At 40.6% G+C, this 103,845-nt stretch overlaps 4 protein-coding genes across 9 annotated transcripts; 1 reads left to right on the top strand and 3 right to left on the bottom strand.

Annotated features, from left to right (window-relative positions):
- Positions 1-2,522: 2,522 nt before the first annotated feature.
- On the bottom strand, positions 2,523-44,586 carry bicd1a (bicaudal D homolog 1a). Of its 6 annotated transcripts, none has more exons than XM_034141174.1 (10): positions 44,238-44,586; positions 18,457-18,669; positions 14,280-14,432; positions 12,502-12,990; positions 9,868-10,257; positions 8,997-9,761; positions 8,478-8,629; positions 8,140-8,350; positions 6,278-6,363; positions 2,523-4,606 (listed from the first exon to the last, which is right to left on the bottom strand). In XM_034141174.1, the coding sequence occupies exons 1-10, from the start codon at positions 44,451-44,453 to the stop codon at positions 4,486-4,488; spliced, it is 2,796 nt and encodes a 931-aa protein (XP_033997065.1). In that variant the 5' UTR covers positions 44,454-44,586; the 3' UTR covers positions 2,523-4,485. The 6 variants fall into 6 exon arrangements, 5 of the variants coding, with proteins under 5 accessions (XP_033997065.1, XP_033997068.1, XP_033997066.1 ...); XM_034141177.1 differs by having other exon boundaries at positions 6,278-6,353; XM_034141175.1 differs by having other exon boundaries at positions 8,997-9,758.
- A 15,525-nt stretch (positions 44,587-60,111) lies between these two features.
- Positions 60,112-63,268, bottom strand: LOC117491879 (intestine-specific homeobox). Its single transcript, XM_034141991.1, has 5 exons — positions 62,958-63,268; positions 62,819-62,875; positions 62,584-62,732; positions 61,019-61,123; positions 60,112-60,495 (listed from the first exon to the last, which is right to left on the bottom strand). The coding sequence occupies exons 1-5, from the start codon at positions 63,190-63,192 to the stop codon at positions 60,325-60,327; spliced, it is 717 nt and encodes a 238-aa protein (XP_033997882.1). The 5' UTR covers positions 63,193-63,268; the 3' UTR covers positions 60,112-60,324.
- A 12,276-nt stretch (positions 63,269-75,544) lies between these two features.
- zgc:110789 (Xan_ur_permease domain-containing protein) lies at positions 75,545-84,547 on the top strand. Its single transcript, XM_034141835.1, has 12 exons — positions 75,545-75,622; positions 76,832-76,972; positions 77,832-77,989; positions 79,894-80,053; positions 81,619-81,800; positions 82,202-82,322; positions 82,410-82,566; positions 82,702-82,955; positions 83,258-83,422; positions 83,534-83,642; positions 83,735-83,830; positions 84,267-84,547. Exons 1-12 carry the CDS (start codon positions 75,575-75,577, stop codon positions 84,533-84,535), a joined length of 1,860 nt encoding a protein of 619 aa, XP_033997726.1. The 5' UTR covers positions 75,545-75,574; the 3' UTR covers positions 84,536-84,547.
- A 689-nt stretch (positions 84,548-85,236) lies between these two features.
- LOC117491745 (protein FAM180A-like) lies at positions 85,237-90,563 on the bottom strand. The gene is made up of 3 exons (XM_034141836.1): positions 90,485-90,563; positions 85,664-85,761; positions 85,237-85,574 (listed from the first exon to the last, which is right to left on the bottom strand). Exons 1-3 carry the CDS (start codon positions 90,561-90,563, stop codon positions 85,245-85,247), a joined length of 507 nt encoding a protein of 168 aa, XP_033997727.1. The 3' UTR covers positions 85,237-85,244.
- Between the last annotated feature and the right edge of the window lie 13,282 nt (positions 90,564-103,845).

The raw sequence follows: 103,845 nt of genomic DNA, 5'->3' as shown, positions 1-103,845 counted from the left end.
GTCAAAATATAATATTTGTAAATCTGACTCAGTGAGTCAGTGCCTCACCAGCCATGAACCTCACCGCACGTCACTGGGTTTAACTGGTTAACAATACTGGTAACAGTGGTGCAATAATGAGGGCATGTGACGATAATTACACAAACTTAGCCACAGTATTGCGAACAGACATTGATTTACTGACAGATAATATCTCTAGGTATTTTATTGTTTACCTCACTTCCAGACATACAACTCATTACGTGACTGCTGACAGACAATTGTTCCTTGTGAGATGAAGGCACGGTGCCGGATATTAACAGTGGCACTACCAACTACAGAGCAAAGTTCAAATCAAACTGCAAGTGCACTGAAGTGTCCTCAGATGCATGTTAGCATAAGTATACAGCAGAGTACAAGATAAGACTAGCCCCTCCTGCTTTAGTAGGTCATGCCCAGACAGCACAAAGTACTGACAGGTATTTGGATAAAAACTATTCTGAGAAATATGTACTGATAAATCATAATAAAGCATGGGCAAACTTTAAGGTAAAGCTACCAGACTGCAGCTCTGCATAGATACACCTGGAAGCCAGCATGGAGACCAATCCAAGGACTTTAGCATGCTTTAAAACTGATACACACCTGCTCAGAGATATATACATGTTCCTGAACGTTGCAACCATGAGTAGACAAACATCTAGGTCTTTCTACAGAGTGGTGTTCTCAGAATGAAGAAACGTGTGCCCTCCAGCATGTAGATGGATACACAACAGGCTGAGGCTTGCCCCTGATCCTTCATACCTGCTGAGCAGCCAGCAAGTCAGAGGTGGTGTGTAAACATGGGCTCTAATGTAGGTGTGTTACTGTGGGGCTATTCCATGCTTTCCCAACCAGACTGACAAAAACACATGATGTCTAATACAAGACCTGTCCTCACAGCCATAACACTGAGTCACCAGAATGCCAGTTAAATTACTTTACAGCCAGTAATAATCCTTCATGCTCTAACACTGAGCTGGACAGGAGAGTGCACAAGGAAGTTTTTAATTTTAAGTAGGCGAATTAAGAGCGGGTAAGACATAAAATGTGACATAAAGAGAACAAACAAAATCTGCATTTGAGGAATGATATATTATGTGTTTTACAATAAAAGACCATAACGCACGTTAGGATAACTTGGAAAGTTTTGGGAGAGCACAGTTGTGTTGTTGCATTGCTTAGAAACCTACCTGTTTCTAGTAGATCCTCAGAGTCCAGACTTAGTTGTTTCCTGCGAAAAGCGACCCTGTGAAATCTGTCCATTCTTCAATTAGATGTTCTCCGATCCACCATTGAATTAGTCAACTGAAACGCATTCAACGTGACCGGAAATAACTGTTAAAAGTTTAAGAAACGCGGTCCACCGCTTGCGGGAAAAACTCAGTGGCACGTCGTCCAGCTGCGCGACGGCAGCCCATCTGCGCCTGCGCGGGTCAATAAGTAACAACAAACAAACACCTGTACACATGTCATGTGGGCGTCAAATCCACATCTTCTACTATTGTCTGAGCAGTGTCACCTTGTTTGGGGTGTTTCCTTAGCCCCGCTCTTTCCCCCCCTCATTACATACTGGTGGTGCGGTGCTGACCTCCTTATAGTTACACACAGACACACACAATGTACTGTTGGAGAAACATACACAAACTATCTTTTTTATCATGTTGATAATCTTTTGTCACACTTGGATATAAAAAGTCAGAATTAAGTTATGTTTAAATGATTAGAATATATTTTACCAGACAGCTATCAAGATGTTGATTAAGTGAATGAAGTCCTTGTGATCTAAGTGGAACACTAAGTCATGTTTATAAGAAGATATCATTATTAAAACAAATCCTATTCTGTCAAATGATCATTCATTCATTAGATGTAATGATCCATTAGTATTTAAAATGATAATTAATTCATCTAAAAATGTTTTTAAATTATTTTGGCAGAAATTGTATCCCAAAAGACATATATTCAGCGTTTCACCCATACAATTGTATGTTGTTGGATATTCAGTCAAACAGACAAGCTCCTTTAAAAATATGCAACATCATCAAAGTTATCTGGCGAATAGTATATTTGTATTGTTTTTATGTTGAGTATTAGTTACGTCAAAAGCAGATCAAATATGCATTTTTTTACTTTCAGTTTTGTTGAAGGCTGTACGATCACTGATGGATGTGCTTCTTATGATCAGATAAGCCAGCAATCTGTGCTAATGTCTCCTGATACCTCATCCTCTGTCTGCCACAGATTGCTTTATTTCTCAGTATTGATTCAAATCACAGCCCTTTGTCCTTCAAAAGAACCAATCTCTTGATCTGTACTACTCTGCATAGTGTGGTGCAGAAAACAACACAAGGATTAATGTCTAATCTGTCCGGTGCTTTTTTAACCTTTTATGTGCTGTCTTTGTGAATGCATGACCACAGCAAGTTTGTGTAGGTCGGTATAATGCTGCGATTGAGAAACAGACACAAACACAAAGTCACATACAAATCCAATGACAGGTCTTTTATTTACTTGTGGAACCAATTAAACACATTATTTAAATGGAGGAGAAACTGTTAAACGCACTGTGGTACAGCTTTTGTTATTTTTTCTTTTTTCTTTCACTGGATTAGTCTCTCTCCATCCACTTCTATATTGTGCAAACAAACCAACAGAGTTAGGTCACCAATGAGCCTGTGTGGGTTCAGAAGCTACTTTTGAACCACAAATGTTTTCATCACTCTGTAGTTGCATAAATAACAATCTACATCGTTAACAAAGACAAATCGAAGAAATATACACACACCGAGAACAGAAAGAGTCCACTCATTCATCGCTGATGTAACAGAATTGCTTTTATCCGGCATTACAACACAATACTGGCTATGTAGTTACAGTTTATCCATTTCATATCCATCTGGCAAAAATATGTATTCACTGCAACAAGAACATTAGGACATTATGAGAGTATAAAGACAAAGAGATGGGACTTCAACTATGCAACAAACGTCACACATCAGATCCATTTCAGTCCGAATCGGCCCTTCTGTGATCAAAGCTGTTTTCCAAAAAGAAACAATGGGACAATTATTCTGTCTTGCCTTTCTTGTCTGCCTGCTAATTAGTTTATGGAGATGGGAATCGTTAAAAAATTGAATAAATCTTAATCAGATCAGTCCAAGACCGGCACTACTGTATTGCTATAATGCATAGAGCATAATTGTGCTTGAAGTACTGCATACCGTTTGAATGAGTAGTAAGGAAAGCTGGAAAGGGAGATGTTACAGTGACAGACACATCTAAATTCAGATATTGAAAATGTCATTTCTGTTACAGCTGGGACCAAAGGTCAGAGTTTCTGGGATTTTGGCCAATATAATTAAAGAGAGAAGACAGAGAATACTTTTTGATGAGAACAGGATGTTGATATGACAGTGACGGTAACTCCAGAAGAGGCACACCTTTGGGGACTCCTCAGCTCTTGACTAATATTTAAAAAAACAAGATCAGTTCACTGTGCAATTCAAATGGCAAAAACCCAGGCCAACAGCCGTAGTTTTCATCTCAACCACTCAGTCTCTCTTCTATCCCAGACCCTGAATAGATCTGAGCTGCATACCATTCACAACCATGTCACTAGAGTCTGCTGCAAAAATAAATACAAATAATAGGAGGTATAAAATATTCTTTATGCACATGATTTGCAAAAAAAGATCTTTGTATAAAAAAAACACAATCTTTCTAGACTAGTAATGTTGGAAAGGTAGCTGAAATCCACTCACCACAAGAAACTATTCTCTTGTATATTGTTTACCCTCCATTAGTCTGTCTGAATCTTCAAAACCAAATGTACTCTATATCCTATTTGGCATACATATGTTTTGATTATTATTATTCTGACAAAATCTAAAATGTAAACTGCTTTATCGTATGATTAGACAAGTTTTAATACTGTTTACGAGATCAAAAATTACTTTTGTTAGCTTTGACTTTGCTTTGTTAAGGAATATCGGCCATGTACAGAAGTAAATGTGCTAAACCGTCTTTGATTAATGCATTCTTCACAACAGCAGTGAAACACCTCTTGATTTTCATTTTGAGACTGACCAACAAATACAGAAAAAAACATTCCATAATAAATACCTCAGAATCTTGTCACAAATCAATATGTAAATAAATAATAAATAAAGTACATCAATTATAAATAACTAAGGAAAGATTTCAATGATTTTTCACTTGTTTTGCGCTTCAGTTCAGTCCTTTCCAGGACAGGATGAAAAGAGCATCCTTTTCTTCTGCGACCCAGGTAACCAGGAGGCCTGCAGAGGGCCGGACCATGTAGCGATTAGGTGGGGTCACGTTGGTCAGTAAGCACCAGATGGGACTGCTGGGGGGAGTTAAACTGAGGGAACCCCCATCCAGAGTGTCTTTGTCTCTGCATGACTCATACAAGACCGGGCCCTGGCCCTGGCCTGGAGCAGCGGATTAGGTGTCGGGGGGCAGGGGGTGCTGGGCCAGGCAGACATGAGGGTCGCAGAGGGAGAGAAGGCTACTTTTGCTGGACAGGACTGCGCGCTGTTCCTGGAGGTCTGCCAAATATTTAGGACTGTAGGAATGCAGAGAGAAGACGAGAGAATAAGTAAGATTAAGTGAAAATACTGGTAATTAGAGGGTTACAAAAGAAGGAAACAGTCGGAGGCAGAATCAATAAAACAAATATTCAACATGTGAAAAGGGTGCAAAAGACTAGCATGGTAATCAAAGGAAACGTTTTAAGGAAATTGCCTTTTTTGCCCAAGGTTGAAAGGAGAATATAGACACTCTGGTATGCTAAATATAAAGCTATTGCTAGGAGCCAATTAGCTTAGCATAGCTTAAAGATAAGAGAGTTGTGAAACAGCTAGCATGGCTCTATCAAAGGTAACTAAATCATCGTAGTTAACTTCCTGTGGTCTGTTGTCTTTGTGAAAGCAAAGATTCCAGGAAGTGAGTGCGCAGGGCCAAACCCACATAAAACTACAACACATAATTTTACATTATTTGTATGAAGACAAGTGACAAAATAGATAATACTTTTTGAAATGCTTGTCGTTGGATTTGTTACCTTTGGACAGAGCCAGGCCTAGCAATTTTAAGTCGGCAAAGTTAAGCTAACAAGCTACAAATAGCTGCTTTACGTTTAGCGTAAGCAGAGAGTAAAGCTTACCATTATTAGTTGGCAACAATTCAATAAACCTAATTTCCCAAAACCATTCCTTTAAAATCACTCAGAGACAAGGAAAGTGCTGTTCACATTATACGTCACGACAAAGTATAATGTGGGAACAACAACAAACGATTGGGGAGTGTTCGCTAACCAGCACGACAGTGAAACATGGCCTTAGATCTGTCAGCAGTTTTCTAGTTGCCGTGTATTACTTCCTTAGTCCATTGACAAATATTTGTTTAAAAAGATGGACATGCTGTCGTCCAGTCTGTTGGTAGCTCAAACACTACTGTCAACAGCTTTTGAGGCGGCTAAGGATGCTAATTAAAGCTACTGGTTAAGTGGTATGTCTATGTGAAAAGAGAGAAAACTATAGTGTACATTAAAGTTAACAATGAACTTTGTTACTCTATTTCTTCTTTTATATCATGTTTTCGAAGATTTTTTTTTTTACAAATGGGACAATTAGCGGTTAATATATTGACCATCAGGAAAGCATGTGAAGAAAACTGCCATGCAAAACTTAAACTTAAAATGTGAAAACTTAGAGCATGCAACAAAATGTATCTTCTACAGATACAGGTGTGCAACCAGAAAATATGTGCGTAGTAAATAGAATGTGAATGGCGTGTTCATTATGGCGTGTAATAGATAGATAGAGAGAGAGATAGATAGATAGATAGATAGATAGATAGATAGATAGATAGATAGATAGATAGATAGATAGATAGATAGATAGATAGATAGATAGATATAGAGATAGATAGATAGATATAGAGATAGATAGATAGATAGATAGATAGATAGATAGATAGATAGATAGATAGATAGATAGATAGATAGATAGATAGAGATAGATAGAGATAGATAGATAGATAGATAGATAGATAGATAGATAGATAGATAGATAGATAGATAGATAGATAGAGATAGATAGATAGATAGATAGATAGATAGATAGATAGATAGATAGATATAGAGATAGATAGATAGATAGATAGATAGATAGATAGATAGATAGATAGATAGATGCCAATGAGCTTACCACTAGCAGGTTCTACAGCGTGTTACCTGCGCGCTAGGGAGGCTCTCCCTCGCCTTAGTTGTGGGGAGAGTGACGGTACTGAGGCAGCAGGCTGCTGACAATCTACAAGAAACTGATAAATTAGATAAATATACAGAGTGGTAACACTCAGGGTTAGACATTAAGGACAGAGAAAACACGGAGGAAAGGAAAGGGGAAGACCTTGTCAGCAACAACGAGACTGCTACTGGTTTGCTACAATAACATCATTTAACCTACATAATGTAGAAAATGATCAACCGCATTTTGTTTTGGATAACACCATTTCTGCGGTGGAAATCGGTGTTTCAATATACAGAATCCTATGAGAAAGCAGAACAAGAGAAGAAATATCAGCAAACAGCAGAAGACGCAGAAAAATAAATACTTAAATCGTAACTCAACCAGTCTCATCTGATCACACTGACAGTCTCTGGCGAAACACAAAGAGACACAGACATGGATATATTTACAAATACACACACACAGACTTGAACATCCAATATTATATGGATTTGTCCAGCACAAAAAGAGATGGAAAGACACAGAGGGGATAATATTGAACAATCCAGCCACAATCAACTCCAGGTCACCTGCTGCTCATGGCTCAATTACTTAACTCTACACCAGTCATACTTGTCAGTTCTCCCTTAACATTTAAAAAATGGTTTGTTTACATTATGTTGTGTTATATTAAAATGTTATTTGCTATAAGATTTTAAAGGACAGGGAGAGATATCAAAAGGCATTTGACAGGAAAGAGAATGGAAAAGTTCTCAGACACTGCTATCTGGTGGAGAAAACAGGAAACACTGTGAGAGAGGATTATTTAGACATTGGCTGTCGGTGAAAGAAGTAGTAGAGTTAGTTTATCCTCTTGTTTTCTTATGGATGATACATGTGGGGTAAGGGGAAAGTGAAAAGGGGACAATCAAATAGAAGTTTGAGGCACAGAGAGGAGGTCTGACTGGTTTCCATACTACTCTTGACAACATATTCACCATGTCACTCCTGTCAAACGCTTTTTGACCGACAGGTGTGACAAAATAAGGCATGCATTAATTCAAAGAGGAAATATCATTCAACAACAAATACTTATTTTATGCAATGGTTTAGTAACTTACATTTGAAAAAAACAACAATTCATATTTTTAGAGTTTGCCACAAGGAGGCGCTGTGAGTCACTGTATGCTGAAGCAGAGGCTGCAGGCATTGTTTTGTTTGGTTTTTAGTTGGAAATACTTCCCAAAACTCTAGGAAATGTATCATAATGATAATCATAATGTGATCATCATTATGGGAGCAGCTATTCATATGCCTGATATGAATATGTGTGCTGTTGTTTATTAGAAAATGCTAAACAGTCCAATCTTCTCAATACAAAAAAGATGTTCAGTGGTGTTTTGTGGATGGAGTAAGCTGCCAGTGCTCCTTCTTCCTGAGTGTTCAAACGTTAGATATGTGAAACCAGTTTTTCCTCCTCTCTGTATCCCACCTTCTGGGAACTTTCTACAGACAGTATAGGATAATGGTGCTGGGTGATGAGTCATCGCCTTCGTCGGATGTGAGGAGATACTGGGGAAGGGCTACGGGTTCTGGGATATGGTGACAGACGACCTAAGTCTTGTCTTGAATAAAGGAGACGTCTGAACTCTAAGGTTAGCCGCTCAGGGTCTACCATGATGGGCGGGGTGCTCGGAGACAAATAAGAGTAACTGAGGTTCGGTTGAAGAGTTGTGTCTGAAGTCCACGCAGACATGGACGGATTAGTAAGGGTCAGGGAGTTGTTCAGGGTGTGGGTGGTGATCAAGGAGGGGCTTTGGACTCTCGTGGGACTGGAGGGTGCTGTGAAGGCGCCTCTGAGACTTACTTTGGGCGGGCTGCTTTTTATCCTGGGTACTTTAGCGCCGCGGCCACGGTAAGTCTGCTCGTGGTCGAACTCCAGATCCTCCAGCCGTTGGGTCAATGCCAGTTTCTGCTGGATGGCCATGCGCAGGAGGGAGTTCAGCGTCTTTTTCTCATCCTCTGCTGCCGCCAGCTGCCTCTGCATATCATCCAGCTGGGTAACATATTCATCACATCTACATGAAGAGAGAGGATGGAGATACAGAGGGGAAACAAAGATTCAGCAGGAGAGTTCAAATTCTTGATTTATATTTAAGGAATGATCAATTTCCCAGCTTAGTGGTCTCATATGTGTTTTCTTACCTTGTGGCAAACATTGCCCTAAGAGACGAGAAGGTGGCGGCGTCTTCTTTCAGGGCCTTCAGCTCGTTCCTGAGCTTCATCATGGTCTCTGTCACCATCGTCTTTTCGTTCTCGTACTTGCTCTTCAAATTAGCCAGTGCACCCTCTGCTGTCTGAAATGTGAATGATTTATTATTATATTTCAAAACTAGGCCTAATTTGATGCAACATTAAATGAGGTACCTATCCATGGTCAGCATTTATACAGTAGATGGCAATTAGGAGAAAAAGACAGGTGTACCAGCACGGTAGCTAATTAATGTGCTGCTTTGGATGGGAGCGAAGCACAACTTATTTTATCTAAAAGGAGAAAAGCATAGGTGTCCATCGCAGTGCATTGTTTAGATCCATACTCGTACTCCTGTGTGTTTCTCCAAAACTGGGGCATGTTGACCGCCATCTACAGTTGGTTATACTGAATATGTACATTATACAACCATCTCAACTAAGCTTTTGTATGACATACAATTCCTCTTTTACCTGTTTATTGGCCTTCAGCACCAGCCTGAGTGTGGCTATCTGCTCTCTCTTGGTACTGAGCAGCGACTTCAGTTTGAGTATCTCCTCCATGCACTGCTCCTTGTCCTTGTCAAGCATAGGCGCCAGCTCCCTGGCTGCAGCCCTCTGCCTGGACAGCTGCAGCGAGCGGTCCACAGCCCTCTGGAGGTGTTTGATCTGATCTCTGATGATGGGGTTCAGGTTGTAGATATTCATAGGCTCCTTCCGCAGGTCTCCACCTGCTTCAGAGGGCACTGGAGATGGGCAGGGAGAGATGCTGATGGATGGAGATCCCATGGGGTTGCGAGTGGGGCTGCTGTGACAGGATGTAGACTCCCCTTGGTTGGTTGTTTTCTCATTGTGATGGGCATCTTTGGATGGGGAGTCCATGGGGCTGCGTGGAGGCTCAGAGGAAGAGCAGGCTGCGGATGCTGCAGCGAGGCGTCGAGCCAGGCGAGGAGAGAGCAAAGCCCGGTGGTCGTCAGAGCCTTTGAGGCTGCCGCTGCGTGTGATGCGGCTCTGGCGGTAGTAGTCCAGCATCACGCGGTTGGGCGTCTCGTTGTTGCACAGACAGACGTGGTGGTAGAGCTGCGCCAGTTCCTCACTGAAGGTAACCAGCTCATCCTGCGCTGTGTTCAGCATGCTCTGGCTCTCGGAGGCTGTGCTCGTGGCTGTTCGTAGCTCTGTCTCCAGGCTCGAAACCCTCTCACGGCTTTCCCGATAACTACGCTCCAAATGGGTTATCTCCTTGGAAGAAATCAGTTGGACATTTGAAACATCACAGGGTGCAAACAAGAACTGATTGAAGTTTATATCCTCCCATATGCAGCAATAAAAACATAAATCCACGTACCTGTTCACTCAGTGCCTGGGCCCTGTCGTCACTGTGGCCCTCTCCCTGCCCCTCCACAGCCTGGTTGTACTTCTCCTTCAGGGCCTTGAGCTCCGCTTTTAGGTCGATCACCTCCGTCACCGCCACCTTGTACTTACACTCCAGGATCTCAAAGCCGTGGATATCGGGGTCGCGGTGGCCATTAGCTGGTGGTGAGGAGCCACCATCAGGCTTCTCACTCTCCTGAGTGTCATCGAGCTCTTTTTCTCCGTTCAGACATTTCATGCCGCTGACGTGTTCCATGAGGCGGTGGACGCGCTCGTTCTGCTCGCTCAGCGCGCCCTGTGTGTGCTGCAGCTGGGTCTGGGACTCCTGCAGGTTCATGAGCAGCGCCGACTTCTCACGCTCCACCTGAAGGACAGGGGATGATCCAGACAATGAGGGTACATGTTTGCAAATATTTTATATTCATGTTCATGCGATACAAGTAAAAGGCTTTACGATACAATGAAATAGGGTTCAAATGTATTGTCATATCAAGTCTGAAATGTGTCTTGCATCACACAGTAGCTCCATTTGCTTTCTTTACTTTGTTGATTTATGTATTCTTATTTAATACTTTTAAAGTTCAGACAAACCAACTACAACCAATCACAATTTAACCTAAACTCCAGTTTTTAATGTTGTCAGCCTTATAAATGGCTGTTATCAGTTCTCATCACTACCATTATAATGCTCCAGGCTGACATTATGGGTAACCCGCACATTGTGCAGAGAATGTTATTCAAGTGTTCATACTGAGAAGGACAAACATGGATAAAAAAAAAGAATTGATTAGTGAGTAATTGTGTTTAGAGAGAAAGGCACACTAAAGCCACTAAACTAATTTTATATTTCGCTGAGGAGCTCAGCTAGGGAAAAAATGAACAGTAATGACTAAACTAGATTTCAGCATGAATCTAATCTGCCTTTGATGTCTATGTCGGGGGGGAGGGTGTGTTGCACACAGGTGACTCAGTGCATAAGTGACTGTCAGAGGAAGATACTGTATCTCCTACTCTATATTATATAAGCCCCATATTTATACTCTGTTTATTTGGATGTATCCTATCACAATGCATAGTAACAGTGTGACACATTTAGAAATGTACAGTGCCAGTGGACAAAAAACTTCTCTGACCTTTTCCCTTCCTCGTTTGGACGTCATTTCCCACTTGGGACTATTTCTGTCCCGTTATCTCTAAAGTAAAGTCAGTTTCTGACTCTGCATCTTCTCCCTCTGCCTGTAGGATGGTAATCACCCTGACAGGACTCCCTACAGCACAAGCGAATGTTCTTCCACTTCTGCTGGAATCTGTTTGCTTTGCTATGATTAGATTCATCACTCCCACTAGTGACATTAGCAGAGCACTCATCATAAAAAAACACATGATATATACAGTAATGGACATTGGCATGGACATTGGCCCAAATGCATGTGCAAAAAAACTCTGATATCTCTAGTGTGAGTGGTCTGCAAAAACAATTTCAATATTATGTTTCAATATCTAGTCTAGTCTAGTTCAACAATGTCCATGTTACATTCATGTATGGTATTTCATTTCTTATAATTGTATGTGCCATGTATCTACTATCTACAGTATAGGACTATTTATATATATATATATAAGTGCGGCAGTGGTTCAGTCTGTAGGGGATTGGACTTTGGACCGAAGGGTCGCCGGTTCACGTCCTGATCGGACCAAAAATACGGAGTGTGGACTGGTACTGGAGAGGAGCCATTTCACCTCCTGGGCCACTGCCGAAGTGCCCTTGAGCAAGGCACCTAACCCCCAACTGGCGCCGGCTAGACTGGCTGCCTCCGCTCTGACCTCTCAACTGCATGTGCATGTGTGCATATAACTGAGTGTGTATTTGTATATGTATGTGCATGATTTAAAAAGTGTGCACTGTATGTACCTGTATAAAAACGCATGTGTGTACGACAGAGTGGAAACTGAATATCCCACTCGGGGATTTTTCCATCTTCTTCTTCTTCTTCTTCTTCTTCTATATGTGGTATATGTTTACCCTTTTTCAAACATATATCCTGCTAACAGAGTACCTTGCTGCCAAACCAAATTATGTTGTGTTTAACATACAATGATAAGCATCTTGTCTTTATCATCACTTGTGGTTTTAAAGCCGTTCCATTAACATTTTTTGAATTCATTATTGAAAGACAAACAATCAGTAAATGCTGTAGTATTTTGTGTTGTTTTCCATGCTTTTCTTCTCATTCCCAAACTGTCAGCACTTTGCCCTTTCCTCGCTATTATCATGGGCAAACAGTGACTAGGGCTCCTTTCATCAGTGAAGCAATAAAGACTGAACAATGAACACAAAACAAACAGACACACCCACAGAGAAGGAGGCAGGACACTACTTCAAACTGAAATGCAATATATTTGCATATATGAGCTTGAGTGCCACAGTAAATTGTCTTGGGGTTAATGTTGGTAACAGCTATAAAGCAGATACATTTTTCCAGACAGTAACTGGACACATAACCAATGTGATCAAGTGGTGTCAGTACTGACCTTGAAAATAACATTCAATATTACAAAATGGCTAGCAGCTAGCATAAAAAGCCTGCTATATTTCCTTATGACCCACCTGTAGTAGCTGCTGTTTGAGCTTCTGTATCTCGGACAGGTTGAGTTCACTGAATAGGTCCGGCACCGGGTGCAGGCCTTCTCCTTTCCAGCCCGGTCTGTACTCCCCGTTCATTTTAGCCAATCCGGTGCCTGCGTGAACATGACCGTTGCGACGATTGCTGTCCTCGTTGTTGCCGTTAGCAGCAGGCATGGCGCTGCCGTTGGTGATGTTGGTCTCCTCAGAGAACTTGAGACCCTCAACGCCAGTGACGGTGAGGGCCAGGTGGGCCCCTGCTCCGTATACACTGTCACTCAGGCTGAGGTGGTGGGCCAGCTCCTTCCTCAGATTGTTCTTCTGCTCACGCTCACTCTTTAGGGCATCTAAGGCCTCCTCCAACTGACCCTGAGAAATGTCTTTCAGACGTAGTGCGTCTTCCAGCTGACTGTTGAGGAGGACAGTCTCCTCCTCGAGGACTTTGATCCCATGTTTCAGTCCTTCATACTCCACCTGAGGAGCAGCGGAGAGGACGGACAGGAACAGGAAAAGAAAGAGTATAGAAAACATGTCATTTAATTAGTTAATTATGCTTTAAAACACAAGTATACTCTTTGTTAAGGATTGGATGGCCCTGTCCTAGGTCACTCTAGAGGAGACAATAGGTGTGAGTAAAACAAAAAAAGGTTAACATTAAGCACACTTTTGACACTATTCTTAACATATAAAACAGTTTTTACACGATGTGATTTTGACAAAACACTTCTGCAAGTTGTTATAAATGCAGATTTTGTGCAATAAGTATAGTCTAAAAACATGCTACGGTAATGTGGTCAATTATAGATGATAAAGTCATTTGGATTTGATAATAAAGTAGGAAAATACTTTCATTTCAGTTAAAAAGTGACGTAACCTTTACAGTTAGTTCAGCAAAATCTAAGTATAACATAATTTGAGAGATATAAAGTTGATATATGATCTCAATCTAGCTCAGCACAGGTATATAATATTGTCTAAAGGCAATACAGACACTATAGAACACTTTAGAGAATACTGCAGCTCCTTAAAGTGGACCTATCATGCTATATTTGAATAATATATTGTAGGGCCATACCTATATAAAACATGTCTGTGAAGTTTTATTTTCAAAATACCAAACAGATCATGCATTTTAGCCATGCCTCATTTCGCTCTATTTGCTCTTTTTTAGCCCTGTTTTTGCAAGGGCTGATTCTGTGAGAAGTCTTCTTTGCTGCTTTTGTGGCAGAATACAGCGACACCTACAGGCCTGGCATATGTACTACAGCGTCTCCAGCGCTTTCGAGCTGCAATGGCCATGGCTGTCTCCTCCTGATAGGTGGAGAGTTGCCCATATAGGCGGAGCTCCCGGTTTCTGACGTCAGGACAGTGTTCAAATCTGGATCAGTTTTTATCAGATCCGTTGCAACCCCGTTTTTAGAGATTTGGGTATGGAGGAAAATAGAGAGGGTTGTGTTTTCTGACAATTGGTGAGTTCCCTGGAACACCGGGGACACATATTCATGTATAAAAGACGTACAAAAGTGCATTTTGCATGATAGGTCCCCTTTTAGGGAAATAAAGGATGATGAGCAATCAGATGAGAGCACTTTATGATCCACTGCATCCTGATATTGATACTGAAATCATAACGGGGTTCCTGATATTTGGAAATGAAGTGTGAGTCATGCATTTCAACTAATATGGGTCTTGGTGTCTCAGCATGTCTTTAATAGAGAATTCAGTTAAAAGAGTGAATGTGTAGTGAAAGCCTTAACACCGACCTGGCTCTGCTTGAGCGTAGATACCAGTTTCTGCAGCGTGATGTTCTCCTCCTCCAGCTCGGTGTAGTCCTGAAGCAGCCTGGTCTCTCTGAACTTGTACTCCTTCACCTCCTCCTTCATCCGGCTCCTCTGTAGCTCCAGCATCTCGTTACTCTGGAGCCGAGGAAACGGGAGGAAAAAGATGAATAGAGAAGATTAATACAATGAGGAGAGAAAGAGAAGAAAGAAAATAATTGAATAACCTAAATTCATGGCAGACAACATTCAAAACTCTTCCATCATTTGAGGATGCACAGTGTAATAATGCTGATACATGTAACTATCACGACTTTGCGCACAGGAGGTAACATCACTCATATCTACGCTATACAGGATTCAACCCCCTGACAGAAGAGAGAGGATGAAAAAGTTGATCAAACTATTTTATTATCTTAAATTCGATGAGTCAGCACCCTCAGACTCCTGAGAAGTTAATCATTTCAGGTCGCCTGCTGTGCACAGATTTAAAAAAATGTAGCATATGCTGGACCAGATACAGATGAGAGAAATGCACCAGCCTGAAAAGTCATAAATCTTAGTATAGAAGGCGGCAGCACTGGGACTATAGTGCGACCTCAGCAAAATCCTCCATCACACACAACTACTATTGGTACATTTTATTCCAAATTAGGGAGATGGATGAACTGACTGAATTTAAAGCAATGCCCATGTTACTTTAAGTGACTTGTTGACAGTTTTGTAGGAGAGGGTTCATAATCTCCAGGCAAAAGTCTGGGGGCGATCAAGTGTTGGTAGTATAAGTGTGCATGCATGTGTCTGTGCATGTCTGTATCTGTCCGTTGGTCTATCCACAGCTAATGTTGCTTATCTTGACTCAAAAAGGTTGGTAAGTAAAGGCTAAATTCCCAAGTTCCCTCCAGAGGGAGTTTCTCTCCCACACACTCCCCCCCTTGGACACCTGTTAACTTCCGTGACATAGTGACATCTCTATATAACATCTGTGCTTCTATTGGCTAGCGCTCCACACATTATACATGACAGGGGGAGGTTGACCAATCACAACAGAGCCGGCCAGACAGAGGGTGAAAATAGGTGCTGCAGCACAGGCAGTATGAGAACAATTAAGATCTTTTTGAACATTAAAGCATGGAGACATGTCACAGTAAAAGCGGAGAAATACAAAAATGGTCCTGAAAATGAGCATAATTGGGTCCCTTTTAAAGTCACTTGTTGACAGTGTTGCTATTAGAGGGTTCATTATCTCCAGGCAAAAGTCTGCAGGGATGAAGTGTCAGGAGTGTGTGTGTGCATGCCTGTTTCTGTCTGTTTGTCTAACCACAACTCATTTGCATCTTTTGTCTTGCTCAAAAAATCCATATTAAAGTTTGGTCTCAATATGTACAGGAGGACCTGCAGATACATTCCATAAGCTATATATTACAATTAAGTTAAATAGGTACAATTTTAATATTGTTATCTACGTTGCCAACTTCAATGTATTAAGGAAGCCTGGAGGGACAATTGAGTGACATTCAGCTCTTCTTTTCTTGTGGTTGTGATCTGCACTGTCTGTGAACTTTTCAGTTTTGCATTGCTATTGCTCAACCACCTAATGACAAGCAGAATAGGAATGGGGTTACTATTTTTCATCTTAGAAGTGACTAAATGTGTTCAGTACAATGCAAGTACTTCTAAACTGGAGCATCAAATTAAGCGTAGTTTACAGTATATGTGCGCATGTGTTCGGCCCTCTCACTGCAGAGCGGCCTGCAGCTCCCCTGCAGCTCTCTGTGCATATGGCAGAAGTGCTGACCCAGAGGCAGTTTCAGTGGGTGGGTGGGTGGATGCACTCACAGGGGCTGACAGCAGCTCCTATATTTTTAAATCTAGTGGAGGCTCAACTGCAAAGCACATAGAAGTACAGTAAGACTGCATTGAGAATATTTTTATACTAATCAAGGAAACACTAACCAAATGTAAATAACACACCTTAATATCATAGACAGATAACACAGTATATTTTTGGATGCTATGTTATTGATAAAACACAAGCTTCCCTTGCTGCGTCTTACATATTCATGACATTGCTGCGAATTACACTAGGCTAGGTATAAAGTAACAGGATTAAAGGCCAATTATCAGTCAGTGAGGCCTTATAAGAGCGGAGCTGATGGGGGGTGGGCTACAGCGGCCGGGGTCAGGGACAGTGTGGCACACAACAGAGCTTCAACTCATCCCTCATCTAGAGTTTACACACTGTGACTGGGACAGATTCTTTGGATTCGACACAATGGCAAACATGGCAGAGGTCCAGCCATGTGGTTTTCATTCATCATTACAACCACTGTTGTTTTGGTAGGAATACGTGTAGAATGTTACCACAGGATGGAATACATTTAAGATAATTTTTTTGTAGAGTTACATTGACAAAAGTCAAGATAAACTGCAGGTGTTTTGTGTTCTGTATGCCATCATTTGGGGTGCCGTATATACAGTACATGATAACATACAATTTGTATAATATTATTTGTTTTAAAACAGTTTTGCCCATTTCTAATTCCTAATGTTCAGATTTTTGACCAAAAAAAGGCAAAAGCAATCTTTTTTCTGGCAGAGATACACTTTTCCCATGTATTATTTCTTGATGAATCTGTATATGTTAATAATATTTGTGAGAGATCACTTGATGGAAGCTTTTGATTTAACACGGCTTGTGACAAATGAAGCCCCCAGTGCGGCTGCAACACATGGTTCCCACGATAAAAAAGACCACTCCCCCTCATTAATGGGAATCCCAAATGCAAATGAGGATTCTCAAAGAGAGCTGGAAACTGTTTGATGAACACATCATCAAAGAGCCATGAGCGTGATGCAACCAGGTGACAGATGTGTGTGTGGAATAACAACTCCTCAAGAATATGGTGACTATGCTCATAGTCAGATTCCCAAATGGAAATATTATGCTAAACAATGTGGAATATCTTGACTAGTAAGATCTTGTGTGTGGCATTACTCTGCTAACTTTCACACATGTTCGAGAAAGACACGTCCAGTGTGCAACAAGTGACCCTCACAACACTCCCTGATGTTTTTAGTGAATGAGTGTGTGTACTGTGTGTGTAGTTCTGGTTGGGTGGGTACAGCAGCCTGGCTCTATCTGTCCCTACACATGTGCCGAGCTCAGGGCATTTCACTTATTCCCCAGCTTAGCACCGGATTTGCCCCCCACAATGGGGTCGTGGCCACAGCGTCTGACCCCCGCTCGAACTCCTGTGCCGCCCGACACAGTGGCTGCAGACATTTATGAAAGCATAAACGCTCTGCACGTACGCACATGCATGTTGACCCTCCTTCTGCAACTGTGACCCTTTGGCTTTTGTCAAACACACAGATATAATGTCAGTTGGTGTACAGTAAATATAATAAACATTTGGAAAAATAAATCCAATACTGACAATTTATTATTACTTCTTGGAGATCTTTAACTTAAACTCAACACATCTTAAAGTTGCAACAAAAAAACTAAACTTTTAGCAATGGTTATTACAAGTTTACTGTACTACTATCTAAACAAAAAACATCAAGGAATACATACAAGGAAAAAAGATAAATGTGTGAGAAAACGAAGCTAATTAAATGAGCAAATGCATGAGCCCTACGGTCAGCTAATATAAAGCTGTTTTCCAGAGGTGGGAAGTAACTAGGCACATTTACTCAAGTACTGTACTTAAGTACAATTTGAGACACTTTGTATTTCCATTTGATGCTACTTTGTACTTCTACTCCACTACAATTCAGAGGTAAATTGTGTACTTTTGCTCCAATACATTTATTAAATACCTTTAGTTACTTTGCAGATTTGGATAATAATGTGAAATATAATCAACACTTAAATAATACTTTAGTTTAACCTGGAGTAAATTCACTAATTACACTGCAGTATACAAAGTCTTTGATAACACTTTAATGCATCAATAATTATAATCAAAACATATCATAACATTTTGCATGCAGGACTTTTACTTGTAACACAAGTCTGGTACTTCGACTTTTACTCAAGCACAAGATCTGAGTACTTCTCCGACCTCTGCTGTTCTCACATATACTACATATTACTGTTGTCCTTGTCTGGCATTCTCTGAAAAACCATCTGTACAGTAGAATGCGCCATGCTCACCTCCCGTAGTTCCTGCACGAGTGCGTTGAGCCTCTCGTTCTCGGCCTGGGCGTTGGACGCCACAGAGCGGCTGAGCGTCACGTTGGTCTGCAGCACCAGGAGACGGCCCATGTAGTAGGCCTCCTTCGAAGCTGACTCCTGCAGCAACGTCTCCTCATTGGTCTCCCCATCCTCTGCCACCTTACGCTGGTTGGTGTAAGCCTGGCCGAACGCCTGGGGAAGAAGAAACAGAGGGATTGTCAGAGGAAGAGGGCAGCAATGCAATGCAATAATATATTATATTTAAAAAAAAGAAGAATAAATAAACCAACAAGCATCTTTGTAAAGTCAAAATTGACACTGATCTAAATCCTGTTATATTAGATCAACATATTAATCCATATGAGGGATTTGCACCCACTGCTCGCACATCTTTCAGTTATGGCCACTAGGCGTACTCCTGCTGCAATTTTGACCATGAACAGCACTGACAGCATACTTGCAGGGTCTGTCCCTCAAGGATACCTGCCTTATATCTATGTCAGATGATGTTTCACTGTGATCAATAGACACACTGTTCCCATTTTCCTGACACAGGTTTTAACGGCACCAATAGCTGACTTGTCATGATCGAGGAGCCAAGGCTTGATTGAGGAAATCAAAGCACGCATCAACAGCAAAACAGGCCAGCCGCACTGTAACAAACGAGTGCTGGAACTAATGCGCAAAAGCTTGGTAGACTGCATGGAGTGTTGAGGAGTAACTAGTTACACATGTCCCACAGAATTAATGGTTAAAATAATGAAATTGTAAAAGGTTACAGTTACAGTTACTATTCAAAATGTTGTCTTACAAAGGTTAAATCCAACTGTTCTTCAGTAATATCTATTCAGTAAATAGCTTATATGTAGGAAATATGATTAATTATGTTGATTTGTTCCAATGTCTAATGTAAGACGTTACATTACTTTGATGAAGTGATTTAAGGTAAATTACTTATTACATATACATACAATTAAAACAGGGTAACTACTGTAACCTGCAATACTGTAACCTGCAAACGTATACAAAGTTAACCTTCTCAAAAATGACTGCACCAACAACAGAAGATGAACAGTTTAATTGAATAACATATCAATTGTATCCTGACAGGGTGTCTCGAATGTAGACAGAACAACATGACTTGTAACGGCCCCCCCATCGACACACATGCAGCAGCTGCCCCTGTGGTTCGATAAATACTATGAGGCATCCTTTAGTTTCTCGGCAGATCAGCAGGAAGATATGGATATGTGGCCTGCAGTGGCCCCTCAGAGAGACAAAGGATCAATACCCCTGTCTCTGAACATATTTTATGGTTAACTATCGCCACGTGAAACTGAAAACAATGCAGCATGTATAGCTATTAGGATGCACTTCCTGGACAAAGCCCAAGTCAACAATGCGTACTTAATCACAAGGGAGCCATATATTTTGGACTAAAGTACTAATAATTTACAAAGTCTTTCCAATCCTACCTTGACATACTTACAACATAATTCTCTCTTTCTCTTTGTGATGAATCATTTATAAGGTACAAGCATTTATATTTCAGAGAATGCTTTGAGCTCCAGTGTGTAGCTGTCTTTTCTTTCCAAAGCACTACTAATTTTTCATTTTTATTTTCACTCTTCTATACTAAGCTAACAGGCGAAGTAAACAGCATGGAGTATGCTAAGGTCTCATTGTTATACAGATAATTTCTTATAGCTAGAAATCGACAGGAAGTAGAGCACTGGCACAAAGAGGAGAATGATGTTGAGCTTATATGGTGATAAGCTGTGAGTTCACACCTCTGTGTTGCTGCTAAATAAATTGGTGTGAAGATCCGTGTGAATGAATGCGATGAATCCATCTATCAAGAAATGGATTAATGAACTTTATTGACCACCTGCCTCTGTCACATCTGACCTGTTGTTTGCTGCCAACAGTTAATTCGGGAAAAATGTATCCCGTCGTAGGCAAACAGCTCAAATAAACAAAACGGATAAACCCTTTTTTCTGATAATCTAACTCAGTGAATTGACATACTGTAAATCAGGTAAATTAAGCCCTACTCATTCAAAAAGGCACCGATTACCTCAGGACACTTAATTATTCTAATTCAATAGACCCTTTTGTTTGCCATGTGAATAACAAATGTAACAGTTAGCATATGAATAGGCAGCGGTAATAATCAGGGCCGTAAAACAGCTGTTAATACACAGAACATTAAGCCACTCAACGACCAAAACTGTCCTCAAGGACGTCCTTTAAACGACAAGGAAACACTGGAAAAATACTGTATTTTAATCATCTCTCATCATCCCTCTTTCACTGCACCTCTTTTGTCTCACTCTCTTTCATACTCTCTTGTTTCCTCGCCCTCGTGCCCTCTCTTTTGCTCTCCTGGGGACCACAGTGTGATGTGGTGAGCGATTAAGAGGGTGGGCCTCATGAACAAAAAAGCTGATCAATTCCAAGCAGTTTGACTGAATGAGATTTAATTCTGGTGTCAGATGGGAGGCAGTCAGTGTCCGAGCAGGCCTCATAGTAACAGCTGGGCCCTGCAGGGGGGCCAACAAATAATCTGGACCCAAAGGGTTCCAGTATCATGAAGTCAAGAGGCGCTTTCACACCAAGTACTTTCCCAGGAATAGTTCCCGGAACTTAATTCCCCGGAACTCTTTAATTCCTGAACTATCTAGTAAATCGCGTTCACACCGGAATAAGTCCCTGAGGGAGGATTACGCAAATGAAGCCGCTGACGTCACTTCTTCTTCTTCTGCTTTGGGTTTACTGGCAGGCCGCAAACAACTTCACGGTGTATACTGCCACCCAAAGTCCAGGGTAAATCGCCAGAAGCGCAGACACCTCCTCATCACTCCACCGCTCCCACATTTTATTTTGTGTTGCCATAAGTTAGTCTCTCTCCATTGGTGCGCTGGGCTAATGCTAATAATGCTAATACGAGCAAATAAAATGGCGGCTTCACAAAAACTTTCCGGAGTTTTACAGGGCGTGGTTTGCAATTCCCCCAGCCAATCAGAAATTTGAACCTTTTTCTCCCCAGGAAAGTACCACCTCTCTAGCAGGGACTGAAAAGGGGTGAAAAGGTTCCTGAAAAAAAGTTCTAGTTCCAGATCTTTTTGGTGTGAACGCAAAATCCCAGGAACTATCGGAACTATTCCTGGGAAAAGTACTCCGGTGTGAAAGCGCCTAATGAGAGAGAAAATATTAACTCTCTTGACTGGTGGGCAATTCAAAAGACAACGGACTGGGTGTTTGAATGGTGTAAGCAAAATATAAAAACTTCTCAGTGCACAGGAAATATTTTATTGTTGCTTTATCTTATTGTAAATAATTAGATGGGAGGATTGATATCACTCTCTTGTTTGTAGGCTAAATATATTGGATCAGCGGTTAGCTTAGCTTAGCAAAAAACTGGAAGCAAGGAGAAACAATTGGCCATATTTCCAAAGGGAACAAAATCCACCTAACGGCACGCCTCTCACTAATACATTTGTTTGATTACAAAAACAATAAAGGAATGTGTGGAATTACATAATATTGAAGTCTTTCTGAAGTGAGCTTGACGGGCAACTTGCAGACACTTCAGGAAGTTACTGCTCCTGGTCAAGCAATAGTATGAAACATAGCTACCTGTAAAACCAGTCCGCAAGTTGTTGTTTTAAATGTAATTTTTACTATTAAGTTACAAAGTCTCTATTAGTGAGGCATTATGTAATGCCTTTGGACAGAGCCAGGCTAGGTTCCTGTTTATGCTAAGCTAAGCTAACTGACTGCTGCTGCTGTGAATTTCCAAAATGTACTACTACTGTACAATAGTTTTACCATGATCAGCTGTACAAAAGTCTATTTTGTCTATGCATTTACAAACATTTGGACTACCTATGTTGCAAATGTATTATCTTTTCAATTTACACACGGCATCTATTGCACTTCTGTCCATCCTGGGAGAGGGATCCCTCCTCTGATGCTCTCCCTGAGGTTTCTCCCATTTTCCCCTTTAAACTGTGGGTTTTCTCCGGAAGTTTTTCCTTGTACGATGTGAGGGTTTAAGGACAGAGGGTGTCGTATTGTCATACTGATATTCTGTACAAACTGTGAAGTCCACTGAGACAAATGTAACATTTGTGATATTGGCTATATAAATAAACATTGATTGATTGATTGATTGATTGAAAAGGTTTGTTTCAATAACAAATTACATAAAGGGGGGCCCAGGTGTATGGAGGCTGAGTTCTTACTGCACCAGCATGGCCTTTGAATCTGGCCGCGGTCCATCTGTTTCCATTGTCCTGACTCTCTTTGGCTATCATTTAAAGGTAAAAATATAAAACACCTTATTGAATGACCAAGTTCTGAAAATGTTTGTAAAAAGTAAAGAATAATCCGGCTAATCACTTCCAACTTTCAGCACTCTTTACTCAGTTATTTCATTCAGTATTTATGTCTGAACTACAGACCAAAACCACAAAGTAACAGACCGTCTACAGAAGATCTGTCCCATTTGCAGGCAGTGATTCAGCAGCACTCATCCACAGAGAAGCAGTGGGTCTTGGATGTGTAATGAGAGGCAGATGGTTTCATCACAACCCTCCTTCACGGGCTGAGGCCCCAGCTCCACGGGAACCCATACGGCAAAACGCATCGGAGTAACGCAAACGCAACCGCAAAAAACCTTCCGCCCACACGCAATATACACCGGATTGTGTCAAGCTCCACGAGACGGCTCCGTTTACATCCAACCGCTGGAAAAGCTGCAGTACATATGCCGAACCTGTACGTGGCGCTGTAACTTCCTCCACAAAAGCAGCAACTTCCTCCACAAAAGCAGCGAAGAAGAATGGTTGTCATGGCTGCACTTCTGTTTATTCTCCGCGGTGGGGGCACATCCATGGGTGGGGGCCGAGGGAACAGCGCAGAGTTTTTCGCCGGTCAATGTGTGTTAAAGTTTAAATCTTCATGCTTCCTCATGCAGCAGCTGATCCAGTAAGTAAACCCGACAGTAAAAATAAACATATTTATAACTAGTTTAGGTAGTTTGAGAGGTAATTAAAATAGCTAAGGGTGGTGATCTGACTTGAAGTGTGTGTTTTGCTCTCGCTGCTTCACAGCCGGAGGAGCTGCGTGTCTCCGTCCTGTCAGATTAGACTTCACTCGCGTTTATGTCCATATCGAGATAAAGATAAATAATCTGAATTCAGTGTGCAGTGTACTTTTGCGGGGGTGAGCAGCAGAGGTGGGGAGAGGCGGGGAGAGGCGGGGCTATGAAACGCATGACCGTATAGGCGACCCCACGGCCCCGTTGGACCCCCCAGAGCGCTCCGTTCCCAGATCTATCCACCTTTGGACCCGTTGTCGTTTGCGGGGTCTGTTTCTACGTTTCTGTTACGGCGTCGTCGAGCTTAAAGGGCTATACGCATGAGAAATATGCGGATTCAACCCGTTTTCGTCCCCGTGGAGCCTAGGCCTCAGGCCTCAGGAGTCGTGCTCCCTTAAAGCCCGCTCCCCCCATCTGCATACTGCACCTCTTAAAGGAAATCACAATGAGTGACTCTGATGTCTGAGGCTCCAAATGTACACATAAAGGTGCACATTGTTCTCTGACCCTCCTGATGCTGTTGCACCACAGTTGCTGGCGGGCTAAAAATAGCACTATGACAGCTCTGCATTTTTCAGGCTAATTACGTGAACGTCACTAAAAAAACTGCACACTGTATCATTATAATGACATTTACGCTGTGTCTGTGCCTAATTGATAAACAGTTATTCAACCACAGTGCGGACGATTAAAGTTTAATAACATTTCCTCGAGATGATTCCATAATGGAATCACTGATTGGCAGCCTGCTTGTTTTTTGCTTACTGAAAAGCCGATAATGCATTCAACCTTGAGGCTCCTCGGCCTTCTGTGCCTCAGCGGATAAAGTCCAAACAATGGAGTACCCCCTCTATAGATATTCATCCCTGGGGCAATGGAAAGAGGAGCACAGAGAGGGAACAAACCAACCGCTGCACCAGTGGGAGAGGAGGAGCGTGTGCAACCTTGAAATCCTTCCCTGTCTGTTGCTGATCCTAATTAGGAGTCAGGGGAGGACCTGTGGGTATGTGTACATACACTAGGAGTCTATTTTTACACCCAGGAGGGACAAGGAGAGTGAACTATTTATATATCAGCAATTAATCACAACTTAACGTTCATGATTAAGTGGACGTATCCAGCAGAATACACTGTAAAAACAAGTTTATTTAAATACATATTTTCTAAACTTGATTACACAGGCAAAAATAACCAACATTTGTAGTGATCTATTTATGTGCCCAGGTTAAGGGCTAATCAGTGTGGATTTTAATTAAAGGATTATCCAATATATTAATAATTGGATGTGTCAATTAAATTATATTTTTTGAAAGTACAAGAGGAGAAATGGGCCATTTTCATTGCTCAATTTGAGACAGGTCAGCCTTATATCTGGATCACAAGTTTTATTTAAATATCAACGTAAAGACATCTCGTAGAGCTCTAATCTCTGTCTGCTACTGCAACATTTTGATAAGTTGAGCAGAAATCATGGTATTAGAACATTCATATGAAAAACACTAACACACACCAATACGCGTACACATAAAAAGAGACACACACTGATGTCCAGATGGTCGGCCCAGCCAACCACATCAGGGATTTCAGTACCACGGAGAGAGACATGCAGGACTGCTGCTGAGAAGCCGCACAGCTGTCAGCATCACGAAGAGACCGGTGTGTGTGTGTGTGTGTGTGTGTGTGTGTGTGTGTGTGTGTGTGTGTGTGTGTGTGTGTGTGTGTGTGTGTGTGTGTGTGTGTGTGTGTGTGTGTGTGTGTGTGTGTGTGTGTGTGTGTGTGTGTGTGTGTGTGTGTGTGAGAGAGAGATTGAGACTAGACAGATTGTTCCTGGCTGCAGCATGACTTTCACTTTATTTATTTTCATGCTTAATGTTGTCGTAAAGCATGCCACGGTGCTGTCAGGAGTGTTTGAGACCAAGTGAAATAATGTATTTAAGAAGAAAAATGACCGGAATCAACAAAACAACAGTTCCAAATGAATCTCATAAATAATCACAGAGCAACAAATGGAAGAGACATCAGTCAGAGGCAGCATGCAACGTGTCAACCTCCAGTCTAAACAAACAACAGCCTGAGGTGAGAGAACAGAACACAAACACACAAGATTCATGCCAGTCTATTCTTATTCAATCTTTTTGAAAAATACATGTTTGACTGCAGTAAACAAGCCTGCAAGCAAACAGGAAGAAGTTGATTTACAGCTACAATATGTGTCTTAAAGGGTTACTCAAGTCTTTTAGTACTGCATTTAGTAAAGTTTTGAGAATCCCAGACAGATATAAAATGAAATGGCCAGAAGCAACAGAGGCTGCCATATCCGTAATTTAATTATCTATTGTGAGTCACACACTGCCTCTCTGAAAGCTGCTTTATCGTCTATTTTACCCTAACTGTGACCCTCATTCACAAAGCCAATATAGTCATCAGCAAAATGTTTAATGAGGTAATAAATAAAGCGCAAAGAAAGTTGATTTGCTAATAGACTTCTATACAATTGGACTTCCTTTTGCAACCAGTGGATTCACCCCCTGCTAGCCGTTAGAAGGAAAGCAGGTGTAAGGCACCTCACATTGGCTTCACTTTTCAGACCTGGATATTGCCGTTTGCTTTGCATAAAAGCCAACTTCTTTCAAACTTCCCACTTCCTGTTTGCTGGTTTTATGTTACATTGTCTCAAGTCCAAGCTGAACCCCGATAACATCCCAAATAACAGGGTCATTTTTTCAAACTCTAAAAAGTTATAGCCGAAGAAAAAGTTTAAAAGCAGATGTAACCTTAAAATGTGCACGTTTTAAAAAATTCATCAGAAGTTAGGCTTACCCTGACACCAAACCAGAGTGAGGTTAAAGAACGTGTTAAGACACATAGCATTTTCTTCTTCAGTTTACTAAATATAGAACCCTAGAGAAACTCTAATGTAATTCAAACCCATATCCATGATGTGCCACTGAATCAGGTTTATGGGAAACATTGCCCTGGCATATTTCACCCTCTGACAAGGACACAGAAATGTCCCCATGTACGTCTCAGTCACAGGGAAAAGTGCCAAGTCAAGAGATCTGTCATCTATAAAAACACACAAGCACATTTTCACGAGCAAGGGGAAGCTGGGTAATCACAGCCCAGCAGTAATGGAGGTCAGTCACACGGACACACTTAACAAATGAAACACATGAAAGGGAGTAATCACACATTAACCAAAATACATTTGAATAAACGCAGCAACGTGTGTTTAAATGTTAACTGTTTGCATACAAAAATATTATTTTTGGTCATAAAGATTATATAAGAATACAATTAATAAAATAACAGTTTATTGTCATAATGCTAAATAGCCAGGAATGTTCTACAGTGGCATTTAAATCCTTTAATTAACTTTCCAACGTTGGCTCTTCTCATATGAATCACAGTCTACATAAATATCGAACCGGCTTGATATGAGTTCTTTATAGGGAGTGAAGAGGGTAAATGCGAATTGCCCTGCTTTCTGGTCCTCCTAACTGAAATGCCATATAGCTCAGGAAAGCCTATTATTCCTCTGATGACAACATGCTATTATGCTGACACTGGAGGAAAAGAAAATCTATAATGCAGGATAATAGCTGAAAAACGCTTAAATGTGCTTCACAGTAGAAAATCCCTGCCAGTGACGATAAACCCACAATAGCGTCACATCTGTCGCTTTCTCACCAACACAATGTGTACAGTGCACGCTGCCTGAATCCGAAAGGTCTGCTAGGGGACAGGCAGTGTTTAGTTTAAAATATGTGGCTTGTTAAAGTGATTACATTTGGCTAAAGTCTGCTCCCGATAAGAAAGACGCCTGGATTATTTCCCAGAAAGCCTATCACTTATGTATGCTCAGTCTTTGCCTGAAAAGACATTGAATTAGACAGAGAGGCAGCTGGGAGTACGATTTGTTGGATCCCAAATTACTTTTTCTTCATTATTCTTTTCTCCTTGAATCCTTTCTTACATTCTCCTCTTATCCTTACTCCATCCGTATTATCTACGGTCATCACCCCCCACTAACCCAGGGGGAAAGTGGACCAATAATGGCTGCCTCGATGTCAAGCCAAAATATTTTTTTAAAGGATCTCGTTTTAAAGAGGAGCACAGGATTTTAGGTTTTGCCTTTAAACAGGAATCTCTGATGTGCGTGAAAATATTTGAAAAGCAACAAAATGCACAAACTGGACCAGCTGTAACTGTGTCAAATGTAGCTCCCTCTCTGCTTAGTAATGTGCCCTGCAGGAGTTTTCGAGCAAGTCAACCATGGTCTACCCTTAAGGCTATTCTAGCAAACAATAACAACAAAATAACTACAGGCACACACATACTTGCACTTCACTGATATTCATCCCTGACAACTGCCATTTGTTTGCAGAGCACAACAGCCGTCGCGTTGAAATGGAAAATATAACAAATACTGAGTGGGAAGGAGAGATGAAGCTTTGATGCAGAGCGCCCCGATCGTCCGACACAGACAGACAGACAGACAGAAGGAAAGAGAGAAGGAAGGAGGGTAGAAGGAAATAAATAGAGACAGACAGAAAGACTTGATTTATTAATCAAGCAACAAACAAAACAGCTGAATGTGAAACATACCAAAATAACAACAATCCTTCACATTTCAAAACATTTCACATCAAATCTTTCGTTCTTGATCTATCAATGATTACCTGATTCACACTTTTCTGTCGATTGATTAAGATCAAGTTGACTTAATAACAACTCCAACGTTTTCTTAATTTAAGCTATGATGGATGTTAAATATTGAGTATTTTCAATATCTCTTTATCTGCCATTTTTTAACAATAAAGTCAAAGAATCTTGAGAAAATGGTTAACATTTATATGTCCTGTGTTGTCTTACAAGCATTTTAAAACCCAAATATATTTTTGCTACAATCAAAGACAATGAAACCGAGCAAATATTCACTAAAGATGAATCATTTGGAAGATATATTTAATTTGGAATGTTTTGACTGATAATGCAAAATTGTAGCAAATTCATTTTTAGTTGACAGAGTATTTTCTTTTCTTTTTTACTCATTGTTTGACTGAATAATAACATGTGGATATAACATAGTGTATACATGAGCTAAAAAGGAAATTCAGTTTCTGAAGTTCAGCTGAACTGCGAGAAATTTGATGTCTAAACATCTTTATTTCAATGCAACACCAATGTGCTCTCACTGCTGAAGCCCTTTATGCAAATCCATAGCAAGTGTGCTGCAGTCAAATAACAAAGATGCATACATGTTTGTTTGTGAGTGCAGGTGTATAACTATGTGAGTGAGTAAATATGTCTCTGCAAGTAAGGTGCTGGGTAATATCCTTTACTACGTCAGGGTTCTACCTGACTCCTTTGTCTTGTTTTCTGCTACTTATCGCTCAGAGGACAAATATTTTTAGTGAAATCATTTTATCCATCCTTGTCCAGAATCCTAATTAAGTGGTTTCCTCTCTCCTCCTAAATGACAACAGACCATTTCCATTATGAGCCTCAACTAAGTGCTGAGTCAGTCAAGTGTTAAGGGACTTGCCTTCGGTGAAGAAGAATTACAGCGCTAATGTAGGGGGTATGGAGACCAACCCACTCTGCCTCCTCTTCCCTACACACCTCCCTTCCTCCTTTGGCTTGATTAAGTGGTTCAAGTATTCCACAGGACAAGGAACATAAGATCAAAGAAGTCAGGTTTGCTTAGAGAATGATGATTTCACTTAGAAATACAAAATAAGTAGTGTTTCAAAGCTCAAAGGCTGATTGCTATTCTGTGTCAGTGGCCGCCGGAGGCACATAAGAGAGAGAACGACAGGAGACGGATTCAACTGATAACATTGTTTCCTCTCTCTGTTGTGGGTCTCTGCTGATAAAGAGGACTCCGCGTAGCCAGACAAACACTGACTACAATGGAAAGGCTGATCTGCACACACTGACCCTCTTAGTATTGATACATGGGGCCTCTGGGTGACTCAGTGCTTTTGTGCAGGCACAGGAGAGCCTCCATGCCAAACCCGCGGCCCTGTGGGAATCCTACAAGCTACTGAGGGGATGTCAGCGCTGGCATTACATCAGGCACATGGAAGTTTTAGAGATGCTTTCTCCTCTCTGTTTCCGTCTCTTATCCTTGTCGAAACATTGTTGTTCCTTTTCCCTTCAGATTTTCTTCACACATCACAACCTGCATTGGTGTAATGTCTTTACAGAGGAAAGCACTACAAGCTTTTATATGTCATTTATCTAGAATAAAGACTTTGAAGAGTTTACAGACAGACTTAGGGCTCTGTGAGGCTTTGATTGGGCCAAACGCTAATTTTGAGAGTGTTGAATTTGTTTAGATATGATGTTTACTATGATCACCATCTTAGTTTAGTATCTTAGTATGCTAACATTTGCACTAAACACAAAGTACAGCTCAGGGGCCTCATTTATAAAGGGATATACGCTCAAAAAATGGCGTACGCCAGTTTCTACGCAATGTTTGCGATTTATAAAATACTAACTTGACGGGAAAATGTGCTGTCCTCCACGCAAACTCTAACCCATGCGTACGCACTAAGCACACAAACGGGAGAGACGAGAAACTGCGACACCGTTGGCAGAAGGAAGAATGGAGAGAAATATGTGGAAATAATACCATAAATAAAATGTTACCTCTCATTTATCAAATATGAAGAATTCATTTTCAAACATTGATTAAAGCCAATCTTTAAATGATTAAACAAACGCCTGTTTGAAACTCCTCAGTGCACACAAAAACATAACTTGGAGAAATAAATAAATACGGATATGCTATTTAAAACCACATATGTTGTGTTAATGTTATGAAATGTTTTCTCATAAATGATGCGGTAAGCAGGAGGACAGAATTACGTCTAAACTGACGCCGTTTTGCATTTCTATAGGTTGTAGATACGAGCATGGTTTTATATACTATCACGTTTAATCGTGTTTTATGCCGTTTGCCAAGACTTGATAAGTAGCTCGTAAAACACAGGAGGTATGGAAACTAAGAACACCATATGTGGTAAATTGTACAGCTAATATAACACAACACATTAGTTGTATTTCATTTAACTGGTGGATTATGGATATATAGTTGCTGATCGACAGCTGGAACACAAACCACCAAATACAACAAAAATAATTCAGATCCAGTCGTCATGACTCCACTCCGGAGGGATTCCCCGATCATTTCTTACAGTTTCTCATCAAGGGGGTGTCTCCTGTCCCCGGGACAAACACACTGCCTGAGGAAGGTTATGTGTATTTTTTTGTCATTAACTTTTTTCGGACCACTTATTTATTTATTTTGGTGACGATCCGACCTCCATGCTGCTACTCTGGTTCAAACTGCATCCACCAAACAATATGATTTATCTCTACCTCCCCACAATAACCAAAATCTGACACGGTGTGAGATGTCTTTTTTAGCTGTTCTATCGTCATTTCCTGCGATCTTCTTCATGGAGTCAGTCAAAATGAATGAATGAATGGGCGTTTCTTTGACTATGTATAGGCAAATATGGGCGTTACGAGTCGATTGTGATTTATCAAGGGAAACAGGCGTAGGGAGTGCCGTACGCACTTCCCTCGCCGGTACGCAATGTTTTGTGAATCGGAAAATGGCGGAAAATGTATGTACCTATTTTTGTGCTTTGTACTACGTAAGCAACCTTCCTACGTCAATCCTACGCAAGGCGTTATAAATGAGGCCCCAGGCCATTGGACATGTCATCAGTCCTACAAGTAATGCAAGTAGAAGTAAAAATAAAATGTTAAGTAATTCAAATCAATCAAATCAAATCAGGTTTTATTTATAAAGCACATTTAAAAGCGATTTTTGGTCGAGCCAAAGTGCTGTACATGTACTGATCATTTAAAGGGGACCTATCATGCAAAATGCACTTTTGTACGTCTTTTATACATGAATATGTGTCCCCGGTGTTCCAGGGAACTCACCAAGTGTCAGAAAACACAACCCTCTCTATTTTCCTCCATACCCAAATCTCTAAAAAAGGGGCTGCAACGGATCTGATAAAAACTGATCCAGATTTGAACACTTTACTGACGTCAGGACAGTGGCGCGACGGCTATTGGGCCAACTCTCCACCAATCAGGAGGAGACAGCCACGGCCATTGCCGTTCGAAAACGCTGGAGACGCTGTAGTACATATGCCAGGCCTGTAGGTGGTGCTGTTCTCACAGAATCAGCCCTTGCAAAAACAGAGCTAAGATTTTTCAAATTGAGCGAAATGAGGCATGGCTAAAATGCATGATCTGTTTGGTATTTTGAAAAAAAAAAAGTATAAATATGCCTTATATAGGTATGGTCCTACACTATATTATTCAAATATAGCATGATAGGTTCACTTTAAGTTATTGCGATATATCAGTGAAAATGAAAAGTTAGTTTCAATCCATCATTGTGGCATTGGAACAACATCTGAATGGCAAATGTCTATAACATGTGCCAGTTCATCTTGTAGTTGAAGATACAGTATATGTCATGTGGTAAATGAAAACTTGCCAGTGTCATAAGTGTTTTCTTCTTCTAGGGATCATGGATGTGTGTACATAATTGTTATGGCAATACATTGCCATAACAATTATAAGAGCTTTCAAATAGCCTTTCAAAAACGTGAACGTTGGACGTTCGACCAACGTCCAAGTGACAAAGACAGATCCTCTGACCCTGATTCTGTGTCGCACAACCATTATAACTGTCTGTTTGGGTGTGCACGTGCCCATGCATGCCATTGAGTATGTGCACTGTAATTGTGATGGTGGGGGGGGGGGGGGGGGGGGGGCTTGAACTTCAGAGGATCATGCTCTACATCAGCGCTGGATATATAATGGCCTCTGGTCATCTAGATGGGAGGCTTCTCTTTCCCCTGCATGCAGAGATGATAAGAGAGAAGACTGCAGCTGAAACTAAATGGCTCTGTCTAGATGCAAATAGCAGAATTACTGAAATCAGTGAGGCTGTAACGCACTTTAAAAAAGCGAACAATCACAATACATTTCAGCAGCAGATGGCACAACCATAGCTGTTAAATTCACACGAGGAAAACGTTCTGGTTGCAAAAACTAAAGTTTTCCTTGAGAGGACAGGCTGATTTTTTGCTATGCTCTGAGAGTTTGCAGCACACACAGCTAAAGTGGACGACTAATCAATACAGCAGCCCGCAGGCAGGGGAGTCCTGTTCCCTCTTAGCAACTACTGTATTTCACTGCAGCAAAAAGGAGCTTTCTGATAAACACCTATGCAGGGCTCGGCGGGCCCAACGCGTCTCTGCACAGGGAACTGATTCATTACGTACTGTTGTTATTTCATGTGAGGATCATGACATATTAGAATCAGGGACAAAAGACAAGAATAAGGGGCAGAACAAAAAAAACGAGTGTAATAATGTACCCTTTTGAGTTCTGTAAATCATTCTATATGCAGCCCCCAGTTTCTTCTCTCTGTCCACTATGTTATGTCAAGTCAACACTACTATAAAAACCTGAAACAACAAAGAGACCCGACTGATGGGCTGGAGTCACCACCACCACTCTTTATCCTGCCATCCCTCCCTCCTAGTCTCAATCACAACATCCGCAGCCAAGCCCCCACCCACCTCTGGTGCTACACATACAGACACAAGAGAGAACAAAATAACAATGGGAAGAGCCACACACATGCAGGTCCTGATGTGTGACTCAACAACACAGACGTATGACCTTCCCTTCAGGTCCTCACAAAACACAAACACAAACCCATATAAACACCAGGGGAAAAACACAAGGGCAGACAGGTCCTTATCTACATGCTCCACTGCATCCCTGAGCATATTGCTAAGGTCACAGGTCAACACCAATAAACCGGACAAATTATCCCCGACAAACAGCAGTGGCATTTAAATTGAGCAATATTCCGATAACCAGAACGACCTTAAAAGACTAAATTCTTGATTACGGGTGCAACGATCTGTAGATATATTGATACAATGGTCAACAATGAAATATTATTGATACAAATGAAAATCATCGATATATAACCATCTTTAAGATACACCCTTAGTTTAAAATTCTGAACAGAACATTTGACACATATGAAATGTGACCCTTATCATGAACAACAGGAAGTCTAGTTTCCATTTCAGTATTTTATTAAGAAGGTTTTTTTTATCTATATGTCTGGAACCGCCCAGTACTAGAATTGACTTGCGCTTTGAATGGATTAAATGGGCATATGATACAGTCTCAAATCGATTGCACGCTTATGAATTGAGGTAGTTCGAACATTTCTCGTGGCAGACTTCAAAATCTGCAAATATCATACCATGATTTCTATAAAGAAATATAACATGATGGAACTTTGGATTTACACACCTTTTTTTGAGTGGGCTATACATTTGCTAAATTACTGAAGAGCTGTGTCATGATTTTAGTTTTGTGTGTTTAGTTATGGGTTTATTTTGAAATTCTGTTCTCCCTGTTACTGGTCTTCCTTCCTGTGTTTGCCCTCCTGTGTCTGATTGTCTCATTGTGTTCACCTGTTGCCCTTGTGTTTCTGCCTCCCCTGCCCAGCTGTGTCTTGTCCTGTGATTACCCTTCTGTGTATTTAGTCTGGTCTTCCCCTGTGCTCCTTGTCTGATCGTTGTCTTTCATGTCCTCCTTGCACCTCTGTTTGTTCCTGTCAGTTTTTGTCTTGGTGCTACCAGTTTTTGGGATTTGTTCTTGTTTCTTCATGGTCAACAGCTTTTTTGTTAAATAAACATCGCTTTTTGTTTAAAACCCGCTTCTCCTCATCCTGCATTTGGGTCCTGATTTTCCCCAACCCTGACAAGCTGTTAAACCTGATGTGGCTTTTTTTCATGGCTGACTTCATACTGCATCCAGTAGACAAAAGGTGTGAAGACACTTTCATCTCTATTAAAAGTTTTGTAAGTGAATGATTCAATTCAACAGCTGATTTCTGTATGATCCACTTTGAGAAAAAGACATAGAATCTGTTAGATGTGTTTCACCAACATGCAGTACAATGCATGATACAGTATACGCACAACAGTGCTTAGTGCAGACATGATACAATCTATCCATTCACAGCAGAAATCAATGCATTATTCCCACTTGACTCCAGGCAGGGTCCATAGGGCAGGATGGGGAGGGGGGACATCCCAGGAGATGAGGAGGGGGATGGTGTAAAGCACCAAACTGAAAGAAGGGAGCAACACCATCTCATGAGATATTGATGTATCCCCCCCAAACATGTTTACTGCCCTCCCTTGAAAGCCAGTTTATGTAAAAGAGACGTAAGGAGGAGGAGAGGGGAGAGAAACCTGTAATGTATCCTTTATCCTCTCTCTGGACAGATTGATTTACAATCACAGCTGCCCTCTTTCGCTATTGTTTTCCCTGAATTGAGGGCCCGGTCAAACGCACCATGGTGTACTGAGCATTTTATTAAAAAGTTAATAACTGTTAAGAGGTATTGACGTTCTGCTAATCCTTGTAATCATTGTTGATTCATCACCTCACAGAAAAAAATAATCCAGGTGTGTCCTGCCTTATTCCACTGCTTCAAAGTCTTGCAACTGCAGGGTATAATAGTCGGATGGGAAAACATAAGAATCACTTCTGTAAATGTAACTCCTAATCTCTAGTTTATTCTGTTTTTTTACAATGAATGAAGTTTTATTGTAAACACAGAAGGTTTTTAAGCCAGTGTGACATTGACAGGTCCTTCACTGGGCTTCATAATTCACTCTGAAGGAGGTAAAGTCAAGCAACAGCTTCACACCCTCATCACTGGCCCCTGATGACCAAGCAGTCGCTTAATATTAACGTTACTTATGCAGATATTTACTGCAGAGCAAATCTCAGAGGGAATTCAATGACAGAGAATCAATCATCTGCGAAATATTCAATTGTCTGGCCGCTATTTATGAAGTTGACAGCCCACCCTTGGGAATAATGCACTTATATAACATACTTCGCAAAATACACATTTGCATACGCTTCAGGACATGTCCAGGCTTTAAAAAGCAAAAATATAATAATTGGAGGGTCATCTGGTTCTAATAAAAAAATAAACATATTTAGAACAAAAAGTCTGTGTTGGTGCCTTCCTCTTTAAATATTGTCCTTGCTACTGTATTCATGATGTCCTCCAAAAAATAGTTTGACCTTTGGGAATATGCAATTTAGAGTCATAGAGATACAGCGCTTTGTGCTAGCTGGCATAGGACTGGAAGCAGTGACAAGAAAGCACAGTCTTTAAGTAAAAGAAAACCATACAGCTTACTTAGCAGCTTGTTGTATCTAGTATGTTGAGCATCTGATACATATACACTTAAAGACAATAAGATAAAGTATAGTAAGTTAAGCTAACTGGCCGCCAGCTCTTTACATTGAATGTAAACCACATGAGTCGTACAAATCTACTCATGTAACTCTAAGCCAAAAATTGAATAGCTGTATTTCCTAAAATGTCCAACTATTCCTTTAAAATAAAGACTTTGGCAATAAGACAAAAAGGTTGAGTTTTAGCAGCATTTGCAATTGTTCTATTGCTGGGTAATTTGAAATGTATCACATTCCCATTTGTTTTAATCAAATGAGTACACCATGCTTACAGCAATTTTCAGAACATCCAATTCACATCATCTAAGTTCTTTGGCAGCATACACTGTTGAATGTTGAATGTGTGCAGACAGTGTAAAGACAAGAGATGACTACACAGCCGCAGGAAACGTAAAAACAGACTTGCATCTGAACTTTTCGTGCTGACCTGATGAATCATGTCTGAATCTTTCTTTTCAGGTATTTCAAGTTACCCTGTGAAGATCATGATGTCGATTTTATTTGGCATCTTTCTCAGCATAAAGCCTTGAGAACAGAACTGACCTGTGAACTGCTGCCAGTTCTCAACATAGCACAAATGTCAATATATCTGCAGACTTGTAATCTAAAGAGACTGAAACGACGGAAGCTGAAATGAGTTGCCTGGATGTTGAAAGTGAAATGGTGTGTTTTCTTTGTATGGGATTAAATATATTTATGAATGAGAGAAACTAACTAATTAGTGAATGTGGAGTTATTTACAAATCAAACAAAGGATTTAATTGAACACAATGATCATGAAATAAAATGACCCAATGACTTGAACATTTCACGGTTCAAGTGCTCTAAACTAGCTTGACAGTGTAATGAAACATCACTGAGAGCCTTATGAGCACGCTGCTCTTCCCGCTCTGCAGTGGCGGCGTCCTCCTCCTTCAGCCCCTCGCTGTGTCCTATCTGAGGTTGATCTGCCCAAAGACAGCTCTAATAAGCCAGAACCAGGGGCTATTGGTGTCTCCGTCACTGCATAGGCAGCGATCCAAAGACATACGGTACACACACACACACACACACACACACACACACACACACACACACACACACACACACACACACACACACACACACACACACACACACACACACACACACACACACACACACACAGGGATGCAAGGAAGGAGAGAGAGTGATGCGGCCGGGAGGCAGAGAGAGAGAGAAAGTGAGAGATGGGAAGGGAAGCTAAGGGGGGAGAAAACGCTACAGAGCAAAAAAATACTTCTGCGGTAAGAACCTAAACACGCTCTAAGCATGCACATTTTTGCTTTGGCCTACAGACAGCAAAGATGTGCATACAGCTTCTGCAGAAAGCAATGTGCATGTTTGGTCAATGCTATATTACTTTGGGTTTTTTCTCATGTCTCATGTATGAATTGCAGACACAACAAAGAGGGAATGAACATGTTTTTGTATATCTTGGTCTGTATTTTAGGAAATGATTCAGCAACATCTGAAATGATCAATTGATAGTTCAAGTATTTTGTAGAAATGACTCTGTGGGATTTGGATTGCTGGTCGATGAAAATTAAATATTGGAAAATGTCCTCATAGGTTCCGAGAAAGAATTATTGGTAGCGTAATCAATAATAAAATAAATGTTAGTTGCAGCTCAGATTTACACTGGAGGATTGTTGGTCTGCTTGTTTGTACCATCATGGAAGTGTGGGCATTTCATTGTAGCTGTCATTAAATATAGTGAACAGTTTGGTACAGAGTGATTCAATTAGTCTAGAATTATAGAAGTGTGTGTGTGTGTGTGTGTGTGTGTGTGTGTGTGTGTGTGTGTGTGTGTGTGTGTGTGTGTGTGTGTGTGTGTCTGTGTGTGTGTGTGTGGTGTGTGTGTGTGTGTGTGTGTGTGTGTGTGTGTGTGTGTGTGTGTATGTGTGTGTGTGTGTGTGTGTGTGTGTGTGTGTGTGTGTGGTGTGTGTGTGTGTGTGTGTGTGTGCATGTACAAGCAGTGGTGTTGTCCTCAACCAGCTGGGACTTGGACTGAGGGCAGACAGCCGGTACATGAGGAAGATATGTGTCACCAGAGAACATATGCAAACATGCAGAAAGAACACGCATGCAAATCTGGCAAGCTTGCATTTACACATGACATAAACAAATCAAGGAAAACACATGCCTTAGGCGTGAAGGTGTATGGTGAGATAGTTTTTTTGTCTTTCATCAGAATACCCCCTACCTATAGGCCACTCAGTCCCAAAAGCAATTTCAATTTCCATTGGCTGTTTCAATGCCCTTTTATTATTTACCTCTCCTGGGTAGGCGGGAGTAGATGTGATGTTATTGTAGTGGCAGGTTTGCACTCTGCCAAGCAGTCTCATATTCATAGAAGTGGGACAGACAGAAGGAGGCAGGACATGTTTTTCGGTGGAAGTAATATCACCTTCCGGAAAATGTTACCTCTCAGGCGAGAGCAAGAGAGACAAACAGTCGGACGGACAGACAGGCAGGTGGGGAAGCAGAGAATACAAAGAGTGCAGATGTTAACGGATGACAGATCACAACAAAGGGCACTGCTGCTGTAAAGGCAGAGTTACAGCTGACATTTTTAGAGCTATGAAAAGTTTTACGATACAGGATTTACAAATGATGCAAAAGTAAGTGGGATATTTATGAAGAGGCACAAAACACCATATTTTATTTTAAGTTGCAGCATGATTCTCTGATACTGAGAAATATCCACAAACTGGTAAAGAAGGTAGAGCTGCAATGATTAGTCGACAGAAAGGTAGGAAATGAATTAATCATTAAAGTAATGCAAAATAGCTGAAAATGCAGTTTTAAGCCTCTGAAATATGGAAATGTATCATGTTTAGCTTTTATTCATTTTAAAACCTATTAAAGTGATAGCTTTACACAGCTTTGAACTGACAAAATAAGATATTAAAAGACATGACCTTGGATTTTGAGAAACGATGGACATTTCTCACTTTTTTCTGACATTTTAGATACCAAATTATTAGTTTGTAGATGAATCAACAACAAAGATAATTGTTAGCAGCATGTCCACCCTTCTGGAAAATGTGATCTCTTTGGTCTATCCTAAAGTTTAGAAGGAATATGAGGATATTAAACGCTTTCAATGTCAGACTCTTTGCTTCTTGTTTCCTCTTCTGGCGTCAAAACACATTTCTTGTCATCATACTTTCCCCTGAATCCTCCTCCTACACAGCCTAAATCTGTTCTCTTCCTTCTCTTTTCTGTCTCATCACATCCTCCCCAATCAGCCGCCACCTCACCCTTCATCCTATAATCCACAAGTGTGAGATATCAGCAGGACAGAGCTCTGCTGCTGGCTGAATCAGACTGTCTCTTTATGTTGACATGCTGCTATGAGCTGCACAAAGATCATTCGGATTCTTCATGCGATTCAAAACAAAAACTCACTTTGACTCGCGGTGGAATAAAAGGGCATGAAGAAGAAAACGGAAGATACATAACCGTGAATGCAGAATGTAACATTGAATTCGGTCAGCTGCATATAGGCTGAGCAACTTAATCTTGTCCGATGTTTTTCATGCAAATATTTTAGATACCATTTTATGTTTTTATTTTATATGAGTTGAATGTAGATTACACATATAGTATATCTGCTGTGAATCTCCCTGTTAGCCATTTGTATAACAATAGTTTTAACTGTTTAAGAGGTGGATAAAACTAGATTAAGTAGAGGACTTAATGAATGCTTAATATTTATCTTGATTTAAAAATATAAAATCAATAACCTTTTGTGAGATGTTAATGGGAGATGAAAGAAGAAAAAACTCTGCAGCTTTTTATAAAATGCACTGTAACGTTTATTCAAATATTTTACACCTTTCTTATAGGCTGTTTCACTTTTTGTATTCTCTCCATACATTTTTTACATAAAAAACCTTAAATGTCCTTGTTGCCAACATTTGGAACATGGGTAAAAAGTGAGTGAGTTTTAATTGTAAATATCTTTGCAACAAATTACTTTAACAATTCAAAATTCCAGGTATTCCTCAATTAACTTGTTTATGATCATCACAACTTCTTACTTTCATTTTTCCTTTCTTAATTTTTGAATAAAAATCATTTTTGTATCACTACCCTTCTAAGGGACAACATGGGTAAAAAATGACCCGTATTGACCTACAATGTTATTTTATGCACTGGTGTTTCTTAGTTATATTTTTGGAAATCAATTTATTTAATCATTTAATATTCCAAGTATTCATTTAATATCTTGTTTTTGATCACAACACATCATTATTTTCATTCTCCCTTTCTTAATTTAGGAACTAGAACAGTTTTTGTATTTCTACATCAGACTTGCATACATGGGTCAAAAAGGACCCATGTATGTGAGTGTGATAAAAATGAAAAAAAGACATACTTTAATCATTATTATTTTAGCAGTGATTTGGACCAAACATGTATTCACTATGGAATTTGATAGAAATCTTTTATTTGTAAACGATTGCCGTTAGGAACATGTTTACCGTGGACAACTTTTCACATGCCAAACTTGTCACAACTCAACAGGCTGCTTTTGCACGACTGATTCATGTAAGTCTTATTTTACACTTCTTTTACTTAAAGGTAGGGTAGGTAAATTTGAGAAACCGGCCCCTCCTCCAACACACACGAATGCGCACATGACCAATGAGGGCACGACATAAGTTTGTGCACAGATAGAAGGCTGACAGCAGGTAGGCCATCCAGTTATTTTAGCCGGGCCGGCTAAAATGATTGGTCGTGCTTTTTACAGTATTACGGCTTCCACAGATGGATTTTTTTTATGGATTTTTTGTCAAAGCACTTAAGATATTCATTGCTATCGGGATGTTAAGAGCATTCCATGGAATATAACAAAAAGTGTATCTCGAGCCGGTTTCTCAAACTTACCTACCCTACCTTTAAGGAGATATTTGATATCTTGTGAAAGATAACTGTACATAATATTTCATGGCCGAGCAGCTGCATCAATCCTTACATCACCAAGCACAAGGCCAAGCGTTGGATGGAGTGGTGTAAAGCACCACTGGACTCTGGAGTAGTGGAAACGTGTTCTGTGGAGTGACCAATCACGCTTCTCCATCTGTCCTCTGATGGACGAGTCTGGGTTTGGTGGAGGAGGGATAATGCTATGGGGTTGTTTTTCTGGGGTTGGCCTAGGCCCCTTATGGTGCATTTCCACCGCAGGCCTCGCTCGACTTAGTACGGTTTTGTTAGGCCTTGTTAGGCCCAGCTCACTTTAATGCTGCGCTTCCATTACAGTTTAGGAACTGGGGTAGTATCTATAGTAACGCAATGTAGGCGGAGCCGTGACGTCATCTTCAATGAGCACCCCATAAAAACAACATCAGCCGTTAGCTGTTAGCACTCAAGCTCACAGCTCCTCATATCTGTTCAGTAACTAGACAGAAGTTAAACAAGTACAAACCACAGACTGTCTGTGTCATGGCGAGTACAGTCGCTGGTTTATTTATGTCTGTATAGGCCGTTGTTGTGAGTGTGGACGGTCGGAGCATATACAACGTTAGCTTAGCCGATCTCCATTTAGACAACACGCATTTTAAAAGGTTTTTCGCCTGCCGTCTGTCTGCAGACTTGTCAAAGCATTCATTCATGGTTTTTACTAACCGGTATCAGTATGTTGTTACTTCGGCATCATTTTGAAACGTGTATTACAATTAAATCACGGTCAAATATGTTCATCTTGTTGTAGTTGTAGCCCCCTTGCCAGCGATTCTCTCTCTAGTTTAGCAAACTCAGCCCGACTCAGCCCTGTTTGTTGGCCCCGATAGAACCACAACTTTATCTGGCCAGAAAAAAGGTGAAAAAGTAGCCCCGGGCCGGAACTAGGCATTGTAGAAACGCAACCAAAAACGGGCCCGGCATGACACGACACGGCACGGCACGCTTAAACCGCGCTCCGCGCCATGGTGGAAATGCGCCATTAGTTCCAGTGAAGGGGAATCTTAATGCTTCATCTTACCAAGTCATTTTGGACAATTCAATGCTTCCAACTTTGTGGAAACAGTTTGGGGAAGGCCCTTTTCTGTTCCAGCATGACTGTGCCCCACATAGCAAGGTCCATAAAGGCATGGTTGGGTGAGTTTGGTGTGGAAGAACTTGACTGGCCCGCACAGAGCCCTGACCTCAGCCCCATTGAACACTTTTGGGATGAACTAGAACGGAGATTGCGAGCCCGACCCTCTCGTCCAACATCAGTGTCTGACCTCACAAATGCTCTTCTGGATGAATGGGCAAAAGTTCCCACAAACACACTCCAAAATCTTGTAGAAAGCCTTCCCAGAAGAGTGGAAGCTGTTATACTGTAGCTGCAAAGGGGGACCAACTTCATATTAATGCATAATAATTTGGAAAATAATAATAATAAATTATATTTAGCTTTTCTTGAACCCAAAGGCGCTTAACGTAAAGGGAACGGAAAGGGATGTCATAGAAGGTCGTGTAGGTGTAATGTGTATGTGGCCCAATGCTTTTGTCTATAATAGTGAATAAAGAGACGCATGGAGAGCACGCCCAACCTCCAAAAGCACATTACAGGGGCGATGGAAAGATGTGGGCTAAAAAGACTAAATGCACACACCACTCAGCCACATGTACTGTTTGGTCCAAATCAGTCCTAACATAATTATTATTATATTATGCTTTTTTTAATCATTTTTATCACACTTGCATACATGGGTCATTTTTTACCCATGTACGCAAACTTGATGTAGAAATACAAGAACAGTTTTATTTCCTAAATTATGATGAAAATAATGATGTTTGGTGATCAAAAACAAGATATTAAATGAATACTTGGAATATTAAATGATTAAATAAATAGATTTCCAAAAATATAGCTAGGAAACAGTCAGCCATGCATGAAATAACATTGTAAGTCAATACGGGTAATTTTTGACCCATGTTGTCCCTTAGAAGGGTTTTCAGAGCTTGTGTATCAAAGGGTTACAAAATAAACATGGCCTTTGTTAGTAAGGTGACACTGGTATGTTGCCATAAAATGGAAATACAGTACTCAGGTAAAGTGGTTTATATCACAACTGTACCTAGTAGCGGAATTTACAATTTTTTTTAAACCTATCCTTATTCTGACTTAGTGACTCTTACCAAACTTCCTGGTGCAGTCATGATTAGAGATGACACTGTATAATGATGAGAGTGAAAGTTGATGAAAGTTGGCAGCAAAGAGCAAATGTCCCTTCTGTCTCTCCCCCTTACACACGCACGCACGCACGCACGCACGCATGCACGCACGCACGCACGCACGCACGCACGCACGCACGCACGCACGCACGCACACACACACACACACACACACACACACACACACACACACACACACACACACACACACACACACACACACACACACACACACACACACACACACACACACACACACACACACACACACACACACACACACACACACAGCCTTATCTCCTCTCTTGGCTCTATAGCATCTCCACACGCGACCTTGAGCTCTAAGCCTTGTCAGCATCCACCTCTTGTTATTTAAATAACTGAATGTATAAACAACCATATTCGGGCTGCACCAAGCAGCACTTTTCCCAATTTTTATGGGAACTTTTAAAGTCGTCTGCCCTCAGATTTGTATAATAATAATGCATTAACACCACAGCATTTTGGTACAGAAGCAAGCATGTGTGTTGAAAACCTCCATCCTTACACGTGTCTAAGCCCTCATATCTTCCCACATTCTTGGCAAGAAAATCCTTATCTTGTGAACAACTGAGCCAAACTGTAGTGGACAAGTCTGAAGATCCAATTACTGAGGGATTTCTGTGAGGAAAAGATCTTGGCAAAACCCCAAAAGGCTGAGCAGTTGCATGGAAGTTAATGACTGTTGCCATGCACACACAGGGAAGGAATCTTGAAACAATGAAGCACAATGGGGTGGGAGGTGTGTTTGTGTTGCTGCAAAGTCCTGAGCTTGCAATATGTGCAATGTCCAGCTGCCTATATTCACTGCACAGAAATCATACATTATTCAACTTTTGACATGATAAGTTATTCATGGGATGAATTCTATTGCATTATATGAATATACAGTGAAGGGTTTTTCAACTAATTTCAGTGCAATTAAACTATTTATCATTTAGTTGTGGACCGTGGAGATCACATTAGCGTAAGGTGGACCCCCGCTGTGAGGAGGAAGCGGATCAACACCTGCCCGCAGTGCGCTTTCCTCGCCACAGTGTCAAAAAGCAACAGAGGCCCCTTCTCTTACCTCCTGTAGTTGCTTCAGCTCCTTCCTGAGAGTCTCCTGCTCGATCTCCAGGTCTGCATACTTCTGCTTCAGCGTCTGGTTCTCCTCCAGCACCACCAGACCGCACTCCGCAGCCCGGATCTTCTCCCGGTTCGCCTCGGCCAGTTCCTGGGTGAGCCGCTCCAACTCGGCCCGGTACTGATCCACCGATTCCCCGCATACTCCATCCGCGGCCATCGCCCCTCTCTCCCTGCGTCTCTGTCAGTCCCCCTGTCGGTCTGCGCCCCAGCGCTTTGGACGGAGCACAGAGGCGGGCGGAGGCTGAGAGATGCTGAATAACCGCCCCCCTCCCTCTCCTGAGAGGAAGGAAGGCAATGGTAACACACACTTACAATATATGTTTGTTCTAAAGTATAATCAATAGCATCTCACAGCAGATTAACATTCTTAAAACATCCATAGCGGTGGACAGACGGAGCCATGCGACTTAAAATCAGGACATGTCTTCTGTGTGACACTCAGCAAAACACAGAGCAGCATTTCTGCTTATTCATGGGTGCAAGGGCGCCACCTGTCCTCTGCTGGGAGACAGAGCATTCACAACTTTTGTTAACATGTTTTTTAAATGGCCAGAACACCTGATAAATAGTCCTGCGTGCTCTTAGTAATTACACGTAACAATATGCAGGCATTGTTATGCACTGGGTATGGCATTAAAACGTTAAATAATAATAAAAATAATTCAATGGAAAATGGAGGGAGGGGATTGTTTTTCATTTTGCATGTTGTACGCTACTATGTGTTTGATGTCACCTTTCCTTTTATTCTTGCAATTGAAAATATTATAAAGTGAATATTATAACCTTCTATGGAGTCTGATCGGTGGCGGCCGGCCCATATGGGCGCTAGGGGCGCCACCCCCCACTCTTCCCACATAAAAAAAAAATATATATATATATATATATTTTTTTTATTTTTATTTTTATTTTTAATAAACAAGGTAAATATTATATAATTAGTATCAGTAAAATGTATAATCTACAATAAAATCTCGTTTAAAATTGTGTTACGATGTCTAAAGTTACTGATAAGTCACATGTTTCCTGTCTGGCCTTGCCCGTGTATCATTACCATAGACTGTATATATAAATGGACGTAGGGTCCGTGACGTCACCCATAGGATTCTGCAGAGTTGCCGAGAAGCCCTTAGTAGGCGGAGTCGGCCACTAACGGCTCGACAGTGACGTCTGAGTCTAACTCCCGCCTGCTACATCCTGCTCCAAATAAGGGCAAAGAGGCGGAGCCGAGGCGGGACCTTCTGCCTCCAGCTAGGAAGTAACAGAGCTAGCTCAAGCTAAGAAGCTAAGCTAACATGCTTCCCCATCAGCACACTGCCGTCACATTTTACGTTTCTAAGGTCAGCGGACATGAAACTATTCAGCAAAACTATAAATAATAATCTAAGTTATTGAGTTTTTAGCATAATACTTCAGAATCTTAAAATCCCTTAACGTTTGTATGCAATGTGCTAAATGCAACACTGGAATCAAGCAAATATTAATATGTTTGCATGACATTAGTTATTTATATTTTGCTATCACTTAATTATACGTTTAATACGTTTAAGTTAAGCTAAGGTGCATGTGATGGTAGCTAGTTAGTGCTCTTACCTGTGAGGCCTCCTCCAAACAGCATTATAACCAGACTGTATCATTACAACTATAAGTACCAGTTCTAGATCCTTGACTTTAGACAAACAATTCAAAAGACAAAATGTATTTAAAGACCAATCTTTATTTGAAGGTGCCTCTTAACCTGGGATATTAGTTATACAGTAATAGTATTGACAATCTAAAAAAACTGAGCAACTCAACAGTCAACTTTATATTTCTTATTGTCTAAAGCATTTATTATTTTCATTTTCCCCTCTCATATTCAGTGTGGACGGATTGAGACAGCGTGGTGTCCAGAGAGCTGCAGAGACTTCAGGGAGAAACCTCCGTGTGATGGACGTCCTGTCTGTTGGTTTGGCCGGAGAGGACTGAGGGTCTTTCCTCAGCGAGGAGGACCAGGCCTGATGGAGGAGCCCATGCATAGCTGATACCACCTGATCAGGCCTAGTCTGTCACTTTATTTGACTAAATGTGTTTACTTATACATTTAATAGGTTTACACCTTCTGTCCATATGTGCTTTTTTATTTAAAACATGTTTGATTAACTTTTGGTTCAGATTTCAATAAATTGAATTTGTATTTGCACTCCTTTTGTCCATTATTCTTACTGAAAATGTTAGATTACACATTCACATCCGACTGAAGATTGGCCCCATTTATTTGCGTTGCAAACTCTGCGGTACAAGGTACATGTTGTGAAGCTCATAAAGTGAGGCAAATAGAATTAATCAGCTGATGGAGTGTAGATGTGGAAATAGGTGCATTCGATCAGCTGACTTCACAATAAAAGTAGTTTCTTAGTGAATGTCCTGTACTGGTCTTAACATCTCATAACAATAGCTTTTAATTTTCCTATTGGATGTTCTTCTTGACCCTCAGAGAAGGAGAAAATGTTGAGTCGTGTCTTTCAGGCATGTCCTTTCCTAACAAAAATTACAGGAAACATAAAACATATTATTGCAGAACAAGTGTGTTATTTATGAAAGAGGTGTGCTTGTGTTTAGGGGCTGTAGATATAATTATTTTGTAATTGTAATGTTTTATTTTATTTCAACAGTGAGCTACAAAGACAATCAGATTATGAATGAACAGTATGAAATTCATCAACATTGAAATATATTTTATTATCAAAATAATATTTAACTGTTATCAAAACTTAGTGCAACTGTAGAAGCTTGCTCTGTTCTCTCACTGAAATCATAACTTTTACCACGTTTTTTACAGACAATATTGAGAGATAAATAGCAGTTGTCACTAATAGCTTTGCCTTCAATACCTTAAATTAGAAAGCTGACAGTCATATTGCTTGTTAACCTGTTCCACTCTGAGCCTGTTTTTCAGGTCTCAGGCTCGAAAATGACATTCCCAGAACAAATGACCATATCTTTCCTTCTAAAAGGGTTAAATTAATAATCTTTGTTCTCAAAGTAATGACAAACCTGTGAGTTGGATGTAGAAGTGTCAGAATCAATATAAATGTTTTTTATTTTAAAGAAAATTCAGATTTTACATAGTAAAAAACTGTAAATTATAGTGTCCGTCCAAAGATTATTTTTTACAGATAGTGAAAACTACCCTTGGATGATGGGTTAGTAGACTAAAAGCTTTAGGAATCCAAAGTACAACATATAATAAGTACCCTGTATCAAGATTGATGCAAAACAAGTGAAATTTGACCTTTTTAGAGAGATTTAGCCAAAAACCCCCCTTTTGGGGTCATTTGGGTGGATTTGACCTATCTCTGGCTTCCTTTGGTCGATTTGGTTGGTTGACATACCCTTGTGACCGTTAGAGCCAATAGAATCGAAGGGGGAGGCCCACTCACACACACGTTGTAAAGAAAAAATGTGGGCGCTTCGCGTGTGGAAAACGAAACCAAAGTGGAGGAATGTCTCCTTCTGGAGTTTGGAAACTAAAACGCAGTTGTATTGCTTATGGATTATCAGAAATAATTTCAAAGAAGGCACAGACACATAGGATGAACCTATGGATTAACTGCAGCATCGTTTTTTTATCGTTTTAATGCCATTGAAGACCACTTTTGACCAAGGTAAGCCATATTTACGTTTGTTAGCTACTTAGCTCCACATGTGATGATGTACGCTTTCGTTTATAGCGTCGCGAATGTTTATCACTGAGTGTTGAGGTTTTTTACACAGATTCAGTGTCTCCAGGACACCAAAAACGAGTGGTTGGCTGTGCATCTAGGATAAGTAATAAGGGAGTTATGAGTGAGTTTAAGTGCCTTTGTAGGTTCCGTTTTTTCGATCGAGGCTAATTCAGAGGCTGAGTGCTAGCATTGTGGGTTTCTTTTGAAAAAAAAAATTAAAAAGATCAGTTAGCTGAGTTTCTTCCCGTTACATGGATATAACACATTCATAGTTTTATTCAATATTAAGATTCCTTAGACGTTGTTTCCTGCAAATGACGCGTTTATCCGCCCGGTACCGGGGGGATGGTGTGAAACAGGTTAACATCTAAATGTAACCCTTTGCATGGAAAAAACCCTCAACTTCACTGATGTGTAGGTGATCTAGTATTTAGTATTGTTTAATGGAATGTATATCAGTGTATTAAAGTCAATACTTCATTTATTTAAACCAATATATTTCTTGATTCTTTGTACAGTATGAAAAAAGAGTATTTGTACCTGTGCTGAAGTTCACTGCTGTGAGGAGTCCAGTTCTGTCTCTCACTCTCTGGTCCATCCTGTCTGCATCACCTGGAAACTTTAAACAAACAGATATATATGTAAAGAACCATGTGTACAAACAATATAACTTATTCTCTTCTGTTGAACATGTTGGATTGTGTATTGTCCGAGTCAGGGTTCTTTTTATTTTACTGTAACTTTGGAAGTTGTGTTACCAATGCTGTTGTGTTACTGTTTATTTGATACCAATTTGGTAATGCACATTTCCTGCTGAAATACATGCATACCAAGTTACTGCGTGGCACTTTGGTTTTGATAAAACAGTGTAGTTCCACTATATAAACGTTACATTCATAATCAAACGAGACAATCTGCAAGATAATGAGCTATTTGTTGTTATTTTTAATGCTTGTCCTTCACACGTTAATCAAATAAAATAAGTACCGATACATAGCAGAACAATTGTGGCGATGTTCAGCTTAATAAGCCTTGTTCAACATAATTTATTTAGCTAATACTACAGCGGGCTGCAGGCGAACCAAGTCTGCGTTTCGCTGCATTCCTTGATCTCCAGTTATAATGCCGGACTCCGCCGCCGGCCGAAGCTAACGGAGCCGCCGGGACGCGCTAGCGAGCTAGCCCCCTGCGGCTCCGTTAGCTTCGGCCGGCGTGGACTCCGGCGGCCACCACTGGGATAATTGGGTCCCCTTTTAACATTTGCTCCCGTTTAGCATTATGGGCGTCACAGCCATATACTATAAAAGGCTGAATCATAAACTAAACTGTATATATATATATATACACATGTATAAAGGGTTACGTCCTTAGCTGGCTAATAAGCTACATAATAAGCTACATAACAAGCTAAACTAACAAGCACACAAACACCTGCTAACGGGATTAACATGTATAATATTATCATTTTACTCACCGAAAAAAGCTGAGAGTAGACTTCTTGGAAGGTCTGTTAGTACATTCAAGCGCACAGCACTACATTTCAATTGTCTGGTATTTGTAACAATATTCACCACGAACACGGCTAAAGGGTCAAGTACAGCAACTACAACTAACTAACGTTGTAGCCTAGCAGAGTGGACAAATTGCTGTTAGCTGACAGTGAGGCACGTACCTGTCCATCAAAGTGACCACGCCCTAATTTATGCAAAAACTTTAAGACCTAATATAAATAAAAGGGTCGTGTTAGAAAACAATTCACTCACAGATCCATAATCATGAAGGTGGAATCTAACTATATTCATAATAATATTTATTGGATCCATAGGTAGAAACATGTTTTTTTAGGCTGTGAAATTGGGCATTTTAACATGGGGCTCTATGGAAATTGCTCCTTTCTGCAGTCAGCGCCTATCGGCCAATATATGAACTGCAGTTTGTGGCACTTCCGCATTGGCGTCCCGGCTCTTCCCCAGAGTTTGCCGCTTGATCATTACCCTCTCTCTGTGCATAGCGCCCAGACGAGAGTGCAGCAAGTGCAGCAGAAGCCAACTGTTGCTATCTTTAAACTATGCCGCCGAAACATAATTTCAGCCAATCAGCGTCGTCAAATCTGATGGTCACAGGGGCGCTGTACATCTCAACACTATACTCTCTTTGTTAACCATCATACTCTCTTAAGAGGTCTATTACTATAGTGTACATTACATTTTCTGTATATCTGCCAAATGTGATATTTGTGATTATATATTTTGTATCAGAGCAAAAGGTCAGATAAAAAAACATTAAGTTGATCTTTGTTTACATTCATTTTGACATATTATATTATGGAATGTTTAATACCTATACTTCATAATTGAAATAGTTTCCCAGTCTTGACTCTGTAGAGACGATTGTTTGTTCACTCATCGGCCAGCAGGTGGACCTCTATGCTCAGCGTGTGATGAGGGCACATGCAGAGCTTTGCACTCTGCAACAAAGCAAACATCCATTATATCACAGCATGATACTGTGCTGTTCATCCCAAATCAATTAGAAATGAATCAACACTTGTCACTTTTTTTGGATTGTGTATATCAAACCAAGAAATCTATCTTTTTGAATTTTTATTTTGAATTTATTGTTTTTGACTCGACAATGACACAAATAATAATAATTAGCAAACCAATACAGTCTTAACCTAACACACAGACAAACTATTCTTGTGATTCTGTAAAGGCTGGGATATTTCTCAAAGATGCCTGCCGTTCACCAATGAGGTGAAGAGATTAAATTTACAATGACTCAGTTTTTTTTTTTAAGTGGGTGGTTTAGAACAAAGTCTGTCAATTCCTTCTCAATTGGTAACCACATGTTTGTGCCTGTGCATTGTGTCTCAAGGTAAGGGTACAGTATGTGCATTACAGTATAATATAATACTCTGTTAATATAGGTGTTGAATAGGCTGAATGTGTTAAATACATGACCAGATCGCCTTTTTAATAGAGAAGCATGGTGTTTTTTTAAAATTCCTCCATTAGCTTGTATGTGCCAAATTGCTTCAAATTATTTACATAATATCTCTTGTTGCTATGTAAAATGTCATTCATTTGACATTTCAATGGTCATTTTTTAATTTGTTGACACAGAGGAACCTGACGCAGCACAGCAGTCTTCCCATTGGTTAATACCGCACCATCAGCGGAGGTATTGGGATATATGAAACCAGTCTGGGACACTTCCTCTTCTGAGTTTCTACCATGTACGGTGCAGCCTTAGCACGTTGAGACAGCTTACGTGTTGTGTTTTTATCTTTGTTCCCTTTGCCGAACACAGTGTCAGCAGCAGCCATTGGGACATCTTGCAGCAACAGGTTGGGATGCTTTGGAGCTGGGTCAACCTCCATTGTAGAAAACCCAGTTTTTAGTTTTGACCTTTGTTCATTTTATATTTATATATGTATAGGTTTATATATCCTTGTCTTTTATAGTCAAGCAGAAATCTTAGCTTTTATTATTTCTTTACCACCTTATTACTTACCATAGCAAAAGTATGACAGAGCTTCGAGCCACGTCTTATTTAAGTATTTTTGTTGTTCATGCTCCTAGTGTTTTTCCTCTTTAAGAGTGATTTTGTTTTTTGTACCACTATAGTTGAGCTTTGGTTTGAATAAAACAACCGCAAGGGGGTGCAACGTTTTCTGGGCTTTGCTAACTTTTACAGGCGCTTCATCAGAAGTTTCAGCGCCATTGCTTCTCCCCTTCATGTTCTCACATCCCCTCAGGTGCCTTTTGTGTGGTCTCCTCAGGCCGAGGAGGCTTTCCGCCGTCTCAAGGAGAGGTTCACCTCAGCCCCCATCCTCATCATCCCCGGCCCAACTCGTCAGTTCGTGGTAGAGGTTGACGCCTCAAATGAAGGGGTGGGGACTGTCCTGTCGCAGCGGTCCAAGGAAGACAACAAACTTCATCCCTGTGCCTTTCTCTCCAAGAAACTCTCCTCTGCAGAGCGGAACTACGACATGGGGAACCGTGAGTTGTTGGCGGTAAAGATTGCTCTGGAGGAATGGAGACATTGGTTGGATGGGGCTCAGCTCCCTTTTATAGTGTGGACCGACCACAAGAATCTCGAGTACATTAGGAAGGCTAAAATACTAAATTCTCGCCAATCAAGATGGTCTCTGTTTTTTAACCGTTTTAACTTCACTCTGTCTTACAGGCCGGGGTCCCAGAACGCCAAGCCGGATGCCCTGTCCTGTTTGTTTGACCCCGAGCCGGTTGCCATCCTGCCACTGAACCGTGTGGTAGGGGCGTTCACTTGGCAAATAGAATCTGTGGTGAAGCAAGCTAACGGTGAGAGTCCGGCACCTAGTGGTTGTCCGCCAAACCGTCTGTTTGTGCCTGTTACTGTACGTCCACAGGTCGCCCATTGGGCTCACTCATCGCTGCTCACCTGCCATCCTGGGGTCAAGAGGACCATATTCTTTATCAAGCAACGTTTTTGGTGGAGATCCATGGAGCGTGAGGTCCGGGAGTATGTGGAGGCCTGTCCTGTCTGCGCCCGCAACAAGACATCCTCCAGGGCACAGATGGGGCTGTACCCAGCCGGCCCTGGTCTGAGATTTCCGTGGATTTCGTCACTGGGCTCCCGATGTCAGAAGGTAACACCACCGTACTTACGGTGGTGGACCGTTTTTCTAAGATGGTTCATTACATTGCCTTACCCAAGCTGCCGTCTGCCAAAGAGACGGCAGAGATCATGATGACTCATGTGTTCCGTATCCATGGTTTCCCCAAATATATTGTCTCAGACCGGGGTCCGCAGTTCATCTCACGCTTCTGGAGGGAGTTCTGCAACCTCATCGGGGCATCGGTGAGCCTGTCATCCGGGTACCATCCGGAGTCCAATGGCCAGACCGAACGCCTTAATCGGGAATTAGAAACTGGGCTCCGCTCATCTCCCAGAACCCTTCCTCCTGGAGCAGGCATCTCACATGGGTAGAGTACTCCCACAACCCGCTCCCCACGGCCCCTACTGGGTTGACTCCCTTCCAGGCTGCCTATGGGTATCAACCTCCTACCTTCCCGGACCTCGAGAAGGAAGTCACAGTCCCGTCCGCCCATGCCCTGGTTCGGCGTTGTCACCGGATCTGGTCCGCCACCCGCAGGAGTGGGGAACGCATGAAGGTGGCGGCAGATCGGAAGCGTCGGCCAGCTCCGGAGTACAGGCCCGGCCAGAGGGTCTGGCTCTCTACCAGGGACCTTCCCCTTCATGTGGTGTCACGAAAATTGGCACCTAGGTTCGTAGGCCCATTCCCAGTGACCAAAGTAATTAACCCTGTCTCTGTCCGCCTTCGTCTCCCCAGGGTTCATCCCACTTTCCATGTGGGACGACTGAAGCCGGTAAAGGAAAGCCCCATGGTTCCCGCAGCCAAGCCCCCTCCACCCCCCCGAATGCTCGATGGCGGCCTGGTCTATACGGTCAAGCACCTGTTGGCGGTCCGGAACAGAGGCAAAGGGAGACAGTTCCTGGTTGACTGGGAGGGTTATGGACCAGAGGGACGCTCCTGGATCCCATCAAGATTTGTTGAGGATCAAACTCTCTTTTTTCGCCAGCACCCTCAGGTTCCTGGGTCGTCAGGAGTCTTCCCTAGAGGGGGGAGTACTGTCATCTCTCGCAAATTATGTTAGTTTAGTTAAGTGTTTTTGTCTTTGTCTAGTGATTTTCCCCTTTATTTTTGAATAGTAACCTTCCCTCTCGTTTCAGATACTCTGACCTCCCTTCCTTGTGTGTCTCCCACTCCTGTGATTGTCGATCCCGCCCCTGATTGTTTCCACCTGTTCCCCATTACGTGGTGTATTTATTGTCCTCGTCTCCCTTTGTCCTGTGCCAGTTTGTTTCGTTCCTTGTGACTACAACCAGCATTATCAATCCAGGATTACCCCCAAGCAGAGCTTCGAGCCACGTCTTATTTAAGTATTTTGTTGTTCATGCTCCTAGTGTTTTTCCTCTTTAAGAGTGATTTTGTTTTTTGTACCACTATAGTTGAGCTTTGGTTTGAATAAAACCTTTTTTTGTTAAATCCTGTGTGAGTTGTGCATTTGAGTTTATACCCGTTTAATCAGTTGTAACAAAGGCGATATGACCGGGGTGAAAAGTTTAACCGTTCTCAGAGGCTTGATAAATGTAATCAGTTATTGCACTCCCAATGGAGTTATGGTATTGATAATGAAGCTGCGTTATCGTTCTTATAATTGACAATTATTTGGAAAATGGCCAGTTTCACAGAAAGAAAAGGATAGGAACCGTTTATGTAATTGCATTTTCACAGAATAATATCACCTTCACAAGAAACAGGCTTCATAACATAAAGTCACTTTATTAAAGGACATGTGTAATACAGTTACCTGCGGAGTTATATTGGTTTCAAAAAATAAAAGGTGAATAAAAAGACACCTACTGTATATAATAATAATAATAATAATACATTTTATTTTTAGGCGCCTTTCATGACACCCAAGGACACCGTACAATTTGTTAAAAAATAAATGAATAAAACGCTAATAGGCAACAAAACATGATAAAAACACAAACAGGAAATCATGGAGGAGACAGTCAAGTGGACACAAATGAAACATATAATAGGGAGGACTACAGTGAGTAGGCAGATTTGAACAGGTGGGTTTTTAATTGGGATTTGAATATGGTGATTGTGTCTGACTGTCGGATGTGCGGGGGGAGGGAGTTCCAGAGTCTGGGAGCAGTGCAGCTAAAAGCCCGAGCACCCATGGTGACGAGGCGTGGGGTGGGGACGGTTAGCAGACCAGCAGAGGAGGAGCGGAGGGAGCGAGACGGGGTGTACTCCTGAAGAAGGTCAGCCAGATAGGGGGGGGGCCAGGTTATGTAGGGCTTTGTAAGTGAGCAGTAGGTTTTTGAAGTTGATGCGTGATTGAACGGGGAGCCAGTGGAGTTGGATGAGGATGGGGGTGATGTGTTCTGAGGCCTTGGTGCCGGTGATGATCCGGGCTGCAGAGTTCTGTATGATTTGTAGTTTGTTGATGAGCTTGGTGGGGATGCCTGAGAGGATGGCGTTACAGTAGTCGATGTGGGAGGTGACAAAGGCATTGACCAGGATTTCAGTGTTTGATTGAGAAAGGGATGGGCGGAGTCTGGAGATGTTGCGTATGTGGAAGAAGGCAGTCCGGGTGATGTTATTTATGTGAGGTGAAAATGAGAGGGAGCTGTCCAGGATGACACCAAGGCTCTTAACTTGGCCAGAGAAGGGGATGGAGTAGCCATCAATGATGAGGTTGGAGGCAGGGGAGGATGAGGTTTTGGAGAGGGTGGTTTGGTGCCAACCAGCAGGGCTTCGGTTTTGCTGCCGTTGAGCTTTAGGAAGTTCCTGCTCATCCAGTTCCTGATGTCCTGGAGGCAGTTGGTGAGAGAGGTTGGGGGGAGGGCAGTGTTGGGTTTGCTGGAAATGTAGACCTGTGTATCATCGGCGTAACAGTGGAAATGGACATTGTGATGACGGAGGATAGTGCCAAGGGGGAGTAGGTAGATGATAAACAGGAGTGGACCCAATACTGACCCCTGAGGAACACCATGTGAGACAGTGGAGCAGCTTGACCGGTGGGTGCTGAGACGGACATATTGTTTTCTGTCTGTGAGGTAGGATGAAAACCATGAGAGTGCAGTACCAGTGATCCCAATGTCTGCCAAGCGTTTGATAAGCAGTGGGTGCGAGATGGTGTCAAAGGCAGCTGTGAGGTCAAGGAGGATTAGGATGGTGAGCAGTCCAGAGTCAGCTGCACGGAGGAGGTCGTTGGTGATTTTTACCAGCGCTGTTTCGGTGCTGTGCTTTGAGCGGAAACCCGATTGCAAGGGTTCATGAAGGTTGTTTTTGTCCAGGTGTTGTTGAAGTTGGTCAGCAACCACTCTTTCAAGGGTTTTTGAGATGAAGGAGAGGTTAGAGATGGGCCTGTAGTTATTCAGGTCATCTCGGTCAGCTCCAGGTTTTTTGAGTGTTGGTGTTATTGCAGCAGTTTTGAGGTTTGGCGGTACAGTTCCAGTTGCGAGGGACGAGTTAATGATTCTTGTGATCAAGGGGTAAGTAGAGGGCATACAGGCTTTAACGAGGGCAGTGGGGAGTGGGTCAAGCTGACATGTAGTAGGTTTGGATTTACGGATGAGCTCAGTGATGGAGAACTCAGTAGCTGTCGAAAAATTGGACAGGGTGGGGATTAGCTGGTGACTGGTGGAGCTCAGCCACTGTGGGTCGTCTTTGGAGGTGCTAAATGCAGCCAGTTGCAGGTGGATGGTGTTGATTTTGCTAGTGAAGAAATTCAGAAAGTCATTGCAGTCATCAGATGAGATGTCTGTGGGGAGAGTTGTGGGCGGTTGAAGTAGGTGTCTGACGGTTGAGAAGAGGTTTCTCGTGTTACCTTTTCCAGAACTGATGAGGTTGGAGTAGTAGGAGGACTTAGCGGTGGTGAGGGCGTTCTTGTAAAGGCAGAGATGTTCTTTGTAGAGCTGTATGTGGATTAAGAGTCCAGTCTTTTTGCACAGACGTTCAAGACGCCGGCCAGTGGTTTTTAGCTGGTGGAGGGCAGCAGTGTACCAGGGAGCAGTGTGCACAAATGAGACTATGCGAGACTTCAGGGGAGCCAGCGCATCCAGGGAAGATGCGAGACAGTTGTTGTAGTGACTCACCAGTTCAGCAGGGGTTGAGGAGGAGGATGGGGGTGGACTGGGCACGGAGGTAATAAGGGAGTTAAGGTCTCTGGGGTCAATGCGTTTGATGTTTCTGAAGGTAATGGTCCGCAGTGCTCTTGTTTTAGATAGGGGGACATTTACCTCAAAAAGCACAGATTTATGGTCAGAGATGGGGAACTCAGCATCAGTGAGGTTAAAAGGAGTGACACCGGTGCAACAGACTAGATCTAATATGTGACCTTTGTTGTGGGTTGGAAAATTGACATATTGTGTAATACCAAGACACTCAAGGAGTGAGATGAAGTCCTTTGCATATGTGCAGAGATAGAAGAACTCAGATATTGTACTTCAGTAAAAGTAGGAACACTCAAGTAAAAGTCCTGCATTCAAAATCTTAATCAAGTAAAAGTACAGAAGTATTGGCATCAAAATATACTTAAAGTACCAACAGTCAAAGTACTCATTGTGCAGAGTGGTCCATTTCAGAATTATATATTATTTGTTTTGATTATAATTTTTGATGCATTGATATGTTTATAAAAGCTGGTAAAGGTGGAACCATTCGTATTATTTGGATTTACTGCTCGGTAGTTTGTTAATTTAGTACAGGTGTAACTAATGTCTTATTTAAGTGTTGATTATATTTTACATAATTAATCCATATCTGCAAAGTAACTAAAGGTATTAAGTATATGTGGTGGAGTAAAAGTACAATATTTATTGCTGAATTGTAGTGGGGTAGAAGAACAAAGTAGCAGAAAACGGAGATACTCATGTAAAGTACAAATACCTCAAAATTCTGACATCATTACCAAAAACAAAAACAACGCACGTGCCTTGTTTGCTACCGTCGACAGACTAACTAACCCCCCAGTGTCAGTGGCCTCTGAATTTCTATCCACCAGGGCATGCAATGATTTTGCCTCCTTCTTCACTGACAAAATTCAGAAAATTAGACAAGCAGTCAGTGTCTCTGCATCAGGTACAGCAAATGTGTTGTCCCTATGTCCACCTAATATCAATTCAAACACCATGACACAATTCCATCAGATTAATGATAAAAACTTAGAGGACATTTTTCAACTTCTGAAATCCTCCTCCTGCTGCCTTGATATTATTCCAACAGGATTTTTCAAAGATGTTTTTCATTGCATGGCCTCAGATCTACTTCATACTGTATAGTAAACACATCTCTTCACTCAGGTATTTTTCCAGAGGGCCTGACAACTGAAGTCATTAAACCGCTCTTAAAAAAGAATAATCTAGATGCTTCAGTAATGAAGGCCCATATCAAACCTGCCATTTCTAGGTAAAATCATTGAAATCATTTTTCAACAGTTGAGTAACTTCTTGCATTTAAATAACTCTTTGGATGTGTTCCAGTCAGGATTTCGTCCAAACCACAGCACTGAGACTGCTCTTGTAAAGGTCTTCAATGACATCCACTTAAACACAGACAGTGGCAGAACTTCAGTGTTAGTATTATTAGATCTCAGTGCTGCGTTTGACACTGTTGACCACAACATATTACTAGACCGACTAGAAAACTGGGTGGGACTTTTGGCAACAGTTCTAAATTGGTTTGAGTCCTACTTAAAGGACAGAAAAAACTTTGTTTCTATAGGTAAATACACATCTGAGTTGACAAATATGACATGTGGGGTACCTCAAGGCTCCATCTTGGGGCCTCTTCTCTTTAACATCTACATGCTACCACTGGCTCAGATAATGAAAAACAACAAAATAAGTTACCATAGCTATGCGGATGACACACAAATTTACGTAACAATTTCACCAGGAGATTATGCTCCAATTCAAACACTGAGTAAGTGCATTGAACAAATCAATGACTGGATGTGTCAGAACTTTCTCCAATTAAACAAAGATAAAACTGAGTTAATGGTTTTTGGAGCCAAGGCAGAACGTATAAAGGTTAGCGCTGAGCTTCAGTCTGCAATGTTCAAAACTACAGATAAAGCCAGAAATCTAGGTGTAGTCATGGACTCTGACCTGAGTTTCAACAGTCACATTAAAACAGTTACTAAATCAGCCTACTATCACCTAAAGAACATATCTAGGATTAAAAGACTAATGTCACAGCAGGATTTGGAAAAACTTGTCCATGCTTTTATCTTCAGTAGACTCGACTACTGTAATGGTGTCTTTACAGGTCTCACTAAAAAATCTATTAGAAAGCTGCAGCTAATTCAGAACGCCGCTGCTCGAGTCCTCACTAACACTAAGAAAGTGGATCACATCACTCCTGTTCTGAAGTCCTTACACTGGCTTCCTGTGTGTCAAAGAATAGATTTCAAAATATTGTTGCTGGTTTGTAAAGCTTTGAATGGTTTAGGCCCAAAATACATGTCTGACCTACTGCTAAATTATGAACCATCCAGAACTCTCAGGTCTTCAGGGACTGGTCAGCTTTCTGTCCCCAGAGTCAGAACTAAACATGGTAAAGCAGCATTCAGTTATTATGCTCCAAATATCTGGAACAAACTCCCAGAAACCTGCAGGTCCGCTGCAACTCTTACTACTTTTAAATCCAGGCTGAAGACTTTTCTTTTTGCCGCTGCTTTTAATTGAACTATTCACATCTTAAACTGCACTGTAACTTTTATCCATGTATTTTTTCTTTTAATGTTTATTTTATTATCTTTTCTTTTTAATGACTGATTTTAAATGCCATTTTCTTAATGTCTTCCATTTTTGTAAAGCACTTTGAATTGCCTTGTGTTGAAAGGTGCTATATAAATAAACTTGCCTTGCCTTGCCTTGCCTTAAGTACAGTACTTTGTTTTGTTTAATGTATACCCCGTTTATCTAGGCCCTTTTTGTTTTTTGTTTGATGTATATATGTCACACTGTAGGACTGCGGGAAACGATATTTCGAGATTTCTGGATGTAGAACATGTAGAATTCTTGACAATAAAGCTGACTTTGACTTTGACTTTAACTTTTGAGTAAATGTACTTAGCAGATAGCTACTTTTACAGCACTGCATATGTGCAGTCTTTCGTATTCTTACTATAAATTACAATTATTATGCAACACCTACAAACAGTCCCTTCAGCCGATGTTTCCACTTTGATCCTATTCAACAAGCTCCCCCAGCTGACCTGCCAATAACCCAGATTTACGAGGCCAAATTAAGATAAGGAAGGTTTTCAGAAAGTCAAACATGATAAGTTTATGAGCGGTGCTGTATCTTATCTCTGACAAGGAAGTGTGGTGTCATGCGAAAATCTCTCCTGCAGAATAACACAGCAGCTCAATACCAAGAAGCACGTTGCAGTGCTGAGTACCCTCAAACCTTGACTTCAATACAACAGTTCAAAAGGTTATTATAATTATTTATTATAAAGAAGCCAACTGTTATCAGTATTCAGCCAGAATATTCATTTTATGATTCAACTTTACAAGAAAAATAAAAAAACAAGTTCATTTCATGTTGTCAACACAGTATATACAACACACATGACAATTAAAGCTCATCAATAAACAGTTATTATATTTTACAGATTACAGTAGAGTTTGGGTTATAAATCCAGCAAATGATGTATCAAAGCTCATTATGATCTTTGTACCACGTCATTTAAAAACACTTTAACACAATAATGTCATCGAGTACTGCTATCTGTTGGTCCCCAGCGGGTCAAAATACAGAGTCCTGTGACCTGGGGAATGTGTGTTGGTCAGCAAGGGGGCTGTTGGAGCTGCTCTGGGGAACAGCGCTGACTGAAGAGGTTCAGGGAGGCAGCACGGCAGCCAGCACACTGCCTGCAGCGGGGGCTTCTGTAGCGCCTGGGGGGGGGGGGGACATACATACTGATGAGAAGATGTCTCAAAGAACCAATACAATCACTAATCACTATTCTAGTCAATTAAATGATATTGTTCTGTATGTAAAAAAGATTGACATATATATCTAATAAAGTTTTCATACCAGAGATGCAACACATTTAAACAAGGGCATAATGTGAAAGTTAAAAAATAATATAATAAGACAATTGCTAAAGAAAATTACAAGAGCTACTTTAATTATGGGCCAAATTAAATACATTTAAATTATAATGTTCACAGGAGCTCGTGGTAAGATATGGGTTTTAATTTAATTTTAATTTTAAATATGACAATTTAATGTCATTTTCCATCATATTACTTTTGAAACGTTGTTATTTGATCTCTTTCACCTTTTTAAATGTATGTTTAAAAATGTCCCGACCCTGTTTCTCTCTTTCTTTGTAAATAACGTAAGCTTCATTTTGAGTTTAAAGCACTCATTATGGGAATATTATTGTGATGAATATATGAAATGTGATGTTACCTCAAAATAAAGCAGGGGATGACTTGCAGGCCGGCTGCTCATCAGTTCTATGTCCTTCAGAGTTTCTGCTTTCCTCCGTTTGGCTCTGCGGTTCTGGAACCAAATCTTCAGCACAAACAACATGTCACATAAATGTATCTATGACATACTCACAACTTAGCCATAAATATGTAGCAGAGTACCAAAAGTAACACATGTATTATTATTCTCCTCTGAGCATGCATTATCATTGAATCATAGTACACAGAAAAACGGAAAGGTTAACTTTAATGAAATGTATTATACATAACTGTATTAGGTTAGTTGAAAGCAATAATATTAGTAAAGTTAAAATAGAAAATGTTATTGCTTTCATATATCCTTATAAAGTTATGTGAAGTCTGTTGACATAATACATGTAATTAAAGTCAACGTTTCAGTTTTTTGAGTGTACAAACTTCTACACCGAAATTGTCAATAATAGTTATGGAGGTATTTCTTCATATAAGCAACTGTCCAAAGACCATTGCCATGGTTCCATTATTAACTATTCATTATAATAAGCCCATTGTTTAAAGGTGGGGTAGGTAAGTTTGAGAAACCGGCTCGACATCGCTAGAATTTGAAAATACACGACCGGAGAAAATCTGCCACTTCCTTATAGAGCCCCTCCTCCAACACACACGAACGCGCACATGACCAATGAGGGCACAAGATAAGTTTGTGCACAGATGGAAGGCTGACAGGCAGGTAGGCCATCCAGTTATTTTAGCCGGGCCGGCTAAAATGATGGGTCGTGCTTTTTACAGTACTACGGCTTCCACAGATGACATTTTTTTATGGATTTTTTGTCAAAGGAATATAACAAAAAGTGTATCTCGAGCCGGTCTCTCAAACTTACCTACCCCACCTTTAATTCACTGAACTGTTGGTGACCCCAGTTTGACTTATTGACTCCTTCCAGCAATACACAAGTTGCAAAATAAAGACGATGTGTTGTCATAGTTTGCTTATTTGATACTACTGTAGTTGGACAAGGAGAACTAGATTGAAGCTATTTAAATGTTATCAGAACAATCAATATTAAATATTGTCTAATTTTAATATACAGATGTTTTAACATGAATACAAAACCGTCCTTAAACATATTTGTTGAGTAGTAAACTAGTACTTTACTTGTCAAGTTTAATTTGTCTGTAGCCTGTTTGTAATTCAAATACATTTATACATGCAGTGATTCAAGTTGCTGATTCTTTTGGGCTATTATTTATTTATTCCATGACCTTTTTTTGTACAAAGTAGTTTGTATTACTTTTTACAAGTAGCTTAAGTTAAACACACTTAATTTCTTCGCTGTAGTTTTAACTTTTACCAGGTTGAAATAATTGCTTCCAAAGCAGCTTCCCAATACTGTCAGTATATTGTTTTTAATGCTGCCATGATAATTCTTGGTAACATATACAAACAAATCCTTCACTAATCACATTACAAATGTTGCACTCATGCTAAGTTTTCAAGACAAGTAATGCAACAAAAATCAAACAAAAACACACATAAATAACCGTGATGAGCGTTGTGTGTCCTACCTGTATTCGTCCCTCTGAGAGTTGCAGGCGAGAGGCTAACTGCTCTCTTCTGTTCACGTCTGGGTAGTGAGTCTGCTGGAAGGCTTTCTCCAGCTCCTGCACCTGGACCGGGGTGAAAGTGACCCGCGTTTGCCTCTTTTTCCTCTGACCTGTAAACACATTATTGTTACTGACATCTTCCTCGTCAGCATCATTTTAACACTAAACATATGGCTTCAAAAATCACAATACTCACTCATGCTGTCCGTGGTGGCTTTTGGAGACTCTTCAAGTAGTCTGATTTGTGTTGTTTCTAATAGCAGAGAGAAAAACATTATATTTAATATCAACAATGATGTCCTTTTGGACTAGAAAAAGAGTGATAAACAACATACCTGCACATGAGATCTGCTTAGATATCCTGGTGTTCTCCTTGATAACAGACCAGTTACGATGTGCTTTCTTCTCCTTTCTGGCACATGTGGGCCCCCATAGTATTTCCTCAATAGAATGGGATAGTTTTTTGCATGGCTGAGATTCCATTTCTTGATCCATGCAGGACTCTTTCTCTGTATTTCCTCTATTCCACATTCCCAGTAGCTTAACCCCCTCCATTGGTCCCTTCGTCATCAGATGTTTGTAGTACTGACTTTATTCACCAGTACTCAGGAGCTTTAAAATATCACAAACCTCTTCTCCTTCTTTTCCCGTCTGGTATGGTTGTTGCACTGTGCAAGGTGAGGACAGTGAGGTCGCCCTCCCTCCCCTGTCAGCCTGTTTGACCTGCATCACATGTTTTTTATCAGGGAGGAGCGACTGGCGATATGTCATACTTCTAGGAAAAGTTTTTTCCTTAAGCGTCCCGTTTTACCCTTTAAATGTAAGATGTGCTCATTGTGAATGTGTAAACTTGTTCCAGGTATGTGCCCTTATCCATTTTCTACACACACTAGATAAATAATCAAACTGTATTTAGGTCTTACATTAACTCTGAGGTTTTTCTACCAGCAATGTCACCAGCATTAAAAAATCTTGAATTTTAGGGACGAGCTCGGACAAAATCTCCTTGCCTTTGTAGCTTGCTTTACACTTAAGCAACACTTAACACGTAAAACAGATTTAAACCGTTGCTTCTCTTTCTTATCACCGGATTATTGGAAGAATAACCGTTATCACCTTGGCCTCTATATGCCCTTTCACGCTTCAGTTCACCTCACTGACACACTGGGAACGGCAGTCAGTGACTCCTTGAGGTGTGTTGGGAGCATTATGTGTTTAGTTTTCTCCATCTGGTGGTGTTGGCTCCTCAGTGCATGTACACCTTATCTCTGAATATAAGAAGGCAACATTATGAGGTCTTGCCCTATGACATGTAAAGATCAGGTGGTGTTAGTAGATATTTTTTAAATGGCAGACATTTTGACATTTCATGGCAGGAAAACAAAGGTGTATAAAGCTTATTATACAGATCAGAAAAAACGTTTACATTGAAAGTCTACAGCAGGGATACCAATAGTTACTAATAATCTTCGATTGAGCCAAAATTCACTAGGCCTATAGGACATGACAGATAAATGAGATATGTTAATAGCTGCAGCTCCAGCTTCTTTAGTTGTAAATGCTTTGGTTACATTTGAAATAGTTTTTACAAAAGTCAACAAAGCTTGATCCCCGTTCCATTATGCATGTTCTCAAATGTAGGGATGATTCATACAAATGAAAATAAACTGGTTCTACTAGGGACACAATGAATATCATGTTTAAAATATTTTGGTGTAAATACAAATTTAAGGATCATAATTATACAAATTTCTCTTTAGCTTTTGCTCCTCTTTAGCTGATAGTTGTCTCTGCTCAAGTCTAATCTGCACTTTGAATTAGAAACATGCACCCTATCTGGCTCGTGGCCGTAAGTTGAGTATGACTGGTCTATAGAGAGGATGTGTAAGGAATTGTTTTAATATATGAAACCAAATCAACTGAGTAAAAAGGCTTAGTGTAAAGCAAATTACAGAAGGGAACTTATTTGATAAGATAAGATAAGATGGACCTTTATTTATCCCCGTTTGGAAATTCAGGAGTTAAAGCAGCAACAATTTTATGAATTTCCAGTACAGTTTACTTTTTTCTCAAGGTTTAACTTAGGTTCGCTGAAAAGGTGCACTTGAGGAATTTCCAGCAGTATCCCTTCTTTAAAGCTCCCATGTCATGCTTTTCCGGTTATTACCCGTCCCCTTGTGTGTTATGAAGGTTTTTATGCATGTAAACGGTGTGCAGAGTCAAAACCCTCAAAGTACACCCTGTAGCGAGTAAAACTCTAACACAGAAAATACCTCCCCAAAACGCCTCGTTGGAGATACGTCACTGCCCATTTGATTCTTCCGGGTACCGCCTGATGTCATGCGGTACCCGGAACGAAATGGACCAATCCCGAAGAGCTATGGCCACACCAGCAGCGGCGTGTTCCTCCTCCAGAGGTTCGAAGAACCGGCATTTCACAGACGAAAGCTTCCAAAACATTGCCCAGTTTGAGGCCGGATATGCACAGCTTGTTTGGACCGTTTGGAGCAGGGGAAGATCTGGGTATACAACCTGTAAGTTTGCATTGTTATTTGTGTATTTATCAAACAAGACTGTTTAAATGTGTAAACTGTGTTGGACTGCTAAGCCATTGACACAGTGCTAACTGTGCTAACTAAGTTGCTAGAGTTTCCATATATCAACTCTAATATCAGCAGATGGCCTTGCATACATGTATCTCATAGCAGGAGAATGTCTGCATTCACACACAAAATACCTATTGACAGTATACTCCGGGTGATTTGCCGGTCAGTCGCGAAACGTAATTACATTATAGCTGGCGTAGCGATCTAACACACGGAGCTAGAGCTAGTTTTGGTCGGAAAAACATTTTTGTGATGCTACGTTGCTAGCGTTTAAATATATCAACTACAATGTCAGCAGATGGCCTTACATGTTTGTCATGGCAGGAGAATGTCTGCAGTCACACACACGGAATACTCATACAGTATACTGTACTGTGATTTACCGTACATTGTGACCGTACATATACTGCATGTAGCTAACGAGGCTAGCTGTATGCTAGCGCAAAACAATGTATTCATGCAAGTTACATTGTATGGTAGCAGAATACCCGTATACGATTGCAATTATAAACACGTTATTGCTAGCCTAATATGAACCACTAGCTTTTGTTCATAGTAGTTTTATTACACTGCATTATAGTTGCCTTTCCTCCAAGCTAACGTTCATATCGTGTTAGCTACCAAGGTAAACAAAGCTAGGTTAGCATATTAGCAGGCAAGCTGTTCATTACACAACTACTACTAACGAATCTAAAACAACTAAGTTTCTCTAATATTTTGTGATTTGCATTTGATTTCGTCCAGCCAGATCCTGGCGGACAATCCATGACGGGGAAGGGACTTCGACTACTACTGAGGCCTCGTGCTAAAAGGCACCGCACCGACTGTCCGCAGGCAAGATGCGAGGAGGAGGAATGAATGATATACCGTGTGTATATATGTATATTTATGTTCATTTTGTACATTTCTAAAAATAAAGTTTAATGGAAATACTTAGTAGGCCTATCCTTTCTTCCCTGAATTCATATATAGCAAACCATGATTTGATTTCTCATCAAACAGTAGTAGTTTATAACGGGTAAAAATAACTTACTCTTTGTTATGAGAGTAGCTCGTAGGCCACAACGGAAAGACAAGGAGACATACACGAGTTTACAAAACCACGGCACATTTATTGTGGTAAATGCAGAGATAGGTGGTTGAGAGGATCGCAGAGTTAGTCTTCCTGCAGCCGCTTTGGAGAGAGACTGTGTCCGGAGGTGTCCGTGATCGTGCTGATTAGCCTCTTCAGCTCCACCCCATCGTAAGACAAAGGCCCTGGGGCCGTCACACTCTTCTATAACAACAGTTAAAAATATATATGTATATAAAATATACCGCTGTACCGACGCCATGATAAGACTGATGTTACGCTGAGAGCAGCCGGGAAAAGCACTGACATGGGCGCAGCCTCTCTGGTGGTTGACTAATCAGAACGAGTGGCCGAGCTGACCAATCGGAGCACACTAGGCTCACAGGGAGGGGGGGGCAAGAGCTCCAACGAGTCGTTTAGTGGAGAAAGTGAATACTGCTGAATACACATGCTTGACAGAGATGCTGTATGCGAAACCAATGTGAGTTTGGAAAATTGCACAGTATAAATCTATTTTAGTATACCTCAACAATGTAATTATGATCAGTGGAAATGGCCATGACATGGGCCCTTTAAGCAAAGTTATTTTTAGAAAGAGAAGCAACAAGCAGACATTTCCTTTATCTAAGTCTGAACATTTTGGCATGCTCAATGTCGAACTTGGCGACCCTAGTTGTAAAGCAGGCTTTCTATTTCAGTAAAACGTTGTCCACACCCAAACAGAGATAACATTATGACATCATTACTACGAAACAGAAAAACCACACCAGAGCTGTTCTGAGTATTCTCCCCTGCTGAGTAAGCAGCTGTGTTATCTCTGTAAAATCAGTGGAGAGCCCCTTTTAACACCACACACGTCACACACGCACACATTTTAAGTTACAACATTGATATAACTTAACATTATTGACAGATATTAAATGCATGTACAAAGTCTGGATTAATCTTGGGTACATTTATATTTTGATGCATTTTCAGATAGAGAAATATAAAATTAAAACAGGTTTGACAGCTGTAAGAGCAAGTATTAGATAGCAGTTTTCACTCTCACCATGTAGATGGTGCTGTTGAACTCCTCTTGCGTCTCCCGTGAGTCTCAGAATGCAACCCGTGTGTGTCTCTTGTGGTCTGCATGTAATCTGACGGGTGGCGAGTCATACGAGGACACTCCTTATACATTTGGTAGAAAAGATCTCATTTTATAAATGTCAGTTCTGGTTCACAGATGAATGTAGAAACAAAGGCTAGGCTTATTTAAAGGTCCCCTATTGTACTGTTTTTCATCAATATATTATAGTTCTCAGATATATACAAAACATGTCTCTGAAGTGTTTTGCTCGAAATACCAAACAGATCACCCTTTGTAGCATCCCATAAACCCCTCTGTTTCAGCCCTGTTTCAAAAGTGCTGATTCTCTGTCTGTTACTTTAGATGAAAATAAGGAGCCACTCCCCACGCCCCTCTGAGAGATATTTGGTTAAAAAGAACCCAATGGTGCTCTAGGAGGAGATTCAGGTGATAAGGTGGGGGGGGGGTCTTACCTTGGTTGGTTATTGGTTAATGGTTACACAAGCCAAAAAATCGTTATGACATCATAAATTGGCCAAAATCTGATCAGCTAATTTTCTGACAGGTTTTTATATAAATGGATCAGGACGTGAGCGAATCTTTTTTCTTGAAACTTCAGACTCTCTACACAGAGGGGACACATGTTTATGTATAAAAGACATGAAAAAGTGGATTTTGCATAATAGGAGACCTTTAAGGTGATTATTTAAATGTAACAAAAGCTGCACTCATTGTAAGATTGTCAGGGTCACAGGATGCAATGAGACACTGAATTGTATGATCTGCTTTCTTACGCAGCGTCCACACGGCGGCGTGCATTGAAGCTTGCCGGTGGGCGTGTCTGAAACTCGACCAACAACCAATCACATGAATCTCCCGCCCCGGACACACAAGCACGCGGTTTGATTGGCTAGAGCTTGTACTGGCATATGATTTGATTGGCTGACGCTTCCGTCGAAGCTTCAAAAGTTGAACATTGCTCAACTTTTGAAGCGAGCAACGCGTAGCGACGCTCCCACAATGCAGTTCGGCCAAGCGTGACGTCACTCCATTCAAAGTGAATAGGCAGAAGCGTTGAAGCTTCAACGCACACCGCCGTGTGGACGGGCCGTTACAGTGCAGACGCTTTTCTGCTTGCTCTTGCCTCTGCTTACTTTTTTATGCTGATTTTCCTATTTTTCTTTTCTGAAAACTTCGAGCTGCGGCTCCTGGACATTAACTTATCACTGGGACAGTTTTCTTCGTAAATAGATGGAGGGTTTCAGCCATATTTCAATATTTTTACGACGATCTCAGTCTTACAGTAGCGTGGCCTATAGCAACAGCTAAAGCCTGGTACTGCATGCTATTTAGCTTAAGCTAGTTAGCAGCAAAATGCCTCCGTTCTCTACAGACGACTTCCACGAAACTTCTACAGAAGATGGCCGTGTTGGAAATGAAAATGCAACGGTTGGAATTTAATGTGGAAGTGAATGGACTAGGCTGGAATGACACCACTTTACCAGTGTTGCAAACTAATGGACAAAGGCATGCTAACTCACAGCTAGTTAGCAGCAACAAGGATTCCAAGGAACAGGAGGGCTGTGTACCGGGTAATAAATCTACAAGTGGTAGTCCTCCCTGGAATTCTCTGGGTGCAAAGCCTAAGAGTAAATCATTTCCATGGGATTTGGGAGGACGAATAACAGGCAGAGCCCAGCGCTCTGAAGTCTGTGATGCGACCGGCTGGCCTGCATTGTTATCACCCAGGAAGAGTGCCTCTTCAACCCCTATTCATACTAGGAAACAACCGTGGACAGCTGCTAAAGGGAGAACTACAAACAATCCTCCTAAACCACCAAGTGTGCCAATCCAGAACAGATACGCTCCGCTGACCCAGAACCGGAGATCTCTTTCTGATGACCTGGATAACCTGTCCTCTTCACACAGCAGGGTAAGGACCAATAGCTACTCCAAAAGTAAAAGGCTAGAGGGAAAGCTAACGACTGGGCCTGAAACTCTGATTGTGGGTGACTGCTGTAAGAGATGTAAAAAGTCTGTGTAGTAAGAACAACACCAAAGTACTCTGTTTTCCCAAGGATGTGGTCTCTGACTTGGCTGAGAAGATCCTGCATATTGGGGCTGAACATCCGACTGTGACAAATGTGGTACTGCACATTGGAACAAATTATGTTGTGAAACAACAGTCAGAGGTGCTGAAAGAAGACTTTAAGTGTCTGTTGGAAACTGTCAGCTCTCTAAATGCGGAGGTGTTCAAATCAAATCAAGTTTTATTTATAAAGCACATTTAAAAGCGATTTTTGGTCGAGCCAAAGTGCTGTACATGTAATAAAAACACATTACTACAATCACAATAAAAGACAATAAATTACAACAGATATATATAAAAAAAACACAGGGAAAAGTCAGGAGTCGTGCTCCTCTCTAACTAGAAGGCCAGAGAGAAGAGGTGTGTTTTTAGTGTAGATTTAAAAACCCCTAGGGTCTGGGCCGACCTCACATGGAGGGGCAGAGTGTTCCAGAGCCTAGGGCCAGCTGCTGCGAAGGCTCGGTGCCCTCGGGTTTTAAGCCTGGTCTTGGGCACTACCAGCAGCAGCTGGTCAGCAGACCTTAAAGCTCTGGCTGGGGTGTAGCGATGGAGGAGTTCAGCTATATAGGCCGGAGCCAGCCCATTTAGTGCTTTAAAAACAAATAAAAGGATTTTAAAATCAATTCTGAACCGAACTGGAAGCCAGTGTAGTGAGGCCAGAATTGGGGTGATGTGGTCACGCTTTTTGTGGCCAGTCAGCAAACGTGCAGCTGCGTTTTGGACTAGCTGCAGGCGTTTAATTGAGGCCTGGTCCATACCCACACACAGAGCGTTGCAATAGTCCAGTCTTGAGGTAACAAAGGCATTAATAACCCTTTCTAAGTCATTAAAAGATAAATACGACTTGGTTTTGGCCAATAGTCTTATTTTAAAAAATAATGTCAGGTCTAATAGCACCAAGACAGCTGGGCTACCTGAGTCGGCGGCTAGGAGCAGATCATTAAAAACTCTTAAAAGGGCTGTTTCAGTGCTGTGCATGGGTTTGAAGCCAGACTGAAACTTTTCATGGATTCCATGCATGGTTAAAAAAGACTGCAGCTGGGCGTAGACTACTCGCTCCAGGGCTTTAGATAAAAAAGGTAGCTGGGAGATGGGCCTAAAATGTGCGAGAATGGAGGGGTCGAGATTTTTCTTTTTAAGTAGTGGCTTAACCACGGCATGTTTGAAGGCAGCTGGGACACATCCTGAGCTAAGAGAGGTGTTTATAAGTAATAAAATACTTGCACCAACTGATTCTAAAACATCTCTGAGAAGGCGAGAGGGAATGCTGTCTGAGGTGCAGTTTGTCGGCCGCAGGTGCTTGACTGCATCCGAGAGAGAAGAGAGGGATAGAGGCTCAAAGTGGTCGAGGACAGCAGGGCACAGAAAAGGAGCAGGATCTGGGGTAGCACTAGTGTGGGCTAGCCTAAGAGCAGATACTTTTTCAATAAAACATTTAAAAAACTTATCACAGAGAGTAGTCGATGGCACAATAGAAGAAACATCACAGGGATTAATGATAGAGTTGAGGACATTAAAAAGAACCTGAGGTTTATGGCTGTTTTTGGAGATTAACTGAGGAATGTGCTCTGTTTTGGCTGCTTTGACTGCCGTCTGGTAGTCAGAAAGGCAAGCACAAGGATTTCTAGGGAGACATGGAGTTTATCCTTTTTCCATTTTCTCTCTGCATGCCTGCAAACGCGTCTGAGAGCACGAGTACAGTCATTGAGCCACGGCTCTGATAGAACTTTGGTGCGTCTAAGCGTAAAAGGAGCAACAGAATCCAGTATTAGTGTACATGTCGAGTCAAACATGGAGATAAGCTCATCAGCATTAAAAACACAGTTCACCTCTAATTTACAGATCGGAGAAGCATTTAAAAACATCAGAAAACTGTGAGGCAGTCAAGGGGTTAATCGAACGCAGACGACGCGCAGGGGCACGTGATTCGACCCCTGCGGAAGGGATCGAGGTTGTAAACAGAACCGGTAAATGGTCTGAGATACGCGTTGCTGCACATATTTCATCCACAGATACAGACAGTCCAAACGATAATACTAAGTCCAAAGTGTGTCCTTTTTCGTGTGTTGGGCCAGCCACGGACTGAACGAGACCAAAAGAATCAAGGAGATTTAAAAAGTCCCTAACCAGAGGTTTGGACTCAACACACATGGACATTGAAGTCTCCGGAGATCAAAACACAATCATATTTCACCATGATCCCGGACAGAAAGTCAGAAAAGTCATTTATGAAATCCTTATTGCACTTTGGCGGACGATACACGACTGCGCAGAGTATAGGCGAGGCCGGGTTCAGTTCAAAAAGCTGCAACTCAAAGCTAGCATAGCTAGTTACATGGTGAAGCAATCGACATTGGAGGCTAGCTCTAAACACTGATGCTATGCCCCCACCATGGCCGGTGGCACGGGGGGAGCTGAAGAATGTACAGTCAGGAGGAAGAAGTTCAGAGAACGGTGTATACTCGCCAGCGTGGACCCAGGTCTCCGTCAGAAACATAAAATCCAGTTCACGAGAGGTGAATAAGTCGTTTAGCAGGAACGTTTTGTTTGCTATCGACCTAGCATTTAGCAAAGCCATGCAAAGTTTTCGCTCCGGGCTTGCCGAAGGTGTAGTGCGTCTCAGCTGACGAAGATGTGCGTGTTGAACGCCGCGCGGGCTGGGAGCAGTCAGTCGGGCAGGAGGAGCTGCCAGCGGGCCCAGCAGAGGCCGCAGCTCCGGAAAAACAGGGCGAATCCATCGATCCCTCACATGGCGTGCAGCGGGAGGGCCATGACATCCGAGGCGTGGATAAGTCCCAGAAGAAGCCGTCAGGTATGCTTTTTGATGGACCAGTGCACCACCACGCTTTCCCCGTCGTCTAAAGCGCTTTCGGCGAGGCAGGATGCAGGGCAACCGGTGCAGGTAGGTGGGTATATCCGACAGTAGAGGGGGGGGACGATTTATGGTTGCCAGATGTAGGTTTGGGCAGCAATATCAACTCCAGTGAGGGTCTGAGGTGGAGGAGAGCTTGGCGATCGTAGACGAGCTGACATTCTGCCAAACATAACATGTCAGAGTAACATTAAGTACAGTCCGCGGCACTGTGAGTGCAGACGTAGATGTGTCCCATTATCATTCATATCATATCACATCATAATGTATCATATATTTCCTTATTTGAGTCAGCTTCTTGAGCCGTATCTGGCCGTGCAACACTCACCGTGTCACATACTGTATGCAGAAGTATTATTTTAAACAACACATTAAGTTGACGAAACACTCGAGTCAAATTCTCCTAATTAAAGTCAGATCCACTCGTGTCTTGGACGGGGCAGTGATTTCATAAACCTGTTAATGTACGCATTCAAACACTTTTTCTTTTACCAGCTGTATTCACCTTGCAGGTGCAGCTATGTGGCTTTTATCCTGGATAAAGTGTTTAAGTCATGGATGTTTAAAGTTTAACTTCTTCATATTTGACTAATATTAAAGTTCACTTTTCATTCAGGAAGTATGACGCTGCGCTGTCAGTACGCTTGTCCGTGTTTGAGATTGGTCGAATGCTCCAAATACCACCCCTTTCATGTGAACGCGCACCTAACTAGATAGGACACGGCTGGCTTGAGCGATCCACTTGATAACCAGCGTCGTAGTACAGTTTAGCGCCAGCGCGTATGTTTTGGCTTAGGCCAACCGGCTAACTCCAACATATCCAGGTTAGGTTGAACCAGCTTCGTAGTACAGGCCTCAGGTCTCCCTTGAAAAAGAGATCGTTGATCTCAATGGGATTTTTCACCTGGTTAAATAAAGGCTACAAACAAACAAACATCTCAAAATTGTACTTAAGTACAGTACTTGAGTAAATGTAAGTTACTTCCCACATCTGGACAAAACTCATTTTGAAAAGGAGAGAATGCCTTTTTAGATAGCTTTCATTTCACATAATAATTATTGTTGAAACAACATTCATGATCAGCTTTGTTTAGTACACGTGCAGCACATTATTCTGTTAAATAAATCCTGTGCACTCAGTCATTGATTGCTAACTGCCCCTATCCCAATTTGATTATAGAGAAGCCTCTGAAACACACACTTGAGAAAGTTCACTGTCTCTGAGGCTAAATGTGATCATGTGCTTCTGAGCTACAGAGACTGACGTGATCAACAACAGGTTGGGTGGAAAGAAAGCAAGTTTGTACTTCTTTCTTCACACATTGAGCTATGCTTTGGTGATTGGACACACATTGACACATATGATGCATGTTGGGTTATTCTGTTAGAGCAGATGACGACAATGGCTCAGCTGCTTATTATCAGTCCAATCATGAGGTGTGACGCTTCATTGAGTGATATGAAAGAATACTGGCACCATCACAGACCTTCACTACCTGACATCTGAGGGATCCTCAGGGCCGTCCCTGGCCAACTTGAGGCCCCACGCAAAGTTAGATGAAGAGGCCCTCTGTTTCGCGAGCGTCAACGGGGACGGGGACGGGGGGTGCTAGTGGAGCCTCGCAGTGGAGACCTCCGTCCGCAAGATGAGGCCCCCTCCGCGAGGTGAGGCCCCCTGCGTGATCTTCCTGTAGGGAGGGACGGCCCTGGGGATCCTTGTAATGTGTAGTGCACAGAGTCACATGCACACAGAGCAGAAGACCTCATGATGTCCCCACACTGTTCTCTCTGTGCTTTTCAAAGTTTCATGCTCAATTTCCTTTAACTTTTCTATTTGGTGCATTTTTTCAAGCTCCCATTCCCTAGTTTTATACATTCCCTAAAAGCGAAGACAACTCTTAATACATTTATTAATAGCCTCTTGCTTGCTTTGTCTACTTGCCAGTGTTAGCTATCCATTTGTGACCTCTTTTGACTTTGAAACAAGACGAGATGCAGACAACAATCCTGTTCTCTGTCACAGAGGCTGAGGAAATGATCCGGCCTACAAATGCAAACGGTGTTAGAATCTGAACCTTCTCTGCTGCCGTACTATGACCTCTCTAATGAAGTAGATGTGGGCTGCTATCAAACTCTTAATTTAGACAAATAATATTATTTAGTCTAATATCATTTCAGGGGAAATGGAGCTTTACGGTAAATGAGTAAATGAAGTTAACATTTACTGAACATCTACCCGTCATCAATAGCAGCATGTGACAGTTTGGCATCATGTTAGAGCTTGGAAGGTTGGTGATGGAAAGGGCACAAGCTATGGCCTAAAGGCTTTTCTGACTATTGACATTTGACTCTGTCTTAAAGGTCACCTATTATGCAAAATCCACTATTTCATGTCTTGTATACATAAACATGTGTCCCCTCTGTGTAAAGAGATTCTGAAGTTTCAGGAAAAAGATTTGCTCACTTTTTGTCCTGATCCATTTATATAAAAACCTGTCTGAAAATGAGCTGATCAGATTTTGGACACTTTATGATGTCATAATGTTTTTTTGGCTTGTGTGACCGTTGGCCAATAACCAACCAAGGTAACCCCCGCCCACCTTATCACCTGAATCTCCTCCTAGAGCACCATTGTGTTCTTTTAACCAAATATCTCTCATAGGAGCGTGGGGAGTGGCTCCTTATTTTCATCTAAAGTAACAGACAGAGAATCAGCCCTTTTGAAACAGGGCTGAAACAGAGGGGTTTATGGGATGCTGCAATGCATGATCTGTTTGGTATTTCGAGCCAGAGACATATTTTTTATATATCTGAGACCTGAAATATATTGATGAAAAATAGTATAATAGGGGACCTTTAAACAACTGTGCAGGCTTTTTTAAGGTTTAAGGAGATAAAAAAATTGAGAAAAAAAGAGCGTGAGTTAAAAAATATGTCTCAATGGCTTAGCCCTACCTAGCAGATGCTGGTTGGTCAGCTGCTGTTTCAGTTGTAATTGGGCTCACATGAGCTGCTGGTGGGAGTCATTTCAGTCAACAAGCGCAGCAGTCTTATGTCTGAACTCTGCTCCTTCATAGCAAACTGCCAACCCCTCCCGCCTCCTCCCGCCTCCCAGCTCTCCCCTTTTAGACTCCCCCGTCCTCTCTTGAAGAGCTCCCTCCCCTCTCGCTAATGTTATTTCACTTTTCTGTTTTGATTTCGGCCCCAGAGGACCACCACCTGAGCCTATAGGGCTGAAGCTGACATGGCTCCAGAAAAGGACAGTAATGGTCTTGACAACTATGCATTTGCAGTGAGTATTACTTACATTTCATTTTGGTATATCCTATAGAAAAATGTATTCAACCCTTAGATGCATAACTGGGTATTTTTTGACCCGGTGAGGTGGTTTTCTTAGAGTATCTTTGTAATTACATTTTTTTTACATTTCATATTTCAGCTATTCCTCAAAAAACATGTTTTGGAGATCATGCCATTCAAATTTTAAATTCAAATTTTAAGAAATTGTAGTTTTTGTATTACTACCCCAAGCTTCCATAAGTGGGTCAAAAATGACCCGCATGCATTTTCTATGGAATTTCGTTTTTTTTTCAAAATGTAAAAAAAATAAATATTAAATATTTCTAGTGTGAACCAAAATATAATACTAAAATTATACAAGTGATTTTTCTTAACCAAAATGACAAAAATGGCATAAAAACACATATTATTCTAATACGGGTCCTTTTTGACCCACTTATGGAAGAGTGTAGGGTCCAGTCACTCGTGCATCTAAGGGTTAAATGCAACACACTTTTAAAGTTCTTAAATGTGTGCTTTTCTACAATAGTGTAAAAATATTAACGTATAGGCTCAGATCAAGGTTAGGTTTTTTTCCTTTTATATGAGTGAATGTGAACACATCTGCAAGTAACAACTAGAGATGTATCTCTCCTCTTATCACTGAACTGGATAATCCACGTGATGTGATGTTTAATACCACATTAGAAACTACATTTTTTTTGATCAGTTAATAATTAACAACAGAAAGAGCAGCTACCAAAGTAGCGTCATGGAGACATGTGAATGTACTTGTTTACATTCTTGCGCCTCCATGCTTAAAATCACATTATTGAAGAGATAAGTGACATGCTGTTTAGTCAGACAAACAGTAGTGTTGAGTCTCAATCTTGATTGTTGTTTTCAAAGCACACTTTTTTGAAAATAAATACATAATAGCTCATCTGACTAGCGTTTTGTTTTATAATCCTACTTTATCATGGATGAAAGAAGGAAAATCAATTTGTAGTGCAAGTCATGAGCTAACCACATTCCCTCATTATAAGTCTATGAGTGTCCTATAGTTATTTGACTATTAAAGCAGCATTTTCTTTGTTGAAATATTGTTTTCATGTTTGTCAAAGTTACAGATTTCCACAATGAAAACCAAAGATATGCAGCCATGATTTCATATATATCTCTAATTCACCCTTCATCTGTGTCTCTATCTGTCAAATTAAAGCGTGAAGGGCGCTTTTGTGATCTACCGGACACACAACATGGAGAAGAATTGGACATGTCCATGGAGTCAGACAACAACAAGCTAGTATACTGCGTAACAGATGTGCCTCCCTGGTACCTGTGCATCATCCTCGGCATCCAGGTACGTCAGCAAAGGGTGATGTTTGACAATGAGTCTCCTCTGACATTTCCTGCCTAAAAGCCTATGTAGCGTAGCTTGTGTTGTTACAATGCAAACATGACCACAGTGTCCCATGAGAGCTTCCGTTGGACGCTACCTTCACGGTTGGTTAGACTTGGTTTTATTTATGTATGTCTGATTGTGAAATTTGCTTCAGATACAGTTGAGATGGTAAAGTCAGTGAGAATTGGTTGTATGTATTTAACAGTGAAGATCAGTGAGTGTTTCCTCTGAAGACCTGACTCAGTTGTATTGCTCCATTTAAACGTTTTCCTTTGTCTACTATTATCTCTTTCACGGCATAAATCACGGGTCCTTCCAAGTGTATCCCAGAGACTTGTTACTTATAGGGATGAACTGATACCGATATCAGGCCAATACTGACTCAAATAGCTTGGTTGGTTTAGAAGCAATTGATAATTTGTACTATGTACATACATAAATAAGTATTCAACCAATCTATTGCTGCATTAAAACATCTATTGAAAGATAATTCCTTTTTTATTTTGTACATCATTAACCAAGTTTCTGGTGTTTAGTAATACATAACCTCATTCAAACCTGTTGAGAAAACAACTTTTAAGTCAAGCCTGATGAGGCCTAAAACAAGTTCATGAAGTAAATGCTGGTATCATATTGGCACTCCATATCTTCCCAAAAATCCTGATTGCCCTTCTACTAGCATTTTGTTTGGATGCAGGTTGAGCCACTACTTTAGGCTGATTGTTTTCCCAGAGGTCACACAACATTTAGTTAATTCCTCCCTCTGTACTTCAAACATAAATGTAGCTTATCTTTTTCTCTGTCTATGTTCCCTCAGCACTGTTTGACGGCGTTTGGAGGAATCATCGCCATTCCGTTAATCCTGTCTCAGGGGTTGTGTCTGCAGTTTGATGGCATCACACAGAGCCACCTCATCAGCACCATCTTCTTCGTCTCCGGTGTTTGCACTCTGTTGCAAGTTACCTTCGGCATCAGGTAAGGCAGTCAATTCAAATAAGTTAAAGAGCAATGTTTATTTATTCTGATGATTAGCATTTACATTTCTCTTTAACATGTATCACTGGCTGGATTGTTCAGTGCACTGCTCTTTTCCATGCTTTGTTGGTGCATGTTTTAAATCCAGCAGTGCAGCACGGTGCATTAAAGTGGAATTAGTCATGCTGCTCCTTCTTATTAAACCAGCAGAACAATCCTTCCTTTTTAACCTCTGTTAAACTGCAGGCCTGCTGAAGTGAGTGGGAAGCCCTAACCATGAACAACACAATACTTTACTCTGTAATTGGGCACAGCTTTTATTTAAGGGATTACCAGAGAGAAAGTACAGCTTTACCTTAAGATCCTTACAAATGGTAAGGTATTTGTAGGTGTGATGAGGAAAACATAAGTCAAAAATGTCTTTGAGCATACAGTGATAATGAGCACAATAAATATTAGGCTAATGGGTCAAGCATTGTGTAAAATAATCTGTGAACAGACAGATACACCCATGCAGACACATTACATGTCACTTGTTAGACGCTTTTATCTAAAGCGACTTAATACTGTGGGCAATCCCCACAGGAGCAATTTGGGGTGAAGTGTCTTGCCCAGGGACACAACGACATGCTGACTGCAGTGGGGTTTGAACCTGTGACCCCCTGATCCAAACACCAACTCACAACCCACTGCACCACACGCCTCCCCTACACCAAACACATGACCAAACACATACCCTTACATATTAAAATACCCTTTTTGTACAATAAATGTTACTTAACAGTGTAATCATGCCACAGCATTTCTATTTAGGTACCAAACAATACTACAAAGTTATATTTTCTGATCAAATACAATGCAATACAATATAAATTGACTACATTTAATACAATTTAATGCAGTAGGAGCTGGACTTCTCCTCTGTTGCATGCTGCAGAGTTTGTTTTGGAGAACGACAAACTTCAACCAGTTCTGATGCTCTGACTTTCACTATGTTTGTGCAGACTGGCTGAATATCGGTGTCGCAGTAGGATTAGGGCAGGAATTTCCATTTTATTATGTTTGGAATCTAGCTCTTGCTAAATCCACATTCTTCTGGCTTAGAACCACTGATGCTTTCTTGTCTTTCCCAAATACCTGGAAGTCGGCTGTGAAGAAAGGAAGCAGTATGTTTAAAGGTTCCTAGAGAAGCTAATTATTTATGTCCCTCAAGATGAAACATTATAAACTCAAATCAAACAATATTTGCTAGCTGTGTTTCTTAAATATTCCCATGTTATGCGTGCTAACTGTGACCTACTGTGAGAATCAGCCATTTGAGCAGTAAAAGAAACTGGGACATACAGACTATTCTGAATTGAATTGAATGAAGTTGATTTCAACATTTAAAAACATAAAATAAAAGTTATTTAAGAAAAACATAAAATGTAAATATGTAAACATATACAACAGACTTTTAATAAGCAATATAAACTAACATGTTAACATGCATGGTACCTTGACAAACTCCTATTCAATAGTCATTCATACTAAATTACTCACACACTCTAACCCAGGGTGCGTTCCAAGAACTAAACAACGATATTCATCTTTAACATACATAATCAATAACGCTACCCAATCAAGAAAGTGTAAACACATTTTTTATAATAATAAACAAACCAATATTCCCTTATTTATGTACCTACAAAGTATATCTTTTTTTTAACTGCCTGATATATATATTTATTCATGTCAACTCCACAAAAATCACCCCTTAATTCGGTTTTTCCTTTTATTTATTCCAAGCTATTTTGGGCACCGTCTGACATGATGATAGCTGATGATGCCTAAAAGACAATAGATCTGTCTGGCTACTTGTGGTTTAATTCATCCTGATGTCTTTAAATCTCTGCCATTTCCAGACTGCCCATACTTCAAGGTGGGACCTTCACATTGCTGGCACCGTCCATGGCAATGCTGTCCATGCCGGAGTGGCAGTGCCCTGCTTGGACCCAAAATGCCAGCCTGGTCAACACCTCCTCCATAGAATTCACTGAAGTATGGCAGACTCGAATGAGAGCAGTAAGTGAACCATTATAAACACAACTCACTTTGTTTCACATGTAAAGGGCCTCTGGCAAGTGTTGAACATGAATGGTGTTGTACTAAAAACTAGAGCCACAACCTGTCTTATTCTTTTATCTTTTCTTTTTTCTTTTGCTGAACTATGAAAACACTCGCAAAATAAGCAAACCGAGTTCACAGATAGCGATATACTGTAAGAACTTAAAGGGGACCTATCATGCAAAATGCACTTTTGTACGTCTTTTATACATGAATATGTGTCCCCGGTGTTCCAGGGAACTCACCAAGTGTCAGAAAAACCAACCCTCTCTATTTTCCTCCATACCCAAATCTCTAAAAAAGGGGCTGCAACGGATCTGATACAGACTGATCCAGATTTGAACACTGTCCTGATGTCAGGACAGTGGCGCTACGGCTATTGGGCCAACTCCACCAATCAGGAGGAGACAGCCACGGCCATTGCCGTTCGAAAGCGCTGGAGACGCTGTAGTACATATGCCAGGCCTGTAGATGGTGCTGTTCTCACAGAATCTGCCCTTGCAAAAACAGAGCAAAAAAATGTCAAATTGAGCAAAATGAGGCATGGCTAAAATGCATGATCTGTTTGGTATTTTGAAAAAAAAAAAGTATAAATATGTCTTATATATATATGGTCCTACACTATATTATTCAAATATAGCATGATAGGTCCACTTTAATTCAACACCTCTAAACCAGATAAAGAAAACATCTTTCATATAACTTAAAGTGACACTAAGCAATTGTTTTGGTATAACTGACAGTGTTACGTGTCATGTGACCACTGTGAATGATCTGATTAATAAATGTAAATTACGCTTTATTTGTGTTTACAGTTTTGTCTGGATTTAACAGCTAGCACCTCAACAGACCAATATGCAATATGCTCCAGGCACTGTGGGCTTTGGAAGCAGTCCATGAGTTTTTCCTCCCCCATTACCAGTCAAAAATCCCCCATCAGAGACTTATAGACCAAGATAAAAAACATTAAAAGAAAAAATATATTATTAATACAGGGGATGATCTTAGAACAATTTCCTGGTCCTAAATGTGTTATTGTTTTTCTCTACACCCATCTTGTAACCCTATTAAATTATGTTGCAACCCCATGGGGTCTACATTGCCTAACATTTAAATATGATTAGATATGAGAACTCACTCAGATGTTGCTGCATATCATTTTTTTTCAGACTTTCTAGTTCAAGTTCTAAGGTTAAATATCTCTCAAAATAGTTTTTGGAATGACCAGCAATAGAAAAATATTATAATATAGTCATTTTAACTTTTCTTTGTGAAAGTGAAACGTTAAGAAAATACTTAATAAGGCATTGTTTTAAGGACTGTCCTGTGGAAATGAAATGATGTGTGGAATAAATAATTTGTTGTATCAGTTAATGTTGGCTGTGCTGGGACAAATGCTCATTGTTTGGACAAAACCCCCAAGCACAAGTCTTTGTTCAAATTCTGTTTAACAGTAATATTATGCCAGCTCCAACCCTTGACCCATGCAAAATGCTGATGTCGTCTTTCTTGTCTGTCCTCAGCTGCAGGGGTCCATTATGGTGGGCTCACTGTTCCAGGTGTTTGTAGGTTTCTCCGGCCTCATCGGCCTCTTCATGCGCTTCATTGGACCTCTGACCATCGCTCCCACCATCTCTCTCATTGGACTGTCCCTGTTTGACTCAGCTGGTACCAGTGCTGGCAACCACTGGGGCATCTCTACTATGTAGGTACAATTAAACAAATACATTAAAAAAAAAGTGATCTATGTAATCTGCAATTCTATATTTTTTTCTAATCACTGTTCTGATTATCTTGCATTTAATTTATTTCTTGTCAGTTTAGTAAAGTTAGTTCTTGGCTTAATGGGGTTTATGTGATTGTATTGCAGTCTTATAGGTTATGTTAAACTTGCTTCCTCCCCTGCATAGAGCACAGGGTATTACAAAATATGATGTCTTAATCTCTTGGCACACCAATAAAGTCTATTAAATAAATCCTTCCCAAAGAACCTGCTTAGTTGTTGCTGTAATTTGCTTTTTTGGTTAGAACTTAGCAACAATCTAGTTCAGTTCTGTATTATTTAACAATGTTAAATACTAATGTTTTTGTTCTTGTCTCACACAGGACCATAGCACTGATCATCCTGTTCTCACAGTACCTCCGTCACATACCTGTGCCATTCCCTGCGTACAGCAAGGAGAAAAAACTGCACACGTCCAATGTCTACGTCTTTCAGATTCTCCCTGTAGGTATCAAACACGTTCATTGAGATATATGAAGAAAACTGTTAGTTTAGTCTTTAGACCTTATCTTTTTTTGATTGTGTCCTCAGGTTCTTCTTGGAATCACTTTGTCTTGGCTCATCTGCTACATTTTAACAACATACAATGCGCTTCCTAGTGAACCAAGTCAATATGGCTACCTAGCCCGCACTGATCTAAAGGGAGATGTTATCAGCCAAGCTCCCTGGTTCCGTTTTCCGTACCCAGGTAAAAGCCACCATATAGCCAACTATTGCCTGAAGTTACTTTTTATTAATTAAAAGTTACTGGAAAATGAAAGTGTTGCAGGCTCTTAACACATTGTGTTGATCTCTATTTCCTTATGTTTGAATCCAAACATAGGTCAGTGGGGGATACCGACTGTGAGCCTGGCGGGGGTGATTGGCATCTTGGCCGGTGTGATTTCCTCCATGATAGAGTCTGTAGGGGACTACCACGCATGTGCCAGGCTCTCTGGGGCGCCACCTCCCCCTAAACATGCTATCAACAGGGGTATTGGCATTGAGGGACTGGGCTGTCTGTTGGCTGGAGCCTGCGGTACAGGAAATGGAACCACTTCATACAGCGAGAATGTTGGAGCCCTTGGTATTACAAAGGTAAGACCATAATGAGTATTTCTGGAAGTTCTTTAAAGAAAATGGCTCACTTGTAGTCTAGAAGGCCAAAGCCAAATGCCTTGTTTTCCAATTTTAACCAAAGTTGAAATCATTTCTTTATCTGTCCCATGGAGTTTTGGTGGCCAATGCAACAGACTACCAACACATTTCTCAAAAATACTGTAGGGCCAGAAGTGTTTCTGTAATCCTGCTGACAAACAAGCAGTCAAACGTATAGAACATATATGTAACAGTTGACGGTTTCAAAAGAAGACGTTTATATCTGTCTATTTCTTTTGCAGGTTGGCAGTCGCATGGTTATTGTAGCCAGTGGAGTCCTGATGGTTGTCATGGGTGTGTTTGGTAAAGTGGGCGCCATATTCACTACTATCCCATCCCCTGTGGTAGGAGGGATGTTCATGGTTATGTTTGGCGTCATCTCTGCAGCAGGAGTTTCTAATCTGCAGGTACTCATTCTAAAACATCATGGTGGCAATTTTGTATTGTACATACATTGTCGTAGATATTGCATGACAATAAATTCCTCTAATGTTTTTTTTTTTTTTACATATTTTCAGTATGCAGATATGAATTCTTCTCGAAACATCTTCATTTTTGGATTCTCCATGTTCTCGGGTCTGGTCATTCCTAACTGGATATTCAAGAACCCCACAGCTATTGCTACAGGTACATTAATAACATGTCATTATTCAATCTGCATTTTTCAGAAAAAGCATCATAAGGTTTTACTCAAACAATTTCCATTGTATTGTGTTTAGGTGTTGTTGAACTCGACCAGGTCTTGCAGGTTCTTCTGACAACCAGCATGTTTGTTGGAGGTTTCTTTGGCTTCATGCTGGACAACACAATTCCAGGTACTTTTTTTCAATTTCATTACATTATTAAACCCAGGAATAACCCAGTAAGTTATTGGTGTCTGGAGACATGATTATCAAATAGCTTGGGTTAGATTTAAAACAGGCTCACAGCAGGGAGACATTCACCGTTAAAATATGGCTTTTTTATAGCTTAAAGAGATTAAACAAATAAGCGTCAATAAACATCTTTATTTTATATACTTACGGCCTGAAGCCATTGTGTTCAGTAGTTTTAGGAATAGAATTTGAGACTGAATTTGAGTTCTAAAATAGTTCTAAAATGACTGTTTATACCGTAAGTTTAAACGTAAAGCATTTCCAAGCTTTATTAGAAAACAACCAAGCTATGTCAGAGAATAACACAAGTCAGCAATCTCATTCCTTCAGTAGACCGTGATAGAAGGGTTTAACACATTTAACACGTGTCCAACAGGATCAAAGCATGAACGAGGCATCCTGGCGTGGAACAAGGCTCACGAGGATGAATCCAGCAACACACTGGAGAGCGGAGAGGTCTACAACCTTCCCTTTGGCATCAGCTCTTACTTGTCTTCCTCCTCCTGGATCCGGTACATACCCTTCTGCCCTCCGATTGTGCCCGACTCCCTGGACGGAAGTGGAGCAGATACTAATGCCCTGGAGCCTAAGCAGCCACTTGGACATGCAGAGCCTTCACAGATTATTATTGGAGTTGCCATGTGAGTCCTGTACTCACTTCAGCATGCATTTTATGGATTTTCCCAGAAAACCATCAGAGGCAGATCAGTTTGGACATCCTGTCCTTTGTTAAAGACACTGTACTGTGACAACATGGTGGAATTCCACATGAACTTTGAAGTGACTTTTGCGAATGGCAATTGCATGACATTGGATACTATGTGGACTTTCTTTAGGGAGGAACTTAGGTACATGAGGTTAGTTTTATTACATATCTTTATTAATTGTTTGTGTTAAAAAGTTATGATATTATACACTGGATAACATATATATCATCTTGAAGACATTTTCTGTACAGTCATTTGTACTCACAGAGCATACCACTGGAGTGTAAACAATGATTTCTTGTTTCAATTTCTATGGTCTTCTCAGTCTTAGAATGCAATCACAGCCAGATGTTAGTGAACAAACACTGAAAAGACATATACATGTACTGTAAGTAGATCCATTGTATTGCTTTCAGCATTTTAATTCATCATGTTTGAATTAACTTTTCTGTGACAGTAAATTAATTATTATTTACTTAGTTGTATCATTATCTTACCATCAACCAGTTTTTATTTTACAGGTTTCTCTCTCAGTCTCCTGCTAGGACACAAGATAGTTCCAAAGCACATACCAGGCATATCCACTGATCTCCATGGATATTTATTTAACATGAATTGAACCATTATGTAGCAAAACCATTATCCGTTCAATTTGTCACTGTCAGATCCTGCTTGATTGCTTTGTACAAACTAACAAAAGAATCGGCCCATAAGCCTTGTTGGTGTTCAGTACTGGAATTAGCCATCCCCTGGGCGGTGTATATCAAGGTCAACAGGGTGCGTTCAAAATCGTCCTGATGTAGGTGACCAATGTGATTTGAAAGGCCAGAGATGAGCCTAAATACATCTGTTAGCTTCCTGGGAATGATCTCCTCACATATGACTTCCATATTTCTTGTCTTGCGGAGGGAAGCAAGCTCAGCATCTTGCACCGAAAACGCTCCACTGGCCTCAAAATGTGTGCCTGCCAGCAGGATCTAGAAGAAGAAATGATCAGTGTCAATCCTTGAGGTTTAGTCAATGCTTTTGCACTTTAAAATTACATTTCGGGACGTAGTCATCTCACCTCAAATAATAAATGAACATCATCAAAGGAATTGTGGAAGTTGGGGTTCACCAGACTTTCCAACCCTCGCTTTATTCTGCGTGAAGCTGGGAATAGTGCTGTTTGAAAAGAGAAAAAGACTGAGAATGAGATTGGTAGATAAGGGACAGTTTCTTTAGCAAACCCTTTCGTTCAGGTTTCACTTTATGCTTTTTTTTGGGATGATTTACTACTTAAAAGGCTTCTAGAACGTGTTAAGTTGGACATTCCTGTGACAAGCAGTTTAAACAAACTCTGTACTGCTCTGGCAGATGTGATATCCACGTGTATCTTGCCCTCACCAGGACAAACTGCAGTTAATATATAATATGCATTTCAAACTCTACGGTCTCTGACCTTACAGATGACTTCTATCTGCAGGAGACGAGACTTCAAAGCCAGCAGAGGAATCAAAGGCGGAGTAACACACAGATCATACAACAGGCTCCAGATGATTTTGGCATGCAGTGTATAGGGTTAGCATTTCAGCCTAATTTCCACAGCATGGGAAAGCAGGGTTTTAACCGCAACAAATCTTCCATGGACAAAGAAAGCTCACAGGCAAATACCTTTTCCTTTACTTGTTCCGGATTGGAGCAAGAGGAAAAATGAACCATGCACAGACTTGAATACTAAATACTCTGCAGTCACATCACTTGAAAAACTAACTATACAGAAACAGAGCTCCAAAGGAAACAGTGTTATGGATTCATTGGCACCTAGTGGTCAGGTTGCAGATACAACCAACTGAAAACTCTTACTCTTACCTCCTCACCCATTCATTGCAGTCATTTATACTAAGAGAACCTACGGTGGACTTCAGATAATTTAACAATGGAATCTTGAAAGTCATTAGAAGTAATTCCATGGGGACCATGAATGTGAGTATAATATATATTCTAAAAGTTGATGTAGTGCATGTGACGTTAACCCTTCGTCTGAACAAATGTTGGTAAAAAACAATTTACCTGGTAATGTTAGAGGAAATGTCAAGGAATCACCAAAGTCAGAGGGGTTGATCCTCTGGGGGAACATGAATTTCAACAATAATTGTTGAAGTGGCGGAACCACCGACCAATTGACAATACCTTTCATCAAGGTAAGGAGATTGGGGAAAGACAGAAAGAAATCAGACCACGGAGATATTTAGACAACTGTTTTCACTTACTGTCCAGTATCTCCAACATTCTTTGCTTGCTGGTTTTATTATTACGTGTAAAATCTGGAGCTCATGCAGTTAACATTTCAAATAGAGCATAGGCTTCAGGTTACAATTATGGGTTGATAAAAGGAGAACAGATGGAGGGAAAAATGAAAGGAAGTCATAAAGATATAAATGCAGACAGACAGAACGCTACCCTTTCATGCAGGTATTCAGACCAGTGCTAAAGGGACTGTGACTCAACTGTTCTGTGTTGATATCATTCAACCTGCCAACGTGCAGAAGTAAAGATGTAGTGACCAGCTCATAGAGTGTTTATTCTTTTTAAAACGAGAAAATAAAAGGAAACAGGAGAGAGGTTTTTGGAAGTTACTTAAGTAATCCATTAAATGTCTTAGCCAGAGTCAATTACCCAACTGCCAACCCTTTCGCTCTTGGCCGTGTCCTTGTTTATGTTAGGCTCAACAAGTGCAACAAGTTGATTTTAGGCAGCTGCATTATCACATTTTCCACACAAGGTTTACTTCTTATTTTTAGATAATGATCACAGATCTAAGTTCAATATAGCCAGTAAAGGTCTGCATTGATTTTTAGGATAATCATTTCTTTGAGTCCTCCAAACTACGCTAAAACATACAAACAAAATACTTGCTATATTTGACAAAGAAAACATCCAACATCTTCAACTAACGTTTAAGGAATCCAAATTGTGCTAATTGAAAGGCATTGCTGTGTGTTAATCATTGGGAAACAATTGGATTAGCCACTTCACACACGTCATTCATTGCCTTTATGCTGGACTTTTAAATGGTATTTGCAAAAGGTTAAACATAATGAAGACCATGAGCTCTCTTTGTTCAGATCACATGGTTCCAGTCAAACTCACATGCTTGTGATCCAGTTGGCCGTAAGAGGTAATTGTTTGGGAAACGTATCCACAAATCACTCAGTAAACTGCACACAGGGTATTTTATGTTCACAAGCTGAACTCGGTAAAGGTCCCCTATTATACTGTAGTTCATCATTATAGGTCTCAGATATATACAAAACATGTCTCTGAAGTGTTTGGCTCGAAATACCAAACAGATCATGCATTGCAGCATCCCATAATCCCCTCTGTTTCAGACCTGTTTCAAAAGTGCTGATTCTCTGTCTGTTACTTTAGATGAAAATAAGGTGCCACTCCCCACGCCCCTCTCATGCGGCTTTCACACCAGCGCTTTTCCCATTCTAGCTCCGTGCTAGAGCTTTTCCGGTTCAGCTCCGGTTTCCCTTTTCTGCTCCCGCTTTGTTCACACCGCCCAGAGCCCGACTGGTGCTGCCGCTGCTGCGTCATGACGTCACCGTTTACATCGCTGATTTGCTCCCCAACGGCGCTCACAACAACAACAACAACGGGGGACTGCGTCGGGTCGATGATCGTGTTGCTTTTAATCATACGAAGCCAGATTAAATTAAATAACGACTTCTCCAACCTTATACTTTTCTCCAGAGTGCCGTGGTTCATTGTTTATTAATGTGTTTCAGCGGCATTTACCGACCGCTGCAGTGCTGGCTGCTCTTCCACGGGAGTTTATTCTCCCGTTAGCTCCGGGTTAGCTCACACGGCTCTAAAGTATTCACTGTCTGACTGTCACACAAGCAGCTGATACATATCCCCAGTTCCCCTTAAGTGAATGTGTGTCAGTCTGAATTGACGCTGTTTGGCATCACAACGCTGTTATGAAAGTTTCTCTGGTATAAAATGGGTGATGTTAGCATAGCAACCGAAGCTACTTGCTATTGCTATCCTATTGTGGCATAAGCCGTTTTCTACAGGCACATTTTACCGGCGTATTTTTCATTATGATTCTACTTGTGATAGTCGGACATGACAACCTGTGCAGCCCATGTATTGATTCCATCCGATAGCTGCTATAATACAAAACAAAACGTCTGCCTGCTCTCCACAATGATCAATAACAGCGAACGGATGGTCAAAGTAAGGTACAAATAAACAGAATCACACGAAGCCTGGTTAGTGTTGCCTGACTTTATAAAGTGTGTTTTTTTTTATAAGTGTGTGGTTGCCTTCACAGTCGACCCATGTTCAGGGGAGGTGGGTTTAATTTCCTGCACGCCTCGACGTAAGAGAGACGTAAGCGACGCCGCGTCTTAGCTCCGGAGTCTTGCTTCTAGACCGACAATTTTTTGGAGCTGGAAATGAACCGGATTCCGGAGCTACAGTAAGAGGCGGCGCCGCTGCGGTGTGAAGAGGAAAAACCTGTACTTTTCAGGCTCTAGCTCCGAGCCGGCCCTGAAAACGCGTTGGTGTGAAAGGGGCAAGATATTTGGTTAAAAAGAACACAATGGTGCTCTAGGAGGAGATTCAGGTGATAAGGTGGGCGGTTGTTACCTTGGTTGCTGATTGGCTAATGGTTACACAAGTCAAAAAATCGTTATGACATCATAAAGTTGCCAAAATCTGTGGTTTTTATATAAATGGATCAGGATAAAAAGTGTGCGAATCTTTTTTCCTGGAACTTCCAGAATCCCTTTACACACAGGAGACACATGTTTATATATAAAATACATGAAAAAGTGGATTTAGCATAATAGGTCCCCTTTAAAGGTCCAAATATGACCTGGTGATTCCAGCCTTTTTACAATGTGTGTATGACGTGTTTCTCACTGTTGCTTGGATTTCATTTTTGGAATTTCACTTCCTGTCAATGTAGAAGTGTCCACAGCCTAAACTGGAAAATTCTACGATCAGGATTGTAGCATCGCATCCATTATTGAATATTTGCCTCTGTTTATGTCTGTAAGTGTTTTTTTCAATAAGTGATAGGATCAATATCTTATGATTCTTATACAATCTAATCATAAAAAGATCTTACTCTTTATGACAAAAAGAATTCCCTGAGCAGACTTGGTCTGGATATCTCAATATGCTTTTCATTCACTTGAGGAATATGAGTTTCCTCTCTCATATCATCTCACTTTTGGACCCTCTCTTTGTTTTCATATTAGAAACAGGTGCAGATGACATATGAACCTAGTAGCTGGATGAGAGAGTGACAACTTCAAAAACTAATATTTTCTCCGGTATTTTTTTGTAGCTCTGCTATTTTAGATTCTTATTGAGTTCTTATTGAAACAGAGATAGGCTCCTCAATACAAGGCAGTTTTGCATTACTGATATATGTCTGTCCAAACACAAAGTAATGTCATTCCTCTTAGTAAAGTATGTTTGCTTGTACAATCATTTGGGAAACCTCAGAGTTCGGAAGCTAAATAAAAAGATGACGATCTCTCTGTTTCGGGTTTAATATTAAAGTTCAGCAAAACCAAGGAACAATGAACACAGTCAGACATACCTTCTCTATAAAAAAGTTGGGGCTTTAAAATGTAAAATGTATTGAAACATCTAAAAAGAGAACACAGATAAATTACAAAATCCTATGTTGTCATACATTCTCCTGCACCCCAGACTCAGTTATCACTTTATTTGGATTACTCCACAATTGAATTCTCACAATCAATTTACAGTGCTGCTAAATGTTCTCTTTGCTCTGTAAAGAAACATGTAGATAAAAAAACATCTTCCACAAAACCTACAGTTTGCCATTTTTGATCAAAATGCTGTGTTCAATTCTTACCTTTAGTCCGACTTCGTGAGACACCTGTTCGGATGCAGCTGTAGAAAATACCAACAATGACCATCTTCCAGGGCAGCATGTTGGCCTGATCACTTTCACGATCTTACTTGTATATAACTGGAGCTGAACTGGACTCTTCACTTCCCCTAGCACTGTGTCTCTGCCTGTTAGCACTCCCTCCTGTTGCATTTCTCCTCTTCTCTTCACTGTGAATCTGCAGCCTCACATCAGACTCTCCACCTTCTCCATCCTCCTGTTCACTCCCTCCGTCTGTCCTCAGGACTGCTCTGCTCCCCCTTCCATCCACATCTGATCTCACCCTCCCTCTCTGTCTTTCCCTCTCTGCTCTTCATAAGCTGAGACTCTCTTTTAAAGCTTTCAGCTGGTTGTCATCAGGGTCACAGACACACTCTTCTTTTAAAACCTTCTGCTCTCAGCGTTTACAGGTGAACATTAATGACACATCTTTATCCCTCTCCTCTCTGTATTTCTTTTCTTCTGTTCATTGATTTGAAACAGCACTACCTTCATGTGCCTTGATCCTATCCTGTCAAAGGAGGTTTGCATTTTATGATTTCCACGATACATATATTTATTATTACCTATTTATTTTTTAATGTTTCTGATAAACTAAACTATGAAGTGTTAAAAAAAAATCAATTCCTTCTTACAGTAAGTTTAATAAACTATTGAAAAACCCTCTTGGATCAACCATAAAATGCAACATTTGAGTAACAAAGTCAAAAACAGGACTGTTATTCTGAGCCCCTGAAAAGTGGATTATTTAGAGATATGAGGTCCTTACAGAACACCGATGTTACAAACCAAATTGCTATAAATTAAATGACCTAACCATGTATAACTTAGCACCACCTTAGACATCTACTGTATAACAGTAAAATGCAAAAACATCAGATATAATTTAATGCAGTTCATTAGATCCTGGTTTATACTGTTGTTGAATTGCAACCAGCAAACCATGTTATCATGTCCACTATATATAATGTTTATTCTCTGCATCAGTTGAGTTATTTGTAACTGTTGTTTCCCATATGTTCAGCTTTAGAATATGCTTAGATTTGAGATTTTTGGAACACAAAAACAAAATAGTACTAAGGTTGATTGTCTTTGCTCCAACCTGTGGGCTAAATAACTGATCTCATGTTTATTGTCCCCTTGGATGTGTTTATGTGCCTTTATGGTCGAAGTAAGTTCTGTTTCTACCAACAGTGTGGTCCCTCAGCGGGTTGGAGCGCATGTGATGGTGCCAGGATGAACACCGACAAAACAGCTCAGTTTATGTTCTTCAGGAGGACAAATGTGGAACATTTACACTCCTAAGTGATTATTTCTAATTATACAATGCACTCACCCTGTTGCACTGGACAGAGAGCATGTGCAGAAACCACAAAGAGAGACTTTGTTCACGGCTTGGCACAGTTCACCTTCTCCAAAAGCCTGAGGAACAGTTACCAAAAGTGCAAGCATATAAAATAACTTTTATGTGTTTAACACTATTTTAAACCCATTTATTACATTTGGGTAAACACATGCTAATGCCAACGTGTGAGCAAATAGTTCAATCTCCAAAAGGTCCTTTCCACACATCTGGCCCTCGGGAACTCACATGTGCTTCTGTGGAAGTCAACATGGGACAAAGCTACGCCTCAGATTAAGATGGAGCAGTCGTGCTGCTGCAGAGGAATGCAGACACAGGCTGTGCTGAAACTGGCAAAAGACATGTGGCCACTGTGAAAGCTCCAAGAATTACAGCCTGCAGGAACTTGAACCAACATATTATTCTTCCAATGAGTAAATTCAATGATAATGTTGCTGTAGGCAGTATCCCAAATATTTTCCTCTCTAAAATTGGTGTACTTACTGAGGTGGAAAGTGTCCCATGCTAAGACTGAGTTTGTGTTTCTGGTTGTATTGAATAAGAAAACTCCTGATCAGTGATAATGTGTCAGTAATTATAATCACAGGGGCTTGATTTTTCACACCCGCACTACTTTGATCAAAAAAAAGTTGGCTGAGCTGAGGAGAATAACAGTTTATGATAGGAGACAGGACATGCCTGTGGACTGACAGCAGTCCACAAAGTTCTGACTGTCATATCCTGCTGAATGTTTGCACTCAAAGACTTGTCAAGATGATGATTCATGAGTGTCATGGCAGTATTTTCCACTGGCGTTTCCCGCTCTCCCTTTGTCTTCTGTGCTCCCCCTGTCTGTGTCGAAATATGACCATGTTATTTATAAATTCAAATGAATTATTTATTGCGTTTACTGTTCGAGAGAAATGCACAGATGAACAGTATTCTACATTGGCAACCATTTCTTATATGAGCTTACTGTGCCTATGCAACTGCCCCACAATGCATTGCGTATGGGAGCAGGTTTTCAGCCAATATTTGTTAATATGTCACTTTATTACATTTTAATGTGTTTTCATGTGAGAAAGTGACCATTAAGATTTCCAATATGTAGTCAGTTAATGCACATTTCCTGTTAGGAAATTAGCTGTGATGTTCTAGATGAGAGAGCTGCTGGCAGGTTGCCCTGGCATAAGTCATGTGAGTTTTCAGCCAGGCTAAAAGCTGTTAATATGTCACTTTTATTAAGTGTTTATATGTTTCCAAGCAGGAAAGTACACATGTGGTCAATGTATCCAAACAACGCCTAATTGTGATGTAATATGTGACTACAGAGGTAACTCAGATCCCAAACTTGTTGTTTGTTTCCTGTTTTATTTTGAGATGTTTTATTTTAAATGTTTACATTTTTTTAATTTATTTTGTATTGACAATTATTGTATGAACCATCAAGGCTCATTGTAACAGTCCAACATGTAACTTGGTGTTGAGTGCAAAACATACAAACAACATTCAGCAAACAAAAAATTAAAATTAAATGTTTTTGCTTTACGAAAATGTGCGGATCCTATTCAAGCAACATGAATAAGTCCAATAATCGGAACACTTTCAGGGTGTTTTTGTCCGTTATGTATTGGAGCGATTTTGCAAAAGCTTTGAGTTCATTCTCCCATCCGTTCATATTATTTTTGAGATGTTGCCCACCTGATTCGTGCTTGTTTTTGCTTCCTGCCTTGTGTTTTCCTGCCTGTTTTGTGTTTTTTGGTACCAGCTTAATTTTTTTAAGCTCTTTTTTTTTTCATAACCCCCTTCCCTCTCTTTGTTCTGCGTGTTGGTCCTGCCTTCCTTACGCCCACCTTGTGACAGTGGAGATTGCATGCAAGCACTTCCCCTCAGGGAGCTGCATCCCTCGTCACTGATGCTGCTCGCCCGACGGCCTCCTCCCCTCAGGTGGCCCGTGGTGCCCAGACTCGTGGTTGCCCTCAGGTCCAGCTCCGCCCATCGACCCTGCCATCTGGCCATCCTTCTGAAAAGCTCTGCCTGTCTGCTTGCCCTCAGGCGATACTTTCTAGGTTCCTGACTCTGCTCTTCATCTCTCAGACACATTGACCCAGACTTGAAATCAACTTTTTTTTTTAACATAGCGGTTTTGATGTTTTCCAAAGGATCAAAAATATTTCTTCCAACACTGACAGCCAGGAAACGCGTAAGTGACTTTGGACACAGCATAAACCTCTCTCATGGCAGGCACTTGAACATGTCACACACAGGTGTAACTAATAACGTAAATTATGGCTGCATTCCAGCTGGTGTGACAGTGTGAGGGCCGTTACATTGAGCAAATGAGCATGCTGGCTTCATTACATGGTAACACCTGTGCTTTGCCATGAGAGAGAGAAGACACTTTCAAACATTATCATTGGAATGATTATCCAAGCAAGTAATGTACTCTCTGTCAAAGCTTAAACACACATTAATAGAAAAACTGTAGTATATAAAATCAGGTCATATAAAGACACATTTCTAACTAGGTAATGCATTTACAGGATACTGGTTAGCAACAACATCAGCTGCTTATTTAAAAAGAAAACATCCGATAATAAAAAAGCTATGTCTATAATCTATAATCTGTAATCTGTTTCACATGAAAATCAATTCCCTTGTAATGGGGAGTCCTATACAGCATTCAGAACAGTATAGTGTCGCAATAAATGCAATAAAAAGATTTTTGATCAGAACAGAATAGTGTCTTCTTTGGCTGTGAAGGACCTTTGACCTTTGTTTAAAAAAAATTCAGATTTTCACCTGTTTTATGACAGAAAGTTACAAACTTTCAGCTTGGAGTTTACAATATGTGCATGTTTATCAGTTAGGAAGTGTTATATGAAAGACAATTGCATTATGGGAAATCTAGAAACCAGTGTTTTTTGGCACACTGCATTGTGAGAAACAGCATTTCGATCTCCCTGTCTGTATCACACAAACAGAACATTGACAATAAAGTTGACTTTGACTGACTTTGACCAAGGTCTTTCACCCCCTGCTGCTGTAACTTTGACCATACTTTACTGTTTTTTTAACATGCCTCCCAACTTCATTGAAATGGAGTTCCCCTGTAAAGATATCTATGGCTAATGCATATACTTCACTTCAATCTATAAGGTAACATGAATAAATGTAGCCTAATGCTGATTTATCAAACTTGACCAATGTCCTGATGCAAAAATACTGAGAACACATTGCTCATTATGCATAATAATGGGATATGCACTAACCGTTTAAAAAAGCTATGTAATATGTATACTTATCCACTAGATGGCCCTATTTGTCTGCATTTACTTTCATTCACTTCAGTCTCCCTCAAGGCGATGGACAACTCAAATAAAAGTTATTATAAAAATAAGCACCAACATGATGAATTAGGAAATGGGTTATTGATGTTAACATGCAACATTTATTTTTAAAATACCTCTCAACAGGGAAAGAGTTGAACTTTGAATAACTTTCTAAACACACAACGTTGGCAAGCCATTGTATACGTTTCACATGAACACATCGGCATTTTCTCTGCCAGAGTTTGGAGATTCTGTACACAGCATCCACACACCCTGGGAAGTCGCCACTTCACAGCCTGGTACTGAAGAATTCCCAGATTTTTCACAGACCATCTGTCACCACTATGCAGTTGTATTGTGTACTGCTGTCTTCAGGCCAAACCCAGTTTATGATCCGTTAAGCCAGCCTCCTGTTCTGGAAATTAATACTAACTTAAAAAGTAACCCCCCCTAGTGTCAAATATCTGAAATGTGACATATATGTCACATTGGGCTTTAATGGTAAAATAACTCTTATTTTTAACTTAATTCATGAGGATGATTTGTTGGTTTAAATTAGTTTGAACATTCTTTGAATTGAAGAATAAGAACATATTAACTCAATATAATTGAATCAGCTAAATTAACTGAGCAGATCATAATAATATTTCTAATTGTGCATATATGTCACTTTGGGTTTACTGTGAAAGTTTAAGGTTAAAGTCCCGATGTGACACCAGTGTCACAGCGATATTTATCTAATTTGTTTCATATCAATTTGATCAAGAAATGTTTCCACAACAGGTTAAATATAATAAAGGACATGTTTTGTAAGCATTTTAATTCTTAAATGGCTTGAATTGTACCTTTAGCAACAAAAAAAAAGCTTTTGAAATGTAGCTAGTTCTGTCACATGTGTTAGTCTGGCACATGGACATCTTGAACACGTTGTTATGGGAACACAAAATCAAATGTCCTGGACCATGACCCACCAGACTGTTCAGTGTGTGTCACTTAGGGACTTCATGAGATAAAAACAAGGCTAAAGCTGTATAAGGAACTTTCCAGAACATTTAAAGTTCATGTGACACCCGTGTCACGGTGGGTCCTTTGGCGCAGTAACGTGTCACACAGAGTCAGACTGCTGAACCCCTTGTCCCTCTGTTCCTCATAGACACAGCAGAAGAGCTTAGCAGTGACTGTAATTAGCTGCATGGAGAAGTTCAAAATCCCCAAAAGTTCCACAGACTGCAGTCGAAACGTGACTTTCTGGGACAGTCTGCAAATCGCAACCATAAATAGCGTTGTGGGAACAGAGCAAACTTTGGATTCTGGACCAAACTACTTTGACAAATGACGTGCGTTATTGCATTGTGGGTTGAAATTGCAACATATATCCAGTCCTATCAGGTCATTGAAGCAGCAACTGCATTGTTTCAGAGCAATGAGAATAGATCTGATGTGTCTGATGGTAAACCTTCTCTCTTGGGCTTTTAGGAGACACAAAAGCAGATTGTGAAGGGATATGTGATATATAGCTCTTTGTGTGGAAATAAATTACAGATGGAGCAAATCTGTGGAGTATTTTTATACAAAGTGTTCTCTTCCTCGAAGGAAGTGTTGTTTATAATGCTATGTGAATCTAGGACAGACAAAGCTATATACAGTAGCAACATAAATCAATGCAAATGTAATTTTGTAAAAAAACTAAATGGGAAAAAAAGAAAAGGAAATGTGCCTCTGAAACATAAAGGAAATATTCTCCTATAAATCACATTTTCAGTTTTACATTGTTTTTTAATAACAGTCCCGTTCATATTTAGTTTGATTATAACAGCAGAAGGATTTTGGTAATTTGTCAAAAAAGTCTTATTTTATTTTGGCAATACACCCACATTTTAATACATTCTTATTTTGTAAAATACTGTACCATGCACAGAAAATGCAAGCCACATTTCACTCTAACTGTACAGTATGTATCAAACTGAATTTATAGTAATATGCCATGAAGTCCCAGAACTTACACAGTTTACACAAAATGACTGCAAGCAAATCCTTAAATACACCTTAGCGTTATTGCTCATTCAAAGCCGTTATTTAAAGATTTAAATCTGCCTCCCATTCTGTACCGAACTTGCCTGAATCCTCTTCTTATCTCCGAGGACGACAGATGAGCTGTCTGCAGCGGAAAGGCCTTGAACGTGTCCCTGATCACTCACATTTACTTCTCAGAGTTTGTGTGTGCACTTTTATTAAAATGTACTATGCGTGTGTGCAAATCCTCAGCCAGATCCACAATAGTCACTTATGTAAATCCAAGGTCTTTAGCTCCTTTCTTCCCTTATCCTTCATTCTCCACATCCTCTTAGGCTCTTTGTGCTTTTGCCGCTTCCTCTCATCTGCCTCGACCTTGACTTTTGCCATCTACTTCCAACTGCCTTCCTTAGAGATCAGACGGAAAACAGACGGTGATCTAGGGCACCGAAAATCACACAGAAAACCACATTTCTCTCTCAGTACAGTACAGTGAATACTTCAGTTTACGGCCAACACTTCCATCCCTTTGAAGCAGGCTTGGTTCCACTCCCTTCTCCTAGTTAAGCTGTAGTAATGACTCAATAATCTGGGCAAGTGACCGAAGGGCTCGGTTTCAGGCTGTGAGGACTGTTGCAGTTCAAGGCCATTACCTCAGTTTTAACTGCGGCTCCTGCTGGGAGCTGTGAAATAGTCCGCATCTAACCTTCTGGCCTAAAAGGAAATCATTTGCTTAATCGCAAAGATAAAATGTTACGAAGAAAAGAAAAGTGAGGGTGCTCATTAAAACTTTTATACATACACACCATTTTGCTTATGGAGGCATTCATGCACAATCACACACAGTCCAATTCAATGTCAATATGAACTCATTGGCTATAAGGCTGTTTGCCTCAGTTTATTTGACATGCTGATCAATATCCTAATGGACCAAAGTATCATAAATTAAGTAATGCGATTAAGGCTAGTGACTTTCTGTCTTTAGCTTTCATTGTCTCATTCATTCTGTCTTCTCCCTCTAATCAACTTGGTCTGAGCTGTCTTTTGCTTTATGACATCCACTAAGGTACAGATTCAAATAACTCAATAACTCCTGAATGGATTGTCACTATAATTTGCAGAGAGGTCCCAGCAGGATCAATAAAACCAACTTTGGTGATTCAAAATAATATAATAATTTATTGTAGAAAGCTTAAAGAAATACAATTCAAACGATAAACTCAATTTAAACATATAGTTAATAAATCAGTGAGTAATAGAGTGGTGCAGGGATGACGTATTTACCCGGAAGTAAGCTGCGCATGGGTTCCCTCGACAAACAAGCAATGGGATTTCTCCATAGGATTTTGGAAAATTGCTCGAAATAAGGTCTGTGGAAAACGAACCGGTTTGATAAATGCACGTTTTTTTCCACCGGATAATCTCCACATGTCTACCCTACTTTTATAATTTTCGAATCGTAAATCTAATCGCCAGAAGCAAAATGCTAACGTTATGCTATGAACGAACTACAGCAGGGTCCCACGACTTCAACGTCACGCCAAGTTAAGATCGATATTCAAAAATACAGATTAAAAATTGTACAAGTTGAAGTGTTTGTTTAAACAGTTTGCAGGAGGCAGGTACTTGCTTTCAAGCAGAACAGAGGCAAACAAACTTAGCGGGAGTGTTTACGTTTTCGGCGTAATGACGTACAACGTCCTCGACAACTTCTGTAGTCCTATTCATCACTTGTTAACAACCATCGTTTTTCAGACGCGTAAACTCTTCAAAAATCACCAGTGGGGTCACTGCTGGTGTATTTAATGTCGTAGAACAAAACGTGAACCGTCTCTTAAATTTGTGTCAACCACAGACCTTATTTCGAGCTATTTTCCAAAATCCTATGGAGAAATCCCATTGACTCTGAGACGAGGGAACCGGTAGCGGTAAAATGCTAACTCACTTCAGGGTTTTAGGACTGGTCACTGCACCACTCTGTTGGGAAATGTTTCTCATAGACCTGCTCTATATAATAGACCTGCATTTTGCAAGCAGTAGAGTTGCACCCTGTTGGCCATTAGAAACATTGCAGGTATTTGTGTTTTCTTCACTTTTCAGACCAGTTTTCGCCCTGGATGGTGATCTCGATAAACATTATACCATCTTCACATCAGCAGTTTAGCATCGACAGTGTGAGCTTGTTAGCATTACGACGTTAGCACTTCAAGCACAGCCTCATGGATTCCCTGGTGAGTGTAGGCTCTTAGTCGTGTTTCTTTATATATGCATTCTCCAGGTCTCACTTAAGACTTGTTTCTGACCGACAGGTAAAGTGTGAACTTGGGCAGGTGAAAGAGAAGCCTTATCTTGTCAATCTGATGGCTTTCTCTCTTAGTACTCCAGCACATATAATGAGACAGCTCTCTCAGACCTTCTTGTGTGAAGATACAGGTACTGTAAAAGCACAAAATGATTTCAGGCAGTAGTATTGGGATACAAATGTGAAATAATTGTTTTCACAGCTGTGCACTTGGCCCTGATGCTTAAGGCTGGAGTGTTGGTATGTACGGTATCACCAAGTGAAGCTCAAAAGGGTGGGAAAGTGAGTGTGAGTGTGCTGTAACAGTGAACAGGACCGGGTGTGCGGCGTCGTACAGGGGGGATGAGATGAAGGTTAGTTGCAGGTGATTGATGGTGTTGCCTGCAGCGCTGTCATTGAGTAATTGACCTGAAGTCATCTGAGTTGTTAGTATTGAATCAAGGATCTGTAATGAAATCATAGACCCAGACAGTGCTAAACGCAGGGAACCGGCTCTAATGCAGCAAGAGTGATGAGAGTACTGCTGCTCTCATGTTTCATGTTCCTGTCTGCGGGTATCCTGGTTAGACTTTACTGGGAGACACAGAGGTAGTAATATTATGCTACCATTTATTAAATAAATATATCTGTTTTACAATGTGTTTTTACATTTTGTTTTAAATGTTTTATATAAGATGTAATTAGGTGTATAAAGATGCATGTAGACATTTGTATAGCATTTTGAGTAATTGTTGGTAGATTTATTTTTAGATTAAAAATCTCCATTGCTGCCAACTAAAGGTGTCAAATGAATGTAGGGGAGTCGAAAGTACAATATTTGCCTCTAAATTGTAAGAGAAATAAGTGTAAAGAAGCAGAAAATGTAAGTAGTCAAGTAGTTACTGCATGTGCAGGTACTTCAAAATTCTACTTGAGTACAATTCTTGTGTTAGTGTACTGCTTTCCACCACTGGCTTATAAGATACAAAGATATTCAAGTCATTACAATACATGTAAACAGTTTTAAATCCAAAGCAAAATGGCTGACATATTTATATTTTGTTTGAATTTTATTTTGTCAAACAAAAAACATATAACATTTCACAAATTCACAATCAAAAACGTAATGGCAACAGCAGTAAAAACAGTACTTGTCAGTCTGCACGTTGCAGTTTTTTGTAAATGTTTAATATCTGTTGATGTTCCATACTGTATACATTATAGTATCAGAAAACACTTAAGCCCAAAGCTTTTCAAGGATGACTAATGATGAAAACTCTGAACTTGGATGACTACGCTGGCCCTGTGGCAGGACACACTGTTTTACGGGAATCCGATTATTGAAGACTCAGGGATAATTCCTCCATCACATGCAATACAGCTTCAATCAAAACAACTGTTCCCGTCGACAGCAATGTTGTCTGGGTGGCTCACTTCTTCTGTGGTCTGACCACTAACTGTATCACGCACTAAAACTGGGGTTGGGTTCTGTTTGTAAGCAGGTATTTAGTTCTCAGTGGTACTTACGGAAAATGACTGTCTTATAAATCCCATGGCCTCCGAGAGCAAATTGCTGCACATTTACTCTTCACTTTAAGTCCTTTTCTCTCCCAGCTTTTCTTCTTTGGTCTACGTGCAGGGTTTTTTCCCCCCCTTTCCTTTCATACAAGTGAAAATGCAGGTGATATAATATACAAACTACAGAGTATTGATTTAGGACAGGATTACTATTTCTACATAAACAATAACAGATGGACTATAAGTCTTGCATTTCGTTTATAAAGTAAAATGGTACAAATGTGACTAATGGTTAGGCAAATGTAGAAAAGAGGATATGAGTAACACATTGATCGTGAGAACGGGATTTCTGATCTCTCTACTGGCAAGAAATAGATCAATCCTGACTCAGTAGGAAAGGAAGCCACATAAATCTACAAGCAGAAAGTCAATATCATTTACTGAGGAGATTTGTATCGCAGATAGTAAAAGATGCAAACAGGTTGCAAGCTTTCAGAAACAAAATTACTGCAGTAAGAAAATATCTGATTCCTAATCATTTACATAGCATGTGAGTGTAAATAAATGATGAGGCAACATATCCACTTTGGGCTCTCCAAACATTGCAATCCATACAGCTGAAACTTAATTATCTGGTAAAAAAACAACAAAACAAAGCATCTATTTCCTTGTGTAATGGCCTCAGCAGCAGTATGTCATTAATCAGTGCATTAGGACAGGTTGTTAGTTACTATTTGTGTTAGTGGAGGAAGACTTAAGATAATGATTTCAAAATATAATGCAATATAAAATGAAGTCTAGGTTGCAGTAATCATGAAAATTATATGTTATTAAAATACACTGCTCATGTGGATCAAAAATGAATGAATGAATCCAGAACTGAAAATAAACTGATTACGATATGCAATGCAATAACTTTCATTTAATCAGCTCCTTTCAGTAATTTGAAACGAGAGAAGTACTACAGTCTCCTGGAAGGATTCCTGTGTGTTGTTCTGGCTCTAACGGTCTTTAGATTTGGTAGCTCGATTAACATTCTGTGGGGAACCGTGACATTTCCTCTATGACTCTACCTACACGGACATTAATGGGGCCGAGAGCTACTGTGGTAGTGAAAGGTGATATGTGAGAGCAGCTGTTTGGTCTCTACATGTCGCCCAAGCTGCCTTCCAGCAGCTGATGCATGCGTGCATGCTTGTGTGTGTTTATACATGTGGATATGTGTTACAGAGAGTAGTTATCGCACATAAATCAACCACTGTGCGAAGGATCGTCATCTCATTGTTCCTCTGTCAATTTACTCTCCAGATAATTCAGGATTCTGGATGAGGTAACCCAGAAATGACTCACACATGAACCTATGTGTTGTGTAAAACATAACGGATTTAATGATCGAGAACCTTTCACAATTTGTCTCTGAAGAAGTCTCGAGGAAGTAGTTACACAAGTTTCACTGTCTGTTTAGACACAGACTGCCATAAAATCAGACCTCACGCTGCTCAAATCAACATTTTGCCACAACCTGGCTACCGACCAAATGCATGCTGGGAAAGAGTCCAGATCCCTGTGACCATGAAATAGAGTAAGTGGGAAAGAAATAGAATAAATAAAGGAAATACATTTAGCCACATTTGTAAACTGACTAAGTTTTATCTTTACTCTCTGCTAAAACCGCAACCCATTGAGACAGTACTGCTCAAAGCACAGGAGAAACTAATGAGAACTGGAAATGCATGTATATAGTAACTGACAGCATCACTGCCGCTAAACAGTCTCAGTAGCCAAGGATAAAATCAACTACTTTCAACTCAGGGATGGATTTCTGTGATCAAATATTTATATATATATTCAGTGTTTGAGGAAAGTGGCTCTATCCGGGAAAAATAATAGCTTGGAGCTAAATGGTAAGCTAAATGGTAATGTTACCATCACTCACAATAACATTGCTAACAAGCTCTTATCAAGCAGGTTTTCCTTGTTCGCCATCTTACTTTAGAGCATTAGAATGCTAATATTTGGTTGCTATCAAAGACAAAGTAACTTAGTCCAACCAAATCCCAAATTGAGACTCCCACACCAAATGGGATAAGGTTTACAAAGTAATTAGGATTCAACCTCTGGGAACAATGAACATAGTTTAATGGCAATCCATCTAATAGTTGTTAAGACATATTATTGGTGGACTGACAACAGGTATTTTGCCTTCAGTGACGTCAACTGGGCAAGATCAGCCTTTTTAAAACAAGAAAATGGAAAGTCCATATCCAATGATCTTGTGTATTTTATTATTTAGTATAACAATATTTGTAATGTAAGGCAGACAAATTATGTTGTTGAGAAAGAATCCTCTGAGATAAGCTCTCGTTGATGTAAAACAAACTAGATAGGCCTATAAATATTTTGTTTAGTGCATTCTCGTTATAACATTTATGACCCTTATTTAACAGTAACAGTCCACATTATAAACATATAAGTATTAATTTATAGCTGAAATGTAATATCTGCTGCCAGGGAGGGGTTGTAAGTTCATGGTTGAATTCAGGGCCACAGAGTTTCATGATCTGTTGAATCTGGCCCACTTCCTTAAAAAGACATCATCTAGAAAGACAGGGAAAATGTCTTAAAACAAATCATTGTAAAGTGTACACAATCAACCATTTCAGTTTCAGTACTGAAATCATTATTGGTGCACTTCATCATTACAGGGATATAACTGTTGGAAAGTCTCTTTGTAAATGATTTCCATTTTGGTTTTTGTTGGCTCAACTTAGAGCCAAATGTTGATCATGTATCCATTAGAATTTAAAGTCATTATATCATTATAACAATTACAAAAGGT

The sequence above is a fragment of the Trematomus bernacchii genome, unplaced genomic scaffold, assembly GCF_902827165.1.
Source record: "Trematomus bernacchii unplaced genomic scaffold, fTreBer1.1, whole genome shotgun sequence".
Taxonomy (NCBI): Eukaryota; Metazoa; Chordata; class Actinopteri; order Perciformes; family Nototheniidae; genus Trematomus; species Trematomus bernacchii.
This window is presented reverse-complemented; position numbering and strand designations above follow the sequence as displayed.

Coding starts and splice junctions, on each gene's coding strand:
- bicd1a (XM_034141174.1), bottom strand. CDS start 44,453: ATGGCCGCGGATGGAGTATGCGGGGAATCGGTGGATCAGTACCGGGCC. Junction 10,258..12,501: donor TCAAACAGCAGCTACTACAG/GTGGGTCATAAG, acceptor CCTGTCCTTCAG/GTGGAGCGTGAGAAGTCGGC. Junction 8,630..8,996: donor TGCTGAAGGCCAATAAACAG/GTAAAAGAGGAA, acceptor TTCACATTTCAG/ACAGCAGAGGGTGCACTGGC.
- LOC117491879 (XM_034141991.1), bottom strand. CDS start 63,192: ATGACGAAGGGACCAATGGAGGGGGTTAAGCTACTGGGAATGTGGAAT. Junction 62,876..62,957: donor TAAGCAGATCTCATGTGCAG/GTATGTTGTTTA, acceptor CTCTGCTATTAG/AAACAACACAAATCAGACTA. Junction 61,124..62,583: donor TCTCAGAGGGACGAATACAG/GTAGGACACACA, acceptor TTTGTGCTGAAG/ATTTGGTTCCAGAACCGCAG.
- zgc:110789 (XM_034141835.1), top strand. CDS start 75,575: ATGGCTCCAGAAAAGGACAGTAATGGTCTTGACAACTATGCATTTGCA. Junction 81,801..82,201: donor CACTGGGGCATCTCTACTAT/GTAGGTACAATT, acceptor TGTCTCACACAG/GACCATAGCACTGATCATCC. Junction 83,831..84,266: donor GCTGGACAACACAATTCCAG/GTACTTTTTTTC, acceptor CGTGTCCAACAG/GATCAAAGCATGAACGAGGC.
- LOC117491745 (XM_034141836.1), bottom strand. CDS start 90,563: ATGCTGCCCTGGAAGATGGTCATTGTTGGTATTTTCTACAGCTGCATC. Junction 85,762..90,484: donor CTCACGAAGTCGGACTAAAG/GTAAGAATTGAA, acceptor CTTTTCAAACAG/CACTATTCCCAGCTTCACGC. Junction 85,575..85,663: donor ATGTTCATTTATTATTTGAG/GTGAGATGACTA, acceptor TTCTTCTTCTAG/ATCCTGCTGGCAGGCACACA.